The sequence below is a fragment of the Amphiura filiformis genome, chromosome 14, assembly GCF_039555335.1.
Source record: "Amphiura filiformis chromosome 14, Afil_fr2py, whole genome shotgun sequence".
In the NCBI taxonomy this organism is placed as follows: domain Eukaryota; kingdom Metazoa; phylum Echinodermata; class Ophiuroidea; order Amphilepidida; family Amphiuridae; genus Amphiura; species Amphiura filiformis.
In genome coordinates this window covers 57,138,281-57,259,368 of record NC_092641.1, presented here as the reverse complement: position 1 = coordinate 57,259,368, position 121,088 = coordinate 57,138,281, and the positions used below count along the sequence as shown (strand labels likewise).

The 121,088-nt window shown below is 35.1% G+C and overlaps 1 protein-coding gene and 1 long non-coding RNA gene across 2 annotated transcripts; one reads left to right on the top strand and one right to left on the bottom strand.

The window, feature by feature from the left end:
• Window positions 1–2,627: 2,627 nt before the first annotated feature.
• LOC140169089 (uncharacterized) lies at window positions 2,628–13,447 on the bottom strand. Its single transcript, XR_011861349.1, has 3 exons — window positions 13,394–13,447; window positions 13,135–13,191; window positions 2,628–2,700 (listed from the first exon to the last, which is right to left on the bottom strand). It is a non-coding gene; the product is annotated as an uncharacterized lncRNA (long non-coding RNA).
• A 29,580-nt stretch (window positions 13,448–43,027) lies between these two features.
• Window positions 43,028–106,487, top strand: LOC140170349 (uncharacterized). The gene is made up of 4 exons (XM_072193718.1): window positions 43,028–43,430; window positions 102,683–102,748; window positions 105,048–105,224; window positions 106,012–106,487. The coding sequence occupies exons 1-4, from the start codon at window positions 43,427–43,429 to the stop codon at window positions 106,284–106,286; spliced, it is 522 nt and encodes a 173-aa protein (XP_072049819.1). The 5' UTR covers window positions 43,028–43,426; the 3' UTR covers window positions 106,287–106,487.
• Window positions 106,488–121,088: the final 14,601 nt, after the last annotated feature.

Below are 121,088 nucleotides of genomic sequence, written 5' to 3'. Positions count from 1 at the left end.
TGTTAAAAGCCTCACTACAAGTTTCGGGTCAGTATCGTCCGCTATTCTGACATACTGAAATAAGTAGAGGGATATCACGAACAGAATTGCATTTACTTTTGTGTGGAAATTAGAGATTTTAATAATATTGTAAACAATGACTGCAATTTGGCCGGAGGATCACGATGGTATTTGTAATAATATTGAATTGAATTGAATTGAAATGATCGGGTATGGTTCTCATTAATTACATGGGATAGATAGTTTAGCATCATATGACGAAGCACTCTTATTGTACATTTATCAGTAATGTCCTATGGGGCAAAATTCCGAATTTTATCTTCATTGGAATGATCGGATACTGCCAATTGCTTCATAATTTTTGCCAGACCAATATATCAGCAAGTTGTCGCTTCCACCTAATGCGCAGGCGAATACATATGATCCACATGATAGCTTGTATTGTGTCCGTTGTTTTGAAGAGGGTGTTGTGTAATAGCTAATACACGACCAACGCAATATCTAATGTTAATGAAAAATGTTATTCCAAGCCCAGCACATTCTTTTTTCTTCTTTATTTTTTCCATACCTTAGCCGTCTTCTTATTGACTGGGAATGTAATATCACCATAAGCATTTGTAGGTGGCTTCTCTCCGCTGTCATAGAAAGAGAAAATAGTATATAATTTGTTATAGCGCAAAATAGTAAATTTGTAACAGGGTCTTCGGCTTCCTGCGTTCGTACGGGACTGATGATGAACAAGCCACCTTCAGGAAACAGCGAATAACAGTATGCATAATAATAAGTTACCAGTTTTCGAATATGACCTTACAGACAAAATGAAGGTAGATTTCAAAATTCAATATAACCATAATGTGCGCAAGGAATTTTAGATATCAGAGACGTCAAATGCTGTCTTGTTCAACACGGACGCTTTTAACTATGGCCCAGCAGATCTCCCCAGCCTATATTATCAAAGACTACTCACGATCAAAGAGGGCGGGGAGATGCGAATCCACGAGCAGTGGCAGGGGGGCCGGCCAAGATTGGCTCAATTTTGACGTCGTCATTGGTTTTACACGTAAACACAAAAATGTCTCAAATTATTCCAAAACTGTACGTATGTTATTAAGCACTATTTTATCAGTCTAAATCCGTTGAGGTTCGCCAGTGAACCTCATTGTAAGTACTGTTTTTTTAATTTTTTTTTGTATGAATAACGCACGATATGTTACGATATATACTGAAAATTTCCCTCACGTATATCAATGAGTTTACGTAGTGTAGTGGTTACGGATCTCGCCTCCCACGCACAGGGTCCCGAGATCGAGTCCCATCTCCGGCGATGATTAAAAATTTTTCTTCTTCTTTTTTCTTTGAATTTAAAATTATTTATTTTCATGTGAAAATGTATATATTGCACTGGGAAATATATTTTGTGCATTTTTTTTCTGTAATGGGGCCACCCGGCCAATAGAGCTAAAAACAGATCTTGACTCCGGGAAAAAATAATTGCGTCCATCGTGCAGGCAGTGTTGCCGTCATATTGTCTGTTTTGTTTACGCTTTTGGCTGTTGCCACATTGAATAATGTAGTCCACCGTCGTCTGAGCAGTGGCGTAGCTAGGGGTTGTGGCGCCCAGGGCTAGGGATACATAATGGCGCCCTCCCGCAATTCTTGACACAATTGCGCGAGGAGCGCGAGAAAAAAATTGCACAAATAGGGCCTATCACTCATTCGTTTGGTTATAATGAAGTTGAATATCGGTCTTAAATTGATCTTTCAAATGATTTTGAGCTGAAGCGCGCGAAAAGTTTGACTTTCGTCGCTTTGAGTTGGCGCAGAATCGATCCATTCGGCCTCCCCTAAGGGTGGCGCCCAGGCACGTGTACTCCTCTGCCCCCCCGTCGCTACGTTTGGATTTTACTGCCGACATTTGAAGTTAAGGCCCCCAATGCAAAGGGCCTATTTTTATTGAGACACCCTTTACTATGCAAATACATTCAATAAAAATATACAAAGAACTATTTTTGCTCTGCGATTTATGGCTATAAAGCTGAATAAATAAATAACTAAACTACACACATTTTTATTTTCTAACAGATGTAGTTTTATAATAATTATTTAAAGTTCCATAGCTTGTGCTATAATGTGACCTAATCAAGTGAGCTGAGAACAATGTCACCAAGAGTTTGTTGAGTTATAAGTTTTATTTACCACCCATTATGACGAACCCTAACCCTTAACTTCATCCTAACTCTAACCTATAACCTAAGCCCTAATCCTAACCCTAACCTAAACCTAAGCCCTAATCCTAAACATAACCATGCCTCTAATCCTAACTCTGAACCTAACACTTGCATAACCATATCCCTAACCCTAACCCTTATGTCAATGCTAACCCTAAAAAGCTTAAGACCTAACTCTTCTGACTAATGACCCTTCGGACTAAAGGACCGTTCATTATTTCTACCGCCGGAGGGGATCGGGAGCAACCTTCAAGACATCACAGAAAAACAGAAAAACGTATGACCCCTTTTCTATTCACTAAAAAGTATGTCTGCTGCCTCCAGCACCCTCAACCCGCACGTGGAAATAAAGAACGGTTCCTAACGGGCTTTTTCCAATTCGTCACGACAAGTACTTACCATCTTTACTTGTAGTAACACCCGTTCTCTCTATAGGCTCCATTTCCACTGCCGTTGACTTCCCACTGCTCTCCTACAAATGTCAAAAAGTATTGTAATTTTTAGGTAATGAGCAGGAACATTAAAAATTGGAATTAAGAGATACATGCGCCTTATTATTTTGATTATCACCAGGCACATTCTCCGATAAAGCGTTCAAGTTTGGTCTCGGGAATTGCAAAATTCCAACCACGAAGAATTCATGAAAATCATTCAGAATCGTAAACTTTAATAGTTTCAGAGCACAAAACAATGCATGGGTGATTTTTCAACAATACTTCATTTTTGAGCAATATTACTTGTACGCATTGGTGGTAACGTATCAGTGGTAACGTATCTGTGAAGCCCTTTCACACTTTTGTCTTAATCGTGCAAGTGTAAAAACTTACCGACTTAATACTCATACTTGATCAGTCATCACCCAATGTACTAAAGTCTGGTATGGTATTTGTCTTTATTTATCACAGCGTTTTTTTTCCGAGGGGAGTAGAATTTAGGTAACGTATCTGTGACGACATGAACGTAACGTCAGGATTTTTTGCCATTAATAGACCTGATTTTTTTTACCTTTAAACCATTGTGTTATATACCACATATATAATATAACTATGGAGCCTGCTTGATCCATCACATATGCGAACATTCATATAGCTAGTTATTTTGACAGATTGCTATCCATTAGAAATATGGTAACGTATCTGTGAACAATATTGGCGACATAGTCTCAAAGACCTGTTGGAAAAATTTAATAACCTGCGTTGTGATGTTTTATACTTTATAATTAGGGCATGATACCAGCTAATGAAAAGTACCTATAATCCATTATTATGCGCGCATGTATAGCGAACAGGGACACATTATACGGAACGCACCTTGGCTGGCGACATGGAGGAAAACAATGGATATGCATAATCAGCTTTATTGTTTTATACTTTCTAGGCATGTTACAACCTCTAGCCCCACACATTTTAGAAAGCAACTCCTAAGTATTAGGTATATTAATAAAAGTCATTTCTTTCTGACGAAACAAGTCTGAATACGACTTGAAACTATGGGCGACACATATTTGGCTTTTTGAACACTTTATCGGAGAATGTGCCACCATGTACATGGATAACGGTTTGGTAGTGTGCCCTTATTATTATTGCAATTTTTGGGCGGTAATAGGAACGATCAAATAACGCATAGTAATAAAATAATAATAATAATAATAATAATAATAATAATAATAATAATAATAATAATAATAATAATAATAATAATAATAATAATAATATTAATATTAATAATAATAACTAGAGGGCCTTATATTTGTGCTATACCCGCATGTTATCGGTGTACACAAACTTGTAGTCCTTGTTTGCTGAGGACTTAAAATAAAGAAATTGGGCAGAAAATGTGTACAACCTGAAAGTTCAAGTCACAAGCTTTAATTTAATGTAGGTTGCACTCTCGTAGCACTTGAAATAAAGAAATTGTAAAAGTCGCCCAATTGGACAGGAAATGTGTAAAAATTGAAAGTCCAATTCACAAACTTTATTTTAATGTAGGTTACTCTCTCGTACCACTTAAAGTAAAGAAATTGTAAACATGTCGTGCAATTGGGCGAAAAATGTGTAAATAGTGAAACTGGGGCCCATAATATGCTACATATGGGGCTCATATGTACATATAATAATGCGATATTCTCTGTAGATCTTTCTGTAGGTTGTCTGTAGATGAGTCTGTTTGTCTGTGACTGCTAATGTGAGGCCGTCGTAAGTCGTACAGGGCTCAAACTCGGTGCGTGGGTGTAGTTATGGTAAGAAGAAGTTTATGTTCGTTAAGCCATCCGACCCCGGGACCCCTCCGAGGGGGGTCGTCTCTCTTACTTTCCATAGGCTGCTGTTGTCAGTCTCTCTTATTCACAGTGAAGCTATGCAATTTTGAAAAAGATTGAAATTTACAATATGCAATTTGATTAGGGGAAAGCAAATTTAGAGGGAGTATGAAAATTAAATGGAACAGCCATTTCAGAGGGAGTATGTCAATTAAATGTAACAGCTATTTTGGGGCCATTTCAGAGGGACTATGTATATTAAACGGAACAGCCAATAGGTATGTAATTTAACTGGAACAGCCTTAACGCTTCACCCTGGTATTTCCAATTATCATCATCTATATTATAATACGCTATTCTCTGTGGATCTGTCTATGTAGTCATACGTGTATGGGGTTGATGGGGTGGGTATAGTAACAATATAATTCTCAGGTGCAATCTGTGTACAACGGCCGGCCCTTTGTTTTGTTAAATTAGCCCCCGATAGAGGGCAGGGCAGGGACTGAAGAATGAGGGAAATTATGGAGTAAAGAGTTAAAAAAAAATGTAAAAGTAGGCCTATGAAATGGGTGACGAGCTGTCCGTAAATATAACAGAATTTTCGTTATCAGTTCGTCATCCTTAAGGTTACTCTTGCTTTCTTGCCCTGCGGGCCCTTATATTGGGGTCCCACTTTGAGTGTTTAGTCGTCGTATGGAGTCTCCGGCCTCAGGCCTGCCGGCCCTGCGGCCTTGATGTTTTAGTTGATACTGGGCCCCAGCATCAACAAGCAACAATGAGTAACCTTAAGGGTGACGGGCTGTCTCTAATTTAAAAAAACCCTTAATGTTAAAACCTTGAGTAACCTTAATGTAACGATCTTGAAATGTAACTTCTAAAAATACTAGTTTGTATATTCTATAGTGTTATATTACCTAAAATATTTCTTCACTACGTTGAAAATACGTTTTAAAGTGAATTATGACCAACAGAGGGCGCTATTACTGTACTAAAGTACGTGGTATTTTGACAACGGGATACACCGTGACCATACGTATGCTAGCATACGGCATACTCTTCCAAGCACGGTCTTCACCGTGACAATACACTACGTATTGTTACATTGTTTTCCATGTACAATATGTGTGTATTATGTCAAAATTTGACTCATGAGTCTCATGTTTATATGTTGAAGTATACTTCTCAAGTGTTATCAGTAGACTCAAGCTGGGCACTGTAGCTGCTTTATTTACTGAGTAACGCCCGGCCCTATGTTTGAGCGTTTGAGGCCCTGTGGCCCATATTATGTGACACATGGGGCTCATATTTACATAAATGCTAAAGACCTATTAGTGTACCAAATCTAAATTAGCTACTTTATTTGCTGAGAAACGGCCGGCCCTTCTGGCACCCTAGTCTTGTGGCCAAAATGGGCAAAAGGCACATCTACAACTTAGGGCTCATACCTGTGCCACATGTGACATGTGAGCCCTAGTGTCCGTGTAGTTTTAAAGCTAGCCTTGGCTGGCCCCATAATATATGGCGGGGCCCTGAGGCTGCTTCATTTGATGAGAAACGGCATGCTTTTTGTTTTTACATTTGGGCCCCTGGGCGCGTGACCTTTGACCTTTGGGGCCAAATTGAGCAAAATGCCCATCTACGGGGTAGGGCCCATTAGTGTACCACATATGGGCCGGCCCGGGGCCCTTGTAGTTTTAGCGCCAGCCTTGACAGAATGATGTGTTTGGAAAAGGAGAAGGAAAAGATGATGAAGAAGAAAAGACAGGTTAACAATTCCCTGCAAGCTGTGTATTTGCCTGCTACTAATGCTGAGGCTGCTGCTGCTGCTGCTACTGCTACTGCTGCTGCTGCTGCGTATACAGCTCCTTTTCCTCTAGGAGCCGTTTTTTCATTTCCGTCCACCACCACCACTACTACTACTACTACTACTACTACTACTACTACTACTACTACTACTACTACTACTACTACTACAATGGTCCTTAAATTTAAATTTGTGCTATTTTCTTTATTTATTAACCGATTTTAATCAAATAAAAAGGTAATTATACACAATAAACAATTGCCATTCTTATAAACACATTAAATTTGATCTTCGATACTCGTATAAGCAAAATTTTTTATTTTTTATTAAGTATTGGCCATTAGTGGACACTGTTAGGGACCAAAAGTGATGGCCTGTTAATTGATCTTTATAGATGATGTTCAGGTACAAATTAGACAGAAATACATAGTTTAATTGTTATTTTGATATTTTAGCATCATAACTCTACTACTAATTATAAAATGACCCTATGCAACCACCTGACGAAAAAATGACGTTGTCTTATAATTATTAAGACCTAACATGCATGAAATGTTTATTTTGATGAAATTTTGCAAAACACCAATAGACCATAGTTTCTTTATTTCCATCACAATTAGGCTCAAATTTTCAGGGAAGGAGGTCAGACACGCCCTAATACACATATCAGATGATGGGTTAAATACTATTCAAATAAAGAGCTTTTAATCGATTTTGCGTTTTTCACGTATCGTGTCCTCTGATGTGCAATGTTCACGCCCGCTTACGTCAATGCACATAGACCATTTTGGGAAAGTGGAATATTCTTTTAAATAAACTATACAATTGATCAACACTCCAATGATTTATTAGTAAATCATTATGAAAGCAAATTGCATGTAATTTAAAAATCAAATATAAAGAACTAAAGCGTCAGTGAATGAAAAAGAAAAAACGTCGTTGAGGGCGCTAAAACACTTCATTAAGTAAAATGATTATTTTTTTCATTAAATGTGACCACTTGTATAGGGTCAATAAAGATATGTCAATGTATGCAAAATGTGCATCTTGCACCACCATACTGCGATTTTGTGCACTAAAATGAATCCCTATTAAGTATCACCCTCTTTCATCATTGCATGCTTAATTAAACATTAGCTCTTGGAAGTAGCTACGATTAGTAGCGTTACCAGGATTGTTGGGAGGGAGAGGGGCGCGGGGGTTGGTTTAGGGGGAAATGTGACTAAAATGTACCTATATAGGCTAAAAGTACAAGCCCTAAATGTCTAAAATATCACGGCGGACCCCGGGGGTCGAGCACGTGGGGGAAGGGCAATATATCCCACAGGAGCAGCTTCACCCACACCTTCCCCACTACGCCATTGGTCCCATGTAAAGTAGGACAGGTTCAGCATGTAAACCATTCGTGAATTTTAGTACGTATTAGCTTGCAAATTATGCAAATGTGTTAATGTTATTACTGCTGACAGCAATTATGAAATTATTCATTAATGTTTAAAACAGTAATTATGCAATTTTTATCGGAGTATGGTAACTTTGTGGAGCAGGGTCATTTGGTGTCACGGAAATGATGCAATTTATTATTGCTATCTACTGAAGACAGTTATTAGGTAATTTATATGGCAATCTACTGGAGACGGCAATTAGGCCTATTTAATTAATTCTGGGAGTAAGTATATTCATATTTGGATTTGGGGTCTGGGGTAAGGGGTAAGGGTCATTTTGGGTTAAAGAAAATTTTAGGGTAACTGTGGCGTCAGTAGTCATTTGTGGTCACTTTGAAGACAGACTAATTAAGGTCCTTTGTGGAGCAGCGTCATTTGGAGTCACTATCTACTGAAGACAATATTGATATCGTTATCTATTGAATACAGTGATCAATTGTATATTGCTATCTACCGGAGACAGTAATTATTTAATGTATTCTTACTATCTATGAAGACAGTCATAATAGAATAATTATACTGAATCTACTGAAGAAGAAGTATGTATGTTATTATTGTTATTATACTGACAGTAATCATTCAATTCATTATTACTATCTATACTATAGAAAGCAGTAATTATGTAATTAATCATTACTGTATAGGTCTATACGCTATTGGTGCCAACTGGATTAGGAGGACGGGCAGCGTATGTAAACCTTGCTATAATTAGGCCTATGTTAATTAATCCCATTTACACTAAAAATGTTATTGTTTTTTACCTGGATGCATAAAAGGGGCGATATTTCACATAAGCTCGAGTAAAATCCATAATCTATTTATCTAACATAAATCCCCTTTAAGATAACTAAATGAATTATGACTATAAAAACGCCTATACTTTAAAAATATAAAACCTTGAAATTATTTTGGGATACATTACTGTCACTATACTATAGTGAGTTTCTTTAAGGCCTACATTGTACATTTTTTTATTGGTTTGCATTTTGATTTTGTAACTGTTACGGTAAAGCCACTTTAGGCCTGCTTTTATATGAGGTATGTAATATAGGCCTAATCGCATTAGTATTTTTAGAAACGCGTTTGTAGAATCCGCATGACCGAAATCTAATACGCTAGCTAATCTAGTATCCCAGACATTTTTCCTAAATGCATATGCATTTTGGGATCATCACATGATGGCGCCCTACTCATTCACTCCAGCCGGGGTATGTTCCCTATTAAACATGTTAAAGTGCCTTACACATGTTTTGAAGAACAGAATGTTCAGTTACTATACTGTAGCCTACTGGTACATAATAGGCATAATTATGATTATTTCATAGTGTACATTTAGAGACTAAGCAATAATAATTCCTGTTTTACTATTACTGAAGCTGTGTACAAAAAAAATAGTAAGATACGTCAAGCAAATTGTGGGTAACAAAAATGGCAAACAAGTGCGTGCAGAGATTTATTTTTAAAGGCTAAATTCTATAGGTCCAATCTGTAATAGAGGTTATGAAATAGCTTGTAACTTTCATTTGGCGAGGACTTTAAAATGATGACTGTTAATGTACGCGCACGAAGAGTTTATGTTTAATTAAAAAAAAATAAGAGGGGGAGGGTAAAAGAGCAATATGTGTAGAAGCGATTCGTGAATGTAGTAAAAACAAAGTCTGATTTTTGTTTATTTCTTCTTGAAATATACCTCAATTTAAAATTGTTACGTATTATGCCTAATGAGACTGTCGTCTAGTATAAAGGGTATAATACAGTACAGTATTATACTGTATAGGCCTACATAATATCACAATAGCAGTGAGGACTGTGCACTAAAATGATGCGATGACCCGGGGCGATGACATGATCAAAGTGTATTGAAGGTCTGCATGTTTATAGGCCTTATACATGCACAGAAGGGCGAGAACTCACAAAACGCAAGATAGAAAAAAAGGTACACAATTTTTTTTTACTTCGTATCCGCGTGAATATTTCTCACACTTTTATATAGTTTGGAGCAAATTTTTGGAAAAGGAAAATCGTGCTTATGAAAACATGAATACAAATGTGCATAATTAAGAATTAAAGTTTAAGTTAGAATAAAATATGATTTTCATTATCATGTAAAGGCAGTCTACTGTTGGAGGGGCACTTATAGCATTACAATGAAGGGCGTATGTTCAGATTAAGAATCCATAGCTTCGGCCTAACCTAAATCTTATTTAATAGTTGTTTTAATTGCAAACTTTATACACATTCTTGATTTCGTAAAATGAGTTGATTAGCAAAAAAAGCCATAGGTCATGGTTATAGGTATAATATCCTAACCAAAAAGTGTAATTATAGGGCGGGAAGATTCCATTTGCTTTATTTCACAATAGTGATTAGTGAAACTGTAGAATCAAGCCTGTTCGTGAGAAAGGTTGAATCATGCGAAGTATTTAATATGGAGCAGACTCAAATAAGGGGCTATTTATAACTTTTTATCGGTAGCCAAACTTTGGTGGCAAGAAGAGGTCCCTTTGGCACTTTTTTGCAGGTCACTTTTAAATTAAGAATTAAAGAAGCGTAATTCTTTCTTTAAAAGTAATTAAATAGATTTAGAGTCGAATTTATAAGACCTGAACATACAAAGAGCTACCAAAGTTACTCCTATGAGCTGAAGTTATTTCCTTTTACTGTAATTATTTTAAGGGAAGCACCCAAAAGTTATATATGAAGTCCTATGAAAGTCCTTTTACCATATTTACAGACCTGTTTTATTTACAAATGTAATTGATGTTTAACTCCTCCCCTCTTTTTGGCTCTAAAAATCTCTTCAAGAACATTAATTTCTAAGTAGCCAAGTTTATAAAGTTTAAAGTGTGTGTTTGTATTTTACTTCTGATACATGTGCATTTTTCTTTATACAGACAAAGTTACCCACCGTTAAAACCCTTGTTAAATTTATCATTATATAAACTATGAAATATAAATAAATAAATAAAATAAATAAATAAATAAATAAATAAATAAATAAATAAATATATAAATAAATAAATAAATAAATAAATAAATAAATAAATAAATAAATAAATAAATAAATAGATAAATATCCGTTACATCTTGAATTTTTATCATTGCATGTGATGAGCATTAAATATACCAGCACCAAGGATCATGGCGTTGTTATTTTACATTTAGTTGTCTCATCTTTATGATGTATCGTTCTTTTAATATTAATAAATAATATAAGTAAATAGATAAATTTCTCATCTTTATAGAATGTATCGTTCTTTTAGTATAAATAAATAAATAGATAATAAATAAATAAATAAATAAATAAATAAATAAATAAATAAATAAATAAATAAATAAATAAATTTTTATCATTGCCCGTGATGAGCACTAAACGATTATGGCGTTGTTATTTTGCATTTAGATATCTCATCTTCATAGCCTGTATCGTTGTTTTAATATTGATAAATATATAAATAAGTAAATAAATAAATGTCCCATCTTTATAGGATGTATCATTCTTTTAATAAATAAATAAATAAATATAAATAAATAAATAAATAAATAAATAAATAAATATAAATATATAATTATATAAATATATTAATAGATATATAAATAAATAAAGGAAAGAATAAAATAACAATGCCCCAATTCTTCACCAGTCTGCTTTTAAACGTGTATTACGCATTGGAATTGTGCAATACACATTAAAAAAATCATACCAATTGGGGCAAAATACTCTCATTTTTATTTATGAAACGTAAAAATTAAACAATTTTACAAAAGAGCGCACTCTACCACTGACCTCACCAACACATCAGAATAGTTACACTCATCCACACCCACCTCATACCCATCCCCACCTTATTACTTCACCCACACCCCGACACACGAATAAGCCTACGCCTATCAACCAAAGCAACGAATACACACGTATACGCACCCCCCTGAACCACACACTACACCCCCTCAATATAACCCGTGTTTTGCAATTTGTCACGTTGTGACAACAGAGGCGCTGTGATTGAAATGCAAGGTGTTTTAGGACGCATAACCTTTGGCCCCTTATGCGCAATAGATGTCCTCTGATCACTGACGTTTCTATGAAAATGTCCGCTTATAGCCAATATATGTCCCTTTACGTCAACATATGTCCGCTAATAGGCAATGCAAAAAGGTCCACTTACGTCAATGCATTGCCTATCAGAGGACATATGTTGACGTATAAGGACATATATTGAGCATTAGCGGACAATTCTGATAAGGACCATTACTACTACTACTACTACTACTACTACTACTACTACTACTACTACTACTACAACTACTACTACTACTACTACTTCTACTACTACTACTACTACTACTACTACTACTACTACTACTACTACTACTACTACTACTACTACTACTACTGCTAATAATAATAATAATAACTAGAGGGCCTTATATTTGTACATAATATTTGCTAAGGACCTAAAATAAAGATATTACAAATATTACAATAAAAATTACAGATTTATGTCTGAAAATGATTAAATTGCTTTATTTTTTTCATATAATTCAATCAATAGCAAATGCTTGCAGATTAGCTGGATGTCGTGCCTTTTACACAATAAAACCGATACATGTTCAGAAAAGCCTTCATATTGACCCTTTTTCATAGGGTGTTGAATTCGATCGGCTGAGCACTCGTTGTTTCAAGTCGTGTTACTAGGGTCACAAGTTAAAATCAAAATCGTGTGCATATAATTTGTATTTTGTAAGTATGTACAATGTTATCAACAAATAGTTTCCACGTCAAAATGCATCCATTGCTTAAAATAAGGAGGTAATTACGAATTACCCTTAAACGTGGTCCAGTTGAAATCTGGCAAATTTCACTAACATCTGTGTGTCTGTTGAACTCTTCGATGTTTTTTTATATATAAAACGTTTATTTTATTTTGTTTTGAAGTCCAAAGGCATGTCTGGGACCTCAAATAGGAACAAAATATTTATCCTGAGCAATCATTTGGATAACCGCATCTTGAAAACATTTTTATGGAGATTATCTAAAGCTACAATACGATGTTTACTAAACTTTTGGCTTCACTTTCTAATAGTTTCCGACATACCAAATCTGTATACGCTTTAACCAACATATCTAAACAACCAAATATCGCATTTTCATCACATAACTTTTATTTTGCAGCCGAGATTTAGGAATATAATCATGGGTAATATCGTGACATACTACAAATAATAATAATAATAATAATAATAATAATGATAATAATAATAATAATAATAATAATAATAATAATAATAATAATAATAATAATAATAATAATAATAATAATAATAATAATAATAATAATGATAATAATAATAAAAATAATAATAATAATATAAATAATAATAATGTTTCAACCTTACCTTTGCCATGATTTGATTTACTGGCTAACCTTTGTTTCTGTATCCTTGGTGTCCATGCTGTTAATAAAATAGAAAAATACAATTATACAGACGGCATCAAGAAGCAGAAGAAGTTAGAAATCAAAAATATTAGTCGATTAACCTGATCAAAAGAAGCACTTGGAAGATAAAACAGCGTCTATTGAAAGCATCTATAATAGTGTACATGTAGGCTTATGGCCATCCAAAATATATCAGAATTATAATAATGAAAACTTACCTAAGCTTATGGTTACAACGGTAGAGAAATGTTGTACTCAATGTTTGTCCAAGCTGTGAAAAAGAAAGTTAAATTTCAACTTATATACCGAGAATAAATCGAGAATTTGTGTGGGTTGTGTTGTTGATGGCATTGCACATAATGATAACCGGTCGACCGTGAAGTCACCGCTTTTTGGAGCTGAACCCATACGTTGACTTATTACTATGTTTTAAGAGTGATATTGCATTGATTGAAACAGTGAACAAGGCAGATATCCAGACATAGTCATATAAAATGTTCACAATTAAAACAGACCTGTTTAAGCATAGAAATTTGGTAGTCACAGACCGCAAAAGGCTGCAATAATATTAAGCTTCACATCAATGTATTATCATGTTTGCACAAACACACACCCCCAACATCCACCCCAATACGCACAAATATTCAAATCCCGACACAAATCCCAAAATTCCCCCATACACACCCACATCTTCCCTCAACTTAATTGTACTGTAATAGAAAACAACAACAACCGAATGATTGTTTTGCAAAATACTGTGCCCACAGTTTATTCCTTTTCTGTATGCTTGTTTATTGGTTGATATTATTGTTGGTATGGTTGTTATAGATTCCTCAACAATAATCTATACTAATAAAATAATAAGCGGTCTCTATCTGTCTATCTGTCTATCTATCTATCTATCTATCTGTCTGTCTGTCTGTCCGGCTATGCGTTTCGCCGCACTTCGACGCATCGTGCTGAAATTTGGGATATAGATAGGTATTGGGAAAAGCATGTTGGCCATGTGGTTTTGAAGGTCATCGGAGGTCAAGGTCAAAGGTCAAAATTTCAAACTTTGTCCGATCGGGCCCAAACTTGGTGGGTAGAATCCTTGATAGGAGGGGAATATAATGCACGAAATAAAGTCGAGGTCAACCGAGGTCAAAGGTCATTACGGAGGGGTCAAATTTCAAACTTTGCCCGATCGGGCTCAAACTTGGTGGGTCGAAACCTTCATATGAGGGGAGCATGAAAAACATATGGAGGTCATCCGAGGTCAAAGGTCAAAGGTCATGGATGTCAAACTTTGTCCTATCGGGCTCAAACTTGGTGGGTGGAATCCTTGATACGAGGGGAATATATGGGCAAAACAAAATTGAGGTCAACCGAGGTCAAAGGTCATGTAGAGGTCAACCGAGGTCAAAGGTCGTGTAGGGGCTAAATTTAAAGTTTGCCCTATTGGGCTTAAACTTGATAGGTGGAATCCTTCGTATGAGGGGAGCATGAAAAAAATTACACCGAGGTCAAAGGTCATCTGGGGTCAAACAGTATCGCTACCATGCCAGTGCTCTCACAGCATCAGGGCTCTCACAGCTGCAGGTGCACTAGTAGCAAAAAGAAAGGCAAAAGTAAATAATTTTTATTTAAGGAGAAAATGCAAGTGACGACACGCTTTTGTAGATCTGAGAAATGTAGTCAGGCGTAATTTTCAAGAAAAACAGTTTCATGGTTTGGTTGTTATGGTTACCGCAATATAGCAAAAAGAAAAACACAAGTAAATAAAGTGTAATTTTATTTAAAAAGAAAAGGAAAGTGACGACACGTTTCCGTTAATCGGAGAAAGGCGTTATTTTCAAGAAAAACAGTTCCATGACAATTATTAGTTGCGTTTTGACCACAGTGCTGTTTTTGAGGTATTGTGTATTATTTTGTTGCTTCATTTACAGCTTTAAATTTGGCATACGGTTTCGATTTTAAACGTGTCTATTAGTTGTCTCAGGCAGGGATAAAATCAGGACGACAAAGAGTAAAGTGCCATTAACATGATTGAAAATGGTACAAAAAATTGACAAATGGGGACGAAAATTTGGTTTTGCCCTCCGTAATGGGACAAAAAAATTACAATGGGGACAACAATTTGGCTTTGTCTCTCCACATTAAAAGGCTGGCTATGCCCCTGTGAATGGGTGACTCCTTTTGAAATCTATCCCCTTTGTGGAAGACTAAGATCGTATAAAGGGTGTATGGATTTCAACTGGAAAAGCCCATTGCACCATCTTTGTAGACATAGGACGATCTCCAGTTGCAGTGGCGTAGCCAGGGGTTGTGGCGCCCGGGTGCAGAATGGCTCCCTCCCATTCCTTAAAATATTCCCCGAGGAGAGGGCAAACATTTGCACAAATACTACTAATTTGGATTATAATCAAGTTAAATTTCGGTCTTAAAACGATCTTTTAAATGACTAATAATGTTGAAATGCTTGTCTCAATGCCTGCACAAAATACATATGGCAACAAAATGACGCTTAATTCAACCTACACTGTAAATTCAACCGTAACCGATGTTTCTTTGTCCTGATCTGGCATCAGTTACCATTATTGGAGTAGTACAAACATAATCAGGGTTTAAAGGGCCTTTCAAATGAAAGTTGTAGCTGGTGATAAATAACCCCCTTTGCAAATTGTAGACTCTGGGACTCTATTAATGTATCTAAGATATGTCTTTTATAATCCATATTATTCCCTACATAATTTCCTTTGCTTAGATAGCTTCGAAGTTGTTGTTTTTTGCTACTACGTATTATCTTGTTGTACAAGTACAATGGAGCGTTATCAGGTAAAAAAAAAGAACTCTTTATACCCTTTTTGAGTTACGTCATGTTATCTATGCTATATAAGTCGATCTATTCTGGTGTCATGTTTAATATTATTTGCTTTTCTTTTGTAACTGTATTTTGCTCTTGTTTCCTTAACACAATTTTACAGCAAGTTGACATTAGTTGACAAAAAATCTGCAATTCTGCATTATGTGTTGTATTTATAAACATTTTAAAATCAACTTTTGTTTGCATATTGTCTGATTTAAGGTCAACACGACCTTTACAAGTAAGATCCGCACCTGGTACTGACACCCACGTGTCATTGTGATTTGACATGAACTCTACTAATAATAAAATGCTTAATCACCTTGTTTTGGTTCTTTAGGTAATGGAAAATTCTTTCCTATTCATAACGTCATGGGAAATGGTTTCCAGACCTATGTTTTTGAAAAGAATTGGAAATGAAAAGTATTGCTTCACTACATTGGTATTTCAGTAATTACTTATGCTTCATGTCGATGACTAAATAATTTAACAGGATCGAATATTTTTGATTGATTATGTGCCAAATTTTGACATTTTACTACTATTAGCACTATTTTGTGGTGGCTAAATATATTAGTAATAAAATCTGCCACAGAGAACAAAATGACCTGTTATGCCATGTTTACTTGTTCCATATACTTATTGCATACTCGGGTTTTTTCTAACATTTATTTGTAATGATTAAAGGGTGGCCTAAATACACCAAAAAGCTTCGATATCAGAATGAAAAAACTTCATTTAGGCATTGATATGTGCTACTCCATTTTGACATGCTTGTCATATACCTTAATATGATCAAATATGTTGCACATGCAAACGATTAAATGTATATCATTTGCAATATCTTTAGTGGTAACAGTGATAATAAAGTGAAATCACGAAATGTGATTCTTACTGGCATTAAGGTCAGAACTGGGTAGCTGCCGATGATGTTATCTGATAATGTTTGCACGTAGGGAACTTAGGGGGCTCTCATTTTCTTCGGAAGGAAGGGGTCATGGATTTATTTATTTGGGAGTCAAGATAAGTACCCCCCCCCCCTAGTGCCGCCAATGAACATAACTCTGACCCTAATTTTAACTCTAATTATAACGTAAATTGAGGAAACTATAACTTTAGCCCTTTTCGGCATAATGACCCTCTCAAACTAATAGGCTAGATGTCCCCGCCCGACCTCCTGAACTCTAACTTACTCATTCGCTCGCAAATGGACAAAAAAACAAATTCAAAATGTGTTTTTAAGCACCATTTTGTGTCCCTCATGCTAAATCGGTAATCTGTACACCCTTTGTCAACCTTTGACGTACAATTTAGAGTATAAACACGTAGATGACTGTACATGATCTAATCATCCCGGCTGGAAGATGTTGAGGAAGACTCGTATATTATACATCACGCTCATACGTCATATATGACAATTTGACGTACAATCACGTATGTGATCCATGCTTTGAGGTTTATTCAGCTAGTAAGTTAGATCCGTCATACACATTATTGTCATGGTATTATATTGTAATTGTATACGTCAATTTTGTTCAGTTTGATTCAACCGGCTTATAAAGTTTTACTTTACACGGAAGGGGAAAGTTAGCAAAAAAAACCAATTAATTTATGAGTGTAAAAGGGGGGAGGGGTGGTTTTGGGGGAAGGAGGGGGGGACAAATAATATTTATAAAATTATAAGTAAGGCGAGAAAGAGAGAAACCCTGTTCTACGGGCGAACGGACCTTTCAAGTAGGGTCGGTCGGTCGGTTGGTATTTAAAAAAAACAACATTTAAATAACCCAAAAAATCACAAAAATCTGTAAATAAATTTCAATTTGAGAAAATACAAAAAAAATTGTCCTGAAATTTCCGAAATTTGGGGTCGGCATTCATTTGTACAGGAAAAATTTGTTTCCAAATTTGTTCAAAATAGAACAGGGTTTTCGTTTTTCGTCGAATAAATAAATAAATAAATAAATAAATAAATAAATAAATATATAAATATATAAATAAATAAATAAATAAATAAATAAATAAATAAATAAATAAATAAATAAATAAATAAAAATAAATAAATAAACATTAGTTATGTTTGTACATGGGGGTGCTATGCAATAATCATGATCCTTTGATATCCATGATTTATCCTTGCAAATTTATAGCATCGAACCTCCAGCCAATGTTCCTTGCCAGTGCTAGCCACGAAACAAGGTCACAACTGTAGCCACTCCTTCAATGATCGCCATTTCAGTGATTGACAGTGATGTAATGCAAATATGGCGCTGGCCATCTGGTCACGTGCGCATTTATATATGCGCATTTATATATACAACCGAAGTTTACTGCTTATATATACATTTACTTAGTCATTTACGTGTGCTACCCATTATATCATGTTTGCTATATGCCTTGAAGTAATCTTTTACATGTGCTACACATTGTATTATGTCTTATATATACATTTACTTAGTCATTTACGTGTGCTACCAATTATAATTGTCATGTTTGCTGTATACCACGAAGTAACCATTTACATGTGCTACACATTGTATTATGTCTTATATATACATTTACTTAGTCATTTACATGTGCTTCCCATTATATCGTGTTTGCTATATACCTTGAAGTAATCATTTACAAGTGCTACACATTGTATTATGTCTTATATGAACATTTACTTAGTCAGTTACATATGCTACTCATTAAATCAGGTTTGCTATATTCCTTGAAGTAATCCTTTGCATGTGCTACACATTGTATTATATCTTATATATACATTTACCTAGTCATGTGCTAAATATTATATAATGTTTGCTATATACCTTGAAGTAATCATTTACATGTGCTACACATTGTATTATGTCTTATATATACATTTACTTAGTCATTTACATGTGCTACACATTGTATTATGTCTTATATATACATTTACTTAGTCATTTACATGTGCTTCCCATTATATCGTGTTTGCTATATACCTTGAAGTAATCATTTACAAGTGCTACACATTGTATTATGTCTTATATGAACATTTACTTAGTCAGTTACATATGCTACTCATTAAATCAGGTTTGCTATATTCCTTGAAGTAATCCTTTGCATGTGCTACACATTGTATTATATCTTATATATACATTTACCTAGTCATTTACATGTGCTAAATATTATATTATGTTTGCTATATACCTTGAAGTAATCATTTACATGTGCTACACATTGTATTATGTCTTATATATACATTTACTTAGTCATTTACATGTGCTTCCCATTATATCATGTTTGCTATATACCTTGAAGTAATCATTTACATGTGCTACACATTGTATTATGTCTTATATATACATTTACTTAGTCATTTACATGTGCTACCCATTATATCATGTTTGCTATATACCTTGAAGTAATCATTTACATGTGCTACACATTGTATTTATATATACATCACTTAGTCATTTCCGTGTGCTACCAATTATATCATGTTTGCTATATACCTTGAAGTAATCATTTACATGTGCTACACATTGTATTATGTCTTCTATATTCATTTACTTAGTCATTTACGTGTGCTACCCATTATATCATGTTTGCTATATACCTTGAAGTAATCATTTACATGTGCTACACATTGTATTATGTCTTCTATATTCATTTACTTAGTCATTTACGTGTGCTACCCATTATGTCATGTTTGCTATATACCTTGAAGTAATCATTTACATGTGCTACACATTGTATTTTGTCTTATATATACATTTACTTCGTCATTTCCGTGTGCTACCCATTATGTCATGTTTGCTATATACCTTGAAGTAATCATTTACATGTGCTACACATTGTATTTTGTCTTATATATACATTTACTTCGTCATTTCCGTGTGCTACCCATTATGTCATGTTTGCTATATACCTTGAAGTAATCATTTAAATGTGCTACACATTGTATTATGTCTTATATATGCATTTACTTAGTCATTTACGTGTGCTACCCATTATATCATGTTTGCTATATACCTTGAAGTAATCATTTAAATGTGCTACACATTGTATTATGTCTTATATATGCATTTACTTAGTCATTTACGTGTGCTACCCATTATATCATGTTTGCTATATACCTTGAAGTAATCATTTACATGTGCTACACATTGTATTATGTCTTATATATTCATTTACTTAGTCATTTACGTGTGCTACCCATTATGTCATGTTTGCTATATACCTTGAAGTAATCATTTACATGTGCTACACATTGTATTGTGTCTTATATATACATTTACTTAGTCATTTACGTGTGCTACCCATTATGTCATGTTTGCTATATACCTTGAAGTAATCTTTTACATGTGCTACACATTGTATTATGTCTTATATATTCATTTACTTTGTCATTTACATGTGTTACCAATTATGTCATGTTTGCTATATACCTTGAAGTAATCATTTAAATGTGCTACACATTGTATTATGTCTTATATATACATTTACTTAGTCATTTACATGTGTTACCCATTATGTCGTGTACATTTACTTAGTCATCTACGTGTGCTACCCATTATGTCATGTTTGCTATATACCTTGAAGTAATCATTTACATGTGCTACACATTGTATTATGTCTTATATATATACATTTACTTAGTCATTTACATGTGTTACCAATTATGTCGTGTACATTTACGTAGTCATCTACGTGTCCTACCCATTATTTTCCACCTATATCTATATGAAGAAATCTATGTTTTTGCTAACATGAAACCCTTGATATTGAAGCTTAAATGTCATTAAAAAAAATTATAATGACAGCATTTAACCTAAGAAATATAATGAAATATAATGTAGGCCTACAATACTACATGTTAACCATGTTGACTATAGAAATCAAAGGGCATTACATGCTTGTCTATTGGTCGATTGTTAAATATCTCTGAACATGCATCTTTAAAAATGGACTGATCTTTGTAAAATGGTGTCAAAAATTATTGGAAAGAGCTATCTACTTTGTTTTTTCAGTACTTACTGCCAATCACATGTTCATTAGTATGTTTAAGTTTGAAGAACAACATTAGAAAAATACTGCTACTACAGGGGTTAATTTAAGCAGAACCCAAGCTTGTAATCACTGTTAAAGTCAATCTTAAAACGTGGAATGATCATGGAAATCATATCCTCTGAGCTCCTTGTGCATTTTTTGTCATCCTAAAGATGATTATTTTGAACTATATCATTTGTTCATTTCATACGATAGAGATTTTGCCGAATTTTTTACACTTTTCACATCCAGGGGTGAGTTTAACAAACTTTCATTCACTTTCTTAGGAAACCATTACATAACATTACTCAATATCAAAAACGTCATTCACAAAAAATAGATCCTTACACAACTTAATCTTTGCCTCAGGGATATTGCTGAGAATCTTAGCTTTTATATGATACCCTATTTGTTAGGAATTATCTTCAAATTCTCTTAGAAAATTAAAAATAAGTGAGGCTACATGAGCTCGGTTGTTACGCATTACAGGCCAATATGAGTGCCTCGTTAAGAAATTAAGTGCTAAATAAGCAGTTAATTAAGAACTTTATTTTTGTTTTTGGCTGAAATATATACCTTAATATCTTATTCATAAAAAGAAACAATTAGAATGATGTTAATAATAGTTTAGACTGAATTCTACCAATTAAAAGATCAGTGGTGGGTACACAATGCAATTGGTAGGTCTAATCTTGCTTATGACCTTATACATACATTTACTTAGTCATTCACATGTGCTACCTATTATATCATGTTTGCGATATACCTTGAAGTAATCATTTACATGTGCTACACATTGTATTATGTCTTATACATACATTTACTTAGTCATTCACATGTGCTACCTATTATATCATGTTTGCGATATACCTTGAAGTAATCATTTACATGTGCTACACATTGTATTATGTCTTATATATACATTTACTTAGTCATTTCCATGTGCTACCCATTATGTCGTGTACATTTACTTAGTCATCTACGTGTGCTACCCATTATGTCATGTTTGCTTTATACCTAGAAGTAATCATTTACATGTGCTACACATTGTATTATGTCTTATATATACATTTACTTAGTCATTTACATGTGCTTCCCATTATATCGTGTTTGCTATATACCTTGAAGTAATCATTTACAAGTGCTACACATTGTATTATGTCTTATATGAACATTTACTTAGTCAGTTACATATGCTACTCATTAAATCAGGTTTGCTATATTCCTTGAAGTAATCCTTTGCATGTGCTACACATTGTATTATATCTTATATATACATTTACCTAGTCATTTACATGTGCTAAATATTATATTATGTTTGCTATATACCTTGAAGTAATCATTTACATGTGCTACACATTGTATTATGTCTTATATATACATTTACTTAGTCATTTACATGTGCTTCCCATTATATCATGTTTGCTATATACCTTGAAGTAATCATTTACATGTGCTACACATTGTATTATGTCTTATATATACATTTACTTAGTCATTTACATGTGCTACCCATTATATCATGTTTGCTATATACCTTGAAGTAATCATTTACATGTGCTACACATTGTATTTATATATACATCACTTAGTCATTTCCGTGTGCTACCAATTATATCATGTTTGCTATATACCTTGAAGTAATCATTTACATGTGCTACACATTGTATTATGTCTTCTATATTCATTTACTTAGTCATTTCCATGTGCTACCCATTATGTCGTGTACATTTACTTAGTCATCTACGTGTGCTACCCATTATGTCATGTTTGCTATATACCTAGAAGTAATCATTTACATGTGCTACACATTGTATTATGTCTTATATATACATTTACTTAGTCATTCACATGTGCTACCTATTATATCATGTTTGCGATATACCTTGAAGTAATCATTTACATGTGCTACACATTGTATTATGTCTTATATATACATTTACTTAGTCATCTACGTGTGCTACCCATTATGTCATGTTTGCTATATACCTAGAAGTAATCATTTACATGTGCTACACATTGTATTATGTCTTATATATTCATTTACTTAGTCATTCACATGTGCTACCTATTATATCATGTTTGCGATATACCTTGAAGTAATCATTTACATGTGCTACACATTGTATTATGTCTTATATATACATTTACTTAGTCATTTCCATGTGCTACCCATTATGTCGTGTACATTTACTTAGTCATCTACGTGTGCTACCCATTATGTCATGTTTGCTTTATACCTAGAAGTAATCATTTACATGTGCTACACATTGTATTATGTCTTATATATACATTTACTTAGTCATTTACATGTGCTTCCCATTATATCGTGTTTGCTATATACCTTGAAGTAATCATTTACAAGTGCTACACATTGTATTATGTCTTATATGAACATTTACTTAGTCAGTTACATATGCTACTCATTAAATCAGGTTTGCTATATTCCTTGAAGTAATCCTTTGCATGTGCTACACATTGTATTATATCTTATATATACATTTACCTAGTCATTTACATGTGCTAAATATTATATTATGTTTGCTATATACCTTGAAGTAATCATTTACATGTGCTACACATTGTATTATGTCTTATATATACATTTACTTAGTCATTTACATGTGCTTCCCATTATATCATGTTTGCTATATACCTTGAAGTAATCATTTACATGTGCTACACATTGTATTATGTCTTATATATACATTTACTTAGTCATTTACATGTGCTACCCATTATATCATGTTTGCTATATACCTTGAAGTAATCATTTACATGTGCTACACATTGTATTTATATATACATCACTTAGTCATTTCCGTGTGCTACCAATTATATCATGTTTGCTATATACCTTGAAGTAATCATTTACATGTGCTACACATTGTATTATGTCTTCTATATTCATTTACTTAGTCATTTACGTGTGCTACCCATTATATCATGTTTGCTATATACCTTGAAGTAATCATTTACATGTGCTACACATTGTATTATGTCTTCTATATTCATTTACTTAGTCATTTACGTGTGCTACCCATTATGTCATGTTTGCTATATACCTTGAAGTAATCATTTACATGTGCTACACATTGTATTTTGTCTTATATATACATTTACTTCGTCATTTCCGTGTGCTACCCATTATGTCATGTTTGCTATATACCTTGAAGTAATCATTTACATGTGCTACACATTGTATTTTGTCTTATATATACATTTACTTCGTCATTTCCGTGTGCTACCCATTATGTCATGTTTGCTATATACCTTGAAGTAATCATTTAAATGTGCTACATTGTATTATGTCTTATATATGCATTTACTTAGTCATTTACGTGTGCTACCCATTATATCATGTTTGCTATATACCTTGAAGTAATCATTTACATGTGCTACACATTGTATTATGTCTTATATATTCATTTACTTAGTCATTTACGTGTGCTACCCATTATGTCATGTTTGCTATATACCTTGAAGTAATCATTTACATGTGCTACACATTGTATTGTGTCTTATATATACATTTACTTAGTCATTTACGTGTGCTACCCATTATGTCATGTTTGCTATATACCTTGAAGTAATCTTTTACATGTGCTACACATTGTATTATGTCTTATATATTCATTTACTTTGTCATTTACATGTGTTACCAATTATGTCATGTTTGCTATATACCTTGAAGTAATCATTTAAATGTGCTACACATTGTATTGTATGTCTTATATATACATTTACTTAGTCATTTACATGTGTTACCCATTATGTCGTGTACATTTACTTAGTCATCTACGTGTGCTACCCATTATGTCATGTTTGCTATATACCTTGAAGTAATCATTTACATGTGCTACACATTGTATTATGTCTTATATATATACATTTACTTAGTCATTTACATGTGTTACCAATTATGTCGTGTACATTTACGTAGTCATCTACGTGTCCTACCCATTATTTTCCACCTATATCTATATGAAGAAATCTATGTTTTTGCTAACATGAAACCCTTGATATTGAAGCTTAAATGTCATTAAAAAAAATTATAATGACAGCATTTAACCTAAGAAATATAATGAAATATAATGTAGGCCTACAATACTACATGTTAACCATGTTGACTATAGAAATCAAAGGGCATTACATGCTTGTCTATTGGTCGATTGTTAAATATCTCTGAACATGCATCTTTAAAATGGACTGATCTTTGTAAAATGGTGTCAAAAATTATTGGAAAGAGCTATCTACATTGTTTTTTCAGTACTTACTGCCAATCACATGTTCATTAGTATGTTTAAGTTTGAAGAACAACATTAGAAAAATACTGCTACTACAGGGGTTAATTTAAGCAGAACCCAAGCTTGTAATCACTGTTAAAGTCAATCTTAAAACGTGGAATGATCATGGAAATCATATCCTCTGAGCTCCTTGTGCATTTTTTGTCATCCTAAAGATGATTATTTTGAACTATATCATTTGTTCATTTCATACGATAGAGATTTTGCCGAATTTTTTACACTTTTCACATCCAGGGGTGAGTTTAACAAACTTTCATTCACTTTCTTAGGAAACCATTACATAACATTACTCAATATCAAAAACGTCATTCACAAAAAATAGATCCTTACACAACTTAATCTTTGCCTCAGGGATATTGCTGAGAATCTTAGCTTTTATATGATACCCTATTTGTTAGGAATTATCTTCAAATTCTCTTAGAAAATTAAAAATAAGTGAGGCTACATGAGCTCGGTTGTTACGCATTACAGGCCAATATGAGTGCCTCGTTAAGAAATTAAGTGCTAAATAAGCAGTTAATTAAGAACTTTATTTTTGTTTTTTGGCTGAAATATATACCTTAATATCTTATTCATAAAAAGAAACAATTAGAATGATGTTAATAATAGTTTAGACTGAATTCTACCAATTAAAAGATCAGTGGTGGGTACACAATGCAATTGGTAGGTCTAATCTTGCTTATGACCTTATACATACATTTACTTAGTCATTCACATGTGCTACCTATTATATCATGTTTGCGATATACCTTGAAGTAATCATTTACATGTGCTACACATTGTATTATGTCTTATATATACATTTACTTAGTCATTTCCATGTGCTACCCATTATGTCATGTACATTTACTTAGTCTTCTACGTGTGCTACCCATTATGTCATGTTTGCTATATACCTTGAAGTAATCATTTACATGTGCTACACATTGTATTATGTCTTATATATTCATTTACTTAGTCATTTACGTGTGCTACCAATTATATCATGTTTGATATATACCTTGAAGTAATCATTTACATGTGCTACAAATTGTATTATGTCTTATATATTCATTTACTTAGTCATTTACGTGTGCTACCCATTATATCATGTTTGCTATATACCTTGAAGTAATCATTTACATGTGCTACACATTGTATTATGTCTTATATATTCATTTACTTAGTCATTTACATGTGTTACCCATTAAGTCATGTTCATTTACGTAGTCATTTACGTTTGCTACCCATTATGTCATGTTTGCTATATACCTTGAAGTAATCATTTACATGTGCTACACATTGTATTATGTCTTATATATACATTTACTTAGTCATTTACATGTGTTACCTATTAAGTCATGTTTGCTATATACCTTGAAGTAATCATTTAAATGTGCTACACATTGTATTATGTCTTATATATTCATTTACTTAGTCATTTACGTGTGCTACCCATTATGTCATGTTTGCTATATACCTTGAAGTAATCATTTAAATGTGCTACACATTGTATTATGTCTTATATATACATTTACTTAGTCATTTACATGTGTTACCCATTATATCATGTTCATTTACTTAGTCTTCTACGTGTGCTACCCATTATGTCATGTTTGATATATACCTTGAAGTAATCATTTACATGTGCTACACATTGTATTTTGTCTTATATATGCATTTACTTCGTCATTTCCGTGTGCTACCCATTATGTCGTAGTTGCTATATACCTTGAAGTAATCATTTACATGTGCTACACATTGTATTTTGTCTTATATATACATTTACTTCGTCATTTCCGTGTGCTACCCATTATGTCGTAGTTGCTATATACCTTGAAGTAATCATTTACATGTGCTACACATTGTATTATGTCTTATATATACATTTACTTAGTCATTCACATGTGCTACCTATTATATCATGTTTGCGATATACCTTGAAGTAATCATTTACATGTGCTACACATTGTATTATGTCTTATATATACATTTACTTAGTCTTCTACGTGTGCTACCCATTATATCATGTTTGCTATATACCTTGAAGTAATCATTTAAATGTGCTACACATTGTATTATGTCTTATATATACATTTACTTAGTCTTCTACGTGTGCTACCCATTATGTCATGTTTGCTATATACCTTGAAGTAATCATTTAAATGTGCTACACATTGTATTATGTCTTATATATTCATTTACTTAGTCATTTACGTGTGCTACCCATTATGTCATGTTTGCTATATACCTTGAAGTAATCATTTAAATGTGCTACACATTGTATTATGTCTTATACATACATTTACTTAGTCATTTACGTGTGTTACCCATTAAGTTATGTACATTTACGTAGTTATCTACGTGTGCTACCCATTATATCATGTTTGCTATATACCTTGAAGTAATCATTTACATGTGCTACACATTGTATTATGTCTTATATATACATTTACTTAGTCATTTCCATGTGCTACCCATTATGTCGTGTACATTTACGTAGTTATCTACGTGTGCTACCCATTATATCATGTTTGCTATATACCTTGAAGTAATCATTTACATGTGCTACACATTGTATTATGTCTTATATATACATTTACTTAGTCATTTACGTGTGTTACCCATTAAGTTATGTACATTTACGTAGTTATCTACGTGTGCTACCCATTATATCATGTTTGCTATATACCTTGAAGTAATCATTTACATGTGCTACACATTGTATTATGTCTTATATATTCATTTACTTAGTCATTTACGTGTGCTACCCATTATGTCATGTTTGCTATATACCTTGAAGTAATCATTTACATGTGCTACACATTGTATTATGTCTTATATATACATTTACTTCGTCATTTACGTGTGCTACCCATTATATCAGGTTTGCTATATACCTTGAAGTAATCATATACATGTGCTACACATTGTATTATATCTTATATGTACAATTACTTAGTCATTTACCTGTGCTACCCATTATGTCATGTTTGTTATATACCTTGAAATAGTCATTTACATGTGCTACACATTATATTATGTCTTATTATGTACATGTTTGCTATATTACACTCAATCCTACTCGGGATCCTACTGAGTAAAATAATGACTGCCCTCATATACTATGACAGCATCGTGAGCTATGGCGCTGTTCTTTGAATCTTTACTGGTACACATCATTATTTACAGATAGTCAAAAGGTCATTAAGCCACCATTTGCAAATAGTGATTGCTCTGAAAAAACACGATTCATATTTTATCGCTTGTAACATCATCAACTCCCACAAGATATTGCAATTCTCGAGTTCAAAATGTGATATATTTTAGGCCTGAAATATCTTCCGTTTCGATGTTATAAACGAACATATGATAGCCTCAACCACGGTGATTACGAGAGTTACGAATGTGTTTGGAGAACGACGCAAGGAGTTTAGTACTTGGGAGAAAGTAACACCATGAGGATTTTATACGCAAGGATTTATCAATGCAAGTGTACAAAGGACTTCGCTGATTTTCGCAGGACAAGTGAATAAGGATATATTACATCAGTCGTCCAGAACATTGCAAGAACTTTATGATCGCCAAGAAGAAGAATGCTGGCTAAGTACAAAATAGATAAAGAGTGATTATATTTGATTATTGTGTATGTGCATTTGTTGTCATATATTGTACCAATAATAACGTGCTTTCAGTTAAAGACTTAGATTTTATTAGCATAATCAAACAGTGTATTTGTGTTGTGCATTCGTGTGAGTTCGGGTAAAAGGTGATTTTGGCCTTGAGTCAAGTACGACTCGTAACAATATTCTCAATTTGTTAGTATTCTCATTCGTCCTGGTAGATAAACATAATAAAATGAATATTAAATCTGTTCATCTGGACTTATTATTTTTGATAGCGACAGTATCGTGTCTCATTCATGACGCATCATCAGGCTGACTACTCATTGATTTTATGACGTCACATGAGAGTCGTTGGGGTATTTCCCTAATTCCTGCGTCGTAGGTCCTTGCAAGGTTGTGGCGAAGTCCAATACATGCTGTTTGATTCGCACCAGCCGCACATTCACAAACTAGGGATAAAAACCCTATTTCATCGCGCCGAGAAAATTCCATCTACCTAAGAGGCTAAGTTGGAAGAACTCAAACATCTCAAGTCTGCGCTAGGTACTTGTGGGTACCAGAACTGGACATTTGGGAAAGCTCTCAAACCTCGCGAGAAATCAAAATCTGCATCGTCTGATTCCGCTGCCACCAGAAGCACACGTCCTAGGAACATTACCATCCCATATATTGCTGGGGTTTCGGAGAAGCTTAAGCAAATATTCGGGAAACACAACGTCCCCGTCTCCTTGAAACCTGGCAATATTCTGAGACAGAAACTGGTCTATCCCAAGAACACCCCCTGTAATAAATAAAGCAATAATATTATTGTTTATGCTATCCAGTATAGAGACTCTGACTGTGAGGACTCATATAATTATAGGGGAGACTAAACAACCCTTCCACAAACACACATACCAGCAGCATATACCCAGTTCCACATATTTGAATAACTCTGCAATTTACACGCACCTCAAATTTGCCAAATACACATTTGAGAATAAGGATGTGATAGTGCTCGGCAGGGAACCTACTGGGTTTGAAAGAGGGGCCATATAATTATGTCCGGGGAAGAAACCTGCGCTCAATCGAGGAGTGGGACTTCGCTATACAACCTTTCAATGACCTACGACGCAGCAATCAGGAAAATACCCAGACGACTCTCCTGTGACGTCATACCATATACTGTGTCACATGTCAATAGTTCAGGGCCTGATCAGTCAGCCTGATGATGCGTCTTGCATGAGACAGGATACTGTCGCTATCAAAAATAGTAAGTCCAGATGAACAGATTTAATTTCTTTTATTACCTTATATCTTGGTATAGATTATCCAGTAATAAATTAATAATAGAATTACATTGCAACTTACTTTGCTCCGTTACGTTCGATACCACCGGACGTACTTGGGCATCTGATTGATGGTGGCCTAGTAAGACGGTATATTACTTTTAGAGTCGTATATATATATATATACTTATCTTATTTGAAGTATGGCTAAAAGAATGTAACTGCCTTGCTTGAAGGATACCACCTAGAGAAGTATGGATTCGAAATAGGTAAAGATTCATTGGTCTTCTTTTAGAGCAGTGTCTGAGTTTAACCAAATGGACACTTCAGATATTGATTGAGAGAATACATATACTCTGATCAGCTCTTAATAGGCGGGACTCATAACATCGTGGATTGATACAGAATGGCGTACACACAGCTAGGCGCAGCGCCTACGCGAACTGCGCTTTGCGTTTTGCGTGAATGACGCGTGCTGTTGTGAATTCACGCGTGCGTAAGTTGGAACTTTATTGACACGCGCAGTAACAACAACCTAATAATTCCCGCCTATTAAGAGCTGATCATAGTATAATACTACAGGGTGTCCCAAAAAAGAGGCCCCTCATTGCGCCCTCTTTTTCTCCTATTTCTAAAAAGTTAAATATATTTTGGTATGTAAAGAAACCTTTAATCGTTAGCTTTAATAAACCAAAACAATTATTTCAATCGGCTCACAACTTTTGAAGATATGCCCTTTTGAATAAAAGTACCCGTTTTTCACTCTGTCCACGGATAGCAACCAGAGTGGTTGGGATGGCTCATGTTGTGGAGTGGCCTGCACGATCACCAGACCTCACACCACTTGATTTTTTTTCCTTTGTGGCAAAATCCAAGATCTCCGCAAACATATTACTGATTGCATTCGCAAGTATCCGGCGCACAAGGATGGTACGCAACGCAATTGATGCAATGAGGACCAGGGCTGAAACCTGTATTCGCCAGCCAAGGAGGAAACCAGGTAGACGGCAGAGCAGCACAGTAAACTCACTTCAGAAGAACCAAAGACAAACCAAACAGCCTTTTAGGGCTACCTTTTATCCTAAAAATAGAAATGAATATGTTGTAAATAAAAAGAAAGAAAGCAAGAAACAACAAAGTAAGAAAGTAAGAAACATAATAAAACAAAAAGGCATAAATAACCAAGAAAAAAAGAAGTAATTGCAAGTAAAGCAAAAGAAGTCACATTCGGCATCCATTTTAACCACAAATTAATGACACTATTAACAAAACCCATTGCCCATAAACCCACCGGTAAAGCCCATTCCATAAATAAAGTTATTTTATAAAGTTATCATTAAGGAATGTTTGATATCCATGCATGGTATGTGTATTCCTTTTCAATCTTTGAAGTAGCCAAACCTTCTCCTTGGACAGAGTGAAAAACGGGTACATTTCTTTAAAAGAGCATATCTTCAAAAGTGGTGAGCCGATTGATATAATTGTTTTGGTTTATTAAAGCTAACGACTCAAGGTTTCTTTACATACCATAATATATTTGATCACCTTTTCAGAAATAGGAGAAAAAGAGTGCACAATGAGGGGCCTCTTTTTTGGGACACCCTGTATATTAATAGAAATAACGAACGCAAAATATTTATTTATTTGCCAATATGCAAATAGTTGCTAAACTGAAACAGAAGCTCTACAACATGCAGAATAATAAAAGGTGTTAAAACCTGATACTTGTATAAACCTACTGAGTAAATAAATGACTGCCCTCAATATTTTGCTGCCATTACTCAGTTGAAATTGCAATATGCCACCAGCGTGAACTGTGGCGCTGTTCTTTGCCTCTTTACAGTTCAACATCATACCTTACAAAAATAAAGTGAGTGTTGAAGACTTGTTGTAAATATTTTACATATATAGTTAGGGGAAAAAGTTCAATCTGGTGACCACTCTCTGGCTAGTAAGGTTTGACGATTGATTCGACTTCTATGGACCATTTAGAAAAAAAAATAGCCACCATGTCCCTCGCGAAAATCCCGGCATTTTTCGCTAGAATAAAATCAAAATGGCCGCCGCCACCATTTTGAAAATTTAAGTTTTGAACCAGAGCACCTATAATAATGCACAAAGACACTTTTTCGGATATGTCGAGTACAAGGATTCCGATTCTGACATTAGTTTGACATTACGGCATCATTTTCACCCAGAAATCCAAGATGGTGGCCGGCACCATCTTGAAAAATTTAGTTTTGAACAAGAGGACATAAAATCGTGTACAAAGACACTTTTTGGATAAGTCGACCACCAGGATTTGCAATTTGACATGTACTTTGACATTACGAACTCATATTTACCCAGAAATCCAGATGGTGGCTGCCGGCGCCATCTTGAAAAAAAAAAGTTTTGAACCAGCTTACCTAAAATCGTGTACAAAGACACTTTTTCCGGTAAGTCGACCTCAAGAAATCCGAATCTGACATTAATTTGACGTTACAAAATAATTTTTGCCCAGAAATCCAAGATGGCCCCCATTTGGTAGAGCGTAAATGTGATTTTTGAATGAGAGCAGAAGCATAAGTGTGTCATTTCCGCCTTATCTGGGGTTCATGTCCATTATATGGGGTTTAAACTGCCTTATCTTGGGTTTACATCCCTTATCTAGGGATAAGGCGCCTTACCTGTGGTTTAGACGGCCTTATCCTGGGTTTACGTTCCTTACCTGTGGCTAAGATGCCTTAACCTTAGCATATCGCAGTCTAAACCCAGATAAGGCATATAAACCCCAGATAATGCGCCGTAACCCCAGATAAGCGACGTAGACCCCAGATAAAGCAGTCTAAACCCAAAATAAGGCGCCTTAACCCTAAATAAGGAACATAAACCCCAGAAAAGGCATCTACACCCCACATAAGGTGCCTTAACTCTAGATAAGGGTTGTTAACCCCAGATAAGGGTCGTAAACCTCAGATAAGGCATCTAAACCCAAGATAAGGCGCCTTAACCCCAGATAAGAGACGTAAACTCAGATATGGCAGTCTAAACCCCAGATAAGGCGCCGTCTGGGGTTTACTTCTCTTATCCTATGTTTATGTTCCTTATTTAGGGTTAAGACGCCTTATTTGGGGTTGGGACTGGTTTATCTGAGGTGTACGTCCCTTATCTGGGGTTACGGCGCCTTATCGGTTTATAGCAGTTTAAACCCCATATAATGGACATGAACCCCAGATAAGGCGGAAATGACACACTTATGCTTCTGCTCTCATTCAAAAATCACATTTACGCTCTACCAAATGGGGCCATCTTGGATTTCTGGGCAAAAATTATTTTGTAACGTCAAATTAATGTCAGATTCGGATTTCTTGAGGTCGACTTACCGGAAAAGGTGTCTTTGTACACGATTTTAGGTAATCTGGTTCAAAACTTATTTTTTTCAAGATGGCGCCGGCAGCCACCATCTTGGATTTCTGGGTAAATATGAGTTCGTAATGTCAAAGTAATGTAAAATTTGAAATCCTTGTGGTCGACTTATAAAAAAAAGTGTCTTTGTACACGATTTTAGGTCCTCTTGTTCAAAACTAAATTTTTCAAGATGGTGCCGGCCACCATCTTGGATTTCTGGGTGAAAATGATGCCGTAATGTCAAACTAATGTGAGAATCGGAATCCGTGTACTCGAAATATCCGAAAAAGTGTCTTCTTTGTGCATGATTATAGGTGCTCTGGTTCAAAACTTAAATTTTCAAAATGGTGGCGGCGGCCATTTTCGATTTTGGCCTCTAGCGAAAAATGCCGGGATTTTCGCGAGGGACATGGTGGCTATTTTTTTTCTAAATGGTCCATAGAAGTCGAATCAATCGTCAAACCTTACTAGCCAGAGAGTGGTCACCAGATTGAACTTTTTCACCTAACTATATATCATACTTTACATATACCGTATGTACCAGTAAGTAGTCAGTGGGTCATTAAGCCACGATTTTTGCTCTGAAAATGCACTATTGATATTTTATCGCTTGTAACATCAGAAACATCCATTTGATATTGCAATTCTCGAGTTCAAATAATTAAATGACACAACCATATTGTGTACCAGATTGACAGCATCATCTCCCACTTTATACTATCAAATTGAGATTTTAGCATCAGAAGAAAGCTTACATTTTTCTCATAATATGAGTTATGTACGTTTTACAAAAGTGTTGTTGTTTCAGCGTTCTTTACAACGTAACTCAAGAACCGCAGCACCTATAAAAGTATCTCTGTGATATTTGAATTCTTCTATACGCTCGCTATGAATTGAGCAATGCAGTTTTTGCCAAAACTCACTACCATTCGTAAGATGCTGTGAAATACCAAATCACAACAGTTTAAAATAATTTTAATTATTCCTTAATATAAACAAATCGAACTAGCCCCCTTCAACCACTGAAACACTTGGATGCTTCCTAGGAATTTAATCATTACCCATGAATCCTTCTTACACTTTTCACATAACCTATTTGCAGTTTACAATATTGATCACTGCATTACCATTGGCTAGTCCTTGAGAAATGGAACTTTATGTATTATGCTCAATGGCAGTTGGGAAACATATAAATGTTATAATACTAATCTAAATCTATTGTATCTATTTACGCTGTACATACTTATGTTGTGGGTTTTAAATAATTAGGTTTATACAGTACGACAGCAACTTAGCGCACTTCCGGTAATTTTTACCGGCGTGACCTCTGCTGTTACGTAACGTAATGTTGAAAATCAGGTGGCAAATACAGTTTTTCAGAAAACATCAAAAAAATGTCAGATGAACAGATTTAATATTTCTTTTATTACCTTATATTTTGGTATAGATTATCCAGTAATAAATTAATAATAGAATTACATTGCAACTTACTTTGCTCCGTTACGTTCGATACCACCGGACTTACTTGGGCATCTGATTGATGGTGGCCTAGTAAGACGGTATATTACTTTTAGAGTCGCATATATATACTTATCTTATTTGAAGTATGGCTAAAAGAATGTAACTGCCTTGCTTGAAGGATACCACCTAGAGAAGTATATGGATTCGAAATAGGTAAAGATTCATTGGTCTTCTTTTAGAGCAGTGTCTGAGTTTAACCAAATGGACACTTCAGATATTGATTGAGAGAATACACAATACAATATTAATAGAAATAACAAACGCAATAATGCAAATAGTTGCTCAACTGAAACAGGAGATCTACAACACGCAGAATAATAAAAGGTGTTAAAACCTGTTACTTGTATAATCCTACTGAGCAAATAAATGACTGCCCTCAATAATTTCCTGCCATTACTCAGTTGAAATTGCAATATGCCAGCAGTATATAAACTGTGGCGCTGTTCATTGCCTCTTTACAGTTGAACATCATACTTTACAGTGTTGAAGACTTATTGTAAATATTTCACATATATCATACTTTACATATAGATTCAGATTTTATTGACATTCATCTTACAACAAGATATGGTCAAAACATATATAATAATACGATATATATAATACAAATAAAGTACAAGAACAATACAGTTTACGACTATAAAGAATATAATATAAATTAACTAGGCATAGGCCTATTATTTAAATCCCGTTTTTCAAAGGCAGTATAAATGAAATTGGCAACTGCATTGGTGGTGTCAAAATCATTGGCACCCAAGATAAGAAGAAACTTATCATTTTCAGTTGAGTTGTTTGTAACAAAAATATCATCTATTAACGTCATAAATCTATTACGGATATCGTTATATAAGGAACATTTCATAATGAAATGAAATTCGTCCTCAATTTCATTGAGATTACAATATTTACAAATTCTCCGTTCTGGAGGTAATTTAGGTGAAACATATCTATCCATTTCAATCCTTAATTTATGACAACTAATTCTAAGTTTACAAAAAGTAGATCTATGCCTACGTTTTAATAATGTAACATACTTTTCTAATGAAAATGAACGTTTGAATTGACAACAAGTTCGAAGTTTAGTCTGATGGTTTTTTACAACATTTAACCATGAATTATTATAAACAGTTTTTAGACTATCTACAATTAATGTGTTAAAATTAGCCTTATTAATCATGGTAGGTCTATATAATGTACTAGTAAGTAGTCATTAGGTCATTAAGCCACGATTTTAAACGCACTATTGATATTTTAGCGCTTGTAACATCAGAAACATCCATTTGATATTGCCATTCTCGAGTTCAAATAATTAAATGACACAACCATATTGTGTAACAGATTGACAGCCTCATCTCCCACTTTATACTATCAAATTGAGATTTTAGCATCAGAAGAAAGCTTATATTTTTCTCATAATATCAGCAGTGATATATTAGGCCTGACATGTGTTCCATTTGTATAGATTTTATGAATAGGAATGTAATAGCTTTATCCTCCATGGCGATCACCACCAATACTTTACTTAGTGCCGTTGTGAAACACCTTTTATAACAAAATTAAATATAAACAAATCGAACAAGCCCCCTTCAACCACTGAAACACTTGTTTCCTAGGAATTTAATCATTACCCATGAATCCTTCTTACACTTTTCACATAACCTTATTTGCAGTTTACAATATTGATCACTGCATTACCATTGGCTAGTCCTTGAGAAATGGAACTTTATGTATTATGCTCAATGGCAGTTGGGAAACATATAAATGTTATAATACTAATCTAAATCTATTGTATCTATTTACGCTGCACATACTTATGTTGTGGGTTTTAAAATAATTAGGTTTATACAGTACGACAGCAACTTAGCTCACTTCCGGTAATTTTTACCGGCGTGACCTCTGCTGTTACGTAACGTAATGTTGAAAATCAGGTGGCAAATACAGTTTTTCAGAAAACATCAAAAAATGGAATACACGAGTCGTTTCTCCTTCATTTCCACATTGAGCCCATAGATAAGATATGAAACATGAGTATAAGGCAAACAGTAACGTGTAAAATTCCAATTATTGTGGAGAAAATGAATGTTTATTGTGCGCGAAGTAGCCTAAAAAATGAGAAAAAATGCATGTCACGATCACCAAAATGGTTATATCTGCAACTATGAGCCAACGCTGCCGGTCGTATGCTTTTCTGTAATGATAGATATTAGCTAACTTGAGCTTGTATTAAATTTTCAGCGAAAATGATTGGTGGAATAATCGAGTCGTAGGTTGGAAAGTTGCTTTCAAAACGGCTTCCCCTCGCAATCGTGCTTGACCATTACTGACCAGTGTCATTAACAGCCGGCCTTGTCCATATAATCGATTAATAATTGCCAGGATCGTCCAGTACACTACAGTGATATTTATTTATTCATACAAAATACTGCCCTGTCTTACAAAATATCGAAGTCAATATAAAACGTAATTTCAAGCCATTTGACTGAACTTACAAACAGTTCATAAACGATTATTGTTGAACGAGACACTGAATTAGAAATAACATTGCAAAAGGTACGAGAATAAATTAGCAGGTTGTGATGGTCTAGTGGCTAAGGCCGTGCCTGAAGTGCCGAAGGTTGGAAGTTCGAATCCTACCATAGCGGGGTTTTTTTTGAAAATATTTAGGATATTAGTAAACAACTTTCAGGAAGAGTTTCTGATCATTTGAAGCAGAAATAATGAGGTAAAATGAAAGAAAGCATTTTTTTTATCTTGACCGCTTATGGTGTTCTATTGAAGATAATTAAAGTTACTCTAGACAACGAAACGCTGATTCCAATTATGTGTATGTCTGGGTAGGGTGTAAGAACGGTGTAAAATTACAAATAATATTATGCCAAAATATCAGGTTTGAAATTCGTAAATTATGGCTGACGCTATCTTATTTTTTAATATGTAGGCCTACGCATAAAGAAAAACATTTCAAACGTGTTGCATAGAAATATTTTCAATTGATCATAATACTGACGGGCCTACACACATACACCATAGGCCTAACAGAACAAGAGAGAAAAAAATTCGAAATGCTGTAGGATTCGAACCTTCAACCTCTCGCACTTCAAACCACGGCGTCAACAACTAGACCATCACAACCTGCTGTACCATACTCGTTTCTTTTGCAATCTTATTTCTCATTCAGTGACTCGATCAACAATAATATTTTTAAAACTGCTTTTAAGGATACGATCCATGATTTACCGACAAGTGACTCATTTCGGAATGCGATCATGAATTTTGAAGAAAAAAAAGTTTCCACAGGCTTCGTTGTGACTCGAACCAGCGATCCTAAACTTCCTTCGATTACGCGTCTAGCGCTTTACCACTCGGCCACCGTGGCAGATGAGCGGAGGAGTGTAATGATAAAAGATAAATCTCATAATGCCATCTTTAGCCTTTTGTTTACTAAAAAAAGACGAGTTTTGTAAAGATATATTAGCCGTTTTATGCATAAATAGCACGAACGTTTGGGAAAGGTTTCAAACAAATAATAAAGACACTGATGTGATGATGAAATTGCGTAAGTCGGGAATTATCTGCGTCGCAATGTTTTGTTTTGGTTTTAGGAATTTGACCTTAAAATTTACGACTTCATGACATTATCATTCGAAATCAACAAAAGATATTTCAACACCATATGTCCTCATTCTTTCTCTAGAATGTTTTATACATGTATGTCAGTACGACAGCAACTTAGCTCACTTCCGGTAATTTTTACCGGCGTGACCTTTGCTGTTACGTAACGCAATGTTGAAAATCAGGTGGCAAATACGGGTTTTCAGAAAACATCAAAAAAATGGAATACATGAGTCGTTCCTCCCTTCCTTTCCATATTGAGCCCATAGATAAGATATGAAACATGAGTATAAGGCAAAGAATAACGTGTAAAAGTTGAATTATTGTGGAAAAAATGAATGCTTTTGGTGCGCGAAGTAGCCTAAAATATGAGAGAAAATGCATGTCACGATCACTAAAATGGTTATATCTACAGCTTGGAGGAAACGCCGGTCTAATGCTTTTCTGTTATGATAAACATTAATTAACCAGAGCTTGTATTAAATTTTCAGCGAAAATGAGCGGTGGAACAACCTAGTCGTAGGTTGAAAAGTTGTGTTCTTTGAGTTCTCGTGTCGTACGCGCACGTTGCAAATGTCACGATGCTTCACGAAATGGATCCCAGCCGGTGCTGTCTATTATGCATGTTATATTGATCAATATAGCAATTTAAAACGTCTATTGTTATATATTTTATTAATGCAAAATACTCTATTGTGTAACAAAATATTGTAGTCGTCAAAGAAGGTAGTATATCTCATTTAACTGAAGTACACACAGTTTTAAAAAGACTGTTGATGAGTGAGATACTTGAACATGTTGAACGAGAAATAAGATAGCAAAATAATACCCGTTGCAAGAACAAGATGCGATGACTTAGTGGACCGAGCGAAGGACTGCAGTGCGGAAGGTTGAGAGTTCGATTCCCATCATGTTATTCTTGGATTTTTTCAGTTCGAGTTTCTTTCTTTTTTTTCTCTCCCTTTTGTCTTTAATAATATAGGCCTAATGAATGCAGCTTGAAGGCCCACCTTTTTCATGATTTATTTCTTGTTGCTAAGTATTTCATATTTAGGCCTAATCCTACATTCGATTTGATCTTTTTTTTAAATTGCATTTAAGTTCAGTAGCTTTCATGAAATAATTTCAAATAAAGCATGTCAAACTAAAGTAATTTTTAGTTCAAGAATATATAATATATCAAAGAAAGGAACATCAACACAGATTTTCACGATTTTTTAATTGGACTAGACCCCTCCCCTATCGACAACATATTTTATGAGCTTTTATGCATTCATATTAAATCACGAGATGCACGAATTTCAAACCTAATATTTTGGCATATTTGTCATTTTTACACAATGTCCAACTTACACCTCGGATTACACCTAATTGGAATCAGCAGAAGTTCGTTTTCCAGATAGAGCTTTGATGTCTTATTTAATCCCCCATTATAGAACACCACAGTTAAGCGGTCAAGATATTAGGTGTTTTCTTTCATTTTTAACTCGCTACTCCTGCTTCAAATGTAGGCCTAATGTGAAAACCTTCCTGACAGTTATTTATTAATATTATAAATATTGGTTATAATTTTTGGAATTACAAAACTTCAAATTTAATAAAAAATATGAAAACTAGACTAGGATTAAAAAAAATTAGTTAAAATAAAATCAAAAATCAAAGAGAGGTGCCAGCGGGGTTCGAACCAAGATCGAACTTCCAAAAATTTAATTTACCCCCGGTATTTACCACCAAGCCATACCAGTGATTTGATAGATACGATAATAATAGCAATGTTATTCCCACTCATGGCTCACTCGTATATTCTATTTCTGGAATGAATTAACACCGTCCAAATAATGTAACACAAACCTTTATGCTGACTTTAAAATTGTTTAAACGTTGGGAGTATTATTTTCAAGGTAAATAACCAACAATGAACAATTGACAATGCAAGTTTCTTTGCAGGAAAAACATCGGCCTTACAATATATCGCGTGACAGTAGTCACGCACAAAGATAAACATTTCAACATGTTCAATATACGACTCGGAATATACCCCAACCAAAATTGATGAAATTTTCAGGCAAGCTCACTTTAGTTATTCTATAACATGACACTTATTTGGTTTCGGCGCTTTTTCTTGCTTGATGATATGAACATTTTGTGTTCGTGACATGCAATTTTTCTCATTTTCCGAGCTACTTTGGACATGTTCAAGCTTCTTTATTGTCCATTTAATTCAACTTTTACAAGTTATTTGTTGCTTTACACAATGTTTGATATCTTATCTGTGGTTAGGGTACATAAATGTAGCAATATACGACCCGTGTCTTCCATTTCTGGAGCTATTTTGATAAAACGTGTTTGCCGGCTAAAATTTCAACATTGCGTTACGTAACTCGTGTTCACCAACCCGTATAAATTTTCTGTCGAACAAAAGAGGTCACGAAGTTGCCGTCGTACTGATGTGAAATAGCTTCAACAATGGTTCGCTGCATAATGGTAAAAATAGCCTTGACCTAAAAAATTTAAAATTGATATAAAACGTTTGTTTTTTGATCGATTACAAAAATTAATTTTTGTCGTATAAAGAAATTGTATCTGGGGTGAATTACACTACAGTTTTTATTCCTAGGGCTCGTTGACTTCTTCAAATAAATTTTTTAATGATAGCGTGAATCCCCTGGCCCTCTATAATTACGCACAAAAGATCGACCCCCCTTAAGTTCAGTCAAATGAGGTGATATAACTTTTTATATTGACTTCAATATTTTGTAAGTCAATGCAGTAATTTGCTTGAATAAATAAATATCACTGGAGTTAACTGGACGATTCTGACGATTATTATTCGATATAATGACAAGGCCGGCTGCTATTTTGCTAGTGACACTTGTCACTAACGGGACACGCACGATTGAGACACGGGCCGTTTTGAGAGTAACTTTCCAACCTACGACTCGATTATTCCACCAATCATTTTCGCTGAAAACTTAATACAAGCTCAAGTTAGTTAATATCTATCATTACAGAAAAGCATACGACCGGCGTTTGCTCATAGTTGTAGATATAACCATTTTGGTGATCGTGACATGCAATTTTTCTCATTTTCCCGGCCACTTTGGACATGTTCAAGCTTCTTTATTTTCAATATTATTCAACTTTTACTCGTTTTTTGTTCTTTGCACAAATGTTTGGTATCTTATCCGTGATCATGGTACGCAATTTAAGCAAAAAACGACCCGTGTCTCCCATTTCTGGAGCTATTTCGCTAAAACATGTTTGCCGGCCAAATTTTCAACATTTAGTTACGTAACCCGTGTTCACCAACCCGTAAAAATTTTCTATCGAACAAAAGAGGTCACGAAGTTGCCGTCGTACTGATATTTTACACACCTACTTCACTCAACAAAGGTCTGATTGCCAAACTTACTCATGTCTAAACTTTGGGGTTACCGCGAATCCACGAATAACCTTAATAAAGTGAGCTTGTTATTCATTTTAATTATGTTAACATCATGAAAACATGCAAAGCAGATACTTTTAGAACAGATATAGTTATGGGCAAGACCTCATTTGCATGTGCTACCCATTTCCATTATATTTGCTATATACCTGTCCTTACTTGCTTGCTTACGAAGCAATGCTTAGGTCGACTTGTCCAGTCGGAGTCCGCTGAGGTTTAATAATCGATAAGATATTGCATCTATTAAAAACAGGAATGTACCCAAAATACTGTTTGAATTAGAAACTGTAGATACTTATCTTCCAAGTGTAAAGGTATTTTGTGCGGAGTATAGTTTGCACTAAAAGAGGGCAATGGTAGTACTACATTGCAATAACGCATTAACTAGCAGACGATGGTATAAATAATACCGAACTACGTGTATGTCAATTCACTCCAAAAATCACATCAACATTTAACCCTCTCCACGCGGGTGTCGAGTGCAGACAACATGTCAAATATTTCAAACTTTATCAAAAATTGTCAAAATTCAATGTTTCATTACCATATTTGGATTAAGCATGAAAAATGCGTTCAAATGAGTACAAACAAGCCTAGTATTGGTTCAGCATATCTTGAGACAGCCTATGTGATATTTCACAATTTCGTCAGTTTGTCAACATTTAGCGTGTAAAGCATTAATCAATATTTGTGAAACAAAATTAATTTGAAACTGTTTCAATGCTTTCTGTGGCACCCCTTCCTACGTGTCTCCTAGAAGCACAATAAGCTCGCTATTAACATGATTAAAGACACGACGTCGACATTCGATAACATACTGGTATAAAACCTCGGCGTGCTCACTCGTAAGACATATAAACTTGCAAGCATACTCAGATACGCTTCACACTGCTGGTATTCATTCCTAAGGTCGTATAGATAAAGCGTATTCGACAGGTTCAATTTCAAACTTCTTTTCTCTTTTTCGATGATTTCAACATTTTGTATTTATGGCAACTTTTCAAACTATATCTAGAGTGCACTCCAGCAAGTAAAAACATATCTAGTATTGACTCGGAAAATATCAATGGATCTCGCGCGATTTGGTGGTATCTGTATTAGTGGAACTTATACTGTGTGCGTAGAAATGTGTTGAGATTACGTGAAGGCGGGAAATTTATCTGTGTGTCCTAGGTAAAGGCGGGAGATTTATCAGTGTGTTCGTTAGCAACGGGAATTTTATGGTCACCTGGATTATTTTTGGAGATGGGTAAGTTGGTAAATTGATTGTATATTATTTATTTCTTTTTATTTCTTTATTTATTTTTCTTGCTTAATTTGTTAGTATTCATGCAAAGATTCAAAGATCAAAGAAATTTTTCGGCAAGACTTGTGCGAAGTTGGGAAATGAAAATATTACAATTCGACATAATTCAAATCATGTGCAGTTAAGGGGTTGTTTGGAATGACAGGTGAGTCAGGGGTCAAAAACAAAATTTTTACCTTTTTGACCTCAGCACATGTGTATGTATGATCTGCCATACAAAAATTAAAAAAAACAATACCTCAAAGTATAATTTTTTAATGTTTTTTGTCATAATCATGCTTTTCTACAAATTTCATCTGTTTGTACCGGGGGCGTGTCTGTTGCCAGGTAGGCCTACAGGACAGCATAGACACACGTTACAACCTTGAATAATAATACAGAATTGTGACGTTATATTCTTCTTAACCTATCTTAGAACTGCCTATTATTTCAATTGTTATACTGTTCTGGTTGGTTTATTGCATATACTGTATAGAAATTATGCAATATGACGTCGAGCATGACAGAGTCACCTTCATTCAAATAAAATTCAGGTACCCGTAAGGTACCACGGAGCAATTCGCACGATAATACAATAAAACAGATGAAAGGTATGAATGGTTGTGGAATCGAATTGCAGACCTGTCTCTCTGTCACCTTAGAACTGCATCTCGTAGGCAATGGTAGGTAATAAACCAACCGGAACGGTATAACAATTGAAATAACAGCATGTCTTGATCTCAATTCAAGATGTGCAATTTGGACACACCTACTCGTTGGCTGATTTATACTTCAACAGTTCCTCAAAGCTATATCAGAAAAGCCACTATCTCATTGTTCATTGGCCCGCAGTATATGCTCGCCCTGGGGCACTCAACTTTAGAATTGATGGGTATATGTGCCTACAAGCATCAGTACAAAACGTTGGGTTTTTTTTATAAAAAAAGGGTCATTATGTACAATCAAAATGAAAAAGGGGTCATTGGGTATAATATTTTGAAAACTGAAGGTGCCTGGTCATCGGGTATAGTCGGCTTCAAAAGAGGGGCATATATTGACAGGCACATACCGTCACCTCTAAAGTTGATGCCCCCCCCCGGGTGCTCGCATTATATTTTGTTCATGGCTCGGCTTTTAAAACTCCCACACATCACAATAAGGCTATTGAAAAGTGTATAGAATAGCTAATGATAGACCGGTCCCTGCGATTAGTCGCGGACCCGAGCAACAATATAGTAAACACATCGAGTTTATAACACAAGTGACAGAAGTCGTGAATTATGGAGGGTTTCATTGAACTTCTACCAGCAAAATATGGAATAATACTAACACAAGACACCAATCGAGATGATGATACCAGCCATAATGGAAGGCTTGTATTTGACCTTCTTATGAATCCAATTACGTGGCGAGAAGTTAAAAGGTAATGTATATTTCAAGAAATTTGGGTTCAAAAATTCCGTATCAGCTCGTATCATCAATTCCGTAAATATGGCGTATAGAGGCACAACTTGACAATAAACTGAACTATTTAAACGTAAAGGACGCACTGGATACACATAAATTTGTGTTTCCTTGCTGGCGGAATAGTTGCAAAACTCTTTTTGTCAAAAAAGTTGGACAATTTATGAATTATGATTGGCAAAATAGCGAAAGGAAATAGACTTTTCCAACCATGTAAAACTACACTGGGTTGTTGACATGGTCGACATACATTAAGGCATATGCATGTTCCTAAGTAGGAGGTAAGTACTATAATTAATTGTTTAAAGTGCTCAACATACCAGCAAAAAGTCATAGGGTCATCAGGGTACAGGGACTTTGTGAAATACTGGGTACAAAAAAAAAAGTGCGTGAGCCGATATGCAACATCAAATATAAAAGCCGATTTACATAATTTCCCATGACCTTACAGAAGTGATCGTGCTCAAATATAAAACTATAGAGTTTGGTCCTTGATATGCACCATCAATTGTGTACTTGTGATCAATATTGCTAGGCAAACAATCACAGCAAACATGCCAAAATCCTCCCATTTCTCCTCCATTTACACACATATACCATCCCTTAAAGATGACAGGGGTATTATGAGTATAATGGAATATAGTTCTAACGAAGCGACTTTATATCAGACAGCACTAAGGAATTCCACAGATAAAATGTTGTTATTCATAATACATTGATGATGATGATGATGATGATGATGATGATGATGATGATGATGATGATGATGATGACGATGATGATGATGATGATGATGATGATGATGATGATGATGATGACGATGACGATGATGATGATGATGATGATGATGATGATGATGATGATGATGATGATGATGATGATGATGATGATGATGATGATGACGATGATGATGATGATGATGATGATGATGATGATGATGATGATGATGATGATAATGATGATGATTATTATTATGATGAGGAGAAGGAGGTGGAGGAGGAGGAGGAGGGATAGGAGGAGGAAGATGGCATCATGTAAATGATTAAAAATTTGATTACAACAAAACAGTTATCTATCTACAACACAAGTTTACCTAACTTTTGTGGCAACTAATACTTTTATTTTGGTGTAGATTATTCATCCAGTAGTTTAAAACATAAAATTTTATTAAATCTAATAAGGATACCACCGATCGGATCGGATGCAACTGCAATGATACACGGAATAAACCTACCCTCAAACTATTACAAATAAGGTCGGGAACATTTTGGCAATATTACTCAACAAATCAAATAGCCCCTGGCCAGGAAATTCCCTTCAATAATAATAATTTTATTATCTCCCTATCCCTTGCTATGTGAAGTCTATTGGTCATTGTATAATATGCGTCCAAATGGGCCCAACATTGATTTACTTTTATATTTTGTCTTAGATTATTCTCTATGGTCAGTAGGTTTTTTTTTAAACAGGTAGGCCTAGGCCTATTATAGGTTTTAAAGATCAGAATAAAAAATATCGTGCGTTAGAGCAAAATTAGTGTTAAAAGGACTTAAACTAGAATTTATTTCCGGAAAAGGGGTGAGCGAATGGTTAATACAAATATATTACGGTTTTGGCAAGGTTCTGGGCTGTATATGCAATCAGAACACAAGTCTAGTCAAATAAGGCATTGCTTATTAAAGCAAGATCAACAGAAAACATTTTGTTACGATTTAGATTTTAATTTCGTGCTGATTGCTGATAAACTTAGTATGGTTATCTGCTAATTAAAAGTAAAATTACACAAAATATATAAACAAATACCAGTGGCCTAGCCAAGGGGACAAAGGGGGAAAGCTGCCCTCCCATTGAAAGTCTTACTCCCCCTACTTTCTCCCTGTAGGATGCTGGATGCCTTGATATTTAAGATTTTTAGGGCTTGTTGTACTTTAATGTAGATTAATGTAAAACTAATTCACACAAGCATTTGTAAAATTTCACTTACGAGTCGAATTTTCGTGGCTCATCCGAGGTCACTTCTTCAGCACTGAGTTGTACTTTCTTTGTGATTTTTGACCATTTTCGTCAAACTATGCCTCCTCGAAATTTGCCTTGCCCACTCTTACCACCCTTTTCCACTCTTTGAAAACGTCCTTCACTGCAAAAACAAGTGTTTTTATTTAAACACCATATTCAGTGTGTTTATTAGAGCAACACTTAATAAACACATAATTCATGTTAATGGTCTAACACTAATGTTCATAAATTAACACTTGGTGTTATATTACAAACACTAATGTTTGTAATATAACACCAAGTGTTAATTTATGAACATTAGTGTTAGAACCATTAACATTAGTGTTAGACCATTAACATGAATTATGTGTTTATTAAGTGTTGCTCTAATAAACACAATATGGTGTTTAAATAATAACACTTGTTTTTGCAGTGTTGCTACTACGCCACTGTCACTCAAACATTTTTCTCTTAATGAAGTCGAAGACATCTCTGTTTCAATCTGCCCTTCCAATACGTTACGTTTCCCTGCATATTGATTTCCATCTGTGCATAAAACTACACGATTTTTAAACATTTAAAAATGCTTTCTTCAAAAGATCGCTTTAAAATAAATAATTTGGGAGAAAACATATCACCATACACTACGGACCACAGTGGCCTAATCCTAATGGCATAACCTCAATTAAACAATCATAGTGCAAAATTTGACCTCATGTTTCAGAGTATGAGTTTTTGTACCCACATTTTTAAAGGTCATTCAATGAATGTGCAAATGTCTTGGGGTTAAAGAACTGTGACTTGATAGATGAGCATGTTGTGGCTCCTAGTGATACTCAACTGGCGCGATAACACTGACATTTCTTGCTTATAAACAGAATAACTCCAAGGGGTATATTCACCGGTGTTTTTATTAAAACCTAATAGTCAAGCCCTTTGCGGATATTACTGCTGAAATCAGACCCTTACGTAACGTCTTTATTAGACCCACTAGGTGTATGGATTGCAGTATAATAACCCAACAGAATTTAAGGAATTCTCACAACAACAAATTCTATACCTATCTCAGGAATTTATACTGATTCATAGTACTACGTATGTTTGTGTGGTTATTTGAATTCATTCCCAACATATATTTCTGAAAATGCTAGTAAAAATGTATGTGTTGAAATGTTTGTTAAATTTGTGAAATTTGTAACCACTTCTCTAGAATGGGTTAAAACAATAAGAGTTGAAATTTTATATATGGAATAGCGCTTATATAATACCCATGGATTTTAATAAGAAATAAGTTCTTTAATTTCTTGATATTCTATATCGGGGATTTACTGCTTTGATAGCACAGTGACAGGAAGAAGAGAGTCGAAAGGTTTGACAAAATTGCAAAACCTAACGAAAGGAAAAGTCGTAATGAAAATAATCCATCAAAACTCAGTTATGGTGTAATACTAAGATTTGTTAGTACTTTGCGTGGCAGTTTATTTCAATGGGTACAAATCTAGATCCATTACTTCAATTATTTAGTTTTAGTGTGTGTGCATAAATGATAATTTCTCGGGCTTTTATCGTTTATTTCCGATACTCGCAAATATTAATTTGTGTCTCGCATTGTCTATAACGCCCTGTTAGGGTGAAGCATATTATAAGCCACCTTCTTCATTATTTATGTAGTTGTTACGAAGATGGTTTGTTCGTGTCAGTATTTCAGATTGGGCTATGCAAGTTGACATTCCTACACCCCTGTAGAAGACTTAACCTTAAGCTCTTGCACATGGGGTGTAGATATCAAATGGAGTCACCCATTCAGGTAACCCTGTTTGAAATTTAGACTCCCTGTGTTGAAGATTAAGGTCACGTCTTTCATAGGAGGTGTATGGATTTCAACTGAAATAGCCAATTATAGAAACAGTCGCAACCTGAGAGGCCAAGCTCACATGATAAAATGTTTAGACGGCAAATATCCGCAGTTTGTGGCCCTCGTGGACTTAGCGAGCGCGTAGCGCGAGGCGTTCAACCGCGCGCACACTCTCTGGATAGGGGGACTGCTCTATAATCCGAAGGTTCTTTAATCCGAAAGTCCTTTAGTCCGAAGGTTCGCTAGTCCGAACACGTGTTCATAGCATTCGCTATTCCGAATTTTAAAAGAGGTTCTCTAGTCCGAAAAAAAAATTGAAAAGAGGTTCTTTATTCCGACGATTCTTTATTTCGAAAGTTCTATAGTCCGAATTTTAAAAACGGTTCTCTAGTCCGAATATGAAAATAGTCTCTATAGTCCGAATTTAAAAAAGGGTTCTATAGTCCGAATATAGAAATAGGCTCTATAGTCCGAATTTTAAAAAGGGTTCTATAGTCCGAATACAGAAAGAGGCTCTATAATCCGAATTCAAAAAAGGGTTCTCTAGTCCGAAATTGCAAAACGGTTCTATATTCCGAAACGGATACCGTGTTCTTTAGTCCGAATTAGTAAAAAGGTTCTATAGTCCGAATTTTTAAAACATTAACATAACCTCTAGCTAAATAAGACTAAAGCAGAGTTTATGGTAAACGAGATGACTCTGCTGCTAAAAGGGCGTACACCACCAAATCACGATGTAATGTAGATGGATTCCAGTAAAAACAAAAGTCTTTTAGAGATATTTTGGCCTTTCTGTGTAAAAAAAGAGGCATGTTATAGCCTAAATAAATATTTGAGACCTGCACATGAACTTGGATCGCCAAAAAAGTTGCATAACACAATTTTTGAATAAAGCAGGCCCTCGGATTGAAAAATGGCCAGAAACGGGTTTTCAGGGTAGAGTACGGGTCGAAAATGATGATGATTTAATCACAAGACTACCCGTACATTGAAACAGTTTACACCCCGGGCAAAATCGCAAGATAAAACTATACTTTAACTATTCTGTAAATTAATTTGTTTAAATGACTAAAATTTGTTTAAATGAAAAAGCCGCAGCATTTACATGGCGGGAAGGCGCTATGAAAATTTGAACTCGACAATGCCCGAATACATCGTAGAGTATTACTAGTATATAATATTATAATGGATTGAAAAACGGATAAAAATGAAGAAAATATCACCAGAATAAAGGAGAACGTCAATGTACGCTACGGAAAATATCCAGAGAAACCAACCTTGTTGAACAGCAGCGGATTTGTATTTAACAATTGATGATTTGACACTGAAACAAATGATAAAAATAAAATTCGGACTATAGAACCCGTTTACCAATTCGGACTTAAGAATACGGTATCCGTTTCGGACTATAGAACCGTTTTGCAATTTCGGACCAGAGAACCTTTTTTCAAATTCGGCTTAGAGAACCTATTTCTATATTCGGACTAGAGAACCTTTTTTTTTAATTCGGGCTATAGAGCCTATTTTCATATTCGGACTAGAGAACCGTTTTTAAAATTCGGATTAAAGGACCTCTTTTAAGATTCGGATTAGGGAACTTTTTTTAGATTCGGACTATAGAACCTTCGAAATAAAGAACCGTCGGAATAAAGAACCTTCGTAATAAAGAACCATCGGATTAAAGAACCTTCGGACTAAAGAACCGTCGGAATAAAGAACCGTCGGACTATAGAGCTTCCACCTTAGGTATACTAAATAGCAACAGAGCCCGAAAGAAGTGTTAGACGGCAACAGGTGTATGATTTTGGTATAATCATGGAAGTACTAGTATTTCCAAGGTATAATTTTCCACTAGCGTCGTTTGCTTCATGAAAACAATTGGATGCTACCCTCTTTGCTGCATCAGGACACTTTATATACTCGTATACTCATATGACGTAGTAACCCAATGGTGATAACATCGATGCTTCTTATCCAACTGCATTTTGGGAAAATGCTGTATCGTGCATTTTGGTATTAATGAACTTTATAAGCCAATATTGCGCATCAAGATCAAATAAGATTTATAAATATAAATACCAGATTATAGATACCAGATTATGATAGTTAAATTATGTGATATTATTGTCACCATTAATATATAAAATATACACCTTGGAGCACAAAAAGGTGATATGAAGTAATTTTTCATATCAGCCACTTGTGCACTGGATAGTTAGTATTGTAATATGCAAATCCAATGTGTTGGCCATTTCTGAAATATCCTATTAGACTTAAGGGATCTAGAATGAGCGTTTATTGCGTTTCGACAGTATTTTTTGTGGAACATGAGAGCACCTCAGACCTATCGAATAGCATTCTCAATACGAAGCATGTCTTTCTGATATCATATAATTTTCATTTTTGAAAATCACAATATAATACAAATTTTATGACAAATTATAAAAATTTGATATTTTTCAAATTTTGATATATAACAGTCCTCGAAGTAAATTATATAAATCTAATGATATATTTTAAAGTGTATGTAGCTGGGAGGAAAAGCCGACGGTCAATTGAAAATGTTGACCTTTCATATTGAAGATATGGATTTTTTTCCCAAAAAGACCTTTTTTGTGTGTGTGTTTTTGGAAACAAAATCCATATATTCAATACGAAAGGTCAAAATTTTCAATTGATCGTCGGCTTTTCATCCCACCTACATACACTTTAAGTATAAATCATCAGATTTATAAAGTTTACTTCGAGTACTGTTAAATATCAAAATATCAATTTTAATGATTTGCCATAAAATGTGTATTAAATTGCGAATTTCAAAAAATCAAAATTATTTGATATCAGAAGGACATTCTTCGTATTCAGAATGCAATTCGATATGTCTGATGTGCTCTAATGTCCCAAAATAAATACTGTCCAAACGTTCATACCCCTTCCTTAACATGTTTTGCAATAAGATTTTGTACACGGTACACCACTGTATTTCTGAAAAAGTATAATGCCTTATCGTTTTTATATATGTACACATAACTTCGGAAACACGGAGATGTTATTAAAACTCTATATACGTGTTACAAACGTGTTTTGTTTTTGATTAAAACATTTTAGTCGTGAAAACATTTTAAAAATGTTTTATATTAAAAAATTAATCAAAATGTTATTGTAAAATATTTTTGAACAATGAAATAATGTTTTTTAATATTAACATTTTATAGTTTTCTGTCAAACGTTTTGTGTGTCTTGGGAAACTGCTTTTTTTATAGTCCAGTGTACAAGTGACTGCAATCGTTTGCTACACGATATCATTCAACCAGAATGATAATTAACTAAAAATGTCAGTCGCAATTTGAGTTATTGGAGACCTGATGCAATATCATCACTAACTATACAGAAATGTAAAGTTTCATACCACAATGAAATTGGTATAATGATTCGCTCAATCGCATTAATGGCGATAAAACATTATCTCATCTATCGAATCACAATGATATTGACCTATAAACGCAATTTCAAGATATTAAGAAATAAGTTGAGAGGCGCGAGAACTGCATCGCATCACAGATCCTGATCGTTTTAACACTTATCCAATCCATACACTGTAAATTAGTATTTAGGACGGATATATGTGTTTAGGATGCGTTTAAATACAAATGATAATTTCTTAACCAAAAGGACGGTGTTGGATTCATTTTGGACTTGTGATGTGTGGAAAAATAGGTTTCAAAATAGGAAACCCCTTTTCTGAAAAGGTACATGTAGATAATAATAAAAAATTGGCTAAACGCCTAAAATGTTTAAAAAGTGTTACATTCAGGGATTTACAGTGTAGCATTAATGCTACATTTCATGTGTTTATATTTTTTTTAAATATTTGCGCAAAGATAAAAGATACATCACACTGTTTACATTAACCTATAAACAGGTAACCCACAGGTTATCGCTGCTCACACTATGGACCACAATGGCCTCATCCCAATGGCATAGTCCAATAACCTCAATTAAACAATCATAGAGCAAAATTTGACCTCAAGTTGCGAGGTATGAGTTTTTGTACCCAAAGTTTCAAAGGTCATTCAGAACTGTGCCCTGATAGATGAACATGTTGTGGATCCTACTGTCAATTCTGATACAGGATTGTGCCAAGACTTTTGCATCTGATAAATAAACCAAAACAGGTCACCTGGAAGTCCCGCTGTTTATTTTGCTGTGGCCAAAACAATGATCCAATTATAGGTTGAAACCTGTATTATAAAGAAAATTAACATAAAGCTCAGCGATGCGCACGGCAATGTAACAGTATTAACTGATCAGAGTTATTCCTTTACCTGCGGGAGTTTTGCGGGGTTATGTTACAAAGAATAATATAATTGGAACGATATTCGTACACAAGAAAGGAACAACCGAAGTCGAGAAAGGTACATATATATCTATGAAATAGAAGAGCTGGCCGAACTTTATGGTTTGGGTAAAAATACACATTTTGATCATTGTTTGACCTTCATACCACTTTCCCTTCCGGTGATATTGTATATTTCCCATTCGGAAAATATTTAGGAATGTCCGGACTGAATGAACTTCTATTAAATTTTAGGAAAAAGTTAGTTTTTTTTAATTTTGCGATGTTTTATAGTAGCCTGAATGTTCTTTAACTTTCATGTGCATGAATTTGGCATTGGTATATTTCACAGTCATATGTCGACATTATCAAAGTAAAAACCATTACTTGTGCGGTGTGTCAGGGTAAGGGGTGTTTGTTTGTGTTTGTGCGCACATTTAGGTCTTGCTACCAACTGTGGACACGTCCTAATAACAAAAGGAGCTACCTGGAATTTGGGTAGAAATAATAAAATAAATATAGATAAGAAAATACATATGTCCATAAAAACTAGCAGAGGTTAAGCATTCTGGTCGTAGAGTGTCTTGATCAACGAATCAAAAAAGTAGAATCGTTCAGCTGCTCCTAGTTTTATAGTAATTGTTTGAACTGCGGTAAACCTCCTTTCAAACGAGTACCATCATGCTTATTATCGGGTTAGGGGTGTTTGGCACAGCGTTTGTAATGCAGTTTGTGAACAATGTGTAATGCTGCAATCCGTATGTCATTGAAAAAAATGTCTTGGATATACCAATGTATGAGACATTTCTGATGCCAACCAATACTGTGAAATTATATTCTATAGTCGAATATTATGAAAGATAACTAATTCAAAGACATGAAACGTCAACAAATTATTGTTGCTTGTCTTATTCAAAACAACATCGTAAATGTACGTTCAGGAAGCTTTTTGTCATGTGCATGAATTTGGCATTGGTATATTTCACATTCATATGTCGACTAATATCAAAGTAACAACTTGCCAGCATTACTTGTGCGTTGTGTCAGAGTAGGGGATGTTTGTTTCTGTTAAATGCGCACATTTAGTTTTTGCTACTTACAATGTGCACAAGTCCCAATAACAAAAGGAACTAGTGGCAAATGGTGGTCATAGACCACAAACCTAGCTGGGGTATGTTGGTGTTTTGGAGGTATCTGACCCCTGCAAAATGTTCCAAAAATGTTCCCCTGGTTATGAGGTTTGTTGTCACTGAGTTTGAGTCCCATACTCCTTACAGATGCCCAGGAAATGTAATTTTAAGATTTGACCCCAGATGACCTTTGACCTGACCCCTGCAAAATGTTCAAAATATTTTCTTCTGGTCACCAAGTTTGTTGTCACCGAGTTTGAGCACTGTATCCCTTACAGAAGTCCAGAATATACTTTTCTAAGATTTGACCTCTGCATGACCTTTGACCTGACCCCTGAAAATGTTCCCCTGGTCATGAGATTTGTTGTCACTGAGTTTGAGCCCCATACCCCTTGCAGATATCCAGAAAATGAAATTATAAGATTTGACCCAGGTAACCTTTGACCTGACCCCTGCAAAGTGTTCCAAATCTGTGTACACCCCATAGACACTGGGTAATAACAATGCATGTGTGCAAGTGGCGTCTCTGTCCCACATAATTTCTGGAAAAAGATGCATTTTAAAGGTATTTCTTTTTATACCGGAAGTGACCCCTTAATGAGCTTTGACCCCAAATAAAAAAAATACCACATATACATTGGGTGACTGCAGATCATATGTGAACATACCGTTACTGTGCTATGTTTTACTTAGCTAATAAAAATTTTTGAAGGTTTTTCGTTTTATACCGAAAGTGACCCCTTAATGACCTTTGACCCCAAATCTGTGTACACCAAATAGACACTGGGTAATAGCAATGCATGTGTGCAAGTGGGGTCGCTGTCCTACGTAAATTGTGGGAGATGGTGCATTTTTAGGTGAAATCACGTTTTTGACCCCTGTGACCCCTGCGTGACCTTTGACCGCACGAGTTTCATGTGACATGTAGGGGCACGATCAATGATTATTGTGATCAAGTTAGGTCAAAATCGATGTAAGCATGTGAGTGCTAGAGCAAATTGACAGAAGAAAGAAGAAAGAAAGAAAGAAAGAACCTGTAAAGAAAGGTCCGATAGCAAAACAGTACCTAGCTCGGGGGGTTGTAAACGGGGTTGTAAACCCCCCAGCTAGGTAACTACCTGGAATATATGGGGAGCGAGCTCCGGTTTTTAATAGCTACAATTGATGTACGGATACATTTCACCTCATTTGACGCTATTTTCTCAACTTGGGAATGCTATACAATAACGTTTAGTTTAGTCCTCTTTTGTAGGGCGGATGCCGAAAATCTATGATGGTCAGCAAACACGTGTATGGGGGTGAGTGAGGTGGGTGTATGTGGGGTATACGTGTGGGGGTGTGGCTGTTGGCAGCTGTTACATGGCTGTTTTATATGTGTTTTTTATCATAGTTGAATCCAGTAGAAGCTGTTAATTGTAACCTCGTTATTACATATATTCTTGCATTAGAGCAATATGGTACACTGGTTAAGATCTTTGCCTTTGGTGCGAATTCCAAGTAGTGGAATGCCTAATTTGCATAATATCAAATTTGCCGCTTATGCAGAGGTGGAATTTTAATGTTGGTCATATCTTGTTTAAAACCACACCAATGTGTTTATCTCGTCGACTTATATATAGGTAAAATGTCAAAATTTGGGTACCAAAGGGGGACAGAAATTTAAAAATTCTCTGATTTTAATCAGAATGGCTACTAGTATAGCAAGATTGTTTGACAATTTACGTGATATTAATTATTTGGGGGTCTAATGGTATTCCCCCCAATTATTAAGGGACCAAGACACAGCTCCTAATTCCTAAACCAGTAAGCAAGTAAACAGACTTTAGAACAATACACATTAATAGAAAGCGTACAATATATTTGAAAGCGTACAATTTGAAAATATCAAGATATTTAGTTAAGGGCTGGGGTATGAACGTTTGGACAGTATTTATTGTGGGACATTAGAACACATCAGACATATCGAATTGTATTCTGAATACGAAGAATGTCCTTCTGAAAGCAAATAATTTTGATTTTTGAAATTCGCAATGTAATACACATTTTATGGCAAATCATTAAAATTGATATTTTGATATTTAACAGTACTCGAAGTAAACTTTATAAATCTGATGATTTATACTTCAAGTGTATGTAGGTGGGATGAAAAGCCGACGATCAATTGAAAATTTTGACCTTTCGTATTGAAGATATGGATTTTTTCCCAAAACACAAAAAAAATAAGGTCTTTTGGGAAAAATCCATATCTTCAATATGAAATTTTAGATTTTTCAATTGACCGTCGGCTTTTCCTCCCTTCTACATACACTTTAAGAATATATCATTAGATTTATATAATTTACTTCGAGGACTGTTATATATCAAAAATTTGAAAAATATCAAATTTGTATAATTTGTCATAAAATTTGTATTATATTGTGATTTTCAAAAATGAAAATTATTTGATATCAGAAAGACATGCTTCGTATTCAGAATGCAATTCGATAGGTCTGAGGTGCTCTCATGTCCCACAAAAAATACTGTCGAAACGCAATAAACGCTCATTTTAGATCCCTTAAGTAACAACGATTTTTACGTTCGATTTATTTCCGTGTTTGTGAACATTCTCATCCAAGAAAGCAATCCGACGATTACTTGCACTATTATCGTACATCAAAATTAAATAAACATTCCAAATAAGAATTAGCAATAATTAGTTTCTAGTTTTAAAACTTCCAACCAACAACATCCAATCTAAATTGTCTCAAATCTAAAAATATCTGCATTACAGCAATTTACTAACATTATTGTTATCAAAGTAGTGTCTAAAAATATGATTCAGAAAAAAAAAACAATGACAAGCCAGTACTCTCAATCTCTAATGTGTATGACATTTAGGTGTGTAAGAAGTCACAAAATGCAATTTAGTACTACTCCTTCTTTCTCCCTTAAGGTTTTAATTATTCACAAATCAATTGCAATTAGATTCTAGAATGAGAAAAATAGAATTTGAATTGAATTGAAAGCATTACCAGAATTTCGTTATTCTTTCAGGGCATTCTTCACAGTCGCAGGTAAGTAGTATTAGTTTTCAGGACGATGTATTATATGCATAGAGCAATTAACTATATGTACCTGTAATTCTTTGGGGAATTGTGATTCAGCGGTTCATGCTGAATGCTGAATTCATTTCGTGTATCTAATGTAATATATATACTCTTTATAATTGCAATTGTTGAGATGGATAAGATATTTTTGTAAATATTCATGAAAAGGATTCAACTTGTGTAAAGCCTTGGAATGAACTTTTAACGGAAAATGTAGGATCAGTTGAGAAATTACAGTTAAGCTTCATTCAAAATTATGCGCAGTTGAAGATAGTAATGGTGTTATGTAATTGAATATAGTTCTAACTGGAACATCCAAGATATGTCCTGGTAACACTAAGAGATTTACAAAGAAAAATGCTACTATAATAATAGTCATTAGTAGAGCTGAGATGCAAAAGGGCTTACGTCCACCCCTGGCCGAAATTGAGTTATTGGTATAACATTATAGTGTGTGTAAAAATACACATTTTGGTGGTTGTTTGACCTTCGTACCACCTTCCATTCCGGAGATATCGTATATTTTCCCTTCGGGAAATCTTCGGGAATTTCCGGAAATCTGAACTTAAAATGAATATAACATTTTAGGAAAATAGTTTTGTTTTAATTTTTTGATGTTTTATAGTAGCCTTGAATGTTCTTTAACTTTTAAAACCAAAACGAACTGTTTTGGGGTCACTATGTTTGAAAAAAATAATTTTAATTAACAAAAGTTGTAGCTTCGGAAATACTCAAAAAATGGCCGAAAATGGAATTTTGGCGAATTTAATTAAAATTCATAATTAAAAAAGTAAATGAGATATTTCAATTTTTCTTTTTGATTTTGAAAGCATGGGCTCAAATTTGATTGCAAAGCTGGTTTCTAAAAAACGGCTAAATTTATTCTGCTGCAAAAGGGCTTACATCCACAAAAATAATAAAATAAATAGGAAGGCTTGAAAATTGTACCAAACATATTCTTTTAGTTTCTATTCATCAACACTTTATCTAAAACGAAAATCAATCAAATCGAACAAGTAATAACTGCACAATTAAAAAAAAACTGTTTTGCTCAAAAAGTTGATTTAAGCCCCTTTGCAAAATTTTATTTATTTATTTATTATTATTATTATTATTATTATTATTATTATTATTGTTATTATTATTATTATTATTATTATTATTATTGTTGTTGTTGTTGTATTTGTTGTTGTTGCTGTTATTATTGTTTATCATACAGCTGCTGCTGACGATCATTGATTGTGATGATGATGCCAATGTTTAATCTCATGATTACAATCAAAGAGTCAGCGAGATTTTTATTTTTATTTTGGTCTAATACTAGAACCAAATTTTTGCAACCTACATTATGTCCATAACACTAATCAGATCCCTCATAAAGCCCAATGATATCGGATGTAATTTAGCAAAGTCAGTTGCAAACATTATATGCTAAGTGGCATGCCGTTGTGTGTGCTATAAGTGCAATACGTCCCACACGGTCTTTTTATCTTCTTTCTGATTCGAAGTGAATACTTGTACGTGTAATGAAATACGGAATATACCCTCAAACTATTATAAATAAGGTCAGGAACATTTTTGACAATACTACTCAACAGATCAAATAGCCCCTAGGCAGGAAAACCCCTTTAATAATAATAATTTTATTATCGTTCTATCCCTCGCTATGCGGAATAAGTAGGTATGTAGTAAACACGTCTCTATTGGACCCAAAACTGCATATTCTCTATGGAACCTAATTTGAAAAAGAGAGAAAATATTTACTATTAAGTAGTGGCCCAATAGTTTTTGATGACGGCTAGGGATGTGTGGATTTTGAAAATAAAACGATACAGTGTTAGACTAAAACGTAAAACTCTCAAATATTTAATTAGAAATGCGGATCCAGAAATATCGTGACCAAATTGTTTACATAAATGTATTAAACACGCTCTTGGCAAGGTTTGGGGCTGTTTGCAATCAGAACATAGGTCTAAATCCATACTAGAAAACAAGGCGCAAATAATTTCAACTTCGTATACTGATTTTTTGCTGTAATATGTATTTCAATTAATAAAACAAGTACATCAATAAGTAAACATTCAAATAAAATACAATTATCCCAGCTAACACACTACGTTTTCACGGGGACTGCTCTATAATCCGACGCTTCTATAATCCGAAGGTTCTTTAGTCCGAAGGCTCGCTAGTCCGAACATGTGTTCATAGCATTCGCTAGTCCGAATTTTAAAAGAGGTTCTCTAGTCCGAAAAAAAATTACAAAGAGGTTCTTTATTCCGACGTTTCTTTATTTCGAAGGTTCTATAGTCCGAATTTTAAAAAAGGTTCTCTAATCCGAATATTAAAAGAGGTTCTTTAATCCGAATTTTAAAAACGGTTCTCTATTCAGAATATGAAAATAGGCTCTATAGTCCGAATTTAAAAAGGGGTTCTATAGTCCGAAAATGCAAAAGGGTTCTACAGTTCGAAACGGATACCGTGTTCTTTAGTCCGAATCAGTAAAAAGGCTCTATAGTCCGATTTTTTATAACATTAACATTTACTGCGATCTCTAGCTAGATAATAGCAGAGTTTATGGTAAACGGCATTACGCTACTTTTAGCCCCCCCCCCCCTCCCCCCGTCATCAAAAACAAATCCTGCGTACGCGCCTGTTATTCCCCAACTTACTGTAAACAAAGATCCTAAAAATACGATATTTGCTCCAAAATGTTGACATATTTTTACACCATCAGAAACGAAAAGAAAAGTAATGAATGGAACGAAAATATAAAGAAACCTGAAGAAGTACAAAAAAACCACACACACACCCCCCAAAAAAAAACAGAACAAAAGAAGGAAAGACACAATGAAAGAAAATAAATAAAAGAACAAATGGAACAACTGAATAAAGACTAAAAGGAAGTCCAAATGAAAGAACAATGAATACAAAGATAATGAACAAAATAATGAACATTACAGAAAGAACAAGGAGAAGAAAGAAAGAATGTAATAAAAAAAAAAAGAAAAAAAAATTGAATATAGAACAAACAAAAATGAGAAAGGGATTTAAGAAAGAGCTAATGAAAAAAATATCGAACAAAATCAAGAATGAACAAATGAATGAAAGAACAAACTAAACGACGAACAAAAGAAGAACGATTCGAAAAAAGGACAAAGGTATTGGAAAGAAAGAAAATACAATGAAAGACAGAATGAAAACGAACACAAAAATTGTACCTATCCCAGGACCAGCCGACATCACTGCCAATTGCATGCATGTTACCATTAAAATCTATGATGTTACCCACTCGCATCCCTGATAAAAGCCAGCCAGGATATTTTACACCCCATCGCAAGATAAAACCATACTTTAACTATTCTGTAAACTAATTTGTTTAAATGACTACATTAATGCCGCAGCATTTACATGCATCGAATACATCGTAGCTTATTTAGTATCTTACAGTATATAATATTATAATAGAATGAACAAAAGATAAAAATGAAGAAAATACCACCAGAATGAAAATAAACGTCAATGTATGCTATGTAAAATATCCAGAAAAAGCATCCATGTTGAACTTCAGCGGATTTGTATTTAACAATTGATGATTTAACACTGAAACAAATGATGAAAATATAATTCGGACTATAGAACCCGTTTACCAATTCGGACTAAAGAACACGGTATCCGTTTCGGAATATAGAACCCTTTTGCAATTTCGGACTATAGAACCTTTTTTTAAATTCGGAATATAGAACCTATTTCCATATTCGGACTATAGAACCCTTTTTTAAATTCGGACTATAGAGCCTAATTTCATATTCGGACTAAAGAACCGTTTTTAAAATTCGGACTATAGAACCTTCGAAATAAAGAACCATCGGAATAAAGAACCTTCGTAATAAAGAACCGTCGGATTAAAGAACCTTCGGACTAAAGAACCGTCGGAATAAAGAACCGTCGGACTATAGAGCTTCCACCCGTTTTCACGACGTTCGCTTACGTTGAACTTAATAGGTTGTCATTTACGTTGTAAACACGTATATCTGTGAACTCGTATTCGTGTAGTGACAACGTTATTTTCGACGTTGGATTTTTGGACGTTGATATAACGTCATTATGACGTTGTAATGACGTTGTTTCGACGTTGATGCAATGTTTGACCAGACCTGGTGACAACGTTTGAATAATCCGTTCAGAAAACGTTACACAAATACGAATCTGAAAAATAGTTTGGATGTTGACACCATGGAATGTAAATTCTGAATTTTTATACGCTCTTCCTTTTTGGGATTGAGCATCATTGTTGCCGGATGTTAATATAATGTCATAATCACGTTGTCTCGACGTATAAAGCACGTGGTTAAAACGTCATTTAAAAGTCATGAACTGACCCAGATACAACGTCATCTACGGACGTCGTTAGTATGCAAATTTATGACGTTGTTTTGACGTATAAAGCACTTTATTACAACGCCGTATAAATGTCATGGTCTGACCCCGATACCACGTAATCTACGGACGTCGTAATTACATTAATTTTAATTTTCGGACGTTGATGTAACGTCATAGTGACGTTGTTTCGAAGTTCACAAATTGACGTCGAAACAACGTCATAATGACGTTACATTCGTTCGGGAATAACGTTGTCACAACACGAATACGAGTTTACAGATTTACGTACTTACAACGTCCATATATTACGTTATACGACTTTAGACGACGTTGTTACAACGAAAAATTGTTAGCTGGGATTATGTCTTTTTGTTTTAATATTTAGTCATGGTTTTTTCCTGTGTATGTTTCAGGATTGTTTTCGGCGTCGATGCGCTGATGATATTTGCTCTGACATGATATAATTCGACGACGGCATCTCCATTTCAATCTGCCCTTCTCATACCTTACATTTCCCTGCATTTACACCCGATTTAACTTAGATTTGCATCTGTACATAAAACTACAAGGTTTAAATTTGTTTAAATAACCGCATTGAAATTAATTGATATTCTCAACTGGGGCGATAACACCGACATTTCTTTGCTGTAAACAGAATAAGGAGTATATTCACCGGTGTTTTTTTTTTATTATTATTAAAACCTAATAGTCAAGCCCTTTGCGGATATTACTGCTGCAATCAGACCCTTACGTAACGTCTTTATTAGACCCACGAGGTGTATGGATTGCAGTATAATATCTCGACAGAATTTAAGGAATTTTTACAACAACAAAATCTATACAGAGCTCAGGAATTACTGATGCACTACTACTACGTATGTTTACATATGTTCATAATGTAAGTTCATATATTTACATTTTAGTTACATTTTTGACAATTGTAGTCGCTTCTCTAGACGCACCTTCAATGGGTTAAAGAAATAAGAATTGAAATCTTATATCTGGAATAGCGTTTATATAATGCCTTTAGATTTTAATAAGAAATACGTTCTTTAATTTCTAGATATTGTATATCTGCGATTTATCGTTGAAATAGGATGTTTGGAAAGAACAAACCCAACAAACACAAAACGTGCTCGACATTAGATTAGAAAAGGTTGCAAGAAAACGTTTAAATGTCGGGTTATATAAAGGGTATATAACGTTATCATAACATGCTGTAAATATTCTAACATGATGTTATTTAAGTATTGATAAAATATTTATCAACACATGTATGCAAAAAACATTTTACAATAACATTTTGACAACATTTTAAAAATGCTGTTGTAGTGTGTTTTCACACAACCCGACATTAAATGTTATTAAAACGTTTTTACCAAAACCAAATCCCAGAATATAACCTGTTTAAACCCTTAAAGGCAAGTAAGTTTACAGGTTTAACATAATCACCAAATTAAAAGAAAAGAAATGTCGTAATGAAGATAACCCAACTAAATTAAGCGATAGTGTGACACTATCTTTTAAGATTTGTCTGCATTTTACGTGACAGTTTATTTCAATGGGTACACATAAAGCTTAATAACAGCAACAGTTTAGTTTTAGTGTGTTGCAGAACCCATGGTTATGTTGCATTGTATTTTTTTTTGTCTATAGTAAGTGTTAGACTTGTTTTCTTCAATAAGAGTTAGACTTATTTCAAGTTTTTGGAACCAAACTATTCTCATTTCCCATGGCATAGTTCAAGAGCCCAAGTGTTCAAAATGTAAACTCCTCAATCTAGGGAACTCTATACATAATTTTACTCAAGTGGACCGTAGTTGAATTACGAGATTTTATTGTTACTAACGATCAGACGTTACATGTTTCGTGGTCAGAAATGCCCAATTCCCTTGACTTAACATGTAAATATTTTTAAACACTGTAAACGTGTTATAAACGTGTTTTGGTTAAACTTGGTTAAACTAAAACAGGTTATATGAAGGACATGAAAACAATTTAAACGTTTTATAGGAAAACACTCAAAATTATATTGTAAATAAAAAATATTATTGACAAAAAAAATTTCTTTCCAACACAGAAATAACATTAATTTAGAATGTTTAGCAGCACATTTTCACAAATATTTTGGAGTCTTATTAAAACTTTGAATATAATCCGACATTGAAACGTTTTCTATCAAACGTTTTGTGCTTGTTGGGAAACTGCTCATATTCCACTGTGCAAGTGACTGTGATCTTTTGTTGCTCCAAGTAGTCGATAATCAGAATCAGACTGATAATTTAACTAAAAATGTCAGTCGCAATTTAAATTATTAAATATCTATATAATGCAATATCAATATCACACACCGACATCGCCCGGTTAATAATTACACTATACCGCAAGAGACACTGAAATGAATACACGGGATCGATACACGTGGATGTGCTATGCACGATTGATATTCAGACGATAAATCTTTGGATACCGGGGTTAAAAATGATGAATATCTCCCGTAAATGATTTCGTGTAAAGAAACCAGATGTAGTTCCTTGCACTTGAATATATATTTTGAACAGATATGATAGTCGTTAGCTTGCGTCTTGAGAAAGAAGCGTGCGTCTTGAGTCAAAAACTGACAATAATTTTGAATTATATGTGCCGAATTATATAGAGCAGTGTATAGGCCAATCGTGAAGGTAGTCTAAAAGCATATGACCTATGGTGTACCATGCTCGACTAACACACAGCGAGGTCAGTAACCGGGCTAATCGGGGCTATTGTCAGTAGCCTTAGTCAGATGTCCTTCGGCCCATTATGCGACTCAAGACTATTAAACAGGTCGATACAAAATGGCTATGCGTGGCGGTGGATTCAACCTACCATGGCGATTTCTCCCATGAAGATATCGGGGCGATGACACTGTGTATCAGCTCCACAGAAGCACCAAGTTTCACACTATAGTACAGTTGGTATATGACTATGGCATCAAATTGAGCTAAAACACACCACTTCAAAATATTACGAAATAACTTGGGAGGCGCGATAATTACATCGCATTGACACTTATTTAAACCATAGCATGAATAACACATTGCATTTGTTGACACTTTATATATGAATATTTGCGTGAAGATACCAGATACATCACACTGTTTTCATTAACCTATAAACAGGTATACCATATAGGCCTAAGGTTATCGGTGATCAATTCTAATACAGAATTGTGCCAATACTTTCACATCTGATAAATAAACTAAAACAGGTCAACTGAAAACCAAGACATGCCAAAACAATCATCCAATTATAGGTTGAAACCATCGTGTATTATAAAGAATATTTGCATATAGCTCAACGATGCTGTGTAACAGTTTTAACGGATCAGTTATTCTTTTACCTGCGGGAGTTTTAAGCTTCACGACATGTTTCAAGGAATACTATTTTTTGAAAGGACATGTACCTTTTTTGTCTATTTGTGTGTCCATAAAAGCCAATAAGGTGAAGAATTTCGACCATATAATGTTTTTATCTTTCCGCGTATGTCAATTAAAATCAATCAGAAAAAGTAGTAACGTTTGGCTGCTCCTAGTGTTGTGGCAATAGTTTGAACAACATTAACACTCCTTTCAAACGAGTACCAGCATGCTTATTATCTGGTTAAGGGTGTTTTGTGAAAATCAATGTGTTAAGCTGTAATCAATATGTCATTGAAATAATTCTTGGATTTACCAATGTATGGGATATTTCTTACGCCAACCAATATTGTAAAATTGTATTCTGTATTCGAATATTATGCATGATAACTAATTCAAAGACATGAAACATCAACAAATGATTATTACTTGTCTTACTTCAAACATAGTTTAATCAACATCGTACATTTCATTCATCGTACAAAATGTACATTCAGAAAGCTTTCATTCATGGCCATGAATTTGGCATTGGTATATGTCATATTCAAATGTCAACAATTATCAAAGTAGCGGACCAACTTTCAAACATTACTTATGCGTTGTGTCAGAGTAGGGGTTGTTTGTTTGTGTTAATGCGCACTTCAAATGGGGACAGCTACAAATAAAAAAGGAACTACCTGGAATTTGGGGAACGACTTGAGGTTTTTAATAGCCAAATTTGACGTATGGATACATATGGCGCTATATTCCAAATTAGGGGATGCTATACAATTAGCAGTGTGTACCGCAGTTTGAATCGTTTCGAACCCCAAATATGTACCCCGTGCTTTGAACAAAGACAAGACACCTGTTACACATTACATCATTCTATTAATAGTACTCTCGATATGCATACGTTTAAACTGTTCATCTCAATGCAAATTCCAATCGCCATCCAATGCAAATAAAATATACTGTACATCACAATGGTAAAGTGACAGTCCTATTTTAAATCTCATCGTTTCCCAGTTACGTCGAAAACGTGTTTCAAACTGTATTTATGCCATCGGGACTCAGGTGTCTTCTAATTCACTTGTGAAGATTAAATCGATAGATACTGAACGTACGGGATATGGACAGCGCACAAATAGCTGAAAGTAACTAAATTGTACGCTTCCGTGACTCGCAAGTCTTGAAGGACTACAGTTTAAACGCCGAGGGCTATTTTGCTGCAAGGATGGACTATATAGATTGGGTATGCATGGTGTTCACAAGCAATGGCTATTCTATAAACTATCAGTACCCTCCCCCCATGGAAGACAGATCATAATCATTTGGATGGAAATACTTTTTGTTCTGCTAAATACCAACCATAAAGTAGTAGAGGGAAACGAATTTCTCAGTTTACTTCCCATTTCCTCTCTAGAATTGTAATTTATACCAAAAAATAATTAATAAAAAAATGAATAACAACATAAAAAACATACATTTGCCTCTCTATCCGATCTACTTGCTGAATATTTTGCATTAATTCTACAAAAATAGAAATCCTTTGTTTCAAACATTATTCAATTAGTATTGTTTCAGGGCATTTCTCATGGTCGCAGGTTGGTAGTATTAGATTTCAGAGCGATATATTATTATGCATAGGGCAATCAACTTATATATGTAACTACAGTTCTTCCAGGAATTATGATTCATCGCAAACAGATAAAGCTTAAATCATATTAGGAAAAATGTAAATATTTTTTTCTTATGTTTTGAAAATAATATGATATGCAAAGAGAGGAGACAAAATTCGGATTTACTATCATTTATGGAATTTACTAAGCAATATACAGGGAAACATGCAAACTAATTAATTGAAACAATTGTAATTTTTATTTTTATTTGCGTAAATGGTAAACTGTTTTATATCTATCTATTTATTATTTATTTGATGTTAGGCATCAAAACCTGAAGATAGTTTACTTAATCAAAACTTTCCTGCTAAGTTTGCTGATCAAATCGGTCTATATTCTGCATATTAACAATGCAAATATGTGACGTGTCATGTCAAAAGCAGACACTTTTGGGCAGGATCGTAAATGGAGAAATAGCCAAAAATCTGTCCGGGTTTGTTGCGAATTTGTGATGTTATTAATGTTTAAAATATTGTCTGATAGTTTCAGACTGGAATGTAACTGGCATCTGGTATTTTTGACACATTTTTCAAGATAATTCCTACTCTTAACATTGTCAATAATATTTTGAAAGGCAGATATCTCAATTTCCAATTTTATAATACCATAACTTACGAATTCAATATCTTCGCTTAGGAATGTCTGATTTCATTGGGGGAAAACGGCGTTGTGGAGCAAAATATCTCTATATTTAAGATATGTAAAACCTCAAAATTGATAATCTGCCCAAAAGTGTCTGTTTTTGACATGACACGTCACATATATGCGTTGCTGTATTTCTTAGAATTGCATTGACACTAAAATTTAGGTTAGAACCCGTGATAAATAATCATGCTTTATTTAAAAAAAGATTTGTCGCTAATTTGCTTGTTTTTGCTTGTTTGTTAGGTTTTTGGGTTTTTTGTGGTTTATATTTTCCCCTTACTTGCCATCATCACTTGTACGCAAGAACCACGGGGATGTTATGTGGTGTTGTCATAAATGTTGGGCTGGACTGGGAGTTTAGAGGGGATTGTAGTAAGCTTAATCCAGTTACATTACGTTCAGGCACGGGTTGTCTAGGTAAGTCCTCTATTAGTGCGCACTCCATGGGAAGAAAATAATTATCCCATAATTCATTTACAGCAATGGAATTTTGTAAATATCAAGTAGATATCATTATCAATAATTGTAATTGAAAAGCCTAGACTTTTATTAGTAACAGATAACAGATACCTGGAAGTTTTAAAATTTTACAATTTTTTCTGTGATATTTTAATGTGTGACTTATTTTCATGATCAGTTTAGGCTTGCAGCTAGAAAAAACTGTTTATTTTTCTTCTTTTTTTTACATAGCATATAAATGTAGTTTGGTATGAAATTATATTTGTATTTCGATTCAAAAATGTTTTTGCACTAAAAATAGAAAAATCCTGATATTTAAAAAATGAACACTATACATTTGACCTTGACGTGGATGGAAATGTATGTTCCTGAAATTAGGATATCCTCTAAGCCTTAGATTATTGATTGGGGCAAAGTAACTGAACATTTTCAGCCTATACCTTTTGTTTTTGATATAGAGTTCTTATTGTACATCGATTTACATTTTTTTCGTGTTGTATATTTTCAATTATTATCTATACATATAATATTCTGTCGGTCCAACATCCGGGTTACCTCTAGTCTCGGGCCCAAACTGCATGTGGCTTACGGTTTGTTATGAACAACAGAAACCGGCTGTGAAGGAGGCTACATAGCGATGTTCTTGGAGTGACATTCAATTTCGGAAAAAATGACACTCGACCATGGAATTTAATTTTAAGTTTGTCAGTATATAAACGGTAAATCAAGTATGTTTCTTCCACTCTGAAGACTTAGAAACGGTTGTTTGATTCCACTGACTATTTGCGATCGAAATTTACATAACACCAATGACAGAAATCATCAACAAAATTCGAATCAGGAACTTGTTTTCACGAGTGCATCATCAACCGGAAGTGACGTGGCACGGACCGACAGAATAGTGATATACTATAGATATTGACTACAAGTCAGTAGCAATAATTGGAAAACTTTGGATGCGATCAAATGCTATATCCTGTGAAATAAAATATTGAGAATATATGATCATTGGATCACTTATTGGCTAGAAAATGCATATCTATGTTTCAAATGTTCAGTAGCTCTGAAGTTATATGTGATTGAATATCGAGAACCACTTAAACAGATTTTCCGTAAATCAATGCTTCAGGGCCATCATGCTTCGCTTTTGTAATGTCTTATTTGGTTTTATAAACGTAATTATTTCAAGTAACCTGGTGCCTATATAGACACGGAGATGAAGATGACAAAATTGAAATGTGCAGAGTAAGCAAAAGAAAGTTGTGACTTTACTTACTTACCATGCTTACTGATTTATACAGACAGTAAAAAATTGCTAAAGTGTCCCTCCAGCTCACTTTTAAATTGTTCCCAGTGCACTTCATATAGACAGTAAGGACGTAAAAAGTTGTCACCGAATTCCACGATTTTTAGAAATCAATCGGGAAAACCAACTCGATAACAAACTAAACAGAACCCATTTTCTTGTATATGTGTTAGGATAAGACAATTTTATAGAACCCAGAAAACGTGAACTTCGCGTTACTACGAGTATATTAAGGGTAGACGAGGTATTGTTGGTCGAAGCAACCTAAAAATCGATTTTTGTTATCTAGATCAATATATTATTGAAAATTAACTCCTTGATGTTTAGCAAAAATTCTTTCTACAAATCGTATACTTTGCAAAGTTGCTTAATGTATTGCTGTTAATTAGTTATGTACGTTTTACAAAAGTGTTGTTGTTTCAGCCCTCTTTACAACGTAACTCAAGAACTGCAGCACCTATAAAAGTATATCTGTGATTTTAATTCTTCTACACGCTCGCTATGAATTGAGCAATGCAGTTTTTGCCAAAGCTCACTGCCATTCGTAAGATGTTATGAACTACCAAATCACAACAGTTTAAAATAATTTATAATCTTAAACGCACTCTTATTTAAAACCATTAGGAGTGAGGCATTGATGCAGCAATTAAGTTTACGGTGAATCCTGATTAACCACTACGGTGCCCGTTCTTGGCCTGGCGGTATATCGTTACCAAGACATCTAGGTAAGCGGATATCGAATTACTAGCCGATAATTCCGAGCTTAATTTGGCTCGTGTTCCCACGAGGTGGGATAAATATGACACAACCTTTAACAACATTGCATCGTGGTTTAACAAAGCTTTGTGATCTTTTGCATAATTTATCAATGATATCGTCATAAAACGTCATAAAACAAATAAAGCGTTTGAATCATATTACATTAAAAAATATCAGAGATCCCGCCTGTCCCTCGTCATTATTGGTTTTTTTTTTTTGAATTTGTTTGTTTACTTTATTGTTTACATATTCCCATAACGATCAAACACAATTAAAACACTAAAACTTCTTAGGCTTCGGAAGATTATTACTATTTGGGGAACCCATGCAAATGACGGTGAAAGACTCATCCGAGGCAAGAAGTGCCAAGAGTTGGGGCATACGAAATAGATATAAATTTTGATTTACGTAACACGGGTTGGTACAAGAGGAGAAATGTATCTCTTCTACGCCATGCATTAAGCAGTATACAGACTTTTTATTGTACGTACAATATTGTATGTACAATATGTACGTTATTTAATCTATTGCCATTCTATTTCCAGTAATCTTTAAGTTCTAACGAATGTTTGATGACGTAAAATCGATAATATATTTCTGCTAGATATTGTATGTAACATATTATCGATTTTTCGTCATCAAACATTCGTTAGAACTTAAACATTACTGGAAGTAGAATGGCAATAGATTAAATAACGTACATATTGTACATACAATATTGTACGTACAATACTCGGAGTCTGAAGCTCGCTTTATGCATTTATGCTGCCTGACCTTCAGCCTACTTACCAATCACCTCATGATACCTACTTATTCCAGCATGGCGGATTATGCACATTGTCTTAAGTTTCTGCACAGATTCCAAACTCATATTTTCCCCATCAACTGAATATTGATTGTTGGATTGTCAGGAAACTTGCTTGGATTGATATGCATTGAGAGTTTTGTTACAATTCTGAAATATTTAGCACACATTTTAAAAGTAAATTTGCATTTCCTATATCCTTGGTGGTATGTACCAATCAATACCCATATGTGCCATCCAGTGAAACAATTTACACATAAAACAAATCATCAGCATATCAGGGACTTATCAATGCAAATTACGAAACATGATCTTCATCCGTGGCATTGTCTTTTTAAAGACATTTCTTGTTTCTATATAATGACGAATCAATATAAATGCGATAAGAGCTATTGATCTCTGTTTACCGTTACATGTTTCACAGTGAACCAAAGTGAATTTAATTTACTGTGGTAATGTTACCTTCCTCAATGATGTCTGGTACCTTTTCTTCTCTTATACTTAAACATATTAGCCAGTGTATACCCGAATATGATACGCTAGCTTTACATAATGTCGTGTTAATACATAATTATATAGCTTTGAATTATTTATATGATTACTGTCAGTACGAATACAAAAAGGCATACTGCACGCAAACGTGTTTATGAATATCAAGCAAAACATAAACCAGTCAATGTCATAGTCAATTCACAGAATATATTCAATACACCTGTCAGATATTTTCTTTGATTGGATTGAATCTTTGACAATCATGTTGTTGAATATTAGACCTGCACGTATGTGTCATATGCGTAAAATATAGAATGCAGAAATGGTCATATGTCTTTAGAACAGCTATTGCAAGAAGTATCGTTTACTGACTTTCATATCGTCTGAATAAGGACTGTCGCAGTATGTCTCTTTCAATTTGTGTTAGAATTATAGTTTGTTTACCAAACTGGGCCTCTGAATTTCTTGATTTAAAAATTAACAGAAACGTGTATCACAAATCATGAAACGATTTGTTTTTATTGTAGGTCCCTGGTATGAAAATGAATGTATGTGAGAGCAAAACAAAGGATTTATATAAAAAAAACTGGGTAAAAATAGTATTATATCATCTCGCGCATCTCTGAATCTGTACTGTCAAAGATCCCAGGTACTTTACTTCAACATACGTTCAACACCACTAGACCGTACCGTAATACGATATCGACTCGCTTAACCTCTGTAACTATGAACACGCAGTTTGTCTCATATACACACTACAGCTAGGCGTTGATCCATAAACCTCAGCACAATTTACAGGTTGTCGCTGACCACTACGACCCCATCATGTCATCTTCACAGTTGGTTATCGTAAAGAAGAAGACAGAATTAGTCAACTTCGGGGATGTTTGAACTCAAGGGAAAGCAGTTTGATGTAGACGACAAAATGTGGCATGCTAATATAATTAGCATTAAATGTCTGTGACAAAATGTACGATTTTCAATGCATATCTATCGCAAATAATCTGGGACAACATTATACGATTTCAACTATGATCTAAAAGAGATATCGGTAAACGTACGGAAAATGACACTACCAACATAGATCAATTTAACTGTTTTCTATCCCTCCCCGTAATCAGTTCCTACCTTATCAAAAGTAGCACTGTAAGATAGCGGAATAGTAACCAAATCTTCTCTTTCAATTTATTTATAACCCAAGGTGTTGGTGGTACAAACCAAATCACTCGCTCTGATGCACAGCGTTTTCTATGTTATTCAAGTTGTCCTGGTTGCTTAAGAGCACGTAGCTTATGCATTGGAGATGATTGTTACGATTCAATACACGTTTTGACTGTCAATTCTTTCATTTTAATGCTAATATCATGTCTGTATTTGAGAGTGCTTCAAAACGAATTGAAATAAAAACACTTGATTGATTTGTATTGTTGAGGTCGATGGCCATGGTTCATGGTGAAGGTCGGCTTGGATAATGATGAAAAGCTACCTTAAGGGTAGACTACGTATTGTTGGCCGAAGCAGCCAAAAAAAATCGATTTTCATTATTTAATCAATATATTATTGAAAAATAACACATGTTTTGCAAAAGTTCATTCTACAAATCATATATTTTGAAAACTTGCTTGATTTATGGTTGTTAATGAATTATGTACGTTTAACAAAAGTATTGTTTCAGCCCTCATACAACACAACTCAAGAACCACAGGACCTAAAAAAGTATATCTGTGATATTTGAATTCTTCTACACATTCGCTATGAAATGATAAATGTCATTTTTGTCAAAGCTCACTACCATTCACAAGATGATGTGAACTACCAAATTGCAACATTCTAAAAAGTTGCTAGCCTTAATAAAGAAGGTCGCTTTACAACACAAATCAGACTCTGATGATACGCACAGATACCCAGATAACACACCGCACAAACACCATCAACCCACTCACATCCCACTCTGACACCCTCACACTCCCACACAATCACGTAGAAATGTTTGCAGATCAAAGCATCATGCACGCTCAGCATTACAAATCGCATGTTACCACAAACATTATAGCTTATTTAAAATTCATGGCCAAGATAGAATACTCGTCAGGCTTTGCAATTCTGCGATATATAATGCTGTTCAGACGATTGCAGGCACGCACCTTACACTACGCACACGCTTAGTACGCTACATGAACGCAACAGGTACGCTCCATCTTGAACAAAATCGCTTAGAACTATAGTGTAGTGTTTTCTCTCCACGGATAACTATTTATGACTTACATATTATTTTTATTCAAATAAAATATCATTTCTGTATAATTCCACACGAGTCAATTATAGTAGGAATTCCAATTGAATGGACTCAGCTTTCAGCAAACCGCGATCGTATATCGCGTATTTCAAACTACAACACGAACGCACGTCCTTGGATACAATGCTATAAACCAATCACGAGTGCGTTGGCATGGTTGGATTCACTTGCAGCATTACTCACGCACAGTCGCACACGCTGGCGTACATCACGCAGTGTACGCAAAAAACGTCACGCTATTGAAAGCTGCGTTCATTCAATTGGAATTCCTATTATAGATGCATGATTGCCCTTTAAAAAAAAAGATATGTAGCTTTTTTCAAATTTTCTTCTTCGGACCACATTTTACAGTAATGTTTGCCGTCGGTTATCTCAGCAAGGACTAGCCCAAGTCGGTATCACTGACTAACGTTATTTTAGGTCATCTGTGGATAGATGTTTTGCCTTTTCCGGTGCTCTGAACTTTATCCGATGCTCTCTACATACTATTCTATTGTGACAGTTTTCCGTCAGAAAACGAAGTTTCGTCGTGGTCCAGACTGATAAAAATATGATTTAATATGTGATGATCGCATTTTAAGGTCGTATGCCCAGCATCGCTATCAGTTGTATTCAAGGTAACTTAAAAACACAAATCTCAAGCGTATGATCACCAGCGATGTCTCTCGACCACTGTGACTGCATACAATACGACGGACGGGCATAACATCCTAACAAGCGACTTAAGCTATGAATACTTTACTTCTATTTTAAAGATTTGTTTTAAAGTATCGAATCCAAAGCTCAAAGATAAGAAACCTATTGTAAACCTCATAATATTTCAATCGTATTCTCGATACCCATGCGTTTATTACTCTTTAGTTTAATTAGTACAAACACAAAATTGTCCAATCGTCATGCGTCAACCAATGCAAATGGAACACGCCAAGCAGCCCAAGTCTAAACCAGCAATCCTATTTTAAATTTCATCGTTTCCCAGTTACGTCGAAAACGTGTTTCAAACTGTGTTTATGCCATCGGGACTCAGGTGTCTTCTAATTCACTTGTGAAGATTAAATCGATAGATACTGAACGTACGGGATATGGACAGCGCACAAATAGCTGAAAGTAACTAAATTGTACGCTTCCGTAACTCGCAAGTCTAGAATGAACACAGTAAAATGGACTTGTAAACGCCGAGGGATATTTTGCTGCAAGGATGGACTGTTTAGATTGGGCTTGCATGGTGTTCACAAGCAATGGCAATTCTAGAAAGTGTTAGTAACCCTTATCAGACAGATCTTAAATGCCAACCACAAAGTATTAATTTATCCTGTGTGCTTCTCTTTATTATTGGAACGTTCAATTAGATACAAAGTTATGTATGAATTTACATTAAGGAATGAAATTAACATAAAACACAGTGCACTTGAACACATTAACTTATCGGTCTATTCACTACTTGGTTCCGTCATTATGCACAATGTGCGAGGAGAGCCTCGAAATTGCAGCACACAAGAACGAGAATCGAACCAGTCATATTGCATTATGTGTAAAATTATGTAATTATTCCTTTCATGTGATGTCAGTTCGAGGCTCTCCTTGCACATAATGGCGGAACCGTGCAAGTCGTGAATATCACTCGATTTACTATATAGCTGAAAATTGACAAGCAAAAGGAAAATGAAAAAGTAAAATGACTAAAACTAAAAACTACAGTAAAATGACGCGTCGTGGTTACCTTTTCTATTTTTAATTTTTCTACAAAACTAGAAACCCTTTATATTTCATATTTTAAGTTATTCTATTGATTCAAAGATTACATAATTATGAATGCAGAATAAACGAATCAAATATTGTTTTGTCATTTTCAAGTTTCGTTTCCATGTCAAAGTATTTAATGCCTCATTTAAGCTAATTTCTTAGTCAGTGGTTGTGATTTAGCGCTATGTATTTCATTGGCATGTGAGACGACAGTGGTCGTGTCGTCCGTCGCGGAACATGGTTGTCGAGACGCGCGAATGTACAGAGTTATGGAGCATTATGCGCGAACGCGATCACAGTACGCAACTAAAATTGTAAATAAGTATCGTTCATTTCAGAATTAAGAGAGTTTTTATTAGGAGAGTTATATGAATTAGGAGAGTTATATGACGGTAACTAATAATGTTTAGTTTATTATTAAATAATTGAAATTTATTTTATTTAGAAAAAACTGACTTCACAATGAGAATAATTGACAGGTATTTTTTATTATAGCAATAAATAGTTTCCTAGATTTAGCTTTCTAAAACATTGTACGAAAGACTAAATTGTCTGCAATCAAAATTCTCTACAATTTACTGACATTTTTGTGCATACAAATGTGATTCGGAAAAATAAATATCAATGACGAGCCTATACAATCAATCCCTGATGTGTATTACATTTAGGTGTATAAGAAGTCACGGAATGTAATTTACCACTCCTTCATTCTCCCTTAAGGTTTTAATTATTCACAAATCAATTGCAATTAGATTCTGGAATGAGAAAAATAGAATATGAATTAAATTGAAAGTATTACCAGAAGTTCATTATTCTTTCAGGGCATTCTTCACAGTCGCAGGTAATAGTTTCATGAGTAGTGATATATTTCAGGGTGATATAGTATATGCATAGAGCAATTAACTTTATGTAACTATAAGCGTGCGTCATTGCTAACTGATACGTTTAATTCATATCGTGTTGAATGTAAACATGAAATACCGGTATTTATAATTATTTTCTGAAAATACGATGATCTGTGCAGAGCCTTTATTTGTATTCGACAACACGAGAATGTAAGATAGTCTACAATTGTTCTGCCAATTTATTTTCATTCATGGAATTGTTAATAAGAGACATCTTGTAATTAATTGTAAACCAGTAGACATAAAGTAGACGTTTTGTCTGCCATTATTGGCGAACCAATAAGTATAATTCCTTGCATATTCCAAATCTCGCAAATAAGTAAAGATATTGAAAGGCTCGAATTTCAATTATTTCAATAAATGTAAAACGTCTCCAACAAATCATTGACATGTCGGCTGTCCTAATTTAAAGATATAGGTCGATAAATTGATAAAAATTGGGCAATATTTGAAACAGGGTTCTTGCATGTGCTACGCATGTTACTTTACTAATTCCGATTCTTTTTTGTTTTGTATTTGTTGTTGTTGTTGTTTTAGTTTATACTTTCCCTTGAAAACCTGTAGATACAAAGTAGACGCTTTGTCTACCATTATTAGCGAACAAACACGTATACTTTCTTGCACATTTCAAATCTCGCAATAAGTAAAGATATTGAAAGGCTCGAATTTCATTTATTTCAATAAATGTAAAACGTCTCCAACAAATCATTGACATGTCGGCTGTCCTAATTTAAAGATATAGGTCGATAAATTAATCAAAATTGGGCAATATTTGAAACAGGGTTCTTGCATGTGCTACTCATGTTACTCTTCCTAATTCCGATTTGTGCTACATGCTGTAATTGGAATTTTGTAAATTAATATTCCTGTATTTACTTAGAATTACATTTTACACTTGTATTTGTTGTTGTTGTACATTTGTATTTGTTGTTGTTGTTGTTTTGGTTTATACTTTCCCTTGAAAACCTGTAGATATAAAGTAGACGCTTTGTCTACCATTATTAGCGAACAAACACGTATACTTTCTTGCACGTTTCAAATCTCACAATAAGTAAAGATATTGAAAGGCTCGAATTTCATTTATTTCAACAAATATAAAACGTCTCCAACAAATCATTGACATGTCGGCTGTCCTAATTTAAAGATATAGGTCGATAAATTAATCAAAATTGGGCAATATTTGAAACAGGGTTCTTGCATGTGCTACTCATGTTACTCTTCCTAATTCCGATTTGTGCTGCATGCTGTAATTGGAATTTTGTAAATTAATATTCCTGTATTTACTTTGAATTACATTTTATACTGATATCTTATTTGTTTGTTTGTTTGTTTGTTTGTTTATAGTTGTTTTGGTTTATATTTTCCCTTGATAGCAGTACTCAAAATCCTTTGTAAACAATAACCACGGGAGGTTATGTGGTGTTGTCATGAATGTTGGGCTGTACTGGGAGTTTGGAGGGATTTTTGCAAGCTTAATCCAGTTACATTACGTCCAGGCACGGATTGTCTACATAAACCCTCTATTAGTACGTATTCCATAAGGAGAAAATATTCGTCCCACAATTCATTGCGACTCTATGTAATTGCGTTGATATCAGGTCAGTAGGAATCATTTGAAACGCTTTGGGGGAGATAAAAGGTCACGTAAAAAATACTGAGAACATTTATGTATTTTGTTTTAAAACTTAATGATCACCAAATGTTCACACTAGTTACTATGGTAACTAAAACTCATGTACTGCATTAGTAACTTATTGCTAAGAATGATAAAAATACGAATAATTTTCAGACGGATATACAGATAGTGTGTGTTACAATCCTGTAACATTTTGTAAGAGTAAGTAAAAAATAAATTGTCACTTCGCTTACTTCCTTATTCATGTATATACCATGCTTGTGAGAAAAAGTCTTATAAACTGTCTACAATATTACTTACTTACGGATTGGTACAGACAGTAAAATAGAAGTAATGGCACCCAGCTTACCTCTTACTGATAACAGACAGCAAGTAAGAAGTAGCTGTCAACGAGTTCCAAGATTTTCAGAACCAAACAGAAAACCAAATCGTTAGCACCTTAACCCCAAAGCTAACATATCTGTTCTAGGATATGGTAGTATACAGAACCCAGAAAACTTGTACTTCGCTTTACTCTATTAAACCCACTTTTATTTAAACACATTAAGAGTGATGCATTGATGTAGTAATTACGTTTACAGTGAACCAAGATTAAGCGCTAGGAGACACGTTTTTGGCATGTCGGTATAACTTTACCAAAACATCTTGGTAAGCGGATATCAAATTACTAACAGATAATTCCAAGATTAATTTGGCTCGTGTTCCCGAAAGGTGGGCTAAATATGACATAGCCTCCAACAACCTTGCATCCAGGATTAACCTACCTTTGCGATTTTTGCATAATTTATTAATGATATCGTCATAAAACGCCACAAAACTGTGTTAATCAAACCATTTTAAGAACAGTAGTTAAATGGCAGGTCTATTGCAAAAACAAGTTTATCTCTATTCGAAGCGGACGCTATATCATGCTCTCATTTACTTGTGTGACACAATCACAATCACTTTGACAAGATTGACATTAGCAACAATGAGTTGTACTATTATTTACCATAACAATGCTGCATAACAATATGCAGACTATTGTTCTCATTTCGGAAACAAAGCGCCACACAGTATTGTTACTATGCGTTTGCTTTGTAATATTTCATCCAACTGAAACTATATTAACTATAGCATTGCAATATCGCACAGGGAAATCAGATACATGAGTTTGTGGACTTAACACGGTTTATATGCTAGAATCGGGTTAGACTTCTCCGTAGTCCACTTGCCAATTGTGCATACTCTGGCTATTACATTTAAGCTTAAAACTCTGATTTAATTAATGTGTGCACAATTGATAGATTTTCACAACTGATCTTTTCAGTCACCGTACGCCCTCTGTTTGGTAGCTTCCCAAGTGGACTACTGACTTTGGATTGCAGTTAACATTTTTAACACGGGACTCTATGGAGAGTTAGGCCAATTTCTGGTCTAACTAAAATTAGTCATGATGTAATGCATCTTTAAATGAATCTGGCTTGTGATTGGTCGCCCAGATTTCGTTATTGTTTAAATCCTCCCGACACGTACTGGTACCATTAACTACACAACTATCTAGGGAATGCGGCGCTTTTGTGCTGGCGGATGAACGTACGCATCTAGCGCGTATTGTACCTCCATGCTTAGTCTTGTGGTTAGATTTTATTGATAAACAAGTATGATTGACAGTGTGTTTTAGAGAACGAGTCCCGGGGTAAACAGGGGGTAAAGTTCTGTTTAAACGTGAAAGTCCATAGTCGGTTTTTCGGATAATAAACTGGCAGATTCTAAAATTAGAATTGTTCAGTATTGAAGTGTCATTATAATTATGCCATTATGATATGTTGCATTCAATAATATAAGCCTACGTTGGGCCTATATTCTACTTTTACTGTTACAAATATAATTATATTCACGTTTACATCATCATTTTATACTAGTATTTTGATGTAATAAATATCAGTATAATTTCGAGTTCAACTGAATGCGTTCATCATGATTAATAACATTTTTATTTATCAAAAATCGACTATGGCATAGTCTAGAATCAGGTTGATCACGCTGAAATTCTCAGCTCAAATTATTTTTTTATTTTTTAGCCCAAATATTTCTCATGATATTGATATACATATGAATTGTAATATCACAATTTACAAATATATAAAAAAGAAGCGGCTGATTTTATCCATATGTTTAAAAACCATTCAATTTGTAATACTTAATTCAGAACCTACAAAAGTATATCTGTGGTATTTGAATTCTTCTACACTCTCGCAATGAAATGATCAATGCAATTTTTGCTGTGAACTACCAAATCGCAACAGTTTAAAATAGTTGCTAACTTTAAAGACGAAGAAAGCATTAGTCAAAATAAAGATGTTTAAACCATACCGCGGAAGGTAGGCATGTTGCCTATGGGGGTCGACGATAAGTGAGGGGTACGTACGTCAGAGATCTCTAAAATGGCGCAAAAAAGCGCGAGCGTACACAAGAGTGAGTTCGCGCGTAAGCGCTGACAAGTTGAGCACTCCGTGTAAGGTCAGATGACCGAGGTCGCCAGGTCCAAACGCTTTTAACAGCGTCAGCTGAATTCAAGTACGCTTGGCCGACGTTTAGAGGGCATAGGCATAGAATATTGCAATCTATGTGTTATTGATCGATGGCTTGAACTCAAGGGAAAGTAATTTAATGTTTGATGACAAATGTGGCATATAAATATATTAGTACAGTATTAAATGTCTGGGACAACATTATACGATTTCAACTATGATCTAAAAGAGATATTGGTGTAAGACGGAAAATGACACTACCAGCATAGATCAATTTAAGGGGTATTACTACACCCTCGATAAATTTGTGTCTATTTTGCCTTTTTCTCAAAACTAATAACACACTGGTAACAAAAGTTATGTATATTATAGGGGCAAGGAATCCAGTTACTACACTGGAATTTCAGTGACTCAAGACAAGTGGTTTGTTATTTATGATAAGAAATAAGGTACCGCTACGATGTACCTCATTTCCTATCATATATACTGAACCGCTTGTCTTAAGTCACTGAAATTTCAATGTAGTAATTGGATTCCTTGCCCCAATAATATACATAACTTTTGTTATCAGTATGTTATTATTTTTTGAGAAAAATGCAAAAATAGTCACAATTTACCACAGGTGTAGTACCCCTTAACTGTTTTCTATTCCTCCCCGTAATCAGTTCCTACCTTATCAAAAGTAGCACTGTAAGATACTGGAATAGTAACTAAATCTTCTCTTCCAATTTATTTCTAACCCAAGGTGTTGGTGGTACAAACCAAATCACTCGCTCTGATGCACAGCATATGTTTATGTTATTCAAGTTGTCCTGGTTGCTTGAGAGCACGTAGCTTATGCATTGGAGATGATTGTTACGATTCAATACACGTTTTGACTGTCAATTCTTTCATTTTAATGCTAATATCATGTCTGTATTTGAGGGTGCTTAAAAACGAATTGAAATAAAAACGCCTGATTGATTCTTGTTGTTGATGTCGATTGCCATAGTTCATGGTCAAAGTTTGCTTAGCTTTAATGAAAAGCGGCTTTTTAAACAAAAAAGCAAGCCAATATAAAAGAATATCATCTCTACAAAACACACAAAATTTGCCCAGATGGTACAAGCAGTTGGTGAGCACACATTCAAGCATACTCTGCCACACACACCCTGACGAAACCCAATCTCCCAACACACTCCATGACACCGCACAAACATACCCCACGCCTCTACAGGTATTTGTCTGCAAACTGGGATTCTGTACTTCACTCTCCAAACGCGAACGTGTTTTTTTTTCTGATTTTCTCCGCCTTTCCGGGGACGTCAAAACTTACTCACGTTTATTTTTTTCATCATATCAACCGAGGAATGCTTTTTATATCAACAATAGGGGACGCACTCTCATATGCATTATTAGGCCGTTTGCAGTCAATATCATATCTCGGTTAACCGGGAAAAGGTCCTGGTTGCAGTGACGGCCACCGTGACGGTTTGACGGTTGGAATGTAAAAGCTGAAACGTCCACGTTTGCTGGCAAACACATACGCACACCCCACACACAAATTCCATACCACGTAGAAACTTTTAAGTTAAATAATCGTGTTCTCTCAGTGTTACTGATACTGCCTCATACTACACGAGCGTAGTCTTTCCTCGTTACGGATCTCACACAATACTTTAGGCCCCACATAGGTTACGTTCAAGTTATAATAACAATAATAAGAATACAGGCATCGACAGATATTATATAGATTTATGGCGATTATTTCTGAATAGAATTACATTATTTGATAATATTAAATGTTACTAGCCTTTCATACATTAAAAATCAAATTTGATTAAAATAATATGTCGACGATTGCATTATTTTCATCCTTCAATGAGACACGCAGACGCCATCCGAGGACACAGGTAGCTACAATACCTCACATGTACATGCGTATCATCGTCAATAATAACGTGATATCTACCCCAATAAAACAGATGAAGAAATATCACATTTCAATCGAACTCTTAACAAATATATGACATGCAGTAAAATATAACACTATTGGAAGAAAATTGAGGTATGAGCCCCTCGGCTATTTTAAGTCTACCCACAATTTATTACAAGTAAAAGGTTGACTTGCGGTCACCAAAAGTTCAGCTCTAGTTCAAACTGAAAGATTATCCTAGATCCTGAACAGTTTAAGGCTTTCTTTATGAGCTAAAATTGTCTCATACCCAGTGTGCAATTTCGCAACCTAATTTTAACTGTAGTAGCAGGGAATTGACCTGATGTTGATGTGGAGGATGAGTTTCTGTATTACAATATTAACACTTATAAGATGTTAGCATTATTGGAATTACCGAAGTTTGTTCTGACGGCCTCCTTTTAGAAATCCTGTCTTTTTCTTGCCATAAATCCGGGCTTAAAATTGAATTGGATTTACGTTTAAACTGATATCGTATAAAGCTGACAGCACGTCTTTATACTTAAACACTTTTGGGCTCAATAGAGTGGATGTAGATGCATTTGAAAATAAATTATTTTTTAACAAATTTCAAAAATTAACTTTCACATATATCTCTAAGCTGATGGAGCAGTAACATTTCCGTTCATATATTGATCCCTTAGAAACATATCTTTAAAAACAAATAATGGCCATTGCTCTATGCCAGCAGTTCCCAAACTGTGGGTCGCAGGACTTACGGGAAAAAAATTATAAAAATACGTCTCGGTGCATTGAAGTTTGTCGGTAACATTTTGATCCTTTTAAACATCAAAATTGCACATTTTCTCGCGCTTTGCGGGCATTTGTCCCGGTAAAGTTGCATTGGGAGTCGACCAGCGGGATGAATTTAAAAGTATACAACTTTTGGAAATTTAGCCCGTGTGTCAGTTTAAAGTAAAATAGCATTTGTACTGTGCTGTGGGTCGCGCCATATTTTTCTTATTATATTATATTATATTATATTATATTATATTATATTATATTATATTATATTATATTATATTATATTATATTATATATTTCCTTAAACACTTGAGAAAGTTGTATCAACCACCCCCCCCCCCGCTCCCCCAAGATTTTTTATCCGTCATAAAAAAACGCACGCGTTTACGCCCAAATGACCTAAGCTAATCGTAGATTCATCACCTTAACTAAATGGGGGGGTGGAAATTATTTCTTTTTTTTGTAGAATTTTTAGGCGAAAATCAACTTTGCCTAGATACTTTTGTACATAGTCAGAATTTCCCAAATTTGCATGGGCGCCCTCACATTATGACGTCATAGCGATAATATGTGGTGAATGTTTGAACTTATTTTGATATCACTTGATTAGAGGAGACCCATAGCTATATATTAGTATACAAATATTAACTGTCTATGAGTGTGATGGTCGAAATATAATCACGAGGTGAAAGATGGATTGTTTCATTCCATTCCATTGTTTCATTCGACCATTACACGAATTTAAGACAGTTAATATTTGTTTTATATCACTCATGCATAAATTCTATTACTAAAATACTATTTAAGGTAGGAAATACATTTTTTCATCAACATAACACCATGTTTTGCCGTGATATATTTAACATTTTTGGGTCCACCCCATAACTAAATCGGCAAGTCCAAGAGTCAGCGCACGGCTTGGCGCAGACGCACTACGCCAGAGCACATGATGGTAAAGACGATCACACGGAGAGGGTGATAGTAAAAATGGCAAATGGTAATCAACCAATGAACTGTCTAGAATTTATGTATGAGTGATATAATACCAAATATAAGGGCATATGACGTTGATTAGGGGCTTAACTCCCCCACACACACACACACATGGCTCAGTAGTTGTAGTGTTAAACGTAAAGGATAGTCCCACGATTATCCCTAGTCATTTGGTGGTTCATTTGATGGCTGGGTTTTAATGTCTTGTTTTAAAAATGCGTTTGTTTTTAAAAGTGTATGGCAAATCATTACATGATATTAGTTAATTGTACTACCTGTAGGGGTGAGAGTATTAAAGATTAATGTGTTGTAGCAACACAAATTAACCATGCTAATGATGAAAATAAAACAGGGCAGTAAAGGACATTTCTAACACCTCGCACGTCTCTTAGTAGGGATGACCAATGAACCATCAACTTGATTAGAACACTCCCATAGACATGCAGGGAGCTCAACTGTGCACTGCTTGCACAGACATTTCTAAATTGATCCCATTCTTTTATTTTTCAATATTTTTCTGTAAAAATTGGGGAAGTTAATGCCAATTATATTTTGTAACTATCTTGCAAATTACAGCAACATAACTTATTTCATTTTCCTGTAAGTGCGAGTCAAAATTGGTCCATCGCCACAGTGCGCTTAATTGCCAGTGGCTGAGTTCAGCACTGCTCAAGAATGGCACAAAATATTCATGTCAATAATTTCAGGTGAAAAACGTGGCCTACTGTAATTTGGCAGAGTTGCCAGTAATACCTATATCATACCCTCTGTAAAAAGGTTAAAAATTGAACAAGTAGATCTCGAGTTACAAATTAAATCACCAGCTTCCCTTTGGAATTTCCATACTCCTTTCGAATCATGCTAAGAAGACACCTTTCTGAACATAAATGTGAAGTTTCGTGCCCATTCGATGTATTTTTCACCTGATTTCAACCCTAAACGTTTTCTTATATTTAGGCCTATACCATATACAACTTGCTGCTGGCTATACCTTGTTTAGAACTTTCAAAAGAAGTACCTGAATGTGCAACCATAACTGTTTCAAAATAGCCCGCGAAAGTCATGCAGGTAACTCCGAGGTCATGTATTGATTGTTTTGAATGAGGAATACTACGGGAACCAGCACCTTTTGTTAGAAGTCACACATGAGCATGATGAGTGAAGTGGATAACCTCTATTGTTGTGAATGAGTCAATGACCTTCAATGACACTTAAGATTTAATTTGCATACACCTACTAATTGGTCATATTAAACCCAATAACATTGAAATTTTTTGTGAAAAAAAAAAGTTTACCTGGACTTTGATTTTGCAATTTTGATTTTGTGCCATATCGGCCATCTTGGATGATTTTTGGCAAAATGTTCTCTAAATGCATGATTTCAATGCCTCGGTTTGAAAAAATAATTTATGCCATTGACTAGTAAAGTGCCATTTCATAAGAAACTCCTTTGATATTTTCACAATATGCTTGTTTCATGTTTGCATATATGTTAAAATAAAGAAATATATAAAGGTAAATATATGCTTATGCCAATTTTGCTCCCAATTGATATTTTTGGACTTGTCATTTTATTTCGTTCCAATGACCGGTCAGAATGGGAAACTTTGAAAATTCATAATTCGAAAAGTTTTTGACCGATTTTGACAATTTAACCACCAAAATACTTCTATTAATGAGTTCTATCCAGAAAACAATATTTTGTAGTAATAGGGGCAACATGAAATTTTGATGGTTATCCCTACTCTTAGTCTGCACCTTTTAAGATCTCCCCGGTATTTTACTTCATCATACGTTCAACACCACAAAACCGTAGCGTAATGCGATATCGACACGCTTTACACCTGTAACTATGAACACAGACTCTGTACACACATCAGCATCTACTGACGGAATTAAATATTGTACTTTGGTGTTGAAACGCTTAGATTACAATCCAAGTTGACCCAGTTTAGTTTCCCTTTCAGCACTACAACATCACTTCAAAATATCATCTTCTATGCTGAACTCGTTATTAGAAAACGTATGCAATTATTAGAAAACTCCGATTTCAGATTCTTGGTGATCGTGTCTGAATGGGATTACTTATATATAATAATAACGATATTAATGGCCTTCATTAGCGATACATTTTTATTCAAAATGACATTTAGGAGATTACATTATTTTCATCTTTATATGAGACACACTATTAAAGGGATAAGCCGGTCATGTTATGTTTTGCAGTATTATCATTATTTATGAATATTATTAATAAACATACCTGGTTCGTTTAAAGTACAAAAAACCTCTCCTTTATAAAGAAATAAAATTTAAATATCTTTAAATTTCCCAGTATGGGGGCGGCCATTTTTGATCATTTCTTGACGTCACCACAGCACCAAAGGAGCTGGTTCCCGTAGTATTCTTCATTCAAACCAATTCAATGCATGACCTCGGAATTACTTTGGCGTGCTATTTTGAAATAGTAATGGTAGCACATGTACGTTGTTTTCGATATTCTTGTTCCGTTTCGCGCTGATTTCCGTGTTGCCAATATCGCTTATCACACGATCTAAGCGCCCGCCCAATGTGTCCAATATGACGTCACTACTGCCCAAGTATCGAAACATGGCATCTTGAAACTGATGAATTTAATTAATTAATTACACTAATTAGCAAAAGTGTTTGATTCTAACGATACCGCCAATGTAACTAGAAAGATAAGTTCTACAATATGTCTTTTTAAAAAACTATTTTAAATTGTTGCGATTTGGTAGTTCACAGTATCTTGCGAATGGTAGTGAGGTTTGGCATAAATTGCATTGCTCAATTCAAAGCGAGCGTGTAGAAGAATGCAAATATCACAGATATACTTTTGTAGATCCTGTGGTTCTTGAGTTATGTTGTAAAAAGGGCTGAAACAACAACACTTTTGTAAAACATACATAACTCATTAGCAACAATAAATTAAGCAAGTTTTCACAGTATATGATTTGTAGAATGCACTCTTGCAAAACATCAAAGTGTTATTTTTCAATAATATATTAATTTCGATAATGGCAATCGATTTATTGGTTGCTTCGACCAACAATACCTCATCAATACCTAAAAAAATAACGTAGAGAGAAACCACATTTCAATAGAGCTCTCAACTAATAATGTAGCAAGCAGTAAAATATAACAGTATATGACGAAAATTGAGATATGAACCCGTCGCCTATTCTATGTAGAAGTCTACCCACAAAATCACAAGTAAAAGTTTAGCGTAGGGTTAGGAACAGTTCAGCTCTGGTTGAAACTGGCATAAATCCGGGCTTAAAATTGGATTCACGTTCATACTCTAGACCGATATCATGATGAAACCTGAAAGTACGTCTTTATTATAGCATTGCTGAAGATCAAGGTGAAAATTCATTATTTCAAAGCTGAATATTAGAAACGTTTTCTTTCATGGATCGATTCTTTAGAAATATAAAATGGATAAAACAAATGATATTATGATTATCCATAGCTGTAGGCATTAGACACCGGTCTCTGTTTGTTTACGTGAATTTGTTTAGTTAAATTGACATTCTTTTGGGCTAGAATCTGACTGCTTACTTGCCTCAGTTGCTTTAATTAAAATTTCATTGCGATAAATATACAGCCTGTCTCAAAAAATGTGAAAGTGGAAATTTGGCAATTAAAAATACTGTTGTGACATACACTTACACTTATTTACACTTACAGGATTGATGGGATTAATTATAGGTTTAGGCCTTTTAGTACCCCATATCCATTTTCTTTCCAGTGCTGATCAATCTTTCCTTTAAACTGGTTTGTAGTATTAACTCCATCAACATCTTCAGGAAGGTTATTCCACACATCCACCACTCGCTGGGAGAAGAAGAACTTCCTCAAATTCAAACCTTTCTTCAGCTGCCTTTTGAAGAGTTTGAATTTGTGACCCCTAGTGCCTGTGTTATGAGACATGGTGAAAAGCTGATCTGGGTGGATATCTTCTAGGCCGTTGAGAATTTTGAAGACCTCGATCAAGTCACCTCACAGTCGCCTGATCTCCAAGGGATACAGGTTCAGTTCTTCAAGTCTTTCTTGGTAGGGCTTCTCCCTCAGGCTTGGAACCAATTTTGTAGCTCTTCTCTGGATTTTCTCAATGGCTTTGATGTCTTTCACCAGGTAGGGGTTCCATGCCTGCACACAGTATTCTACGTGTGGGCGAATGTATGCCTTATACAAGATAGGGAAACTCTCCTTGTCAATGTGTTTGAAAGTTCTCTTAATAATTGTCAGGCTAGGCATAGCTTTGTTGGCTGCCTTTGTGCATTGCAGACTTAGTGTGCAATCATCTGTGATGTATACACCTAGGTCTTTCTCCTCTTTAGCTGTCATGATTTCTTCTTCCCCTAGCACATAGCTTCTCTCATTGTTGTTGGTTCCCATGTGCATGCACTTGCATTTGGAGGCATTAAACCGGAGGAGCCACGTATCTGACCAATCTTTGAGATGGTTTAGGTCTTCCTGGATATCATCACCTCCTATAGCCTTAGAGCTGTTCTTCTGGACCCTGTTGTAAAGCTTTGTGTCATCAGCAAACATCTTTGCTTTGGACGATACCACTTCTGGCAGATCATTGACATACAGGACGAAAAGGATTGGTCCTAATACGGAGCCCTGCGGTACGCCGCTTAGGACATCAGCCCACTCTGACAAGCCTTTCCTTACTCCAACTTGTTGTTTTCTGTCTCGGAGGAAAGCTGCAATCCATTCAAGGATTTTGCCGGAGATACCATAGGCTCTCAGCTTTGACAAAAGCCTTTTGTGAGGGACTGTGTCAAAGGCTTTTGAGTAATCAAGGTAGATAACATCAACTCCAAATCCTTCGTCTAAGCTGTCTGTCACATCTTCTAAGGTGGTGAGCAAATTAGACATGCATGATCTTCCACTGGTGAAACCATGTTGATCCTCTGAAAGAAGGTTGTTCTGGTTTACATGCTTGAGTATAGCATCCCTGAGTAGTGACTCCATGATCTTGCAGGGTACACTGGTAAGACTGACTGGTCTGTAATTACCTGCCTGACTCTTCGACCCCTTCTTAAATATTGGGGACACTCTTGCTTGCTTCCAGTCATCTGGGATGTTACCATCCTCCAGCGATTTTGTGAAGATCTTGAACAGGGGTATTGCCATCTCACTCTTGCATTCTTTCAAGACATAAGGATGTATTTGGTCTATTCCAGGTGAGTTGTCTTCCTTCAATGCATGCAACTTCTTCTCAACATCCTCTACAGTAAATGCAGCCCCACATAATTTTTCAATGCCGGGGCACCTGTCTGATAATGTTGGCACATCTCCATCGGGTTCATTGGTAAACACACTCTTGAAGAAGTTGTTTAAGACATTTGCTGTTTCCTGCTCTGTTTTTGTCAGCTCGCCATTCTCGTCTTCAAGTTGTGAAACTCCTGTTTTCACATTCTGCTTGGCTCTAACGTAGCTGTAGAAAGTCTTGGGTTTCTTTTTGAAATTCTTCATTATCTTCTTTTCATACTCCACCTGTGCTCTTCTGACTCTCTTTTGGTCTTGTTGCTCTGCTTTCTGTACTCAGTGTAGTCTTTGTACTGCAGGGTCTTCCTGTATTTCTGGTACATGTTGTGTTTCTTCTTGATTGATCTTTTAACACCCGACTTTAGCCACGGGGGCTTTTTGCTTCTCTTCTTCCTTACGGGAACATGATCCCCGATGGTTTTCTTGTACTCGTCTTTGAAGATATTCCATGCACTATTACAACTTGTGCCATGCTTACATCAACGTCAAGCTTAACAGTCCTAGCTTTCAAATACCGTTTGTTTCATTCATTTTAGTTTCGGCAATCCAGAACACTAAACACAAATGTATAAAAACCCTTTTGTGCCATTTTTAGAAAATTGAATAGAATGTTATATCCAAATACCTGTACAGTACATTCATTTGTTTTAGAAATGATTATGTAACAATTGCTCAATAAATTTTCAAACGTATACGATATGCAATATTTCGTTGACATGATTTTAATTTATAACAGAGTATGTAATATAAATTTAGTTTGTCTTTTAACATGTCTTGAATGACAAAGAGAACAGTATTTACCATGATAAAATCAGTGACATGTACATGTATTTAATTTTACAGCAGAATGTGAAATATGTACTTATCTGTTTCAAGTGGGAAAACAGAAGAATCATTATACCTGTATCATGATAACAGTAAAAACGATTTTGTGTTGTTGTGTAACCGATGCATTCTTTTGATTTCACGAAGGAACTCTTGATAAACTTAATGCTATCATTGAATACATGCACAGCCCTCCCTAAAAGTGGCACAATTGTGATTTTACCCTTTCGTTGTTAACAAATTAAAGCAAATTAAGGGATCTAGAATGAGCGTTTATGGCGTTTCGACAGTATTTTTTGTGGGACATGAGAGCACCTCAGACGTATCGAATTGCATTCTGAATACGAAGCATGTCTTTCTGATATCAAATAATTTTCATTTTTTTTAATTCTCGATATAATACAAATTTTATGACAAATTATTAAAATTTGATATTTTTCAAATTTTGATATATAACAGTCCTCGAAATAAATTTTATAAATCTAATGATATATTCTTAAAGTGTATGTAGCTGGGAGGAAAAGCCGACGATCAATTGAAAATTTTGACCTTTTATATTGAAGATATGGATTTTTTCCTAAAAAGACCTATTTTTTTGGTGTTTTGGGAAAAAAATCCATATCTTCAATACGAAAGGTCAAAATTTTCAATTGATCGTCGGCTTTTCATCCCACCTACATACACTTTAAGTATAAATCATCAGATTTATAAAGTTTACTTCAAGTACTGTTAAATATCAAAAATATAAATTTTAATGATTTGACATAAAATGTGTATTACATTGCGAATTTCAAACAATCAAAATTATTTGATATCAGAAGGACATTCTTCGTATTCAGAATGCAATGCGATATGTCTGATGTGCTCTAATGTCCCACAAAAAATACTGTCGAAACGCCATAAACGCTCATTCTAGATCCCTTAACAAATTAAAGCAAATTAAAGTTGTCGAGCAAATTGAACAGAACAAACGGCATTTAAATGCTAATACTGCGCCCTTGACGTTGATGTAAGCATCATGACACAACAGTAATTTCTAATTGCACAATTTTTTTAGACAGGCTGTAACATCTACCAATAGAATAACGCTGAATCGGTGACACTTATTTATTGTCAGATGTTTTGAAACATATTTTACGGTATCCAAAGTATGCAATGAGATAAAAACAATCTGGACGCGGTACAAATTGTAGAAGGCATTCTATCGATTCTCTTAGCACGTCGTGATATATCGGGAGTATTTCTCAGGGGGAAAGTCGATTGAAATTTGATCTTTACCGTTGTGTCGTAACAAGGGGTAAATAATAATAAAATAAGAAAACTCCTAACAGGGTTGGATATTGAATTGGATTGGTACTGGAGCGCTGATTTCAGTGACATGACGACATATTGCTTCTTCTTTCTCTTCTTCTTCTTAGATAAAGATACATTTTGTGCGCATCATATTTAAATGAACCTTGTATCCCAGCAACCACAAAACGTGTTCGACATCATTCGCAAAAGGTTAGAAAAGGTTGCCAGAAAACGTTTAAATATCGGGTTATATAAAGGGTATAAAACGTTTTCATAACATGCACAATGTTTTGGATAACTCACTGCAAACACTCAAACATATCGTTATTTAAGTGCTGAAAAATGTTTGGCTAAACATGATCATTTTGCAAACATTTAAACAATATTTTGTAGTGTGTTTTCATACAAAACGTTTTAAAACGTTTTCATGACCTTTATATAAGCCGACATTTAATGTTATTAAAACGTTTTTACCAAAACCAAAAAACCCAAAATATAACCTCTTTAAAACGTTTAAAAACATTTTGTGTTTGCTGGGATTCAAACCACAGCCACAATTCTATACAGCCCCGGTATACAGCCCAGCGAACCTTTATTCTGAACCCCTCCCCTTGATGTAATTGGTGGTGGAAAAATGGTGGTTCCTCTATCATGGTTAACCCTAACCACTAAACTGATAAAGCTTACTATTAAAACCACTGTTCGCGCATGCATTCCACGTGATGCGATGACGCAATCAGCCTAAGTCATACCAAGGGAATCGCTGGCTGGGCCAGCGTAACCCCCGTGGGTAGAGGCTGGTGATCTTCTGCGTGGCATGCTAATTCGAATTCGAATTCCGGGGTACCAAGTGACTTCTTTGTTCATTTTCTCGCCTTTTTTTTTTTTTTTTTTTTTTTTGATAGCAAAAAGCCATTGGCACGGTTAGGCTTAATGTTAGAATGACGTGACAGATGGTGTTCATTTGAACACGCTTCACATCTGGAGAATCAGAGCTTACGTAAGCGAACAAAATGTTGCGTTATGTAAACGTTATTACGGTGACCACTGAAATTGAATACTTGATAATTGAAAACACAAATGTCACTGACTCAGTTAGGTCAAACCAAATAACGTATTAGAGTAATGTAGTATTCAAGATTGCATATGGCCAGAGACCCGATATACCACAAAGATACAAGGATTCGTATGTTATAGTATAATGGTCTGCTTTGTTAATAGCATTTGATGAACCGCATGTACAAACAAATGACCCTACCGGTAATTCAGCAGGTTTTTGATATCATGCGACACCTAAACATGTCAGCCCTTTTGGCATATTTTTTTCCCGTTAATCTTAGACTAATTAAATGCAGAATTTCACCATGCACTAAGTACGAGATACGCTAACGGCGGAATGTATTACTTCCATGATTTAACCAGGAATAATAAGAAGAATAACGACTGCTTAGTGCCAGAAGTGGGTAAGTGTAATAGCTGCCATGTGTAGATGAGTACAATATACTAGGTGTGTGTAAATTGGAAAATGGTCACAGGGCAGCTATTGCAATTAGCCACTTTCAGCTATTGCACTAAGCAGTCAATATGTCAAAGAATTTAACCATTGCACTAGCAGTTCTGTACTGATCGAAGTTCTAAGACCATTTTATGAAGCGCAAGACCTGTTATCTAAAAGTGCAGCAGTTGGATTCTTAGGCACATTGTTTGGTGTGGTACTATACTTTATTAGTAATCACTTGGCACCAATCTTCTTTACATCGTACATTTCATTCTGTGTCTTTATCGGTAACTACGAAAGGGTAAACTCTTTGTTGCAGGTACCGCTACAGTAGTGTTACCTATAACAGACGGCTAAAAACTATAATTGACAGATGGGTACGAAAATTTGGTTTTGTTCCCCCCCCCCGTGGCTCCCCCCACCCCCTACACCCCCCCCCCCCCACACACACACACCCCACCACCCATACACCCCCACACTACGCGGCTGGCTATACCACTTGGTCCTGGCTCATCTTCGCACATTCTCCTCTACATCTGTAAATCGTTTATATGAAGTGACACTCCTACTTCTTGAACAGAGTCCATGCCAAACATGTCTTTTTAATGTCTTTAGGTCATAAAGTAGCATAGTGCAAGATTAGAATGTGCTCTGCATTATATATTCAAGTTTTTAAAAAGACCATGTTGACATAATCAGCCCATAAGCACAGAAAAATGAAAATGAAAAAATGCATTATGGGAAGTCTATATCTTCTCTGGAGTAAGGCCATTTAGAGTGAATCAGAGTGGACTCATTCATTCAGCACGTGGTTCTGGACAAACTGAATGTAACTTAAATTGGCGCGGTTAATTTCAATCAGCGCCCGGTGTCACGTACTTTTCCGTAAATGTTGGTGCATACGATTGCTTTAATTATGCAGAAGGGTTGATGTATATTTCGCCTGCAGTTAAACACTAACTATGTTACGTGGTGATGTTGATTTTCATTTAGATGATTTGCATTGAAGATACTGTCAAAATTTATCCTGGTTTTGCGTAACTGATACTTAAAATGTTGAAGACTTATTGCTTTTGCTAATTTGCTAACTTTATCAATGTACATCCTGAAGTTGCAGAATTCGTTAGTTAAGATTTTAAAAACATGTGTGGTATCCTAAACACTCATCGAGTCGAGCAATGCATTAATTTACAACAATCAACTTCTTTGAGTGTGAAATTAAATTTCGTAATTTGGTATCAAATCGTTTATTCTAAAGCTAAATGGAACATCATAGCATGAAGTGTCAAATACATGCATTGCTGTAATAATGTCAAAGACCTCAAATAATTAAATGAAAACATCCACGTCCTAGGCTGGATAATGCGCTCATAACACTTGTAACATACACTACTGGATTCCTCTTGTAGTCACCTACACAGGTACAACGTATCCAAGGTACTTGGTTGGTACTACGTCAAGGGAGTAACAGTGTAGTGCCAGTACAGTACCATTGTTGTGGGTCATGTGTAATAGCAGCATTGGTACTGTGTAGGTACTCTCTGTGTTGCAGTCAGGTACCTTGATGACCGTGTACCTGTGCTGGCGGCAGCAATAGGAATCTTGTAGTCTATAAACAATTATGACCACTTGAAGAATATTATTTCTAAGAGTGAAACAGAGAGTATTAATATCGGATATTATCGAAGTATGAGCGAAAAGAATCGATATTTCCAATCATGATAATGCATGGTACATAAATTAGAAAATAAAAACCCATATTCCACATTTCCAATATAAAATATCATCCCCATATCAGTTTAAACAAATACAATCTGAAAAACAAATGTTGTACAGTATTAATTATCGATGCCCTGAATGGATCACATGATATATGAAATCAGAGTTATAATAATATATTTGAATAGTGTAATAAATGCTTGAATGAATACATGGTTATATGGATTAAAGGGGCACTTCGTGATCCACAGCCTCATCCCCCACTTTTCTCAAAAAAAGTTGAGATTTTTATATCACTGGAATACTCTGGCTACATAATGTTTATGTACAAAATATTTCTTGCAGATTAATTCGTTTAGCAAGGATATCGCGAAATTTGAATTTCGTTCTGGTGCACCAGAACGAAATTACAACGTATTGTCTATGGAGCAGTGTAATACACATAATCATGCATAACTCGCAAACGCAAAATCGGAATCAACTGAAATTTTGGGAATATGCTTTTTTTCGTGGATATGTACTGAAAAATGTCATAAAAAGAGGATGTTAGGATCACGAAATACTCCTTTAAGGGTGTTTTCATGCAAAGCTATGATTCATCCGCCCCTTGTGATACAGGGGTTCGGGTAAAGCGAATTAAAATCCAATTCAGTGATCCCAGCGCAAGTTTTAAAAATTACAAAAATTGTTTATAAATTGCTTAAAAGTGAAGGCTAGGTCATTCAAATTGTCATTGGAATGAGAAACAATTGGCAAAAACGAAGAAAGCAACAGTACCGGCGAAGTTGAAGCCCCATTCAAATACATGTAGCTAATTTATATACTGTCAGTAGTTTAAGTAGGTGATAATGGCGCGGGTGGGTGTGCGTAGGGTGAATATAAATTACATTTGTGATGATGAGTATGGTGGTGAGCGTCTTGTATGTGTGTCGGGATGTTGGGTGTGTGTGACCTGTGGGTTACATGGTCTTTTGGTGCAAAACGATGATACATTTGGTGTTTTGTCATACAAATCCAGAAAGGGTTCAGGGAATCCTGTTTCATATACATATCATAAAAGGCTAGACAAATTAGTTCCTAATATTCTAGCTATATAAGTGTTTAGCAAAAGAGCACGGAGTACGGACAAATCACAAAATATTGCGACTTAAAGCCATAATGTGTGATTTGCTTCACAGCGACGCCCTCAATTTTACTCGGATTTCTACTTTTTGCATAATTATAATACCCAGTGGTGTACTAAAATATCACATAAAAGACTAAGCCTGAAGTGCTTTAATAACAGTAAAATTTAACTTTTTATATTAAACCCGGGGAGACCCGGTTTTATTCAGAGTTCACCGATCGAGTGCTTGCTAACATGTCCCGTGGATGTCAGCTTATGTGTACACACGTCGAGCGTGATGCTCCGTACAGTATTACATGTAATACGATCGGCGAGCGTAGTACACGCATTGTAGGTGCTGGAATGAAATCGCAATTTTCTTCGTTATACTTCATTTGTTTGGCTCGAAATTAAAAGGGGATAATTTGATCAGTGAAAACAAACATTTAAATAGGAATCTATTCTTTATGCAAATCACACATTATTGTTTTAAGTAAAACATGATTAAGACACGTTATTGAACGTTCATGATTAACACTCGTCCAAAGGACGGAGTATGTGTGTAAATATATACTGTGCTTGTTAGGGAGAGTTTGTGAATGATTAAGTAAGATTTTCGTGGTGTCCTTTGGAACATTTTAGTATCATATAGCCTAGTATCATATACTTTAAAGGGGAATATTGGAATGTCATCTTTCCCTGGGAAAGAATCTGACAACAGGCCAGACCATGACCAGAGGGTAACATGGGTAGGTTTCTTTCACCTTGAAGGCAAGGATAGTCTTTCAAATGTGATGCGATCAAGCAAAATTAGTCGGAACTCGGAAATATTGATTATGAGATAATAACCAAACAAAGGAAGTATTTCCTTTCGTTTCCTCTTGTTTTGGAAACTCTATAATTGCTTATATGTTTGGAACTGGGTGTTCAATTTCAATGGGGTTTTCTGCAACATGCAGCTTTTTAAATGTTGTTTACTATCCTATAAGAAACTGAAAATTTAATATTTCCGAGTTACGACTGATTTTGCTTGATTGCATCACAAATAATAACTTTCCCCAAGGCCATCCAATATGCCATGAATTAGTAGGACTACAACTGGAACATACTGGTCAGTTTATACTCATATTTCCATATCTGTTATTTTTATGTGCCCCTTTAAGCAGGGGTAGCGCGAGCACAAAAAATCAACGGGTCCAATTTAATTTTTCTGGACCCTTTGGTACCTGCAAAACCAACATTTAAGGGGTCCAATGAGAATTTAAGGAGTCGACCTGTCCGAAATTCTAAACTTTGGAACTTATCAAATATTCCAGTGAAATTATTAGTGTCGTTCGCCTATGGTGATTTGGAAGATTTACTGATCTTTTTTTACTTTTGATCGACGATTCTTATACTGATTTACGCCTCCGTGCATTTTAAAACTAAGGAGTCCATATAGTTTTTATCGGACCCTTTGGTCACTTTCAACTTGTGATTTAAGGAGTCCAAAATGGCCAAAATCAAAAAATAAGGAGTCCCAGGACGCGCAAACTCCTTAAATGCGCCCCCTGCCTTTAAGTATCTAGTCTGTCAGGGCTATGCTATTTCGTATTATGTAACAAGTTTTGTTTCTGTCTCATGCTGGTACATTTGACTATTTGACGCTGATAACGTCCGACCCATGACTTCATAAACACGACATTTGTTATTGAAACTGGCGGGCTGCACACGATCATTAAACTCAAATCGAATTTCAAAGTCATCTTTTATAGCACATACGGACATGTGCTCGTCATACTATCCCACTTAATCAATTTATAGACGCAATAGTGATGTATAAATGGATACGGGATACAAGGAATAGACAAGCCAGACAAATTGAGACGGACATCGTGAGTCGGAATGAGAAAGGGGTAACAAGCTGAAGGATAGGGTGGAATATGGTAAGGAGGAAAGACAGTTTAAGGGTAGACTAAGTATTGTTGATCGAAGTAACCAAAAAAATCTATTTTCATTATCTAAATCAATATATTATTGAAAAATAGCACTTTGATGTTTTGCAAAAGTTCATTCTACAAATCATATACTTTGAAAACTTTATTGTTGTTATTGAGTTATATACGTTTTACAGAAGTGTTGTAGTTTCAGCCAACAAAATAACTCAAGAACCACGGACCTACAAAAGTATATCTGTGATAATTGAATTTTTCTTCTACATGCTCGCTACGAATGATCAATGCAATTTTTGCCAAAGCTCACTCCCATTCGCAACCAAACAACCTTTAAGAAATACAAATGAAATGGAAATGAGAGAAAGATGAACAGAGAACAAGACAGATACAGATAAATTAGTTAGATAAATCTTCAACTTAGACGTAACAACATAATCAAATACAATGTCAATACTAAAAATTGCTGCATGTATGTGACTCTTGAAAATGATCCGTGTTAGTTTATTTGGAGCATCCCGGGAAAGCACGCAGGAAATACATATTTTAATTGGTATTTCGGTTGTAAAATACACCTCTAGTCATCCACAAGTCTACAGATGATGTTTTGGGTTACGTTTTGTGGATATCTAACATATTCGTTAATTGAAACTATTACAAAATAGGATATAATTTTTGGGCTGAATTGTTGAATGTAACATAAATAAAAATAAATAAATAAAAATAAAATAAATGTGGATATTTATATAGCGCTTTATGCCGTAAACAGCCTCAAAGCGCTTTACATCCGCCGTCATTAGAATATGTCGGAACCACGTTTGCAGCCTACAAGTGGCGCAGGGTCCATCAGTACAACCTGGGTGGGGTGAGGCAAACGAGACAAAGCGCCTTGCCCAAGGGCGCAACACGGTGGTGGGACGGGGAATCGAACCCACGCACGTCGAGCCAGCTCTCAGATTATGAGTCCAAGGCCGTAACCACTGAGCCACCGTAACATACAACGTGCTAATCACACAGAATCACAGTTTATTCCGCGGAGGCTTAAGGTCATGTTTTTTATACTGGGCACCTAAAAAGGGCGGCTCTGTTGCATTCTTGCTCATCAAGACGTGTTTATATGCATGTAGCTTGTTTATTTGATATCTATTATGAGCTTGTTTAATACTATTTTTTTCCTTAGACATTGGTCTTTTAATTTCTGAAACAAAAATTAATGATTTTCATTTGTACTAATTACTGTAACTCGGTAAATCTAATTAGTCAGGGGTGGCTCATGTGGCGGAGGATCATGTGGCGGAGGATCTCAATGCTGTACAATGGTGATCCTCCGCCACATGATCTTCAATAAACATTATTGATGGATTTCTACTTGTTTCTGTACTTGATCTCAGCCATGTGATATCATGTTTAGCATTCATTGCCTCAGTATTTGTTAATTAGACAATTAAAAATTACTAATTACTTGTTGCTACATTTCATTTACAGTTCATTGACCTCTATGTATTTAATAGGGATTTAATGTAGGCAACATTCAAAAGTATGCTACGGACAAATGAAACATGATAAAAGGCTCAAATTTTTTACGCAGACCTTGGTTGTGATCCTCTTTACTTCAGTAAACTAAAAACTAGTAAAACATAGAAAGTTTGCGACAAATCTGAAAGAGCGCCCTCATGCTCAATTTTGATCCAAAAAGTCCATTTTTACGAAAACGCTTTGTCGAATTCTTCTCTTTTAACTTTCAAAACTGGATTGTTGAGCTTATTGTACATCTAGTTACATGCCTCAATCATGAAAATTTGCATCTCCAGTGCCAGATAAGGGCTGTTTAAAAGAAATTTATATATATATTGACAGATTTTTGACCACCCTGTATCTAAATAATTGAAGTACTTGACCGCTAAAAGTTCCATATGCCTAGGTGGGCAATTAAGTTAACTATATTAAACATGTGTCAAAACTTTACATTATCAATGTACGTCGAGGGGTGATACCCCTAACTGAATTAATATTTTCATTCTTATTTTGCTTACACCCTGTATATTATATGGGTCACCCTGTATAATTACTCCCATTGTATGGTTTCTGAAATCGTCTGAGTATATGCTTGCAGAATATATACTTTTATTGGGTTCTAATGTAAACTTTTATAGTTATAGTACCAAACCTGTAAAAGCATGTGATTAAGTTTGTTTGAAAAATACACGTGCAACGTAACTGGTGCCCAACATAAAACACATGACCTTAAGCGGCTGCAAACACAAGTATCCCACTTCTTCCGGTTGCGGAATCATGAACACACGAAATCGATGGCCGGCCAACATACACACTCGTAGCTTGCTATTACTGGTCTTGTGCTCCATACACGACAGGTTCGTTGTTCAAAATCGGGCCGCAGGAAACAACTTTACTTTCCATATTCTTCCTTCCCTCTTCTTTCTTCCCCTTCGCCACAAAGTCTCCACGGCGCTGTATTCTTAAGCTGATTCCAATACGTCAATACAACCACGGTTTATCCACATTCTATCATACATTTTCCTTTCATTAATCAATCCGATTTGTCGTATTCACATATTCTGGTATAACTTTTGTATATCATGTATATTGATCTGCTTTATACTGCACTCAGTACCCGAATCTGCTGGGAGATATAAACGCACTTTCTGGTAAAATATTCCATGACTATATACCTTTAAGCAATTACATTTGTTCGCGTATTTTTCCTTAATTTCTCCTTGCAAGGCGAGGTCAGTGGAAGAAAACCCAAGCAGAATGCATTGCAAGTTACCTTGTGAATTGTTTGCGTAATAAAAAATCTAAATAAAAACTAACAAATTCATGGCTTTCCTGTAAGTACTGTAGAACCCTTAAGAGAAATGAAGGGGGTATTCAAAATTGAAAGCACCCTAATTCGGTTCTTCTAGCATTTAAAAACTTTATAAGGATTAAAAGGGTTCTTTCTGGCCTTTCCGTAAAGAATTTTGGTCCTTTCTTGAATCATATATGACAGCTCAAGAACCTGTGAGAGTATTTTCTGCTTACGGAAGATCTCAGTTTGTATATGCGGAGACCATCTGCAACCCTATAATCCCAGCACTAAACGTATAATTCCCTTAGCCCTGTACCTATTCATGCATAGAATATCGGGCTTACTTTTAAGTGCAAAATTAATCCACAGTGAATCAGGAAAGAGAGAACATTAATACATGCAGACATGTTTGTTAATATTACTGTTTATTGAATATTGCTTCACGGGAGACACGTTAAGGAGCAAGGAATAGTAGGTTATTCACCTATACATCGTATTCACAATGGTAATGGTTGGTACTAATCGATTTTTATTTCTACCCCCCCCATCACACACACAATTTCTTATGTCATTCAATCAAAAGGTTTGCCTATACCCCTTGGTCATATTGGTGCAAAGAATGAAACCTGATTCAGTAATCGATCCAATCAATGTATATCCTGTTTAAGAATATTTTCCTTTTTATTTTGGTATAGACTATTCGTCTTATTAGAGTAGTACGTCTCTGTTTCTCCTTCTTCAACTTCCATCCCTTCTTCTTCTGTTTCTTCTACTTCTTTCCCTCCTGAGCTTTCCGCGTCTCCTCCACCTTCCCATTGTCCCCCTGCTGCCTCCTCTTCCGGCTTCTTTCTGTTCTCCCTCTCCTTCTTTTCCCTTCTTTTTCCTACACAAATCAGTTATTTATAGAGAGATTACAGTTTGAGATGAATCTTTATTAAATCAATTCGTATTTGTTTATGCTGCGGCTTCGTTGGTTCCTTTATTACCCATGGTCAAATCGATTTATCTTCTATCAAAATAGTAGACTAAAGAAAAATCTGAAATTTTTGCTTGTATGAAATTGTTGAAGCATTTTTGAGTAAAGGTTGATAAACCTATCTTTACTAATTTGGACCTGTTGATTCCAAAATTTGGTGAGCAAGTATTTATTTGTCTATGGCCCTCGAAGTGACCACAGAAATGACCCCATAGAGGTCAAAAATTAAACAAGCTCCGATAATGCTCGCTAGCATATAAAATCATTCATCTGGTTATTAGAATCATAAAAATATAAATTTTGTGTGTGTACTACCTGTGGTCGTGGAGTTATATGCCAAAAGAGGCCAATTGTCAATTTTCAAGTTGTACAGGGTTCAGAAATTGAAGTTTCTCCAATTTTCATAAAACTTATTTGACTATCTAAACTACACTTTTGAATGCAGATTGACTTGTTCTATTTCTCTGCTCGGGAATATTGCACTGCGAAATTCAAATACATGTACCTCTTTTGTATACTTTGATCTGGTGACTTAAAACCAAGAGATTCTGCGGTCACGTGGTTATGTAAAAAACCGAAATAAAAACCGAAACTGGTTTTTCACAAAGGGCACAGACAAATGTATCGGTAATAACGTCAGTCAAGAGCTTAGGTAGGATAATAAGACACCACGTGACCAAAACCAATCCAATCCTAAAACTCATTACTTTAAACGACCGATTGTCTGGATTTTTGTTTTATTATAGATATATTTATTTGGGTATTTTTTCTGGCTTGTGACTACAACCTGTATTGTCATGATGAGGTATTTTCATGCTCATGCTGTGTGAAAAATGATAATAGCTTGATCGAGCAACTTTGAAGTGATGATTTTATTTATGTAATTCATAAATTCATAAACGCGGACAAGTTCGATGGAATTCAAGACTCTCTCCCTTTATATAGGCAGTCCATTTTTAAATGGTTTTACATTAAACAAAATAGTAAAATCAATAATTATAATATTGGTGTTTTGCTTTGAATAAATAAATTAAATGAGTGATATAACCCAGGGGAGTTCTTCTCTGTACAACAAAAAAGTGAATTGAACGAAAGTGTATGGAAACATATTCCAATATAGCAATATACGAGAATAATGAGAATAGCAACAAAAGTTACTATTATGATTATTAATTTGTGTCTTCTTTGTCTTCTTATTTATTTACAGCCGGCTGGGTAGACACAGTACTATTGACATCATTTCTCATGCTGCTTCTGGGACTTTTAAAACAAAGTAAGTTTAAACTCATATAGAAAAAAACACAAACATTGACGAAGCCAAATAAGGCGAGGGATCCAAATTTGTTCGATATATCGATCGACTATTGATGTTTTGTTGATTCTCATTATTTATGAAATATCAATTAATTGGCTATTGTTAAAGCCATAATGTACGATCTTATAATATGCAATTGGTTAATTTTTTTAAACCGGATTTTTTTGCATATTTGTAATGTTTACACGTGTCCCAACTTGCGCCTAAACGGAATCGGATAAATTGGTTGTCTTTGTAGGGCAACAGAGCAAAGTTCGACATAAGTCATAGTTATGACTTTATTTCCTCCCATAGAACTGCATGTTAAATGGCCAAAATAACCAATGGGGTTTCTTCCACTTTATTTTGTTATTTCACAAATGGACAGCAACCCTTCCCGGCAGTTATTACTAATATTATTTCAACATTTTGAATAAAGAATAACAAAATAAAAATTTGACGGAAATCGTACATTAAGGCTTTTAATTGTTATAACATTTAATCTTTGTATATACAAGTAATTAGTAACAAGTCTCGACGGTCGATCCCAAGATGGAAAAAATGCTCTTATTTAATTACAAACTGGCCACTCCTATAAGAAAGAATAAGAAAATAAAATAAAATGAAACCAAATACATAACACCACTAAGCAGCCATTTCGTGATGCCAAAATCTTTATTGGATACGTAATAAAAACCCCAAGCCAGATGTATCTCACATGCCAAACACAAGTCACCCAATTTCAAAAATTGGACGTTGGATGTTCACTCATGAATATTGATTGGCAACAATTTACAATATGTCAACGCTCTAAACAACACCCTCCTATGACAATAATGCACTGGGTTAATTTCATTACATTTTTTTATCTCCCTCATTAGTCAGTTTCACTAGACTAGGAAGTCCGCAGTATCAGCTACGGTGCGCATAATTATTTATCCCGTACATTTGCCAATCCTTACTGTTCTGGTTTGCTTGCTTTCAAATTAACTCGAAGAGGATATGCTAATTATATTGTATGGCCGTTGTCTTTTTGCCAGAAATGTGATTTCAGAAAGTGCACAGCTTCCCATAATGCTGCTGTACTGTCAAGGTCAAAGGTTTTACTTCCCAATTTTGTTTTATATACCACATGCATAGATTCTTGTTGTTTGATTGGTTAAAACCGCGTCATGTGACATGTAATAGTTAAACTTTTCTTGAGTTGAAAGGTTGTTCCCATGGCAGCGGGAAATATAGTACTATTCCTGCTGTCATGGCAACAACCTAACTGTCTTACTGTACGCAGATATGACGCGCGCCATAGACACCCCGACTCATCTGTTCAAAAATAGTGGTTCGTTGTGTAAACATTTGGTGAATTTCGCTTCGGGAAAACAGTACGGTTTTGATCAAGACCACTCGGAACAATAGTTCTGACCATACGCCTCTTAGTCAGTCAATATTCGACATTTCACACCTCCATACATAGACGATTATTGGTGACCTTGCCGACTGTACCATTCTTTTTTTTTCTATTTTCAATTTTTCAGATCAGGACAACCTTCCCCTTAGGTGCATAACCTTTATTGTTGGCAAATACTGTGCTTTACTTGTTCACATTTGTCCAAAACTTTGAACTGGCAGATTGGCAATATTTGGAGGATTAGGCGGTTCCTCAGTTTTGATGCGTGTACCAATGCGGTTAGGACTCTTGTCCTGTCCAAGATTGATTACTGCTCCTCCTTGCTTAATGGCATCTCCCAGAAAAACCTCACCCGCCTACAGCTTCTCCAGAACAAGTGCGTCAGACTCATTTTCAGAGAAACAAAATATACGCATACTTCTCCTTTGCTTCATAGTATGCACTGGCTTCCAGTTGCCATGTTCGTCCATGTTTATAAGGTTCTTGCTTCATCTACACCTGAATACCTGTCCTCCATCCTTCACACCCGTCATTATGGGTACTCTTTGCGCTCTACTGCTGCCACTTGTCTTTCCATTCCAAGATCCCACAAGTTGGCTGGTGACAGAGCATTTTCCATCATTGCCCCTGTTCTATGGAATGGCTTGCCTTCCCACATTCGTGACTCTCCCAATGTCCAAACTTTCAAAAAGAACCTAAAAACTCACCTTTTCACCTAATGTTTCCTCCCTCTTGCATTTTTCCTTTTCCATAGCGCTTTGTTTCTTCATTTGAAAAGCGCTCTCTAAATCTGTGTATTATTATTATTTATTATTATTATTACCTTTCACTCACAATTCGTCTCCTTGTTTCAATAATTTCTCCTCCATCTAGGTGATGCTTTAAGATGTTACTCATGTTTGGATATAGAAGGTGACACGTCATCCAAACAGTCTTGTCACACACCAGAAGCTCATCAAATGGACACTCAAAGTTGTCAAACAATACCACCAGCTGGATTTAGCACCAAATGTGCGAAATATGTTGGAAATTTATCTTCAACGACTACCGGTAAGGTTTCACAAGAGCTTCAAAAGACCGAAATCCTTAAATTGTAGGGTCAATTCTGCCCCTTTAGGACCATTTTCCTTTCAATCTATTATATCCCATCTTATCAGGATCTCTAACTTCTCTTATAATGTTATAGCTGTATTACGTTGCAATTATATATCATCATCATCAACAACAACATCATCATCATCATCATCATCATCATCATCATCATCATCATCATCATCATCATCATCATCATCATCATCATCATCGTCGTCGTCATCGTCATCGTCATCGTCATCGTCATCGTCGTCGTCGTCATCATCTTCTTCTTCGACCAGTGGCGTAGCGAGGGGGCACGATCGCGTGCACTGGGCGCCACATTAGGGGTAGCCGAAATGATATCGGATAAAACATTTAAAAAATACCATCATTGCGCATGTTGAATATGGCAAAATTATCTCTTTGAATCATAATTGACTGTGCAAGAGTTCACATTGCTTATGATGCTTGTTACACATTGGAACTTCGCACTGTACATGATGATGAAGAGGAACTGTTTTCTGCGCCCGCCTTTGAGGAAATTATCTAATACTTCAGGTGTAATCGGAATGAATCGTTAAAAGTCGGTTTGAAAAGGTCTATTGCGGTATTGAAGTGTCAAAAACGTTATTGCTGTATTGAGGTGTCAAAAATATTTTAAAGTTTTCAAAGGAACGCGTTTTAGGTCTTAGTAGTACGATGAGTAAAACCACATATTCATTTTTCTTTCTGTTTACTTGTTTGTTTGTATGTTTCTTTACAGACTACAACTATAATGGCCTTCTCAGACAATGTGTAAGCATCGACGAAAACAGGGATCCTGGAGATAAATGTCTTGAAGGCGAGGAAGCGAAAGACTACCTTAACCTGGTCGTTTCTAAGCTACCATCAGCAGACGATTTGACGTTTCAGGGACGATTATGTTTTTGCGCAGACGATAGGTGCAACGCGGGAAACGCGGTTGCATTGCCCGCAATTTTGATTTATATTGTACTAACTATGTGTGTTTTGTTGTGTGTACATTGCAATTTTGTTTAATTACAACTACGTGGACTGGGTTTTTCGCTTTACTTTGGAGACTTTGAAACTTGAGAGAAAAAAGATGATACCATGGTTGATAAAGTGAATGAATGTTCGATTATTTGATTGATTGTTTGTTTGTTTGATTGATTGATTGATTGATTGATTGATTGATTGATTGATTGATTGATTGATTGATTGATTGATTGATTGATTGATTGATTGATTGATTGATGTTTCAAGCAATGGTATCAGAATCCGGTAACAGAATGATTGATTGTATTCTGAGGAAGTTAGTGTATTGTAGATTTTGCAAGAATGATGTCACGTGTCAATTCATGAGGATGCAACAAGTAATAGTCATAATTTATTATGATGTGGAAATAGTGACAAGTTTCCTCACTTTTATCAACACATTTATCGTGGAATATCGAATTCAGGAATATCAGGACCTCGCTTCTGATAGTGGTTACATGACACAGATATTCTGACAGAAGATGGCTCACAGAGGAATATAATTTTCAGACCAGGAGCAGACATCTTGAACAGTAAGTCAAGTATATTCAGTTGACAATGTATGACTGCATTGTATTCCAATGTCACTGAGATTATATACATTTATCATTTCGCTTCAACCATGGAGCAGCTCATCTCAGTACTTGGATACAGACCTTGAAGTTATGTGGATCAAGACTTCCTACCCATCTGCTGCTGGATCTTCTTTATCTGTGTTGTTTACCATCCACCTAGAGACCCGAGAGCTGACACGCTTCTTGAACACAATGTGTCAACAGTTGACAAGCTCAGAGTTGGTGACAATAAAGCTATATTTATTATATGATAAAGATGAAGATATATGTACGCTAATCACTCTTCACTTCGCCAAGTTGTCACTTTTCCTTCTCATGAAAACATCTGTCTTGACAAAATAATGAGTGATATCCATGATCATTATGAGAAACCTGAAAACATGCTCCAATTGGTAAAAGTAAGCACTGCGTAATCGTGTGGAAGCCTAAGACCCAGATCTGTAAGCCAACTTCCAAAAAAGGCGACCAGGCCTTTAAAAGATTCTTGTATGCGTACGTTTTGGCAGTGGATTTGTAGTGGATTTGTCATGGGACAGTATTTTAGGGGCTTCATCGTGTGATACTATGGCTCAATAGCTCAGAATGTACTTTCAGAAAAGTATAAAGAACACTTTCCTCAGAAATCTATGGTGCACCGAACTAATGACAAACCTTATGGTTCAATATCTTATTCGAAGACCCATATTGGAACGAAATAATGTGTACCAATCAGGTAACATGATGCTTTATAAATCTTTAAGAAATATAGTTATTTAGGAAATCAAGCAAAAAAGGACTACTAGGGACCTATGCTAAAAATGTTAAAGTTTTGAAAAAGATACAGCCTGGGAAATGGCATAAAATTATCAGAAATATTACTGGTCACAACAACAAATCTGGTGATTTTTACTTGCCATTTTTGCGTAACACTGTCAGTGAACAAGCTAATAACCTGAATGAACACTTTTCTAGTGTTTTTTGCCAATTGTCCCCACTCAGATTGGAATCTATACCTTCCTACTTACCAGCCAACGCAAGGACCTTTTTCAACAAATTTTCAAAATATATTATTGTATCTCAAATCCTTGAATATATCATGGTATTTTTGGTATATGTAAAAACCTATTGCTTGACTTGCAGTTGAATATTTTTGTTAAAAGAATACGGGAAGCTGCTATCTGCGCTTTGAACTTCCAATCTGCGCTTTGAAAACAAATTTTCTTAACTTAGTAACGTTAAAGATGTGTAATTAGCCTGCGCAGATCATAAAAGTTGGCCATTTCAGCTGGTGAATGAAAGAAACGTATCTATCTATTGTACAGGTGATGTGCTTAGCCTGAGTCATTCGGCCCCTACCTCGAAACAACACGGCGAAACAAAATCGCCATGCGTGGCTGTTGCAGAACTAGTGAATTCACCCAACTATCATGGGAATTTCTGACGCGAAGATATAGGGATAATGACGCAATGATGTCTGGGGCAATACATTCAAAAAGTATTGTAGACGCATTTTATTGCTATGGTATTTCATCCTGTTACATCATTACTTTGCCGGCAAATTTGAACCCATGGACTGGAGTTTCTATTTACAATGATGATGTTTACATAAGAGAGTGGGTGAATCATTTTACGTGTCAATTTATATATGTATTGTAGATATTATGGACATTGTATTATGAGAAAGATTAACTTGTACATTTTGTGTATGCCAATTACAGCCATAATGTACGATCTTATAAGGCCATCTTAATTAAATCCTCACTGAAAACAAAAACTCGTATTATATAAGCTGAACTAAGCTTTTGTTTAGTAGGACCACTAGTTTCCCCTGGTAAACTAGTTTTTAATGTCGGACTAAACGTCTAGTACAGCATGCAGTGAGGGAAATTGTTAGTACGGACATTTTTTTATTATTATATTATTATAAATGGTTTATTAAAACAATGTACTCGCAGCAAATAGCTGAATTACAACATCATTTACACATCAAAATATTAACACATAAATATCACAACAATGGCAAGAAAAAATATATACAACAATTAAATGAGACTACAATATGAGCAACAATGACAAATCAAACTGAAGCCGAAACTAAAACCAACCTCAGTACAAACAGCAGAGAGAACTGCAGAAACAACGCAGCACAGAGAATGCAAAATGGCCAAAACTATTTCAACTGTTCATTCCACTTTTGACCATGTACGGGATAGCACTGTTGGCGTATCTCTGCGTGCGCACTTTCGGCAGCGTCATCATGTTGCTATTGCGGAGAGGAACCTTGACTACTTCGGATCTCAACTTAGGTAGCCAGCTGCGAAATTGTTGAGAGTCATATAGTTTGGTAGCAAAATCTAAGCAGATCTTGTCACGTCTGCTTCTGAGATCAGACATTTTACATGTGACGAGGGCGTCTTGGTAAGAAATATAGTTACCACCAAGACGATTCTGCACGCCCTCTTCTGAATACGCTCCAAAGCCAAGTGTTGTTTCTCAGTAAGCCCCGGATGCCAAACGGGCACCGCGTATTCAAGAAGGGGGCGCACAAAACCAACGTAGATGGTAACCAAATCCTCAACACTCAGACCAAATATTTTGAGCCTGATCAGCATCTGAGGTCTTTGTCGATCTTAATGCCCAAAATTTTGATCACATCGGCACTTTTAAGATTTTGATTACATAACCGCAGAGGGGGTAATACCTCGGGATCTTTCATGAAGGAGACGTCCATGTACATGCATTTGGACGGGTTTAACTTCATGTTGCTGTACAGAGCCCAGTCGTCAAAATTGTCTAAATCAGTTTGAATAGTACTACCATTTCTGGTATTGATGTTTTCAATTACAGTTAAATCGTCAACATATTTCAAAGCGAGTTTATTTGGATCGTTCATGCTGGCAGCGTCATTTGCAAGAACCATAAAAATAATAGGCCCATTTAAGGTGCCTTGTGGAACCCCGCCTGAGAGATTTTGCCAGTCAGACACGAAATTTTGGTATCTCACACATTGGGATCTGTACGACAAAAATCACAAATCCATGGTATTGCAGCAGGCCTTGTACCCATTTCAATTAATTTTGGAATAGCGATATTATGGTCAACGCAGTCGAATGCTTTACTAAAATCAGTCACGGTGATACGTGACATACTTTTAAATTGCTCAAGGTGTTTAAGGATGACATGCCGAACTATGCCAAATTGTGGTACTTTACTAATAAGTGAAAATTAGTTGCACCGCAAAAGTCGGTCCAACTAACTTTTCTGGCTTTACGAATTGGTAGAACGAATCATGGTTGTGGTCCGTACCAAGGGTTGTACTAACGTTGAATTTACCGCCCTTTTGATCACATGACATGACTCTTATGACAAATAAAGCTAGTAGAGCTAGTCTCTACTAGCTATAGACAACATTTCACACTTGCAGCTGCAGACGATAGCACATCTAGCGTCTTGAGATGGACAATTTAGGCCCGATTCTAACCTATTAGAAATGGTCGAAGAAATGGAAAGTTATGTTTTATTGACATTTTTCCCAAGCTTGTTTTTGAATAACTTGCAAACCGTTAGAATTTGAAATGAGATTGTAAATCGGATCACAAATGTCATGATCATGGACCGTGGGTTTATGCATGCATGGTTGAGGCTGCCATGGCTGCCGAATTCGTGGGAACCTTCATCATGCCGTGTGTAGTAGAAAACAGGGCTCGAAAAACGGGGCCAAATCTGTTTTTAAATTCTAACCATGCTAAAACGGTTTGTAAGTTATTAAAAAGCACAAGGTTGGAAAAAAAGGTCAATAAAACATATCTTTCCATACCTTCGACCACTTCTACCGGGCTAGAATTGGGCTAGTTCCACATGCTAGTTCAGTCAGCTGAACTAGTGAAACATCATTAGTACAGATTGCCCTATTAAAAAAATAGTCGTACTTGACATCGTTTTTGATAGTAGAGCCCATTAGTAGAACACCCCAATATATTAGTTGAGCCCCTAGTAGGTGTCAGTTGAACTAATTTATTTATTAGTTGGTCAAGGTTGAACTAGTATATTTGATAGTTAAGTCGCTAGTGTATCCTGATGTACTAATATATAGTTTAGTCCAGTCCAGCCGTACTAGGTATAGCTCAGTCGTACTTGACATTGTTTTAACTAACTATTCTTTAGTAGGGCACCCCAAGTTTTGTTTTCAGTGCTGTGTATCAAAGCTTGTGAGAAATTGAAAACCTAATGCGGAATGCGGTGTTTTTTACTGTATTTTTTTTTTAATTTTAATTTTTTTTTATGTCAGTACAGGATTTCAGACAAGCATTTTGTGCAAAAAATATTCAATGTTGCAAATGTTGGAATAGCAGACAAAAAAGTCACTGCTATAAACTATTATTCTTCTCTTTGATTATTTTCGTGTCCAAAGTTTGCGAAAAAATCAAAAACTTGAAATCAAATATGAATTTTGAGTTTCATTTTCGCCTTTTTGTTTAAAAAAAAAAAAAGAGATAAAAAAAATGAATTTCTTGATTTTCAAAGAGGACTACGCGCACGATTTTACTAACGCGCACGGCAGCTTTGAGACACAGGTTTTAATTAAGATGGCCTAATATGATTTTTGATTAATATAATATGATTAATATGGTTTTGGGCATATTTGCGATGTTTACACATGTTCCAACTTATACCTAAATGGAATCAGCCAAATTCGTTGTAGTAGGTCAACAGTAATTTTGACATAATGTCAATATTCAGACATTTAAGTCCCCCCATTAGAACTACATAGCCCATGGGGAATTTTTCACATTTCCTTGTATTCGGCTTTAAATGGTCAGAAACATTGCCTGATATTTTATCAGCATTATTAATACAGAATAACAAAATTTAAACTTTATGGGGTACATTATGACTTTAAGTATGCAAAGTCGTGTCTAATTTTCATAGGTTTTTGTTCACGGAGTAAACATTTCCCCCACTTGAACCCATATCTCATATGCACAGTTTATCCCTTACATACACTGTGTCTTGAATAGATATTGTAGCCCATCAACCTAATGTCTCATACCTAGGCTTGTATTCCTTTATTTAATCCTGCCGCACATGACAAGGACTTTTTAGCACATCTTATCTTGTATTCAGACAATGGGCGACAGGACAATTTTTTTGCCTCTTTTCTAAGCATGTTTACTATTGGATTGATCCATCACATGATTATAATAGGTTTTACTGATTGGTGGGTAAGGTCAATGCTATTGTTTACGTTTATTTTGTGATAAGGCTGAGCATATTACTGCATATATGAAAAATACACTGCTATTTTGATACAGGCGATTTGCTCAATTATATACTTCCAACTGACGAAATGAAGTTCGTGTTATCTACCCAGTAATGTTTGCTTATCTTATTTAGAGCTCTAGTGGCCCAAGGTTATTATTTGCATGGTATAATTGACTTGGAAAGTTTGTTTGCTGGAGAGTTATATAAGTCAGAGTCAGGATGTAGGTGTCATTATGTAAGATCAGTGCAGAGTAGGTTAGATATGAAAATGGAAAGTTACAACAAATGACTATACACCTGATTCGGGAACTGTATCTTTTTCAAAGACTCTTCTTGTTTTCAATGAAACTGAGCAATTTACACAGTTGATAAACTCGTTTGTGGCATTTTCAGTAGATATCCACGAAAAAAGCTTAGTCATAATTGCATTTGATTCCTATTTTGCGTATGCGAGTTAAACATGATTATGTCTTTACACTGCTCGACAGTGTGGTCCAAAACGAACTTTAACCAATTTGCATGATTTGGAAGGTTCATTTCTCAGAGTTTAGAGCAGCTATTCTCAAAAGTATATTATATCTAAGAATATGTGGTGAAACAATGGGAGACCAAAAGGAAGAGTAACAAAATAGCAACAGTTTTACGTCAGAGGGCTCGAAAATCACAATTCAGTGGGATGTATCCGGGACTATCCGAATACGCAACGCCCCCCCCCCCCCCACCCCACCCCCCTCATGATGCAGTCATGTCTACAGTAGAATTCACCTCGACCTTTGCAGGACTTAAACCCCATTAAAAGCTATTAAACCAAGATAACACTCATTGAAACAGCTCAACTGATTAAATCATATCTTCTCTGGTTGTGCACATGTGTCTGTTTTATATGTGCGGTATCGCAATGAGCTGATATTATAGCTTCAGTTGGGTAACCGATTATAAAGGAAACGCAAGGAAACAATGGTAGTGGACCTTTGTTCACGAAATGAGACAATGAACCGCTTGTTGACTTAACACGGTTTGGAAATAATTTCTTCATATTTTTGGTGTTATCTGTCGTTTACATATCCTTCCTAAAACACAAAAGTGCGACTATTTCCAAACACCTATATTAGCTAAAAATTTAGGACATGTTACAAAACTATATTTTCTTGAATTTCATAGAATACTTTTAATGTAGCTTGTACCGTTTTTTTGTGGCATCTTTCAGAATTGAGCGGTGCGTTACCAATATTTTCGGTCAAATCTCCATTCAATTAACACGGGGAGTTGGCTAGCTATGAGCTAGCTATGCCTTGCCCTCACTCATATTTTACGAAAGTGCGACTATTTCTGAACATCTAACCTAGCTGTAATTTTAGGTCATGTTAGAGAAATATATTTGTTAGAAGTTTGGAGAATACTTTAAATATTGGCCGGTTATTTTTCACACAGTGATGTTGACTAGGCAAATGCAATATACTTCTAACATACACTATTTGTAAAGGTCGCGCGTCAATGGTGAGAGCACTGTGTATTGTGTGTAGGAAAACGGACAGTAACTGCAGTATGTTTTGTTGGTCATTCGGGGGAAATCAGTCATTTCTTACACCTTACACTACTTATCAGACTCCATTCGGGGAACCGAACAACCTGCCCCCCCCCCCACACTTTCAATGTGCTACGCACGCCACTGAGAATCCTACCCAAACATACAATGAGTCTACATTAGAAGTAACTATTTGTTCAGTTGAATATTATGTACAGAACGGAGTGGACGTAACAGAACTGGCCAAACTCCTGTCTAATCTCCCGAGTCGCAACTTGAATTAGACGCAACTTGATGAACAACTTTTTAAAAGTATTTGATGAAAAAGTTATTTAAAAATAACTGTGATTGCTATGTTAATTTCATAATTCTTTGTCAATCACAGGAGTGAAGTTCGGGTATATTATTGTAATTCATTCATGCATATAAAAGCATTCAGTGATTTGTTCATCCGGACGATCGTAAAAATCATCAAAATTCAGATTTTGGTACCTTTTTAGTGTCATAGATGTGCTAACATAACGTGCTAGTGGTTCAGCCGGAAGCTGTGTATTTAAGACAAAATATGGCATTTACATGAGTCTGTAATTTATATATGTAAACTGAGTAATTTATATACAGACACTGGTATATAAATTAGCTACATGTATTTAAATGGGTTTTCAACTTCGTCATAATTGCTGTTTTCTTTGGTTTTTGCCAAATGTTGCATTTCAAAAATACCAAAATTGAATGACTTATTCTCCACTTTTGAGCAAATTATAAACAGTTTTAATTTTTCACACTTGCACTGGGATCACGGAACTTTAAGGTTGGTCATCATGATGATACGTTTTATAAGAATTTAATTTGTAGAATGTAAAACAGTGATTCAAATAATTATGTGTCGAATTAGTACACACATTTTTTTTATCTCATTGTTCTGTGATTTGTGATGATATGTAAAGTAATGCTACAGTGGAATAAAACAGATGTTTTAAAATCAAGATACCCGGTCAAGATACCAGGCTCTTCAAAGCAGTCTTCTCCCTTATTGGACAAAATACGTGCCATACGAGTGAGCGGTTTTGTCGTCTCTGTTTATTCCACTAAATAATGCCACACCACCTGAAACTGCCTGAAACTGCAGGCGGCATACGACACGCAACACGTGACGTTCAGTTTGAGGCTGTCGAAAATACAAGTCTGACAGCCCCATTCAAAATAGATGGTTAGCAGTTTTAAATTGAAAAACATCATACTTGCAGTGGGGTATTTTGTCGGACCCAAACAAATTTAGAATTGTTTGTGAAGATTTCATGATTATGTGTTAATCCTTCAATGCCGGCCTGTGAAACTGCACGAGGAAATCAATAGCGCCATCTCCTGGAGAACGAGGTCGTTTCACTTATGCTATAGGCGGCGCTAAACAATTTCAACAATGCCCGGGATGGGAAGAATGCATGCTTTCTCAAGGTTGAAAAAAAAAAGGTTTATTACCTTTTATTGGTAATAGTTTCCTATTTTATTTTAATTTAATTTATTGTGTTGCTGAAAAAAACTAATCACCGTGACAGAAGAGTAAACATTACACGCCATTTTATTTTCGTTGGGTCCTTTTGTGGTTTTCCGACATAAATTTACTTGTAAGATAAACCAAACTGATTGGAAAAAAAAAAAAGAAAATTAAATGTTCACTTGCACAGAGGAATTTTCTTTAGGAATTTATTAAGCCTAATTTAGGAAAATTCTTCTAATGTAAGACGTTGTTTCTCACCTTTTCGACATTTTATTGACGTTTAGTCTAAGAAAATAGGATTTGTCAAAAAATACGACGTTTATTTTTTACAATGAGGGACGCTTTTGTGCGCTTTTGGCCCAATGATATGGTCTAGGACCATATTAAGGGTCCTGGACCATATGGTCCTGCACCATTATGGTCCTGCACTATATGGTACAGGAGCATGTTTGACTTATAAATATTTTCAATTTAAGTATATGCTACAGGAGCATGTTTGAATTAGAAACGCGCTCCTGGAGCATGTACTAAAAATATTTTATAAGTCAAACATGCTCCTGGACCATATGGTACGTAATGGGCCATATGGTCCTAGACCATGATATTGGGCCAAAATCGCATAAAAGCATGATCAACGTGAGACTTCATGCAAGAAAGTCGTATGTCCAATACGTATAACAATATAAAACATGATATCTTGTTTATTTTTGTTTAATAATTTTGCAAACCTACACGCCCCAGTTTGGCTAAAACATACGTTTTGGGGAAAACACTCTTTTTACCTTAAAGTTGATCAACATATATAAAATTTCTTTTGTAAACATTTGTAAATGTTAAGTAACTTTTTTGTAATGAAAATAATTAAATGAGACTACAATATGAGCAACAATGACAAATCAAACTGAAGCCGAAACTAAAACCAACCTCAGTACAAACAGCAGAGAGAACTGCAGAAACAACGCAGCACAGAGAATGCAAAATGGCCAAAACTATTTCAACTTTTCATTCCACTTTTTGACCATGTACGGGATAGCACTGTTGGCGTATCTCTAAAAAATTTCTTACCCATTCGGGGGAAATCAGTCATTTCTTACACCTTACACTACTTATCAGACTCCATTCGGGGGAACTGAACAACCTGCCCCCCCCCACACTTTCAATGTGCTACGCACGCCACTGAGAATCCTACCCAAACATACAATGAGTCTACATTAGAAGTAACTATTTGTTCAGTTGAATATTATGTACAGAACGGAGTGGACGTAACAGAACTGGCCAAACTCCTGTCTAATCTCCCGAGTCGCAACTTGAATTAGACGCAACTTGATGAACAACTTTTTAAAAGTATTTGATGAAAAAGTTATTTAAAAATAACTGTGATTGCTATGTTAATTTCATAATTCTTTGTCAAACACAGGAGTGAAGTTCGGGTATATTATTGTAATTCATTCATGCATATAAAAGCATTCAGTGATTTGTTCATCCGGACGATCGTAAAAATCATCAAAATTCAGATTTTGGTACCTTTTTAGTGTCATAGATGTGCTAACATAACGTGCTAGTGGTTCAGCCGGAAGCTGTGTATTTAAGACAAAATATGGCATTTACATGAGTCTGTAATTTATATATGTAAACTGAGTAATTTATATACAGACACTGGTATATAAATTAGCTACATGTATTTAAATGGGTTTTCAACTTCGTCATAATTGCTGTTTTCTTTGGTTTTTGCCAAATGTTGCATTTCAAAAATACCAAAATTGAATGACTTATTCTCCACTTTTGAGCAAATTATAAACAGTTTTAATTTTTCACACTTGCACTGGGATCACGGAACTTTAAGGTTGGTCATCATGATGATACGTTTTTATAAGAATTTAATTTGTAGAATGTAAAACAGTGATTCAAATAATTATGTGTCGAATTAGTACACACATTAATTTTTTATCTCATTGTTCTGTGATTTGTGATGATATGTAAAGTAATGCTACAGTGGAATAAAACAGATGTTTTAAAATCAAGATACCCGGTCAAGATACCAGGCTCTTCAAAGCAGTCTTCTCCCTTATTGGACAAAATACGTGCCATACGAGTGAGCGGTTTTGCCGTCTCTGTTTATTCCACTAAATAATGCCACACCACCTGAAACTGCCTGAAACTGCAGGCGGCATACGACACGCAACACGTGACGTTCAGTTTGAGGCTGTCGAAAATACAAGTCTGACAGCCCCATTCAAAATAGATGGTTAGCAGTTTTAAATTGAAAAACATCATACTTGCAGTGGGGTATTTTGTCGGACCCAAACAAATTTAGAATTGTTTGTGAAGATTTCATGATTATGTGTTAATCCTTCAATGCCGGCCTGTGAAACTGCACGAGGAAATCAATAGCGCCATCTCCTGGAGAACGAGGTCGTTTCACTTATGCTATAGGCGGCGCTAAACAATTTCAACAATGCCCGGGATGGGAAGAATGCATGCTTTCTCAAGGTTGAAAAAAAAAGGTTTATTACCTTTTATTGGTAATAGTTTCCTATTTTATTTTAATTTAATTTATTGTGTTGCTGAAAAAAACTAATCACCGTGACAGAAGAGTAAACATTACACGCCATTTTATTTTCGTTGGGTCCTTTTGTGGTTTTCCGACATAAATTTACTTGTAACATACTGCAGTTACTGTCCGTTTTCCTATACACAATACACAGTGCTCTTTCCCATTGACGCGTGACCTTTACAAATAGCCCTACGTTAAAAGTATGGGGATATGACTAGTTAACGTCGCTGTGTGAAAAATAACCGGCCAATATTAAAAGTACTCTTCTAAAGTTCTAGAAAATATAGTTTTTAACATGTCCTAAATTTTAGCTAATTTAGATGTTTGGAAATATTCGTACTTTGGTGTTTTAGTTAATGTTATAGGTAATAGTACATTGCCTAGTTAACGTCGCTGTGTGATAAAAAAAACCGGCCAATATTAAAAGTACTCTTCAAAAATTCTAGACAATATAGTTTTGTAACATGTCCTAAATTTTTAGCTAATTTAGGTGTTTGGAGAGGGTCGTACTTTTGTGTTTTAGGAAGGACATGTAAACGACAGATAACACCAAAAATATGAAGAAATTATTTCCAAACCGTGTTAAGTCAACAATCATTATGTTGCTCATTTTCAAGAATGCTGGTTTACAAAAAGCACGCCATTGTCTGATTTCGTGAACAAAGCCACACATACCATTGTTTCCTTTCGTTTCCTTTATAATCGGTTACCCAACTGAAGCTATGAATACCAGCTTTATTGCGATATCGCACATGAAAACAGTCACTTGTGCACAACCAGAGAAGATCCGATTTAATCAGTTGAGCTGTTTCAATGAGTGTTATCTTGGTTTAATAGCTTTTAATGGGGTTAAGTCCTGCAAAGGTCGAGATGAATTCTACTGTAGACATGACTGCATCATGAGATAAACCAAACTGATTGGAAAAAAAAAAGAAAATTAAATGTTCACTTGCACAGAGGAATTTTCTTTAGGAATTTATTAAGCCTAATTTAGGAAAATTCTTCTAATGTAAGACGTTGTTTCTCACCTTTTCGACATTTTATTGACGTTTAGTCTAAGAAAATAGGATTTGTCAAAAAATACGACGTTTATTTTTACAATGAGGGACGCTTTTGTGCGCTTTTGGCCCAATGATATGGTCTAGGACCATATTAAGGGTCCTGGACCATATGGTCCTGCACCATTATGGTCCTGCACTATATGGTACAGGAGCATGTTTGACTTATAAATATTTTCAATTTAAGTATATGCTACAGGAGCATGTTTGAATTAGAAACGCGCTCCTGGAGCATGTACTAAAAATATTTTATAAGTCAAACATGCTCCTGGACCATATGGTACGTGTGGGCCATATGGTCCTAGACCATGATATTGGGCCAAAATCGCATAAAAGCATGGGCAACGTGAGACTTCATGCAAGAAAGTCGTATGTCCAATACGTATAACAATATAAAACATGATATCTTGTTTATTTTTGTTTAATAATTTTGCAAACCTACACGCCCCCGGTTTGGCTAAAACATACGTTTTGGGGAAAACACTCTTTTTACCTTAAAGTTGATCAACATATATAAAATTTCTTTTGTAAACATTTGTAAATGTTAAGTAACTTTTTTGTAATGAAAATAAGACACAGCTTCTATGTATTATGTATTTGCCATAATTCTTATTTTACATATTATTGTGTACGAGGTATTGTTGGTCGAAGCTGAATCAATATATTATTGAACAATAACACTTTGGTGTTTTGCAAAGGTTCATTCTACAAATCATATACTTTGAAAACTTGCTTAATTTATTGTTTTTAATGAGTTATGTACGTTTTATAAAGTGTTGTTGTTTCAGCCCTCTTTACAACATAACCAAGAACCACAGGACCTACAAAAGTGATATTTGAATTCTTCTACACGCTCGCTATGAATTGAGCAATGCAATTTGTGCTAAAGCTCACTACCATTCGCAAGATGCTGTGAACTACTTTTTTTTGCTTCGACCAACAATACATCATATACCCTTAAGCAGATTTGGAGAGAGTAATAACAACCCAATGTGTGTCTGGTAAAATGTTTAGGTACAGTTTCAGTGCTTTCACAATTTTTAAAACCTCAATAATTGTTTAGCCCTTTTCATTAATAATTCTTCTTGCCGCTGCTTCAATCCCACCCTTTTTCTTTAATAAGTCTTATTGCTGCCCCTTCTTCTTCTTCCGCCGCCCCTTCTCTCCTACCCTCCTCCCCCCTCCCCCCCCCAAATATAGTAATAATAATAAATACTCGCATGAGTAAGGGTTACAGTTACGGTTAGCATGTTAGAGTTAGGTAAATGATTACCTACAGAACGGGAGAGTGTCGAAGAAACGAAAGTCAACCGTAGTATTATGAATTTATTACATAAGTTAGTATGTGAAAAAGTGTTTAACTTCAACATTACACTATGTATCGTTCACCTGGAACGTTTTCACTCGCTCCACTAGCGTCTTCAGCAGATGGTGATGCTGATGATATCTTGTCTATAATCGGGTATAATCTTGCAGACAAGATATCATCATAGCATCACCATCTGCTGAAGACGGCAGTCGGGCTAGTGAAAACATTCCAGGTGAACGAAAAATAGTGTATGTTGAAGTTAAACTCTTTCATCATTTTATCTACCACTACGTATGAATATCGTATAGGCCTATACTTGTATGTGACTGAAGCGGTACAGGTGAATTCTATTCAGGAATACGGATGTAACACGGGTCAGTGATGTTAATAAAAGAGAGACGAACTTGACAAGAATTGAATTGAATTATGATTATTTCTACATTTTAGATATAAAGGATATCCCATAAGCCGTCACCAGCATACAGTGCTTGAAATAATTATTGCTCAACCGTATAAAGGGAAGAGAGTAACAAAATGAGTGAATTGAACTCAATGTTAATTAAATTGGACTCATATTGAGTAAAAATGTCATTATTGAGGTCCATTTGACTCATTTTATTGCTCTGTTTACCTTTCCCTCTAACTAGATAAAACGTTTCGCGTTTCCCTTCTTCTATTTTCCTCCTTTTCCTCCTCCCGTTTTCTTTCCTTTTCTTCTGCCATGTTTCTTTATCATCCTCTCTTCATTTTCTCGTTTTAACTGGCTGCGCCACTGCCCGCACAGATCCGGGGTCTGACCGCTAAGGTTTGTTAATCCGAAAATAAGGTTTGGTAGTCCGAACAAAGGGGGTTACTGTTCCGAAAAATAAAAAAGAAATAGTCCGAAAGTTAGAATTGGGTTTGAGGTTAGGGTTAGGGTTAGGTTTAGGGCTCTAGTTATACAGTACTAATGAACTTTCGCACAATCGACACTTAGACTAGCGATGCAGATCATTATCTGCCACAGCCTTTGACATAATATAAGACCTGAAACAATAATGGTGTG

Coding starts and splice junctions, on each gene's coding strand:
- LOC140170349 (XM_072193718.1), top strand. Junction 102,749..105,047: donor TCTGGGACTTTTAAAACAAA/GTAAGTTTAAAC, acceptor TCCTCCATCTAG/GTGATGCTTTAAGATGTTAC. Junction 105,225..106,011: donor TTTATCTTCAACGACTACCG/GTAAGGTTTCAC, acceptor GTTTCTTTACAG/ACTACAACTATAATGGCCTT.